At 44.1% G+C, this 144,179-nt stretch overlaps 1 protein-coding gene and 1 pseudogene across 1 annotated transcript; both read left to right on the top strand.

Moving 5' to 3' along the window:
* Positions 1-39,402: 39,402 nt before the first annotated feature.
* Positions 39,403-125,085, top strand: LOC141917622 (pikachurin-like; annotated as a pseudogene).
* LOC141917621 (uncharacterized) lies at positions 91,318-136,833 on the top strand. Its single transcript, XM_074810953.1, has 2 exons — positions 91,318-92,162; positions 134,275-136,833. The coding sequence occupies exon 2, from the start codon at positions 134,686-134,688 to the stop codon at positions 136,831-136,833; it is 2,148 nt and encodes a 715-aa protein (XP_074667054.1). The 5' UTR covers positions 91,318-92,162; positions 134,275-134,685.
* The last annotated feature ends 7,346 nt before the right edge of the window (positions 136,834-144,179 follow it).

The following is a 144,179-nucleotide window of genomic DNA, read 5'->3' as shown; positions in this document are numbered from 1 at the left end:
GGTCAGTGGAGCTAAATCCAGCTGGCGGCCAGTCACAAGTGGTGTTCCTCAGGGCTCAGTGTTGAGACCATTTCTGTTCAACATCTTTATTGATGATCTTGATAAGGACATAGCGTGTATCATCAGTAAGTTCGCAGATGACACCAAGTGAAGCGGGAGTGTTGATCTACATGAAGATAGGGAGGCTCTACAGAGAGACTTGGATAGATTGGATCGGTGGGCCAAAGTTAATGGGATGATCTTCAACAAGGCCAAGACCAATAAGGTCCTGCACTTGGGCCACAACAACCCCATGCATCGCTACAGGCTTGGGGAGGTGTGGCTGGAGAGCTGTCTGGAAGAAAAGGATCTGGGGGTTCTCATTGACAAGCAGCTGAACAGGAGCCAGCAGTGTGCCCAGGTGGCCAAGAAAGCCAACGGCATCCTGGCTTGTATTAGAAATAGTGTGACCAGCAGAAGTAGGGAGGTGATAGTCCCCCTGTGCTCTGCACTGGTGAGGCCACACCTGGAGTGTTGTGTCCAGTTTTGGGCACCTCAATACGAGAGAGATCTCGAGGTGCTGGAGCGAGTGCAGAGGAGGGCAACGAAGCTGGTGAAGGGCCTGGAGAACAAATCCTATGAGGAGCGATTGAAGGAGCTGGGACTGTTTATTTTGAGGAAGAGAAGGCTGAGGGGAGACCTCATCACTCTCTACAACTACCTGAAAGGACATTGTAGAGAGGTTGGTGCTGATCTCTTCTCACAGGTAATTAGTGACAGAACAAGGGGGAACGGCTTTAAACTGCAACAGGGGAGGTTTAGACTGGACATTAGGAAAAAAATTTTCACAGAAAGAGTGTTCAGACAGTGGAATAGGCTGCCCGGGGAGGTGGTGGAGTCACCATCCCTGGATGTGTTTAAGGGTCATTTAGATGAGATGTTGGGGGATGTGGTGTAGGGGAGAACTTGTAGAGTAGGGCTGATGGTTGGACTCAATGATCCCAAGGGTCTTTTCCAACCTGAATGATTCTATGATTCTATGATTCTATGATTAAAGGTCCTTCATGGATTAATAAGTGCTTACAGGTAGAAATAACGGGTAGGAATAAAAGTCAATTTTTTCAGTCCTCTGGGATCTGTCCTAGGACCTGTACTATTTGACATATTCATAAATGATGTAGAAAAAGGGAGTGAGAAGGGGATGACAAATTTTGCTTGTGATAATAAATTACTCAGGGCAATAAAAAAAAGAAACAGCTATGAAGGATTACTTGCCTTGCAGAAGGATCTCATGCTGTTGGTAGGCTGAAGGATACAATACCTAATGAAATCCAGTGCTGCCAAACATAAAATGATGCATATGGGGAAAAAAACAGGCGCAGTGATGGATTCAGCACTAGTTCTCTCTCAGGAAGGAGATTCATAACATATTTCTGTGAAAATGTCAGCTCACTTTGCAGAGGTAGTTAAGCATAGCATAGTAAGATTTACTAGGAAAGAAAAAATAAGCAAAAAAGGAAATACCATTATGCTACTACAGAAATTAATGGTGTGAGTGTATCCTGACTGTGGGGATTCGGAAGGATTCCCTGCGAGAAAATGGACGTGTGAGCAATCCTGCATATGAGCAAGACTGGTAAAGCCTCAGCGTTGGCAAGGATATGACGAGGAAATAACCCGGAAAGAATGAAGAAGAACCCAGGAAGTTAAACAACTTCAGGGTGTGGGTTTGGGCGGAGAAGGAAGTTTGTACAATGTCAATGTGGCAGTTTTCATCCAATCAGAAGAAAGAGCTTAAGGAGCATGTGCAAAGCTAACTGTCCAATCAGAAAGAATTATACCATGTGATTATATCATGTGATTCTCACCTGCATTATAAAAGGCTTGCTTCACCACAATAAAATGGGCATTGCTTAATCACATTGATAGTCTGCACTGTCCATATCTCCTGCACCTGACCACTGTTTCCAGTTCAGAATCCCTGTTGCTGAGGAGACATAGCAGAACTAAAAAAAATATATTTTGAAGGGTGGCAAAGATGACCAAAGATTTGCAACAGGCTCTGCAAGTGGAACCAAACAATGATGAGGACGATGGTTCATCTAGATCAGAGGTGTCACCAAGGTTAAGTTGGCCTACGCCTTGCGTCAAAACCACTTCCATTAAGAAAAAAAGACGAGCCATTGTTATAGGAGACTCTTCTGAGGGGAACAGAAGGCCCAATATGCAGACTGGACCCACTTAGGAAAGTCTGCTGCCTCCCTGGGGCCTGGGTTAAAGATGTTATGAGAAAACTTCCTACCCTGGTATGGCCCTTGGATTATTATCTATTATTGATTTTTCAGGTAGGCAGCAACAAAGTTGCAACAAGAAGTCCGAGGGCAATCAAGAGAGACTTCAGGGCCTTGAGATGACTGGTTAATGGATCAGGAGCACAAGTAGTGTTTTCCTCTATCCTTCCAGTCACATGGAATGATGAGGGAAGAAACCGGAAGAACCAGCAGATCAATATCTGGCTCCATGACTGGTATTAGAGATAGCAGGGCTCATTGAAAGAGCTTTAAACTAGATTTGAATGGGGGAAAGGGATAAAACCAGGCTCGCTAGAGATAAGCCTGGAAGCGGCACGCCAATGTTTGAGGGACTGTGCTAGCGAGGTCCTTCAGTCTGCTCCATGATGTGCTGAATGCACTGGAGCACATTTAAAATGTCTCTATACTAATGCACACAGCATGAGGAATAAACAAGATGAGCTAGAAGCTTTGGCCCAGTCCCAGAGCTACAACATCATTGGCATAAGCAAAACCTGGTGGGATAAGTCCTGTGGCTAGGGTGCCATGATGGACGGTTACAGGCTCTTCAGGAGGGATAGGCAGGACAGGCAAGGTGGGGGGCTGGCGCTGTATGTAAGGGAGGGGTTGGATTGTATGGCACTTACAGTTGGTGATGACACAATTGAGAGACTCTGGGTAAGGATTAAGGAGGAAAGAAAACGAAGTGGATGTTGTTGTGGGAGTCTACTATCAACCACCCAGCCAGGATGACAACACCGATGAATTATTCTATAAGGAATTAAGGAATCTCTCTAGATCAGCTGCCCTTGTCCTTATGGGTGATTTTAACTTCCCAGATGTCAACTGGAAACATCATACAGTGGACACAAACAGGTGCAGGAAATTCCTGAAGCATGTTGAAGATGACTTCTTGATGCAGGTACTAAGGGAGCTGACTAGGAAAGGTGCCCTCCTAGATGTGTTGTTTCTAAACAGAGAGGGACTTGTGGGTGAAGGTGGTGATTGGTGGCTGTCTTGGTCACAGTGACCATGAAGTAGTTGAGTTTCAAATCATTGGTGATAGGAGAAAAACTGCCAGCAAAACTTTGACCCTGGATATGGGGAGAGCAGACTTCGGGCTGCTGAAGGAGCTAGCTAGTAAGGTCCCCTGGGAATCTGCTTTTGAAGGTATTGGGGTCCAGGAATGCTGGTCACTTTTTAAGAGCCATCTCTTAAGAGCACAGGAGCAGGATATTCCAAAGTGTTGGAAGTCAATCAAGCGGGGCAGAAGGCCGGCTTGGCTGAGCAGGGATCTTCTAGAATTTAGGCAGAAAAGGAAACTGTACGGACATTGGAAGCGAGGACAAGCAACACAGGAGGACTACAGAGATGCTGTTCGCCACTACAGGGAGAAAATTCACGTGGCCAAAACTGGATTAGAGTTCAAGCTGGCCAGCACTGTACAGGACAACAAAAAGGGCTTTTTAAAAATATGTTAATAGCAAAAGGAGAATAGAGATAACATTGGGCTCTTTCTTGACAAGGTCGGTCACCTCACAAATAGGGATGTAGACAAAGCAGAGACGTTTAATGCCGCCTTCACCTCTGTCTTCAACACCAATAATGGGCCCTGGGATCCCTGGAGCCCTGTGTTGGAAGACCATGACTAAGGGGATTATAAACTCCTAGCCAATCCTGAACTTGTTCAAGACTTGCTGCTCCAACTGGATGCACATAAGTCTATGGAGCCCGATTGGATTCATCCCAGGGTACTGAAAGAGCTGGCCAGTGTTATCACGGGACCTCTCTCCATTACCTTTCAAGGGTCTTGGGAGTCTGGAGAGGTCCCAGTCAACTAGAAGCTCGCAAATGTTGTCCCAATTTTCAAGAAGGGTAAGAAGGAAGCCCCTGGTAATTACAGGCTTGTCAGTCTCACTTCAGGACCTGGTAAAATTATGGAAAAGGTTATTCTGGGAGTTACTGAAAAACAATTGAGAGACACTGCAGTCATTGGTCATAGCCAACACGGGTTCATGAGGGGAAAGTCCTGTTTAACTAACTTAATTTCCTTTTATGACAAGGTCACCCACCTAGCTGACCAAGAGAAGCCAGTAGATGTGCCAGGATTCTCCACCTGGGACAGGGTAATCCTGGTTATATGTACAAATTGGGGGACAAGAGGCTGGAGAGCAGCCCTGTGGAAAGAGATCTGGGGGTTTGGGTTGATGGCAAGTTGAATAGGAGTCAACAGTGTGCCCTGGCAGCCAAAAGGGCCAACCATGTTCTGGGGTGCATTGAGCACAGCACAGCTAAGCTAGCCAGTCGAGGGAGGAGATTGTCCCACTCTGCACTGGTGCAGCCCCACCTCGAGTACTGTGTGCAGTTTTGGGAGCCTCAATATAAGGAGAACATCAAACTATTAGAGTGTGTCCAGAGGAGGGCAACCAAGATGGTGAAAGGCCTCAAGGGCAAGGCTTATGAGGAGCAGCTCAGGTCACTTGGTTTGCTCAGCTTAGAGAAGGGAAGACCAAGGGGTGACCTCATTGCAGTCTACAACTTCCTCAAGGGGGGCAGCAGAGGGGGAGGTGCTGATCTCCTCTCTCTGGTGACCAGCGATAGGGCACGTGGAAATGGAACGAAGCTGCATCAGGGGCGGTTCAGATTGGACATTAAGAAAAGGCTCTTCACTGAGAGGGTGGTCAGTCACCGGAACAGGCTCCCCAGGGATGTGGTCACGGCACCAAGCCTGTCAGCATTCAAGGGGTGTCTGTACAACGCTCTTGGTCATATGATTTTGTTTTAGGGAGTCCTGTGAGGGGCAGGGAGTTGGACTCGATGATCCTTATGGGTCCCTTCCAACTCAAGATATTCTATGATTCTATGATTACTGACAACCATGCTCCTCTAGCACAAGAGAGTCCTCCATGATAAAAGTACTTTTTCTCTGCAAGAGGATGATGTATCTCAGAAGCTGGTCTGAGACTGGCAAATGAATCCCTCCCAAAACTCAGCACTGTCAGAAGTACACGGTACACTTCACTCATCTTGCCTTCTCTCAGATCAATGAACAGCAAGGCGTACATTTATCTTTTAAACCTAATTCTAGGTTTTAATTCTAGATACTCCACTAAAATGCTTCTCCCTCTGAAGGGAGGTTGCAATAACAAATGTGTGCCAAGTGATATTCATGTTAATCAGTATGCTACTGGAAGACAACTGGGGACTATGCCAATGAGGAGAGTGTAAAAACCTTACAGGTGAGAAAGCCACTGGGATCTGTTCTGTTATTTAGAGGGAATTCAATAGGCTTGCAGTGGATTACCTTTGTTGGGAGGATTTTCAAGAAGAGCACCTATCCATGCACGCAGAACTAAATATCTCACTCCATCCTAGTAGAAGGCAAGTTTCCAGCTTGCATGGCTGCAGAGATAATCTTCCAACACTGTAATTAAAATTACAAAATCTGTCTGAATCTGACAACATCCTGAAACTCAGAGGTATGAACTTCTGTGATCCAATTAATTTGGCCCAATATGTTCAACTACTACTTAATCACAGATTACTTTTGGTAGATAGGCATATGTGAGACAGAAGACAAACTACAACAGTGGCCAATATGAGTGCTGCCAGAGAAGTCAGAGGAAAGAAGACACTAGAGATAGTGGAGTGAAAGAAGGAAGAAAGATGATCAAGGAAGAAGAAAAGCAGAAGCTGTAATGTAGTTGATGACAGCACGCTGTACAAATAACAAAAATATGCTTGGACAATATATAAGGGACTGTGTTGGGTTTGTGTGTGTGGCAGGGTTTTTTGGCAGAGGGGGAGGGGGCTACAGAGGTGGCTCCTATGAGAATCTTCTCGAAGGTCCCCTGGCTCCAAGTCAGACCCGCCTCTGGCCAAGGCCAGGCCAATTAGCGATGGTGGCTGCACCTCTGCGATAACGTATTTAAGAAGGGGAACCTGGGAGGAGGAGGAGTGGTGAGGGAAATACCTGCAAACACAGAGGTCAGTGGAAGAAAGGAGGAGGAGGAATGGGAGGTGTCGCAGTTGAGACGGACACGACAAACATCAGATTGTGTGAAAGCGACCAAAATGGCTGCAAAAGCACCTTTATTGTTCTAACAAGCTTTTTTATAACCTTCTTCAAAGTAGGTGTTCATACAGGATTGGTTTACTTTAGTAACTAACAGTTCACGATTGGGTGATAGTTTCTCGCCTGAATCGTCAGGACAGTTCTTCTTATCTTAGTTCTCTAATCTTGTTTCCGTGGCACTTCTCGGGACTTTCTCGCCTCTCATGGATACACTGGAATGTCTTCAAGGTTAAATTCTTCTTCAGTTAGACTAGAGGCAGACCCGCTGCCTCCCCCGACAGGGAGGTGTGCCCACGCAGAGATTCCCCTGCACCCCCCTGAAAGGGTACAGCTTTCCTTATTTTCCTGTCTCAGCATTGTTCCCACAGAGACATAGCTTTTCTTCTGATGAAGAAAACTGTATGAGTTTCAGTAAGGCCAAATGCCGGGTGCTACACTTCGGCCACAACAACCCCCAGCAGCGCTACAGGCTTGGGGAGGAGTGGCTGGAGAGCTGCCAGTCAGAGAGGGACCTGGGGGGGTTGATTGACAGCCAGCTGAACATGAGCCAGCAGTGTGCCCAGGTGGCCAAGAAGGCCAATGGCATCCTGGTTTGTATCAGCACTAGCGTGGCCAGCAGGGACAGGGAAGCAATCCTACCCCTGTACTCGGCACTGGTGAGGCCGCACCTCGATGACTGTGTTCAGTTTTGGGCCCCTCACTACAAAAAGGCCATTGAATGACTCGAGCATGTCCAGAGAAGGGCAACGAAGCTGGTGCAGGGTCTGGAGCACATGTCGTACGAGGAGCGGCTGAGGGAACCGGGGGTGTTTAGTCTGGAGAAGAGGAAGCTGAGGGGAGACCTCATCGCCCTCTACAGCTACCTGAAAGGAGGTTGCAGAGAGCTGGGGATGAGTCTCTTTAACCAAGTAACAAGTGATAGGACAAGAGGGAATGGCCTCATGTTGCGCCAGGGAAGGTTTAGACTGGATATTAGGAAGCATTTCTTTCCAGAAGGGGTTGTTGGGCGTTGGAATGGGCTGCCCAGGGCAGTGGTGGAGTCCCCATCCCTGGAGGTGTTTAAGAGTAGGGTCGACATAGCGCTGAGGGATATGGTGGAGTTGAGAATGGTCAGTGTGAGGTTAACGGTTGGACTAGATGATCGTCAAGGTATTTTCCAACCTAGATGATTCTGTGATCTCCTCCTGTTTTTTCCCCATATACCATAAAATTAGAGTCTGGAATGCATTGAAGAGAGTATCAGTGTTACAAAGTTAATAAAATTCAAAATGGGACTGTATAAACATACATCATTTATATGGACATCAAAACCACACAAATTATCAAAGTGAATGGCAAAACAAACAAATAAAGCTCATTTCCAAAACAAAGTCCACACAAACTCTCAAGACATAGCAACTGTTATGTTTCAGGGTTTAAACTGATCTCTAACTAACCGAGATTAGGATGAGACCTAAAGCAGAGGGCAGATAATGCTGCATCTGCCTAATGCAAAGTTTCTTGTACCTTCCTCTGTCTGTTAAATTTCAAAGACAGGATACTGCACTATACAGAGTTGGTCTTTTGTCCCACCAACACTATATTGCTCTGAAAGGATGCTTTGGGCTCCTTCTTGCTCATCCCTGTTTTTTTGTGGAATCCTTGAACTCCATGACTTCCCTTTGCCTTCCTCCCATCCCCATCCCCTCTAATCTCTACAGGGGTTTCTATATTAGTCTGAGTGGCCGGATAGGTCTCAACCTCCATCTGGGTGGGTGTATTAAATTTATCCTCTTAACTCAGTAACAACTCCCTCACCAAATCCTCTTCCTAGCTTTGCCTTCACCCCAGGACTTGGCTACCACTTCAGCCCTGTCCCTCCCAGGGAAACCAGGGAAAAAAAGAAACTGTGAACTCAAGTGTCAATGCCAGTGCCCCTCGGGGAGAGGAGCAGCCGAGTTGGGGTCCCGCAGGACGGGAGGGGGCCGAGGACATCCCAGCACCCTGCAGGTGCAGGCAGAGGACAGGGCTGGGCTGAGGGAGGCCGGGCTGCGCCCTGAGGGGTCCTCGCTGGGGGAGGGGTGACACATGGCCCCAAGGTGCTCGGGGGGTCCCCGAGTGTCTCCCCCTCAGGGCAGGGACAACCCTGGGGGCCGAGCGTGCCTCGGCGGAGAGGCCACGGGTAGGGCCGGCCTGCCGACGAGGCACCGCCGGCACGGGGGTCACCCGGCAGGGGACGCCCCGACCCCTCGATCAGAGCCGAGTCGGGGCTGGGTCTGCGGAGCGGCGGGCGACGGCAGCGCCCCGCGGAGTAGGTGCCAAGCCGCACCCAGCGCAGTCGCGACTGCTCCACGGGCGGCGGTAATCCCATCAAAGGGCCGGACCCAGCCTTCTCCTCCTTTCCCTTCCCGTCCCTGCCCCGCGTGTGTAAAAGCTCCGCCTCTCCGCGCCGGCCCCAGCCCCGCTCCCCGCCCAGCTGCCTCCCAGAGGGGATGCGCGACGGCGACCCTCGCCCGCGGCCACCAGCCCCCACCTGCCCCGCTCGGGAGGCGACGGGGGAACGCGGCGCACATGGAGGTGCCGGGCCGCTCCCACCGCTGCTGCCGCCGCCTCACGTCACTGCTGCTCCTGGATTCGTGCATTGGGGGCGCGGCGACGACGCGGAGGAGCATCCCCCGCCGGTAAGGTAGGGCGGGCTATTCCCACGGTGGAGAGATGCCCTTTCAGTGCCGCGCTTTCACCCAGCAAAGTTTCGCGTCCCTTTAAAACTGGCGTTGCGGCGGGGGGGGAGACGGCAACAGGGACGAGCGGGAGCTCCGTCGGGCGGGCAGCGGTGGTGGGGCAGTGCCCACCGCCGGCCTCTCCTCGGGCGGCTGCTAGCGTTTGGCATCAGGTCGTGGCGCTGTCGTGTGAAATTAACTTGTCCGTGAGCTCAGGACGGACCGAGCTTGCAGTGGGGGCGGCCGGGGTTCCCGGCGGAGCGAGCGCTGCTCCCCGCCCTTCCCTGCAAGCCCCTGCTTTGTGGGTGGGAGAGGATGCCCAGGCAATGAGAGAGGGAATATGCCATTGGAAGCAAAGTTGCAGAACTAGTGAAGATCCATTTTCTTTGGCATTTTCCACCCAATGCCGATGGGTTCACTCAAGTTACAGACCAAGACCCGACAGCTGCTGCAGAAGTAATTGGCAAAATTTTTATCCATTTTTCCTTGAGCCCACAACCTGTGGTGCTGCATGAGCAGAGTTAGGAGCCACGCGAACCTCTGTGCCAGTCAGAGGTTTTCTGTCGGCAAGGCTGTGCTTTGGCTGTGACATTTATTTGTATGGTAGTGAATAATGTAACACATAGAGTAGTAAATGTGAAAGAAAATTGCTAGGGAAGCAATCATTTCATTTGAAGACTTTAGTTATTCTCTACCAAGTGTGACATGGGGTGCTCCAGGGTTCTGCTTCTGTCTGGCTGAACTTTAGTGGTGACCTGCCAGAGAGTTCCCACTGCTGTTGGTGGGGTTTTGCACATCGATCAAGGTGATACATGGTCCTTAGTGGTTGAAAGTTAAAAACCTGGACTCTGAGCAGCTTATGAAACAGTAAGGTAAAATGTAAACAGTGAGATGGGACACAGTGTATGGTGAAGTTTGACATTCTGCATAACTTAAAAATTGTGGTGCTAAGAGAAAATACTAATGCCCAAGACTGTCTCAGACACTGAGACTATCCTGGAGTCTTTGAGGCCAACCCTGATTTTTATCACTGACTTCATCAGGATCAGATCAATGAAAAATATAATAAGTTTAGTAAATTTTGCCTTAGCTGACAAAGTGTTTACAGGATCACATTATTTTTATATATATTCCACAGTGTTAGAAGATTTGTATTGCGATTTTATAGAATTGGTATTGTGTATTCTTTTGCTCTTGTGAGAAAAAAAAAGCCTGTACAGTTGGAAACTTAATACTTAAATACAGCCTGAGCTTAAAGCCCTTACTGGACAAATGGCTAATTTTACCAGTCTGACCTTGTCTCTTAGGGATTGTCACAGTCCACTTAGTGGACTCATGATGGTTTGTTTACTACGATCTGGAAAGCACAAAATTAAGGTGACCAACACCAAAGGGGACTGCATCAATCAAACAGTGAAACTTGATTGTGTTGCCCGTGAAGCAGCACGTGATAGTTAGAGATGGGTGAATGTGGCACCTGAGGCACAGACTCTCCATTCAAGTGCAGAAGGAAAATCCTTTATTATTACAATGGTACATATTTATGCTCTCGCTACCTTAGCTCTTACTTCATAATAAGCAAATCAACAGCTAGACAGTCATCAACACTCCTATCCCACAAACAGTTCCATACCACACAGGCAGTCTCAGTGCTGCCATTTTCTTCACCACACTAGCACAGCCTGGTATCTCTCTTCAAAGGCCTGTTTCTCCTCCAAACCTTGCTGCTTCTCCGGGCTGGTGCAGAGTAGAGCTGGCGCTTCTCCAAGCCAGCACAGGATAGAGCTCCTGCCTGGCTCACCAAGCAGAGTTCTCCCAAACAGAGCTCTCTGACTGAGCTGACCAGCTGATGTCAATTTGGCTCTTAAGTATTGAATCTCCCACAGCTGTGCAGGGCTGACAGGCTGTCCTGGTTTAGCTAGGATAGGGTTAAGTTTCCCCAGCAGTGGGGGGGAAGCTCTAGCCAGGTTATTCATTACCATGCTGACGTCACCTCCTGGTGCCCAAGCGCGGGAGCGCGGGAGAGTCGGTTAACGCGTGTGTTATGCCATCTCTCTGTTCTCACTGCTGTATCGGTAGATATCTTGCTCTGTTCATTGTTATTACTGTTATTGTTGTTGTTTGTTTTGTTGCTGTTGCACTGTTGTATTAAACCTCTCCTTATCTCAGCCCCGGGGTTTGTATTTCATTCCCTTTGTGGGGGAGGGGCAGCGGCCGCGTGGTCTCAGACCCCAGCAGGGACTAAACCACCACACAGGCCAACGCCAACTTGCCTCTTAATCATTTACCAGTAACACATGATTTGACTCTTAACATATTGAATCTCCCACAGCTGTGCAGAGCTGACACTCCTACAGGTGAAAGAAAGGGGAAAAGTAAAGTTAAGTTTAGAAAGAAGAGAAAGTGAGGTTATAGCTACCACTGCTGTTCTCAAGACGTCCTAACGGTCCCTGGTCCAGCCAGTGCTGCGTCGTCGGTCGTCATGATTCTTGATGGAGAAGCTTCCAATTTTCGTTGCCAAGAAGTCATCTTTTATGCTTGTTGTGCCTGTCAAGTATGTTGATGTTACTGCAACTAATATGCAGGACTGTAATGATACAGTTCCTCAATTCCAGCCAGTGAATGGCACAGGAGTGGTTTGGTTCGATGGCCCATTGTATGTTTGGTTGGCACGGAGTGGACAACAAGGCTTGTTTATAGGTTGTCAAAATGTAACAGGGCATTCTCCTTGGAATGATTTGAAAACAGGAGGGTTTACCGTAAACACCAAAGGAGGTTTTAAACTTCCAGCCGGAGTGTTTCTGATTTGTGGAGATAGAGCATGGCCTGGTATTCCTGTACGACCTGTTGGTGGTCCATGCTACCTTGGGCGGCTAACATTGTTTACTCCGCACATGAGAGAGTTACTGAATGCCAGTAGGAGACATGAGTCAAGATCACGCGGATCTGTTCGAACCTTTGACGACACCTGCAACGACAACGTGCGGCTACCTTCATTAGCCACTGTTATAGCTACTTCTTTCTTCTTTCTGCAAGGAATGGCTGCCATAAATGCAAAAATATATACGTAGATTAGCATGTTGGAGTGAAAAGCAATTTAATCTAACTTTGCAAATGCTGAGTGCGCTGCTTACTGATGTTGATAGTGTTAGGCATGCTACTTTGCAAAATTGTGCTGCTGTAGATTTTTATTATTGGCACATGGGCATAGATGTGAAGATTTTGAAGGAACGTGTTGCTTTAATTTGTCTGACCATTCGCAGAGCATACACCAACGATTAGCGAAAATCCAAGATAACATGAAGCATATTACAGAGGGACATGGCCCCTTTTCAGATTGGCTCGTTGGTCTCGGACTGAGAGGTTGGTTACAAACATTGGTCAAAGGAGCATTGATGGTATTGATGGTATTGCTGCTTTTGATGTTGATTCTTCCTTGCTTGTTCCAATGTTTGCAGAGGATGCTGCAAAGTTTGGTTGAGCAAATAAAAAAAAAAGGGGGGGGAGATGTAGGAGTCTGGGCTGCGCTGGAGGGAAGTTAGTGCAGGCAGAAGAATGCAAGGACGAAGACAAGGCCAGCAAAATAAGGCTGGCAAAACCACACAAGATAGGAGATAAGTGAGAAACACCTGTGGTCAGCAAAAGCACACAAGTCTGAGCAAAACAGGGTATGAGATAAGGGAGTTTTTGGCAAGTTTTGGGTTTTATGTACTAATTGCAATTAACCAATGCAAATGCTTGTAGAGGTGCATGAACAGCGCGTGTAGATGACCTGTAGCCTATTAGAAGATAGATGAGCGCGTGTACGGAACTTAGTAGAATATAAATGTAACCAGGATTGGGAAATGAACGGACGATCTGATCATCATATTGGTGTTGTGTCGTTCCTGTTCCCGCATGGAGAAGTAAGGACCCCGGCACCTCAGTGATCAATAAATCTTGTACTGGGTCTGGCTGAGCCGGAACTGATTTTCCCCTATAGCAGCCCTCATGGTGCTGAGTTTTATGTTGGGAGCTGGCAGGGTGTTGATAGCTGTCACAGTCCACTCAGTGGATTCGTGATAGTTCATTTGCTACGATCTTGAAAGTGCAAAATTAAGGTGACCAACACCAAAGGGGATAGCAGTAAACAAACAGTGAAACTTCATTGTGTTGCCTGTGAAGCGGCACACGATAGTTAGAGATGGGTGAGAGAAAGGAGAAAAGTAAAGTTAAGTTTAGAGAGAGGAGGGAGAGAGGTTATAGCTACCACCGCTGATCTCACGACGTCCTAACGGTCCCGGGTCCAGCAGATGCTGCGTCGTCGATCGTCGTGGTCCTTGGTGGGGAAGCTTTTCATTTTCGTTGTCCAGAAGTCATCTTTTATGCTCGGTAACACACCTTGCTCCACCTCTGCCTCAGGGGTCTCCGCCCTTCTCAGAATTCAATTATCATATCCCCGCAATTCTCAAGCGAGGCCATCGCGCGTGCGGAGGGGGGAGTGTCCGAGGTGTGTTCAGTCTTGGAGGCGGGTAACCTTCAACCAGGAGGTGTGTTTTGGTATTATAATGAAGCAAAGTTCATCTAAGGTTCATGATTTCTTCATCAATGTTATGGCAACAGTCGCGATCCATCTTTTTTGACAGTGGCTATGCAATTATCTCTAACAGCTCCGGCTGGGCCCAGGTACCGAACAATAGCACAGCACTCTTTGTACTGCACGGCTCAGGCACCAAAGAACAGCACTGCACTGCCTGCACCACCCGGGTCAGTGCTCAGGAGAACAGCACTGCACTGCCTGTGCCACACAGTTCTGCATTCAGGAGCCTTTGCACCACATTCCACTCCAGGGATCGGCAACTGCGCTCCAAACAGGCCGTTGTCGGGTACCTCACTGTCCATGTCCCTGATGACAATGTTGAGACAATGCTGATCTTCTGACTGACTCTTACAATAGCGCACTGGTGTTGTGGCTACTGCTGAGTAGTGCTTACACAGCACCAAGGCTCTTTCCAACATTTCCCCCCCCACACAGTGGGACGGGGTGGGCAAGATCTTGGGAGGGGACACAACCAGGACAGCTGACCCGAACTGACCAAAGGGATATTCCAGATCATATGACGTCTGCTCAAGTATAAAGCTGGGAAAAAGGAGGAAGGTGGGGGAGGTCACCCTTGGTCCTCCGAGGCAACCACTACGCATATTGGAGCCCTGCATCCTGAGAAGGCCCGACATCGCCTGTTCATGGGAAGTAGAGAATAAATCTGTTTTCTTTTTGCTCCCGCGCGCGGACCTTTGCTTCGCTTTGCTTATATTAAAACTGCTTTTGTTTTACCCACAAGGTTTGGGGTTTTTTTTCCTATCTTATTTTCTTTCCCCTTTTTGCCCTGTTGAGAAAAAAGGGGAAGGGGGGAAAGTGATAGAGCAACTTGGTGGGTACCTGGCATTTAGCCAAGGTCAAACCACCACAGTCTTTTTTGGCACCCAACGTGGGGCACGACAACGGCAGTTTTATATTGTGCTATAGCTATAGCAATTAGTAAGCAACAAGCTCTTGTGCTGGTCACGGGTTTGTTTATTGCTCTGCTTATCTTTATTTTGCTAAGCTCGGGAACATGCTGGAAGAAATCAGGAACATCATGGGTGGTTTTGTTCTGCAGGCTCCCGAGGTACTTATTCACCTTTATATGAGCTGTTTGATACTGTTCATTAATACTGTTGGCTTATTGTGGGTTGTGTGGAGCTCGGTATGTTTTTGGTGTAAGAGAAGGTAACTTCTGGGTGAGGAATACCAAAATGTGCCCTGAGGCGGCCTGTCCCTGGGTGGCAGGGGGAGTGGAAGGATTTGGGCAGATTCCTAGGACGGTTATCACCTCCTGTAGCCTGGGATCTTACCCCTGAACAGGCAAGCAACCCCACAAAATTGACACAACACCTGATAGAAGGGTGCCTTGTCTATCCCAGTGAACATCAGCAACTCCCAGCGCTGTACTGGGGCCTGGCCTGTGCTTATCGAGCTGCAGTTCAGTGCTCTCAAAGGACTGTGGTGGAGATGGGAACTCAAACAAAAACAACAACAGCAGAGATTGCCCCAGTAGTAAAAAAGAAACAGTGGACAAGGAGAACAACAGGTCCATACCCTCGATTAATAAGGGAGCAGAAAGAAGAGGAAAAGCTTGATCAAGAATCTGGTCCTTCAGCAAAGGGATTGGAAGAGGGAGTAACAGAACTCAAACAGGAGGCAGAAACTACCCGGTCCCTGACATCATCAGAACTGCGAGACCTGCGGAAAGACTATCGCCGCCAGCCGGGTGAGCGGATTGCTGCCTGGCTGCTTCGATGCTGGGATAATGGGGCTGATGCTCAGCAGCTGGAAGGTAAGGAAGCCCAACAGCTGGGTTCCCTTGCTAGAGATCGAGGAATTGAAAGGGGAATTGGAAAAGAGACAGCAATTTGCAGTCTGTGGAGACGGCTCCTTTCAAGTGTTAAAGCAAGATATCCTTTCAAGGAAGATCTTACGGACAACTCCCCAGGGAAGTGGGCTACTGCGGATGAAGGTGTCCAGTACCTGAGAGAACTAGCAGTGCTGGAAGTCATCTATAGTGATCCAGATAGTGATGAAGCCCCTAGAAATCCAGAGGATGTCCTGTGCACACGGGCCATGTGGAGGAAGGTGATTAAAGGTGCGCCATCCTCGTATTCTGCCGGCTTGGCTGCGATGTACTATCCAGAAATGGATGTGGGAGAAGGACTAAGATGTACGCCAACTGTGGAGGCAGTCTCTTCCTGGCTTCAGAACTTTGAAGAGAGTCTTGGTACCTCCTCATCTCTACGGGCGAGTGCCTTAGATGTCAGGAGCACCCCAAGAAATCGGTTCTCTTCCACCCCAGTCAGAGGGAAAGGGAAACCCAGGCGCATGACACGTGGCGAACTTTGGTTCTTCCTGCGTGACCAGGGGGAGGACATGAGGAAGTGGGATGGTCAACCCACCTTCAAGTTGGAAGCTCGTGTTCATGAATTGCGAGGAAAGACCCCTGCCAAGAAGAAGACATCCAAGAAGGTTGTTAATGTAGCTGGTGTGAAACCACAAGAAAGTAACCAGCGATCTCCCAGATACAGGAAGACTGAGATCACCTCCCTTGGCCCTGATGAAGGAGTCTCCGGCCTGGCACAGCAAGGGTCAGACAGTGAATACTCTGACCAAGAACAGGAATAGAGGGCCCCTGCCTCCAACCAGGAGGAGGAAAGGGATGATCGGGTGTATTGGACAGTGTGGATTCGATGGCCTGGCACATCAAATCCACAGAAGTACCAGGCTTTAATCGACACCGGGGCACAGTGTACATTAATGCCATCAAGTTATAGAGGGGCAGAACCCATCTGGATCTCAGGAGTGACAGGCGGATGTCAAGAACTGTCAGTACTGGAGGCTGAGGTTTAGCTTGACTGGGGACAAGTTGGAAAAACATCCCATTGTAACTGGCCCAGAAGCCCCTTGTATCTTGGGCATTGACTACCTCAAGAGGGGGTACTTCAAAGACCCAAAAGGATACCGATGGGCTTTTGGTGTGGCCAGTGTGAACACAGAGAAGGTCAAACAGTTGTCTAATCTGCCTGGCCTCTCGGAAGATCCTTTTGTGTGGGACTGCTTCAAGTCGAGGAAAAACAGATGCCAATTGCTACGAGGACCGTGCACCGACGGCAGTATCGCATGAACTGAGACTCTCTGGCTCCCATCCAAGAACTGATTCGTCAACTGGAGACCCAAGGTGTCATCAGTAAGACACATTCGCCTTTTAATAGCCCAATATGGCCGGTGCGAAAGTCTGACGGAGGGTGGAGCTTAACAGTAGGCTATCGTGGCCTGAACGAAGTGACGCCACCACTGAGTGCTGCTGTACCAGATATGTTAGAGCTCCAATATGAACTGGAGTCAAAGGCAGCCAAGTGGTACGCCACAATCGACATTGCCAATGCATTCTTTTCAATTCCTTTGGCAGAAGAGTGCAGGCCACAGTTTGCTTTCACGTGGAGGGGTGTCCAATATACCTGGAATCGACTACCCCAGGGGTGGAAGCACGGCCCCACTATTTGTCATGGACTAATCCAGACTGCACTGGAAAAGGGTGATGCCCCTGAACATCTACAGTACATCGATGACATCACTGTGTGGGGCAACAAGGCAGAAGAAGTGCTCGAGAAAGCACAAAGAGTAATTGAGATTCTTCTGAGAGCTGGGTTTGCCATAAAGAAAAGCAAGGTCAAGGGACCAGCACAGGAGATTCAGTTCTTGGGAATAAAATGGCAAGATGGACGCCGCCATGTGCGTCAACAACATGTCGTCAACAAGGTAGCAACTATGTCTCCGCCCACCAACAAGAAGGAAACACAAGCTTTCTTAGGACTTGTGGGATTTTGGAGGATGCATATTCCAGGTTACAGTCAGCTGGTGAGCCCTCTCTATCAAGTACCCTGAATGAAGAACAATTTTGAGTGGGGTCTTGAGCAAGAACAAGCCTTTGAGCACATCAAACAGGAGATAGCTCGGGCGGTAGCTCTTGGGCCTGTTCGGACAGGACCAGATGTGCAAAATGTACTTTACACATCAACTGGGGAGCACGGCCTCACATGGAGCCTCTGACAGAAGATACCAGGTGAAACTTGAGGTCGACCATTAGGATTTTGGAGCCGGGGATATCGAGGATCAGAAGCCCACTACACTCCAACTGAAAAGGAGATACTGGCAGCATATGAGGGGATTCGAGCCGCTTCAGAAGTTGTTGGTACAGAAGCACAGCTCCTCTTGGCACCGTGATTGCCTGTATTACATTGGATGTTCAAAAGAAACATCCCTTCTACACACCATGCAACCAGTGCTACCTGGAGTAAATGGGTAGCGTTAATCATGCAACGAGCTCGACTGGGAAAACCCAACCGTCCAGGGATCCTGGAAGAGATCATGGACTGGCCAGAAGGTAGAGATTTTGGAGCACTGCCTGAGGAGGTGGCTCGTGCCCAAGAGGCACCACCATATAACGAATTACCAGAAGATGAAAGGCGGTATGCTCTGTTTACTGATGGATCCTGTCGTGTGGTAGGAAACGATCGGAAGTGGTAAGCTGCTGTGTGGAGTCCCACAAGACAAGTCCTTGAGGCCACTGAAGGAGAGGGCGAGTCAAGTCAGTTTGCAGAAGTAAAAGCGATCCAACTAGCCCTAAAGATTGCTGAACAAGAAAAGTGGCCAGTACTGTATCTCTACACTGACTCCTGGATGGTGGCTAACGCCCTGTGTGTCGCGGATGAAAGTATTGACACGGTAATATTTAGTAAGAAATCTAGGTTTATTAATAACTAACAGCAATTTATTATTATAAAATATTTCAGAGATACTAAAAGAAAGAAAAGCGACTTATTCAGATTCTAAAATGACAAGATTCACACTAACTTACTTAACGGTACCTTTATATATACATGCATGCACATAACAAAATGGACAAACATACAGAAACAAAGTTGTTTGGATTCAGTAGAATGAACACAGAACGGACATACACACACAGAAACATGGGTATGTACCCCCCCATACACACACACACAGAGTAAAGAGAAGCTAGCTCAAAGAAAATTTCCCTCTCGAGTTTAGAGCAAATAATCCCAATGCCTTGGCATTCCTCAACGGGCGATAATTGAGACTCAAGCAGGGGACTTCGCCCTGGCCTTCCGTCTGGAGCAGACGACACCTTAAGGGTTTGGTACCTGAGAGGCGTCCCAGCTCAGGGGAGGTGCTGGTCACAGGCCCACTGCAATCCAGGAGAGCTCAAAGGGTCTCCCTGGTGGTCGCCATTTATAGGGTCCAAGATAATTGACTTTTGTCAAATACCTTCTGGTGCCTTCCAGCAGTTACACAAGAATTTGATTAATGTGCGACTCTGTTATTGTTCCCATTTGACCACCACATCCCAGGCACAGGTGTGCCAGGCCCTTAGGAGTTGATGGGCCGTTATAGCTGTTTCCGAGCAATCGGGAGGGGCAGGAGCCAGGCTCGTTAACATTATCAGTCCTTATCTCCACAGATTGGTGTATAGCTCGTGGGATGTGGGTGGAATCCCACCTAGCACCAAGCAGCTCAACAAAGAGGGGGGGGGGGGTTGTAAGAATTGCACCACCACACTGTGGGGGTGGCTACAGGAGTGGAAGAAGACCAATTGGCAGCGCAGAGGTAAACCCATCTGGGCTGCTGCACTGCGGCAGGACATCGCTGCCCGAGTGGAAAACGTGGCTCTAAAGGTACGTCATGTAGATGCCCATGTGCCCAAAAGCCGTGCCACCGAAGAACATCAGAACAATGAGCAAGTAGACAAGGCTGCCAAAATTGAAGTAGCTCGACTGGACCTGGACTGGGAGCGCAAGGGTGAGCTATTTGTAGCTCGATGGGCCCATGAAACATCCGGGCATCTCGGGAGAGATGCAACCAACGTACAGATGGGCTCATGATTGAGGGGTGGACCTGACCATGGAGGCCGTCTCACAGGTCACTCGTGAATGTGAAACATGTGCTGCAATCAAGCGAGCCACACGAGTAAAGTCTCCCTGGAACAGAGGGCGATGGCTGAGTTTTCGATATGGTGAGGCCTGGCAAATTGACTGTATTGGACCATTGCCACGAAGACGCCAAGGCAAGCGCTACATACTCACCATGGTGAAAGCAACTACTGGTTGGCTCGAAACGTACCCTGTAAATCATGCCACTGCCCAAAATACCATCTTAGGTCTTGAAAGGCAAATTTTATGGCAACATGGTACTCCTGAAAGAATCGAATCAGACAATGGAACCCATTTTCAAAATAATCTCATAAACTCCTGGGCAAAGAAACACGGCATTGAGTGGGTGTATCACATCCCTTATTACCCACAAGCGTCTGGAAAGATTGAAAGATACAATGGACTGTTGAAGACTATGTTGAGAGCATTGGACAATGGGGGATGGAAGCACTGGGATATAAATTTAGCAGAAGCCACTTGGCTAATTAACACCAGAGGATCTGTTAACCGTCCTGGTCCTGCCCAAACCAAACCCCTTCATACTGTGGGAGGAGATAAGGTCCCTGTAGTACCCACAGGGCAATGGCTGGGGAAGGCAGTGTGGATTGCTCCTCCCTTGGGAAAAGGCAAGCCCACTCGTGGGATTGTTTTTGCTCAGGGACCTGGATGTACTTGGTGGGTAATGCGGGAGGATGGGGCTACTCAGTGTGTGCCTCAAGGAGATTTAACCTTGGGGGGAAAATAATCTGTGGGCTGAGTTGTATGTTGCAGGAAGTGATGGAGGAAGTAGGAACGACGAAGAGTGAACCAGATACCTGCGATGATGACCCAAACCTAGCCGGTGCTGGAGTCCAACAGTCAAACGTACTGCTCTGTCCTGAACATCCATCTTGACAGATGGCAGCCAAGTCACTGAACATCTGGAGGAGTGAAGAAAGCTTACGGAATGGATAAATGAGTGTTATGTGGGACCTGGGCATGACGTAAATGGTATGGAATAAGGGGTGGAGACTGTACCGGGTCTGGCTGAGCCAGAATTGGTTTTCCCCTGTAGCAGCCCCCATGGTGCTGTGTTTGATGTTGGGAGCTGGCAGGGTGTTGATAGCACCCTGGTGTTGTGGCTACTGCTGAGTGGTGCTTACACAGCACCAAGGCTCTTTCCGACATTTCCCCCCCTCCCACAGTGGGACGGGGTGGGCAAGATCTTGGGAGGGGACACAACCAGGACAGCTGACCCCAACTGACCAAAGGGATATTCCAGACCATATGACGTCTGCTCAAGTATAAAGCTGGGAGAAAAGAGGTAGGGTTGCAGGGTCACCCTTGGTCCTCCAAGGCAGCCGCTACGTGTGTCGGATCCCTGCTTCCTGAGAAGGCCCGACATCGCCTGTTCATGGGAAGTAGAGAATAAATCTGTTTTCTTTTTTGCTTCAGCATGCGGACCTTTGCTTCGCTTTGCTTACATTAAATCTACTTTTGTTTTACCCAGAAGCGTTGGGGTTTTTTTCCTATCTTATTTTCTTTCCCCTTTTTGCCATGTTGAGAAAAAAAGGGTAAGGGGGGGGGAAGTGATAGAGCGACTTGTTGGGTACCTGGCATTTAGCCAAGGTCAAACCACCACAAAGTTAAACTTAGAGTTCAGCAGCCATACCAAACTTAATGCAAACTGTTCAAAGGATTCAATTTATGACAGAGGCGAAAAAAGGATGAAAACTAACATAAAAGAGTCAATGAAAACAGGGGATTTCAAGGTTGGGAGGCAATTTAGAAATAAATCCTTAGCGGGTTAAATTGGTGGGTCATTAAGGTTGTGGCCCACATTTCTGCATCATGGAAATTCTGCTGCTCATTTTCTACCAGTTAAAGACGATTTACAATTGAGTGCACAGGTGAGAAAAGAAAAAAAAGACAGTCTCCAAATCCTCTCTGTAACCGGGGCTCCCCAGCGTCTGCAGATCTGGATGATGATGATAATATATGCAAGTGGTGATGTATTTCTCTTAATTACTATTCTCTCTCTCTCATGTAGTAATGATTTGATGCATTACTCTGTTTGTTGCTTTAAGTGCACTGTTCTGCTGCTTCTTCCTGCATGTTCTCTGTATTACGCTGTTACATTATTTGGTTATCACCAGTAAAATATGCCTGCTCTTTTCACTCTGGTGTCCGAGTTTAATTGGTATCCTTAATCAGCAAAACAGTGCTCTAAGGCCACTAAGTCCCTTAAAATATATACAAGCATTAGAAGGATAAAATCATAGAATCATTTAGGTTGGAAAAGACCCTTAAGATCATTGAGTCCAACCATAAACTTAACACTACCAAGTCCACCACCAAACCATGTCCCTAAGTGCCACATCTACACATCTTTTAAATATCTCCAGGGATGGTGACTCAACCACTTTGCTGGGCAGCCTGTTCCAATGCTTGATAACCCTTTTGGTGAAGAAATTTTTCCTAACATCCAATCTAAACCTCCCCTGGCGCAACTCAAGGCCGTTTCCTCTTGTCCTATCACTTGCTACTTGGGAGAAGAGACCGACAACTACCTCGCTACAACCTCCTTTCAGGTCGTTGTAGAGAGTGATAAGGTCTCCCCTGAGCCTCCTTTTCTCCAGACTAAACAACCCCAGTTCCTTCAGCCACTCCTCAGAAGACTTGTGCTCTAGACCAGGGGTTCTCAATCTTTCCTTCACCACAGTCCCCCTTTAAATACCTTTTGTGGCCATGGAGCACCAAGACTTAATTCAAGATTTAAAGCACTAGATTGCATCAAATATTTATTTCCATTTTCTCATGAAGGGTCTTCAAATTTGGAGAGAAGGGGAAATAAGTTAATCTGTTAATGCACACACTCCTATTATATCTTTATTACAGTGATTCCATATGAATATAAAATAATAGCATCAACACTCCTCTTGCTCAAATGGCCCATTTTATGGTATTTTAACGTGCTAATTCCGAATTTGATGCCAATTTTTACATTAAAATTTGATGAAAAGTTTTACAGTTCTTCTCACCTCCCTCCTTGTTTGTGTTCACTCACCATATATTTTTGTTTATGGGTCCAGGGCCACCACTTGGAGGAACAGACTTCAGCCCTGTTATGGCCCTAAAGAGGGCTGTTGGGTTAAGAAAATGACTTTAAGAGAAAAACCACCTAGTTAAAGTAGGTCCACCAACCATACTAACACTGAATATACTAGTTTGTCAGGGCAGGTGGCGGGGGGGCGTGAGTATGAGAGGAGAATTGAGGGGAGGGGGCTGTGGGAAAAGGAGGCACAGTGCTTGCTGTGGGCCAGACCAAATGTTTCCAGGCTGGACATTTCCCACTCCTGCTTTAAGCCTTCGCAGACCCCCTGTGACGACATTGCGGCCCCCCAGATGTTTGTGGACCACAGGTTGAGAACCACTGCTCTAGACCCTTCACCAGCTCCGTTGCCCTTCTTTGGACACGCTCCAGCACCTCAATGTCTTTCTTGTAGTGAGGGGCCCAAAACTGAACACAGTAATCGAGGTGCAGCCTCACCAGTGCCAAGTGCAGGGGGATGATTGCTTCCCTAGTCCTGCTGGCCCCACTGTTCCTGATACAAGCCAGGCTGTTATTTGCCTTCTTGGCCACCTGGGCACACTGTTGGCGCATATTCAGCCAGCTGTCAAACACGACCTCAGGTCCTTTTCCACCAGGCAGCTTTCCAGCCACTCTGCCCTAAGCCTGTAGTGTTTTAGGGGGTTGTTGTGACCCAAGTGCGGGACCCAGCACTGAGCCTTGTTGAACCTCATACAATTGGTCTCGACCCAAGGGTGGAGATTCTCCTCAGATCTCTTTTTGTTGTGAATGTATTTATAGAAACATTTTTATTGTTTTTTACCACAGAAGCCAAATTAATTTCTAGTTGGGCTTTGGCCCTTCTAATTGCCTCCCTGCATAACCTCACCACATCTTTGTAGTCCTCCTGAGTAGCTTGCCCCTTCTTCCAAAGGTCTGTTTTGCTGATTAAGGATACCAATTAAACTCGGACACCAGAGTGAAAAGAGTAGGCGTATTTTACTGGTGATAACCAAATAATGTAACAGAGTAATACAGAAAACATGCAGTAAGAAAAAAGCAGAATAGTGCACATAAAGCAACAAACAGGAAAATACAGGGTAATGCATCAAATCATTACTACAAGAGAGAGAGAGAATAGTGATTAAGAGAAATACATCACCACTTGCATATATTATCATCATCATCCAGATCCGCAGACGCTGGGCAGCCCCGGTTGCAGCGAGGATTTGGAGAGCCTGTCCCGGCAAGTGGGAAATCCTACGCGGTGCGTCCACCCGTAGGTGAGGCTTCCAAAGTCGCTGTGAGTGGGCCCAGCCTTATATACCAGAGATCGACGAGCCAGAATAGCTGGCACCTTTGTTTTGAGCAGAAAGTTTCTGGTTTCATTCTCCTGTTGAATTCCACCCAAAGCTTGGCCAGGGCTCGGGGGGGGGGAGACCAAGGGAGTTTCTAACAAGGCCAAATACTTGGGTTCTCAGCCTTGAACAAGGCTGCGAAAGGAAAGTGGGATACATTCTCTCCCCTCTACTGATTATATTTTGTCTTTCACTACCGAGTTTACATATTTTATTAATGACCCATCCTATTTGGAATGGTGTTTTTCTGGCTATGGTCAATAGTAATTGCCAGTCTTCAGCTCTCCAGATTGGAGATCTATTTATCTCCCAGTTTAGGGCTTCCCATTGACAAAGCCACTGTGTGGCACCTGCCCAGACAGCATAAGAGTCCACATAAATGTTTTTTGCTTCATTTTGTGCTGCCAAAACAACTGCTCTTAACTCTCCTACTTGAGCACTGCCTTCACCCTCTTCAATAACTTGTTTGCCTGTTTTGATTTCTAATGCAACAGCTTTATATTGCCATTTACCATCCACTCTTTTTGCCGAGGCATCAGAAAACCAGACACCCTCGGTTGGAGAATCTTCAGTGAAGGGAGGTGCATCTAAAATTGGTGAAGGTTTGAATGGTTGTTGTAATGCCGGGGGTCAGTATTAATAGGCATTTGCAATTTAGAAACTTTTGTGTGTCCTTCAGTTAATTGCATTTCATCTGTCACACCCACTAGATAGGCATACCAATTCCTAATTGTAGGGTTTTGTGCAATTCCCTCTGGGGGAGCAGTCCCTTTTAGGATTGTGTCTAATAAATTAAAGGGACCTCTGGTCTGAACAGCTTGTTCTTGACGTATTTTCTCAACTTGTTTAACTGCACGGACTAGAGACAAGAGACCCTTTTCCCACTCTGAATATCTTTGTTCAGTCTCTTTAAATGCAGTTGAGCTAAACAGCAAAGGTCTCTTTGGCCCATCAGGGCCGATTTGAAATAAGTTACAATAAGTACCATGTTCTGCAAAACCCCATTCTGCTATAATAGGGTCATGAGGATGGACGGGTCCTAGGGATTGATATGTTTTTAATTCCAGTATTAGAGTTTTAATTGCTTCTTCATGTTCTGAATCCCATCTCCACGATTTTCCTTTTCGTAAAAGTGAATACAGTGGGCAGGCAATGATGGAGAATCCAGGCACATGTTTTCTCCAATATCCTAAAGTGCCCATTAGCTGCTGTAATTCTTTTCTAGATTGGGGCATTTCTAATTGTTCTATTTTATTTAGAGTATCTGGTGGGATTGCTGCACTTCCAGCAATCCACCAAGTGCCCAGGAATTTCACTTCTTTACTTGGTCCCTGACATTTTTCAGGTGGAATTTCAATTTTTGCTTCATGCAATGTTTGCCAAACTGTTGCTGCCACTTCTCCCACCTTGCCAGGAGAGGTTCCTCCAATTAGAATATCCTCTATATACTGATATAGTTTTACCTCTGCAGGGAGTGAAACTGTCTGTAAAAGTTCAGCAAGTGCAGCATGGGCAATTGTGGGTGAGTGTTTATATCCCTGTGGGAGTCTGTTAAAGGTATATTGGATACCCTCCCATGTAAAAGCAAATTTTTCTTTATCTTCTTCCCGTAAGGGAACCATGAAAAACATGTCTTTTACATGTAGCACTACCATCCAAGGATGTGCGGCGGCTTGCAGTGTAGCCGTTAAAGCTGCAATGTTGGGGACTGCCGCTGTCAATGGGGCTGTACTGGCATTTAAGCACCGATAATCGACTGTTAAACGCCACCTCCCGTCTGGTTTACGGACTGGCCAAACAGGAGAAGTGTATGGGGAGTGAGTTCGGGAAATAATCTGTCGTTTTTCTAAGTCCGCAATTACTTCAGAAATTCCAGTTCGTGCTGTAGCAGAAATTGGATACTGTGGGACGTTAGTGATTTTTGATTCGGGAAGTGCTGGAGCTGCACGGAGTACACGCACTGTGGCAGTTTGTTGATTTTTATTAGGGCTGGGGTTGGCATTTGCACCAAAAGACCACAAACTACCGTCCGGCAAATGCCGGGTCCAGCCGTTCAGTGCATCAAAACCCAGGATATTTTCATGGTGCTCTTTGATCGCAAAGCATAAAGATGTTATACGCTTTTCGTCAGGGAGCCATAAGTTAACCTTTGCTGTCTGGCACACAGTGCTAGTTCCTGTAACTCCGGTAATTTTAACCTTTCGCCGGCCAGGTCGTATGCCTAGCTTATCGCATCTCGCTGTGTAATTATTGAAATTTGTGCACCAGTATCAATTAAAAATTTTGTTAATTGTTGTTGAGGACCAACTGGAATTAAAATGTAAGGGCCGTTCTCATTTAACCACTGATAAGCTTTTACTTGCCGGACCAGCAGGCCCAATTGCCGTCCAGAGACTATCTGTTTTTTGATCTTGTGTTTTGTGACTGATCCCCGTGAGGGAGGAAAGGGTTACCTCTTTCTCTGGGAGCTGTCGATGGGGGAGTTGGAACATTTGAAGTGTTACATTTTTGAAATGCCTGAATTAGACTCAGAACAACGCTGCAGGTAGGCTGTCTCTGAATCTCAGCTCTAGAAGTTCCTAATGACAATGCTTGTTTCCATTTTTCGTTTCTCCACTCCTGACCCCTAGATTGTCGGTCAGAGGGTTTTTGTTCCTGAGAATTATTTTGATGCAATTGTTTAATTTGCCTAATGGTGCAACCTATATTTTTTGTTTCACTGGGAATTTCATTCCATCCCATTTCTCGGGCATGGTTTATAGTTCCATGCACTAATGTTGCCCAAGTGGGTAATACTCTTGGTTCTAATTCTTCTTCCTCACTATTTCCAACAGTCCATTGATACAGGTAACTGACCACCTGCTTTGCAACTTATTTACTTATAGCAACTTATAATGATTTCTGAATATTGCTTAATAATCCTGCTTGCCTTGACTGTTCTGTGGAAACTTACCAAGGACTACTGTGTTGGTCAAAACCAAAGCAGTTAAGAGACATGTCCTTGGGAAGCAGATGTGTTCTAACTAGCTGAGACTTTGCAGAGTACAGATAGCCATGTATGGACAGTAGAAACTAGTATGCTAGTGCTTTTAGATAAGATAGAGGGAGTAAACCAGTTGGGACCACTCTTGCGGTTCAAGAAATTATTTAGGAGAATCTGCGCATGCTCTGAGAAATGGGGTGAAAAGTACAAGGTGAGGAAGACTGTGAGCCTTCCTCCAGAAGACCCCCGAGGACAACCACCAGGATGCAATGAGCAGACGCAAAGATAACATAAACTGCTGACACAAGCTTTTTGAACTAACTCCACCTTACTAATACATATGTATGTTTGTATTGTGTGACTCTATGAATATGTATATCTACACTCTATAAATTTCTGGTAAAATGTGTTGTTGGTGTGCAAGCTTTGTGGAGAAATCCCCTTGCACCCCGGCGCCGGAATAAACATACCTGCTTTATAACTCTCTGAGTTGTAGAGTTTGTTTCCGCGCATCACATTGTTAGATTTACCAATTCGTTATAATTTAAGGCTCTCTGGATCTCATCCTGTTTTGCAATGAGAAAAGGTTTGAGCATGGCAGGGGCTCCTTTTATCAACGGTTTAAGTATAGCAGGAGCTACAGGTGCCAAAACAGGAACATCAACAGGATCATGTTGATGCATGGCTTGAATACAGGCAGCCTTTGTAAAAGCTGTGGAGAGCTCATTTAGAGATTTGATAGGTATTAATAGAGGTTCTCCTCTCTCTAAGGCATCGATGCCACCAGCCCAATGTGCCGCTCTGCTTGTTAGTGAGTGGGGGTCATTTGGGGGGTTGGGACTGACACGTGGAAACAAACTCTACAACTCAGATAGAGTTATAAAGCAGGTATGTTTATTCCGGCCGGGGTGCAAAGGGATTTCTCCACAAAGCTTGCACACCGTCTCTGGCAAGTAGCCATATATTTATTACACCAAAGCATACATATTCATTAGGAAAGGCCGGGTTATTACAGTTAGTTCAGGGAATAGACGTGATTATTATAATTATTTCTCGGAACTCATTTACACAGTCTGAGCATGTGTAGTAGAAATAGGGTGAGGGTCTTTGGTGGTCAAGGGAAGAAGTACGTGGTCTTCTTCACAGTGTCGGCTCTTTCCAGGGCATGTGCTGTGAAGCAAAGTCCAGGTGTCTTCTTCCTAAATCGGTGAGATCATCCTCCCTAGATAGCATCTCTGTGTCCTTTTGTTTGAGTTCCCCTTATCTTAGTTTGCCCAAGTGCCCATTGAGGGCTTTGAGTCTGCTATCAGTGAGTTATCTTTTTACTTCATACCCCAGGGCTACCTGCTACTTTCTTATCATAGCCAATCCACTAACTGTCTGCTAGGCTACACTGAATCCACAAAACAGTCTGGGCAAGCAGGATTCTTAAGCAACATTCAGAAGTCATCATATGTTGCTATAAGTAAATAATTTGCAAGGAAAGTGGTCATTTCTCTTTATCAGTTCCCCCCTTTTTTCACCTATGCAAATTCTTTTGCTATTTTATGATTATATGCCATTCCCTTGGAGAGTTCTTGAGAAATATTTGCCACTCTCCACGTTTTGTCTGAGTTTATGTTTTTCCACTCCTCATATGTATCTCCAGTGTGTCTACACGTCCATAGAAAACATTGCAACATACAGCATATTATCATTCCCGACTCAATGAGTACAATTACACCTGCAAAGAGTTGTCTGAGCCATGTAAAGTTAGGTAACCAAGAGGTTAGTTTGTGCCAAATTTCTTCAAAGTCCCAAGAGGTATCATCTTGGGTAACTTGGTGCAAGACTTGAGTCTGCTTCCATATTTATTGTAAATCTGTAACAACTCTCTTACTTTGATCTACATAGAGCAGCTAGTGTTTATTATTGTACATACTCCTCCTTGGACGGCTAATAGAAGATCCAGCGCCATTCTATTTTGCAGTACCACTCCTGACAGACTGGACACTTCGGTTTGGATTGCCTGGATAGCATCTAAAGCTCTGTTCTCAATATCTTCTATCATGGCTGAAATGTTTACTATTGCTTTTTCTAATTCACTCACCTCTAACCAAGGGAGAAACCACCAAACAAATCTATAAAATGCGGTTGGTTTTTCTATTAATGAATTCTTCCTTCGAATCCATTTGAGGGGTGATCTAACCCATCCACCTTGAGAGTGGAGGGAAGTGTATATCATATTGGGGACTACTGCGCCTAAGGTGCAGGTCCCTTTCCAATTTGCAGGTAACAATTTTTAAGCTGTGTCATTACACAACTAATACCATCCACGCCCTTCTGGTACTGGCCAGGCAGTAGTAATGTTAAGATTTAGGGAGGTTCCAGTATTTAAAGTTTGATTACAAGTAGTATGATTTCCTACATATATATTCCCAATGCAGTCTACTTTGCTTTTACCCTTTGGGGGATTACATCTTTGAACACACGTACAATAGGGGGCATTAGTTTTGGGACTAGCAATTTCTATGCAAATTAAAGAGACTCCTTTCCCTCCATGCTCAGGTATTTGAGTACATATCCAACAACTGGTCTTGTCTAGAATCAGGGAGATATTCTGTGTTAATGCATAATGTGTGTTAGAGTCCCATGCACTTACGATCCCTTCCCATAGTGCAAACCTGTTGATGATTAATGCCCATCCTTTCGTTGGATTCGGAGCCTCAGGGGTCCCATCCACTTTGATTTCCATTGCTGTTTTGGGTCTCCTTTAATTTGAGTGTGATGTATCTACGATGATCGTTCTTCAATCTTGATAGCTGTGTGTGAAGCTAGCAGCACCTGAAATGGACCCTCCCACTTTGGTTCTAGAGGTGAACCTGAAAAAGATCTGATATATACATAATTACCAGGTTTAATGTTGTATACCAGCCTGTCCAGACCTCGAGCTCTGGTCCCTGGGACAAATTTTTCTATTTCACAGAATCACAGAATCATCTCGGTTGGAAAAGACCTTGAAGATTACCTATTCCATCCCTTAACCTAACACTGACCGTTCTCATCTACACCATATCACTAAGTGCTATGTCAACCCAACTCTTAAACACCTCCAGGGATGGGGACTCCACCACCTCCCTGGGCAGCCCATTCCAACGCCTAACAATCCCTTCTGGAAAGAAATCCTTCCTAATATCCAGTCTAAACCTTCCCTGGCGCAACTTGAGGCCATTCCCTCTTGTCCTATCGCTTGTTACTTGGTTAAAGAGACTCATCCCCAGCTCTCTGCAACCTCCTTTCAGGCAGTTGTAGAGGGCGATGAGTTCTCCCCTCAGCCTCCTCTTCTCCAGACTAAACAACCCCAGTTCGCTCAGCCGCTCCTCATACGACATGTGCTCCAGACCCTGCACCAGCTCCGTTTCCCTTCTCTGGACATGCTCGAGTCATTCAATGTCCTTTTTGTAGTGAGGGGCCCAAAACTGAACACAGTCATCGAGGTGCAGACTCACCAGTGCCGAGTACAGGGGCAAGATCACTTCCCTGTCCCTGCTGGCCACGCTATTTCTGATACAGGCCAGGATGCCATTGGCCTTCTTGGCCACCTGGGCACACTGCTGACTCCTGTTCAGCTGGCTGTCAATCAACACCCCCAGGTCCCTCTCTGACTGGCAGCTCTCCAGCCACTCCTCCCCAAACCTGTAGCGCTGCTGGGGGTTGTTGTGGCCCAAGTGCAGCACCTGGCATTTGGCCTTATTGAAACTCCTCCAGTTGGCCTTAGCCCATCGCTCCAGCCTGTCCATATCTCACTGCAGAGCCTCCCTACCCTCGAGCAGATCAACACTCCCACCCAACTTGGTGTCGTCTGCAAACTTACTGAGGGTGCACTCGATCCCCTCGTCTAGATCATCAATAAAGATGTTAAACAGGAGTGGCCCCAAAACCGAGCCCTGGGGGACACCACTCGTGACCGGCCTCCAACTGGATTTGACTCCGTTCACCACCACTCTTTGGGCCCGGCCATCCAGCCAGTTTTTTACCCAGCAGAGCATGCGATCATCCAAGCCACGAGCAGCCAGTTTCACCAGGAGAATGCTGTGGGAAACGGTGTCAAAGGCCTTACTAAAGTCAAAGTAGACAACATCCACAGCCTTTCCCTCATCCAAAAAGCAGGTTGCCCTGTCGTAGAAGGAGATCAGGTTTGTCAGGCAGGACCTGCCTCTCATAAACCCATGCTGACTGGGCCTGATCCCCTGGTTGTCCATTATATGACTTGTAATGGCACCCAAGATGACCTGCTCCATGACCTTCCCTGGCACCGAGGTCAGACTGACAGGTCTATAGTTTCCTGGATCCTCCTTTCTGCCTCTCTTGTAGATGGGTGTTACATTTGCCACCCTCCAGTCCAATGGGACCTCCCCTGTTAGTCATGACTTCAGGTAAATCGTGGAAAGAGGCTTGGCGAGCACATCTGCCAACTCTTTCAGCACCCTTGGGTGTAACCCATCCAGTCCCACAGACTTGTGTTCATCCAAGTGGTATAGCAGGTCTCTGACCACCTCCTCTTTAATTGTGATGATCTCATCATGCTTCCCCTCCCCATCTCCCAGCTCATGAAGCTGGGTGTCTGGGGAACAGCCAGTTCCACTGCTAAAGACTGAGGCAAAGTAGGCGTTGAGCACCTCAGCCTTTTCCTCATCCTTAGTTACCATGTTTCCCTCTGCATCCAGTAGGGGAGGGAGACTTTCCTTAATCCTCCTTTTGCTGTTAACGAATTTATAGAAACATTTTTTATTATCCTTAACAGCTGTGGCCAAGTTGAGCTCTAGCTGCGCTTTGGCTCTCCTAATATTCTCCCTGCATAGCTTCACTACGTCTTTATAGTCTTCATGAGAGACCTGGCCCCTCTTCCAAAGGCAATAGATTCTCCTTTTGTTCTTGAGATCCAGCCAAAGGTCCCTGTTTAGCCAGGCTGGTCTCCTCCCCCACCTGCTTGTTTTCCGGCTGTCACGGTCCACTCGGTGGACTCGTGATGATTCGTTTGCTACGATCTCGAAAGTGCAAAATTAAGGTGACCAACACCAAAGGGGATAACAGTAATCAAACAGTGAAACTTTATTGGGTTGCCTGTGAAGAGGCACGCGATAGTTAGAGATGGGTGAAAGAAAGGAAAAAAGTAAAGTTAAGTTTTAGAGAGAAGAAGGAGAGAGGTTATAGCTACCACCGCTTATCTCACGACGTCCTAACGGTCCCGGGTCCAGCTGATGCTGCGTCGTCGATCGTTGTGGTCCTTGGTGGGGAAGCTTCCAATTTTCGTTGTCCAGAAGTAATCTTTTATGCTTAGTAACACACCTTGCTCCACCTCTGCCTCAGGGGTCTCCGCCCTTCTCAGAATTAAATTATCATATCTCCACCCCTCTCGAGCAAGGCCATCGCGCGTGCGCGGGGGGGGAGTGTCCGAGGTGTGGTCAGTCTCAGAGGCGGGTAACCTTCAACCAGGAGGTGTGTTTTGGTATTATAATGAAGCAAAGTTCATCTGAGGTTCATGATTTCTTCATCGGTGTTATGGCAACAGTCACGATCCATCTTTTTGACAATGGCTATGCAATTACCACTAACTGCTCTGGCTAGGCCCAGGTACCGAACAATAGCACAACACTCTTTGTACTGCACGGCTCAGGCACCAAAGAACAGCACTGCACTGCCTGCACCACACGGTTCAGTACTCAGGAGAACAGCACAGCACTGGCTGTGCCACACAGTTCTGCATTCAGGAGCCTTTGCACCACATTCCATTCCAGGGGTCGGCAGCTGCGCTCCAAACAGGCCGTTGTCGGGTACCTCACTGTCCATGTCCCTGATGACAATGTTGAGACAATGCTGATCTTCTGACCGACTCTTACACCGGCACACTGGAACAGCCCGCTCCTGTGCCTTTAAGACTTCTCTCTTGAAGTATGTCCAGCCTTCCTGGACTCCCATATCCTTCAAGGCAGCCTCCCAAGGGATTTTGTTAATCAGTCTTTTGAAGAGGTCAAAGTTTGCCCTCCGGAAGTCTAAGGTGGCAGTTTTACTAACCCCTCTCTTTGTTTCTCCAAGGATTGAAAACTCAATCATCTCATGATCACTGCACCCTAGACGGCCTCCAACCTTTACCTCCCCCACAAGCTCTTCCCTGTTCACAAGAAGGTCCAGGAGGGCACCTTCCCTGGTCAGCTCACTCACCAGCTGTGTGAGGAAGTGATCCTCCACACATTCCAGGAACCTCCTGGATTGTTCCCTCTCTGCTGTGTTGTGATCCCAGCAGATACCCGGGAGGTTAAAGTCCCCCACAAGAACAACGGCAAGTGACCGCGAAAACTAGGCCATCCTTTGCTTACTTCATCAAGTTGTTTAGAGAAGTATGCCACTGCCCTTCTATCTGGTCCCAAATTTTGGGCTAGGACCCCTAGGGCTATTCCCTGTTTCTTGTGGGAGAATAACCAGAAAGGCTTTGTGATGTCCTGTAAACCCAAAGCAGGGGTGTCCATCAGCTACCTTTTCAGCTGATGAAATGCCCTATCTGCCTCCCCATTCCAGGTGAGGGTTTTTGGACTTGATTTTAACAGTTCGTACAGTGGTTTTACCATAAGTCCGTAGTTATATATCCACAGGCGGCACCATCCTGTCATCCCTGGGAACGTGCAGAGCTTTTTAGCTGTCTGTGGTCGAGGGGTCTGACAGATGGCCTCTTTCCTCGCAGTTCCTAGGGTCCGTTGCCCAGCCATGACCACGTATCCAAGGTAGGTTACTTGCTGCTGAGCGACCTGGGCTTTCTGTGGAGACACTCGATAGCCATTAAGTCCTAAAAAATTCAGTAAACTAATCGTCCACATTATGCTCAGTTCTTTAGTCTCTGTGGCTATTAATAAATCATCTATGTACTGCAGAACTTCCCCATTTTCATGTGGCCGTTCCCATTGTTCGAGGTCTTTAGCTAGTTGATTTCCAAAGAGAGTGGGGCTGTTTTTAAATCCCTGGGGCAGTACAGTCCATGTTAACTGCATCTTTCTTCTGGATTCCGGGTTTTCCCATTCAAATGCAAACAATAATTGATTTTCAGAGCTCAAAGGCAAGCAAAAGAAGGCGTCTTTTAGGTCCAGCATGGTAAAACAGGCCAATTCAGGTACTAATTTGATCAATAGTGTATATGAGTTTGCTACAACAGGATGCATATCTTCAACAGTTTTGTTGATAGCCCTGAGATCTTGTACTATTCGATAATTACTGTCTGACCTTTTGACTGGTAAAATAGGAGTGTTATATTCTGATTCACACTCCTTCAGTAATCCAAATTTAATAAACCGATCAATTATCGGTTGGATTCCCTTTCTGTCCTCTAATTTAAGGGGATATTGCTTAATTCTTATGGGCTTGGTTCCCTGTCTTGGTTTGATTATTATAGGGAAGGCAGTTTTTGCATTTCCCAGTATTTCTGAGGCCCATACCATCGGATATACTTGTTCCCATATCTCCTAAGGGATCTCAGTTTTAACTGGAGCATTTATGAGGGCTAAGCTCAGAATTTCAACCAACTGTCTATCCCTAACTCTAATTTCCATTTTTCCTTTTTCGAATTTAATTTCTGCCTCTAATTGCTCTAACAAGTCTCGCCCCAGTAAAGGTTTCGGTGAGTTTTGCATGTATAAAAATTTTTGTACTCCTAATTGTTTTCCTAATTTAAATTTTAGAGGTTTCAGAAAATATGCCTTTTCACTTTGGCCCGTAGCTCCCTTTACCGTTACAAAATCATCATCTAAAGGTGTTAAGGCTTCATTTAAAACCAAAAATGTTGCTCCAGTATCAACTAAAAACTCCATATTGTGCTGTTGTTTCCCTAGCTTTATTACAACCAGTGGATCTGCTAGGGTCGACTTCCCAGGTCCCCGTCAATCATCCTTGACATGGGCTTGTACTCTCCCTTTTCCTTTCTGCTTCTCCAGACACTCATTTTGCCAGTGTCCTCTCTGCTTACACCATGCACACTGGTCCCTTCCTAAAGGCAGCTTGGGTTCCACATTCTTGAATCCTCTACTTTCCTGTAGTGCTGCTACTAATGCCCGCTTTGCTTTCCTTCGGTCCTCCTCCTCCCTATTGCTATATACTCTCCATGCTTCATCTAACAAAGTCTCCAAATTCCTACTCTCTGGTGCTCTCAGCTCCTGCAGCTTCTTTCGAATGTCACGTGCTGATTGCCCTATAAATAATGACACTAGCTGTTGTATTCCCACTTGTGATCCTGGATCTAAAGGTGTGTGATTAACCTAAGTGACTACTCAAGGGAATACTAGGAGTAAGAGGTTTTGCCCACATTTTGTTAATACACCTTGGAGCAAAAGCCTTAGCAAAAACATGTCATATTTCTCTGTCACAAGCAAAAAAACATAGTGGCACTTTGTCCCTACTGTCAAAAAGGCCCACTGTGGGAGGCAGGTGTCAATCCACGGGGTCTCTCTTCCAATCAGATATGGCAAACTGATGTAACAACATGTGAATTGTTAAAACCAAATGAGTATCTCACAGTAACCATTGACACCTTTAGCTCTACAATATTAGCCACAATGGCTCGTAAGCAAACAGCCAGACACACTATTGTTCATTGGGAGGGCGTTATCGCCTTGTTAGGGAAGCCACAAGAGATCAAAACAGATAACGGCCCTTGTTTTGTTGCTAGACGCACAAAAGAATGGTGTGCATTGTGGGACATCAAATTAGTACACGGCCTTCCTTATAACAGTCAAGGACAAGCGATAGTGGAACGTGCACATCGCACCCTGAAAGCAAAGCTCCAACAGTTTATGGAGGGGGAAGGTCATAGAGGGACAATACCCATAGACCACCAACAGGCTCTTTTGTGACGCGCTTTGTATACCTTAAATCATTTTGTTCGAGGCGATGAGTCTACACCTCCCCTGTGGAAACATTTTATACCAGCCCGGGCGACGAAAAACTATCCTTTGGTCCAGATCAGGGAACCGGGCGCGATAGCTGGGGAGTCGGGGTGGTCACTGAGGGTGTTTGGGCGTGGGTACGCAGCAGTGGAAAAGGACGGCCTAATCAAATGGATACCCGCACGGTGTGTAAAACCTGATCTAACATAAGATGGAGTTTTGTGTTACAGCATTGGTGGTGGATCACCCTCCTTGGTTGCGTGTTGCCAACTCACGCAGGATATTGGAGAGAGCGGGCACGAGCACATCACCGCGAAGACGTCTGTTTTCCTCTGGATACAAGGGCAGAATCTTGCTATGTCTTCAGCACAGCCACCTTTGTAAAACCAGAATGGTTTGGGTGGCTTGACAACGTGTGGACTTAGATTACTAATTAGCTTAGTTGGGATTGGCTCATTTGGGGAATTATTAGAATATGTAGTGTGCTTCTTGCTACTTGTATCGCCTTTACATGCATTAGTGCTGTAGTTTGTAGATTGTTTAAGAAGGTTAATGTTTTGTTTTTAGACCGACATATGGGTCTTGCTCATCGCCGCTTGGAACAGCGCAATAATGACAATCAATCAGGAATAATGATGTTATAAAGCATGGGGAGGGGGAAGTGTAGGGAGTGGCGTTCGGAAGATCTCGCGATGTACGGAAGGAATAGCTGTAGCCCTCCCTTGTTACGAGGTAAGGTGATGGACAGGCTTGTAATGTTAAGGGCACACCCACGAAGGAGGTACTTGGTGAATGTATATAGGTGAGATACACAGTTTAATAAACGGACATTTTGTATCCACCACATTGGTGTCTGTGCTGATGTCCCCGTGAAGGTCTTAACCTCCTGCAGCATTAGTCTCTGCGATCTGAGCACCACTAACACGTGGAGAGGCAGGTTTAAAGAGGCAGGCTAATTGCGGCAGTTTTCTATAATGAATGCAGGATTGGGACCAGTTCATAAATGCACAGTCTGTTTCTCCAGTAGTAATTCTTTGCCTGTGCATTCACAATCACTAGCAGAAATAATCTGGATGCAGTTTGTCCAGTTGTCCTCATCTCATTACTAACCATAAAGCTATGAGTCCTCTGCTTAGCTCACTTGCTAGAACTCTTATGCTGAATACTGTTTTAATACACAGTTAAATTGTATTATTTACAGATGATTAGGTATACATGTTAGAGTGGAAAGGCTTATACACATTCTCCCCTGGTCTAGCATGCTGTTTTGGTTGCAAATGTGTATGCCTCATTACCACTACTCATTTGCTTATGATTTTTCTGTATGCTGATGTAACATGTAAAGCCCATTGATAAAGTCCACTCCCACAGAGTGTATGCTGGGTGGCCAATTAGTCACCGAAGGCACACATTCGTATCTGGTGCACATATGCCTAATTTCATAACTGTCTGCCAGGATTTCTGGGTTGCAGTCATGGCAAAAGAAGAGAGAGTACAAAAAGGTTTAGACAAGTGATCTCCTGCCTGAATCAGGTCAGTGAGATACATTTCCTTTATTCTCCACTGAGGTGGGAGATGGCTGACCCCAGTTAGACTGGCTCAAACAGCACGATAGCACCATGCTCACACTGCGCTCTCTGAAAGTCTGCTGAGCTTTGTTAGCTTTTCCTGGCTCCATCAGGTTGTTCAGTGGTGGTAGTGAAGCTCTCATTACCATCAAGTAGTTAGATGGCATTTTCTGGCTTGTCAGGTCTCCTTTCTGCAGACAGCCACTGCCCAGCAAGACTTTGTGTCTCTGCATGTTGCAATGTGAAGGACCTGAAGGACTCACAAGAAAATATAGGCAGCTTGTGGCTGCTAAAATAAACAAACACACTGTCATGGTTGTCATGACACCAGTCCCTTTGCATCTCTTTCCTCAACTAGGTTTGAAGAAGTTATTCTTTAATAAAGCTGAATGCAGATCCTGTGTAGATGTGCACAGGGGAGGTTAATGATCCTTTCTCCACCTAGGAGTGGGAGGGTGAAGGCGACGGATATGTTGGTAGGCACCCAGGCCTGACAGGGTCCAGCTGTGGTATCCACATCTTCCAGCAGGGACATTTGACCCCCGTTTGACCCTTGCCTTTTGCCTGCAGCTGAAGCCCTGAACCACCCACATTTCCAGCATGGTCCATCAGATGTTGCTGATCCTGCAGCAGGGAAGCGAGAACAGAGCCCCATCACCAGAGGAGGCTTTCCCCATGGTCTGTGGAGCAGAAGTGCTGGAGTGGAAGCCTCAGCTCTCACATCAGGCAGCCTGGGGCAAGGGAGGCCTGAGCCACCACTTGGGCTTTGGTTAGGAACAAAACCCCCTCTCCAGTTCAGAAAACATGCCCTGAAGCCTGGGTCAATGTGAGGAGGTGTGGCTGTCCCAGTCAGGCCTTACCACACATCTTCTCACCTCTCTGCAGGGCAGCTGAGCCAGGGCAAGATCTTGCTGAGCTGAAGGAGGCCATCCTGCTTCTCCTTCCCTGGCTGCCTTCCTGTCCTCTCCCTCTGTGGGCCTAACCTTGCCCTTTCAACATTGAGCTGATCACCTGGTGAGCCAGTCCAGCTTGCTTACCAAGCCAGGAGCAGTTCACTTTTTTTTCTCTGGAGTTATATTTCTGCTGGTTTGGTGACCAAGGGGTCAAATGAATGCCAGAGCTCGTGCAAAGAAAGCATCCTGTTGCTTTTAGTGGTGCTGTCCCCCCAGCTAAGAGAGCTGATCTGTCCCTCTGCATGCTGATCTGATCTGCCATGACCCTGCTGCACAGCAGAGCATCAGGGACACATGTTTCTTCTGCAGGCTGTTAGACATTTGTGACGCACAGTGTTGTGCATCAGAGATACAGACACTGGGGGTGTTTGATCTTCTCCTCCTGGTGCTGGAGTAAAGAGAGCTCATTCTGAAAATAATCTGTTGTGACTCAGCCACATGGAACAGCTGCAGATGTGATTTTTGGCCTTGATCAAGTATGAAAAGTTGAGGATTTATTTGAACTAACATAGCTGTATACAACTTGCAGAGCTGGTTTGTTAATGTCAGTCCAAAACTACCATTTTTCATAAGGGAGTGTTGTATTCCTTGGTAAGCAGTAGCATCATGTACCAATATTTCCTTGTATTGAGTTTCTCCACAGCAGCCAATATTGTTAAATAGTATATTAATTTGAATGAAAGCAGACTTTTCTTTACAATCAACAGCTGCATGGCGCTCTGGTCCAGTCAGTTCTGCTTGTGATCAGGACATGAGTTAATTACTGTCTGCTGTGGTTGCATTCAGGTTTATACCACTGGTTCTCTTCACCTCAGTCTAAAATGTATTTTGTTTGCCTTGCCAACAAAAAAGCCGAGAGAATTGTATCCAGATCCAAATATGCAAGAAAAATCCACTCAGTATTAAAATAACAAGGAGGAATAGGACTCCTTATCCTTCCTTCCTTATTAGACTTAGATCCACTGCAAAAATAAGAATTCAGGCCTGAAACTGGGTCTGTCCTCAGTGCTTCTTAGGAAGATGAACTTCAAAGGTAGCAGTAAGACATCTCTCTGTTTGGGTTTTTTTTTTCTGTGCTGGAGCTGTGATGGTCCTCTAACATAAGACAGTAAAGGGTGTAGATTGATAATGCCAGCTGACAAGAGCAATATGAAGTTGCAGACAGGGATGGAGAGATGCCTGCAGGGACTCTCTTCTCCCCTTCACTCCCTTTACCTTCTGCCCTGAGCTGACTAGAGGGAAGCACTGGGAGCTGCTGGGCTATTATAAGCCATCCAAGGATTCTTCACATGCTGGACGCAGCAGCTATGGAGCAGCAGTGACTAATGCAGTGTGGAGTCTGGCCCAGTGAACATTTTCCGCATATGTTTTTATAATCCTGCAAAACAGAAAATTACTTTGTTGTCTGTGTTATATGAATTCTTAAAAGGAGATAAATATAAAGTAGATGGGTTCTGTCTTCTGTAATAAGGATGAAAATCTGGAGAAAGTTCCACTGAAGCCAGCGACTAAACTGTTGAGCAGTATTTGGTCCTCAGTATCCTGTTTCTTTCCAAGATCACCAGATCCTTGGGAATAAAGGAATTAGTTATGAAAGGTGGGGGGACAATGCAGTAGGTTAACTGATTGTTGACTGCTGCTGACTAATGGTTGTCTCTGGAGGAACTCTGCCTTGCATTTTCACCTGATGTTATCTAGTACTAAATGTGTATATCAATTTTTATATGGGAGAAAGCTGATTAAACAACATGTTTCTGTCTTTGCTTTTCAGATATTATTATCCAGTATCTTCAGTTCTCTGGCTACTCATACATCACCTTTGAACCACTGAAAAACTCCTATCAGACATTTCAAATTACCCTTGAATTCAGGGTAAGTTTAAGCAATTCCAAACTCACATAGGAGCTTTAAATTTTATTCACTTATTCTGATGCTGTGGACAATGGAACAGTAACTTAGCTTCATTATAGCTTATAATGTAATTGTGATGAGCCTATACATAACCTTCATCTCTAAACATCTGGCTTCACATTCAGTGAATGCAAATGAAGTTGGTAAATTGAGCTAAAATATTTGTATCCATTATTGGTAGGCAGTGCATGAGAGAATCCCTGGGACTAGTAATACTGGCATTGCAGACTAACAGCAATGTACATTGGCAGGGTTATAGCCATGTGAATGAGCTACATGCTGAAGTACACCTGGACTTTTTGTGAATTACAGTTTGGAAGTGGCATCTTTACATATAAGAAACTGATCTTCTTGTATGGAGCAAAATACTGCCCTATATCCAAAGTTCCTTTCCTACCCTGCAGGATTTAAGTAGGCATTATTTTCCACCTCTGAAGTTTGGGACACTGGCTACTAATAGATGCAAGATACTGGACTACTTAAACTACAGGTCTGAAGTGGTGGGGTACATCCCACACTGGCTTGTGTTAATGCTCTGTGTATTACAGACAGAGCTGGTAGGGCTGCCTGAAGGAAGGGGGGCCGAGCAGGTGTAGTTGAGCTCTTGGATGCACCCCTGCTCCCATATAAGGCAGACTCACCAGCCTCATAGCCTAGGTACAAAACTGTCACTAGAGCAGAAGCAATCTGTTGCCTCACGTGGTGATCTAACACTCCTCTGGCAATTTGTCAGCTTAACTTTCAGGATGGCTGCAAAAAGCCATTGTGTCAGCTGCTATGCACATATGGAGAAATCCTGCCTGCACAGATTGTTCAGCTTGAAAAGTGTCAGGATCACTGAACATGTGAAACAGAGTGTGTGTATTCATGTGCAGTAAATCTGATGTGTCTACACTTAACAGGCTTGCTAGGATATCCTTGCTAGACTTTGTGCTCAGAGGTCTCATATGGGATGTCTGGCAGTTTTTAATTTTTTTAAGCTTGTTTATAGGTCTGATAGTATCACACTGTAAATAGAAGAGATGTTCTCAAACCATTTAAGCGTTAAGGCACTAGGCTTTTTATGTTCTTCAAATGCAGGATTCAAAATTGATCAACCAGTTGCTGATTTTGCAAGTTAAAAACTCCATCTGAAAACTAGAGAAAAGTCTTCTAGTACTGCTTGCATTTATCTGTCACTGTGAGGCTTAGACTTTGATTTTTCATGTTGATGCTGTGATTGCAGGCTGAATCAGAAGATGGTTTGCTGCTATACTGTGGAGAAAGTGAACATGGTCATGGTGATTTTGTCACTAGCAATCATCTGACGTGGCATCCAGTTCAGGTAAAACATGGATTTCTACTAGGCTCACTGCCACTCAATCTGATGTAAAGAGAAGGGGCCATTGCTGCCTCCTGAGACTGCTTTATGTGATGAATATCTGTCGTGTCTCTGACTTCTGCCCCATGCAGTGCACAAAATGGATAGTATTACTTCATTTAACAGTTCTTTGATATTTTGTTCTCTCATCCTTGTTTAGTGTGTGGACATGTGCCCTGTTGAACTCTTTTTACTCAGACCTTGGTGTAAAGGCAAAATGATCAGTTTTCTTAGAGGCATTAGTCCAGGGCTCATTGCTATGTTATCAGAAAATGACAGTGAGCCACTGCACTTGCTAAGCTTATGCTATATCAAGCTGTATATAGTCAATGTTTTTGCTTCACAGCAAAAGGACCTTGTCACGTCCCACACAGACGAGGGACACAAGTGACTTAGATTCGTAAATCCCCAACGGAGTGGACAACGGTGAGACAAGTCTCAAAGTCCAAACATTTATTAACTTCCCCCAATGTACTAATTGGATACACAATAATTGGCTAAGTATATAATGAGTTATGGCAAGTGATACAGTATGCCTTGCATTTCTTAATGGTAGTGAGGGAGAAGGGGAAAAAGCAAAGGAGGGAGATAGAGAGAACAGAGAAATAGAGATCACCGGTCTGGGTTTCTGCGTTGATCCCACCAGCGAGGGTTCAAGGAGGCATCCATCTTCTTCGCTTCACTTCACTCTCTGGACCCCCCCCCTCTTTCCTCCCCCTCGATTTATACCCACTTTCCTTGGGTCCGTCCCCTAGGTCGACCCACATACCTACGTATTCCATGTATGGGGAGGGGTAAGGTGTTTCATGGGATGATGTAATTAGCATGATCATGTTAGCCCTCGTTAGCATATTGAGGGGTGTTAACTTTAATATGCATTTTGTGGATAGTGAAGCAAAGGTCATTCACTGGACAGATGGCCCTTGCAATTTGTCCAGGTGCCCCAGAGCAGAGCCGTCCTGTCTCCACAGGGCTCCCCCCTCCAGCTGCATCCTGTGTTATTGGGGCAGCCTTATCAGCTTCGACCTCCACACCATCCACCCTGTGAGTATAGTTTCATTACTTGTGAGTGTTTGAGACATTCCTTAGCTCGGAGGGCCTCCACTCCCCCTGCTATCCTTTATCTCTTTCTCAGGCTGTTTTTCTCAGGCCTTGTTTCTCGCAGGCCTGTTTCTTTCAGGACCTGTTTTTACAAGTCATCTCTCACAGACCTGCAGATAACATAGCAAAATAAAGGATTTAAAGCCAGCAAGGGGTCTAGAACTTCATCCATATCCCTTGTTTAGATGGGATTTGCAGGTTTTTTAAATGGAGGGGGTTTCTTGCAGTCCCATAGATATGAAGCATGTGAAAGAGTATCTCCAGGATCTCCATATTTGGGAGTGTGAGTCCTTTGAAAGTGGGGAAAAATAAAGTGGGTGATGTGCCTTTAGTTCTGTTTTTGTTCACCTCCTGCACTGAACGGCAGTCAAAGAAAATGTCATTTTTTGTGCACATCCAGCTCCACAGAGACTCTCCTGGAGTTCTCCTTGTCAATTAGTACTGAGTTTCATATAGAATGCAGAGTTATTAACATAGCACTGCCTTTCCCCAGGGAGCTAGAAAAAAAACCCCAAGAGAAATTACTGTGATAGCAGGAACTCAGATTGTAATACCCTCCATTTTGAAACAGTTTCAGGTGTTGGCAAGCTTGAAGTGTACTTGGTACGTCCAGAGGATCTTCTCCATGGGAGCAAGACAGATAATGAAGTTTGAAACTTAGAATAGATCGTATGTAGACCTGCTGTCTAATTTTCCTGTGGCCTGTTAATATGCAGTGTGAAACAGAGTTTCCCAGGAGCGAAAGGAATATTCGGAGCTTAAAAATGACTTTTGGTTATTTGGTTAATGTAAGATTGTCACCCTGCCCTCTCTGTCTCATGCTCCCAGTTTCAACTGTGGCACTGGAGTTGCAGTCATAACGAGTAAAAACAAAATCAAACTGGGGAACTGGCACAGTGTCATGTTGTTCAGAGATAGGATGAACGTCTGGCTCAGGATGGACAATGACACTCCAGTCACAGGAAAATCTCAGGTAGGTAATTCTGCACCTGCAGCTCAACCTTGGGCTCTCTCAAGATTATGATGACCTTTTTTCTTGCCAGCAGAAGTCTGATCAGATTTTAAAGGCACATTTTTAATCATCAGTGTTGGAGCATTTAGTGAACCAGGATCAGCATACAGATTACTCTTCCACACACATAGTCTAGAAATCACATAGATAAATATCCTAGTGCTGAATCCCATCACAGTTTCTCTGTTGTCCTCCATCCTTCCTCTGCGATCCTCCTGCTATACTTCGCTAATCTCAGATACAGGCTACTGTTAGAAGTTTACCAGATTTTACAGCTGCTGTCCCTGATTGCTTTCTTTTTCAAGCCTCAGAGCTCTGCTTCCTCAACCAGAAAAATTAGATGCATATGTGTATATATTTATGTATAATATGCATATAGTCACACAAAGTTTGTATACAGAAGTGTAATTACATGTATACCATGGACATAGATTTAAGCACAGTAATGGAGATAGACATTCTGCCTGGACTTATGTTAACACCAACAATTTCATATGAGGCCGCCAGGATTAAATATAATAGAGGAAGGTGTCTTGACTTGCTCATTTGTTACTAGGCCAGAAAACAGAAGTGAAATTAAGGCACTGATGAAAAAAGACAGTTGCAAATTGTTTCAGTGCCTTTCCTTTTCCCTTTGATAACCAGTATTAGCATGCCATCCCTAGCCCTGAAAAAAAAGTGGCTTCAGACATCTTATTACTTTACACTTTCATGTACAGGCACTGAAAGGAAAAAAATTTCAAGGACCTGAGTAATAGGAATGGGATGAAGCCTGTCAGCATAAATGCTGTGTACTTGGAGCTTAATGGCAAGAACTTCTGCTGTGCATTGAGTGCTCATCAGCTGGAAATGACAAAGGAGAAGGATTTCAGTGTTTGTCACATGTTGCTATGTGTTACCAATGCTATGAGGTCACGCAAAGGGCAAATGTGAATCAGGAGAGATACATCCAGTAGAGACTAATGCCATTGTACAGAACTTTTGTAAGACTGAATCTGGTTATGCAGGGCTATAATCACCAGTAGCCGAGAAAGATGAAGTCAAACAAGAAAAGGTGCAAAGAAGGGCTAGTAGGCAGATTATGGTTCACAGAGTCTATTACAAGAAGAGTTTGACAGTGGACACACATTTTTCTAGCTGCATTTACACCAGAAAAAAAAGTTAATTGCTCCAGGTGCTGCTCTCCACCAGAACTTGCTGCTACCGTAGTATTGTTGCTCCAGTGAGTCTTCCTCAGCCCTTCCTAGTTAGAATGACCTGGATTAGTGTCAACAGAGCGGTAGTCTTTTCTGATATGGCTCATTTTGACTTGAACAGTTTAGAGAGTGCCCACAAGAGAAGTGAAGCTTGACAGACCAAGTGGGGTAGGAGCATCAAAGGCAACAGTAGATGGCAAGCAGTTGAAAGCAGGCTGGAGAGCTGTATGCCCACAGCCCTGGCATATGCCCACCATGAAACCCTGTGGACATCTGAACTCTCTTTAGCCACAGGCTCCACCTGAATTATTTTTCCCTGTTTAAATTGAGACCCATCTGATGTGTTTCTGCAGTGCACTGTGCAGTGAACATCCATAGAGTCAATAACCTTGGCTTATTTAGCCTGGCAAAATATAGGCTATGGGGATATGATTTATTGTTATAAACACTATGGAGGCAAGGCAGGGGTGAAAAATCCATAAAGCTTTTGGGCTAAAGGTCAGCACTGTCAGAAGGACACACTGGAAAAAACTGGCCATGAGTAAATGTGGAAATTATGAATGTTTTCTTCTAAAGGGCAGTGAGGTTTTGAAACAGCCTTTGAGTAGGAGGCAAAAGACATATATTTTGATCAGTTTATGAAAGGAATTATGACTCTATTGCCCACAATAGCATGGAGTTTGATTCAGTGATCCAAAAAGTTCTGTTTGGGCTTTTTTTTTGTTCCTTTCTGTGCACTATAGCAGTGCTAGTAAACTTGTATGTGTATGTTTCTATAGGCAGATTAGGGTAAAAAATAAAAAAAGATGGGGAGTAAATTTAGTGCTGGCAAAGTGATAAGAACTCCACTAAAGTTGTAGTTATATCAGTTTAAGCCTTGTCTTGGTTTTTACTGTTGTTTTTTGTCATTTCATTATTATTCAACACTAAGCACTTGCTGGGTTCTGTACAAACGGCAACATCCCATTGGTCTGTCTCCCCCAGGGCTTAGAGTTTAGAAGACAAACAATTTTGGCAAAAGTAAAGGAAGAAATTGCAGCAAAAGACAGATCACAATCCCTCCTCAGAACATAGTGATTTTTAATCTTTTTATTTTGCATTAAATAGTCTATGTTAACAAGATGGATGCAGGTGCAAAAAGCAACATTTAAAATGATAGACTGAGCAGAGGAATGACTAATGAAAAGGAATTACCAATGAGCAAACTACATATCCCCTGAGACAATTCTTCATGGAGAAAAGAATTGATTACACACAGTGTGGCTTAATTAGTTATCCTGTGTTATGTCTGTTCTACATCATGTCATGCTCTGTTTTCCCTTTAGGGCCGCTATAGTAAAATTACATTCCGGACTCCCTTCTACATTGGCAGTGCTCCCAGCATGTACTGGCTGGTCAGAGCCACAGGCACCAACTGTGGGTTTCAGGGCTGCGTTCAGTCGCTCAGCATCAATGGAAAGATAATTGATATGAGACCCTGGCTATTAGGTAAAGCTCTCAGTGGTGCTGATGTCAGTAAGTGTAATGGTATGGGATCTTTAATCAGTGATAAACCAGGAGTTACTTTTTTTGCCTGTTGAAAAAATTGAGAAATGGTCCAGGTTTGAGAGATTGTTACGGAGGCTTCCAAATGAGTGACCCACCACCAATTTAAAAAAATAAATAAATTTATTTTTAAATAAAACCACCAGTCAGCCCTCCGTAGATTACAGATCTGAATGTCCGCAAGAGGAGAACAGAATAACTTTCTGGGGTTTAACAATAACCCGAAATACTTTACAAAGCCCCACTCCCCGGGGGTTTAACGACAACCCCAAACGCAAACTTCACTACCTGGGGTTTAACGGGAACCCGAAACGTAAAACAAAGCCTCACACCCCAGGGGTTTAACGGCAACCCCAAACATAAACAAATCTTCACTACCTAGGGTTTAACGACAACCCAAAACGCTCTATCACTCACCTGGAAAGTGAGGGCTCTCAACCTCGAGGACCTGCTCAGGGCAGCGTCCCGACCCAAGGGGAGAGTCCTCGACCGCAGCATACTGCTCCAGGGGACGAGCTCAAAATGGCTCCCCCAGGGGACTCCATTTATACCCAGGCCGAATCTGACCTGTAGTCAATAGCGGCTCCCATTGGTCAAAGGTCTCAGCTACCGCGAGACCTTGAAAACAAAGACAGCCAAAAGCTGCCACGTTTCAGCAGCCAGGAAGCTCTGTTTTCACTGGGCGGATGCACCTGCCACAGAGATGGAAGGTGCGATCTCTATTTTTGGTATGGTATTTCTCTGTGCCTTTTCACATTGCTTTTGCTGGGTCTGTAGTAGGAGGGTTTTATCACACTGTGCAAGTAAACATCACTGTAGTATACCAAAACCCCTTGTGAACACAGTTATCCAACACAACAGTAAAACTAGTTCTCATGGGCAAACAGGAAACAGTGTTGCTGATATAATTACGTCTGCACCAGTATTTTTGCCAGCATCTCTCAGGATGCCTCTTCATGCTCCTGTCTGACACAGTCATATAATCAGAAATCAATAGTATGCACATTGTGTATTTAAAACACTATGGACCCAACAAAATGTGTTTTGCCTAAAGGCATCATTGCACTTGTCCAAAACAACACAAGGTTCTTTCAGACCCACAACAGTGCTGTGGTCATTACAAAGGGCTTTTCCCCATGAAACCCCATTACTGCTGAGGCAAATAGGCTTTCCTGTCGACCACCCATTTTTTTAGTTTCCAGGGTCACACTATGTTTAAAAAATACCGTGGAATAATTTCTTTCAACAGCTTTAGTAAGTGTTATTATAACATTATCTCCCCTTCACAGATTAAAAGATGGAGAAGTAAGGTAGTTAATTAACTTGTCCTGTCTTCTATACATATTTATTCATCTCTATTTCATCCATGTAATGGGCATTTTAAAACAAGATAGGGCAACAAAATCCTTGCTTTAATGACCTCCCAGTCTAAACAGTTTAAGAGTAAGAGAAAACCCAAGTCAGAAAGCAAGTGGTAAAGGCAGGAAATAGATCCCATATCACTGAACTCATCATGGCATGTGTAAAGCCACAAAGTCATCTTTCTTCTATTCTATAGCTTTGCCTTTGGCATCCCAAGGATAAAGTGATTAATGAGAAACTTCCTAACAATCACTCTGTATTCTCTAGATACCATGATCTAACTTCTGTGCAATATAGGGAGGGAACACAGTGGCCCAAAAAACAGATGCTGAAAAGAATAAGACTTTGGAAGCAGAGAATAATTTCATGATAGAGTGAGAATCTATGGAATCTGTAAATAGATTAAAGGCCTACTGAGGTTCTTAAAGCCCTAATCTCTCTTGCCTTTTGGGTTGCAACTAGCTTCATTCCCATCCATGAATGCTCCACATACTACTGCATTAACAATCAACATCAATGAAAATAAATACTGGGTTCTGTCATGCGTGACTCAAAACTGAGTGATAGAGCCTTACTGTCCTTACATGGCTGCACACACTTATATGGAACTGTACCAGGAGAGATTTGCAAACAATATGCCATATAAGTTAAGCTTAATATAAATAAATTGCAGGTGAACTCTACTAGGGTTTAGGGATGGTTTTTGCTAGCCAGTCTTTTGTTTCCTATTGGCATAGTGTATAAATCAGGGGTGCTGTGGTATATGGACCGCAGAATTGAAGGTGGGGAGGAGAGGGGTCCATCCTGCCCCTGCACCATCTCTGCTGGCTACAGTAGCAGTCCCACTCGACCATGATTTAAGGGGCTGATGAGGAAGACAGCACTTGTGGTTTGGATCAGGCATGGCCGGACCCTGTACTCCCACTGCAGCTTCTCTCCTTCCTCTTCCACCACTGCACTGAAGCAGATACACCATCAGACCTGTGATTTCCCTTTCTGGTGTAGTCACCTGTGCTGGCCTGAAAGCTGTGATAACTCAGGTCACTGAGACTTTGTGAGAGCAGTCTGTCCTTAAATACCAAGACTGCTTCAGTTCAAGCTGTCCCTCAAACCAGTGAGCCTGCAACTTGTCCCATTATTGTTATCTTCCTTCTTTGTTTCTCAAAGACTTTGCTTAATTTTGATCTGTTTGAAAATACTGCCAGCATTGACTAATAGTGCATCAAATGAAGTAAAGAAAGATGAGTGTTGTCTTAGTTTTATGTTTGTGTCTCAAACTCAATACCTCTAGATCCTTGTTTACCCTCATGCCTTGGATCAGTTTCCTCATCTATAAAACAGAGTTAGTGCTACTCATTTCTGTTACCATCATGGTAAGTGATGAGCATGTGAGGGATCTCAAAGACTAGATACCTTTTTGTAATCATGGAGAACTTAGGCAGTAGGGCTGGAGAGGACCTTGAAGAAAGGTTCAAATTGTTGTTTTAAAATGTTCTTTGTTTTGAAATAAACCTGAAAATAGGATTTGTATATGAAGTGTTTTGTTTAAACCCTGTAAAAACTGTCATTTAAATTCCACTGAAGTGGAATACAGTTACATGAAAAACACAGTGGCAAGATCCCCATTCCCATCCTGCTCCAATTCACCATGTCCATTACAATGCAGCCCATAAGAGGAAAAGATGGCTAAATGAGCATTTGAAGTGCTAAGGCTTGGACAATAAGCCCAAGCCAGAGTTGACCTATAGATGAATCCTGTACATTTTATAACTGATAACCATTGTGCTAATAGGTATTATACTAAGTTATAGCAAACCAACTATTCTGATGTAAAAGGTGGGAGTACTGAAGCCTGAGCAACAGGCCCTGAACTGAAACTGCTAACTCCGTATGTAGTCATTAGTGAAATATGCATAGAAGACGTAGCTTAAACATCATAAAACATGTCTATCTTGAATGTATCCTTATATTTCTTTATGTGTGAGCAAGATAACAAGGCCACAGAAACAGTTGTCTGGCCTTGTGACCTTGCTCATAAATTAACTAGATAAGCAGGGAAACTCCCTTAGCTTCTCCCTTAAGCCCTGGCCAGGCTCTGGGGGGAACCTAACGTGAGATGAAAACCAGATATTTCCGCTCAAAACAAAGGTGCCAGCTATTCTGGCTTACTGATTTTTAGGTATATAAGGCTGGACCCGCTCACAGCGACTTTGGAAGCCTCACCTACGGGTGGACGCACCGCGTAGGATTTCCCACTTGCAGGGACAGGCTCTCCAGATCCTCGCTGTAACCGGGGCTCCCCAGCGACTGCGGGTCTGGATGATGGTAACGTATGCAAGTGGTGATGGATCTTTCTTAATCACTATTCTCTCTCTCTCAGGTAGTAATGATTTGATGCATTACCCTGTATTTTCCTATTTGTTTAAGTGCACTGTTCTGTCTTTTCTTACTGTATGTTTTCTGTATTATTCTGTTATATTATTTAGTTATTTCTAGTAAAATACGCCTGCTCTTTTCACTCTGGTGTCTGAGTTTAATTGATATCCCTGATCAGCAAAACAGCATTGCAAGCACCCATGCTCCCACGGCTGGGTGTGGGGCAGCCATTTGAAGGGGTAATTGTCTCCTTCCACATAGAAGGAGAATTTGTTCCCTTCCGGAGTACTTGTATGTGGGAGATGCAGACAATCACACTGTGATTAAGCAGTGCCTACTTTAATATGGTGGACAAGCCTTTTATAATGCAGGTGAAAATCACAAGATACAATCACATGGTACAATTCTTTCTGATTGGACAGTTAGCTTTGCACATGCTCCTTAAGCTCTCTTCTGATTGGCTGAGGACTGCCACATAGACATTGTACAAACTTCTTCTCTGCCCAGACCAACGCCCTGAAGTTGTTTAACTTCCTGGGTTCTTCCTCATTCTTTCAGGGTCAGTCCCTTGTCACATCCTTGCTGAAGCTGAGGCTTTGCCAGTCTTGCTCATATGCAGGATTGCTCACACGTCTATTTTCTTGCAGGGACTCCTTCCGAATCCCCACACTTGTATATTTTGCTTATGCTCCTTGGGTTAGCCCTGGAACCTTGTGTTATAAACACCATACCCAGGACTTCTCTCTCTACAGTGAAAAATGGGCCTGGCAGGAGATTTGTAGATGTGCAATATGAGAAAAGTCTGGTCTGGCAGGGTGTTGTACCGGATGACCCAAGAGTTATTACTGCCTCTGTCCTGACTCGGTGAGAAAAGGTTATTTTCCACCTTGGACGGCAGAGTGATCAGGATGAACCAGCACATCAACTATCTACGCAAGATACTTCTTTGCCCTTTTCTTTCTGACTATGGGATGGGAAATCAAACTGTAAAGCTGGTGCTGTACTAACGCCAGTACCTTACTGAAGATTTCTAGAGTCCTAGTCTGGAAACTGTCTTTACAATCAGTGTGCTGTATTTAAAACAAACAAAAAAGACATAACCCCTTCTTGAAGTAGTTTTGCAAGACTTCTCTCAGTCACCTCAGATAACAAAACTGTTCTCCAATGTTGTTTGTCAGAGTTGCCTCACTACACCTGTGTCATCTTGGAGGCGATATTTCAGTGTGCCTCAAAATATGTGCAATTCTTAGTTTGTCATAACCGCTTTGCCCCTCCAGATGATATGCTTACACTTGTACAGCATGAATGTATTATTCAGGCTTTCTTAATGTATAAGATCAGCTTGTTGCTATCAACGAGGAGGGAATTATTTAGTCAGAAACTATCTAAAATAGAGGAGAAAGTAAACATCAACAATTAATTCATCAGATGTACATTTGCCCATTGAATAATCTGACTTTATAGATATCAGTTTTAAGAAGTAAATAAGTAAACTATTTAGTCTACAACAATTTCAGCTTCATTCCAGCAAGAAGAAATCATGTCCTTGTTAGTTCAATTGATGTGCCAGCACAGTAGAAATGCTTCTTAAAAAGTCCATATGCTGATGACATGGATCCCTTTTAGTGCAGACAAGAGGGCTGACAACATCATTTTAGTTAATAAGATTAGCTGATGATGATTAACACCTTCTGTGCTTACCATGGCACGAATTTACAGTGAACAAAGAAGCACTTAAGGTAATTGAAATTAAATGTCACAGTGGTTCTAAACAATACAGAGAGATTTCAATTAACACTTATGAGAAAATAAAGATAGGAATAAGAGAAGAAAAGTAATCTGGGGAATGATTGAAAGCTACAGCTGTCATGGTTTGTTAGTGAGGGCTAATTTCTGCTACATTTAAGGCCTCTTCCTGGTCTGGTACAAAGCCAGTGCTAAAAATCAAGCTATTTTGTGTGAATTGCACACGGTTTGACAAATCGGGAAAGAATCTAGGTATGAGAGCAAATTGTATTTGGTAGTAGCAATGATCAACAGCCAAATAAATCTTTGAAAACTTCTCTGACAAATCAATGTTCTGGCTCTGTGTTTAGGTGAGTGTAGCAGTGGCATATGTGACAAGGCGTCCTGCATCAACAGTGGTACCTGTACTGTGAGCAAAGCAGATTCATACATTTGCCTTTTCCCCCTTGGATTTAAAGGTCATCATTGCGAAGGTGGTGAGAGGATGCTAGGTTGCTTATATTTCTTTGTATGTGTTATTTAGTGTTCAGTGTGTTTTCCACATAGTGATATCCAAGGAGGTCATATGCTATTACACCAAAAGAAGAGAGTACTTGGTATGACATCTTTTTAAAATCACATATTGAAACCTTCTCCCACTATTCACTTTGGGGCTACATACATCTCCTATGTAATCAGTGATTCTCAAGCTTATTTAAATTAACTATAATTAGCTTCTCAAACTTATATTCAGAAGTTAAAATAATGTACCACTCCACAGCTGCACATTAATTCTAAAAAATCCCCACTTCTCTCCTAAAACCAGTGTCAGTTGTATATTCTAAGATGTAAAGGACCAAATATCAATGTCCTGCTGAAATCACAGAGATACAAATAGTCAAATACATGCCACATTATTTTCTGTGCTTCAGAATGTAGATTTTCATGCTGCCACTTATTGTGTGCATGCTTGCTGCTTTGAAATCATTGAGGTGAATCTCTAATGAAAAAGAGCACAAAGCTTTATAATACAAATACATCCTTGAAAAAAGAAGGCATTAAGGAGGGAAGAAATGTTGGCTAGGATAACCACTATTTTTAATTTGGAAGACAAACTTTCTAGGTTGTTTTTCTTAATGTTAGCTTTAAGTAACTAACAAAGGGAACTGACACTGGTTGGTAGCAGTCACTCCCTTACCTTTGAGCCTCAAGTGACCTGCTTGTGTATTCTCGATTTCCAGCACTCACCTTGGCCATACATCAATTCAACAAGTCCTTGAGGTCATTCGCTAGCACACCCTGGTCCTTGGAACCACAGAATTACCTTTCCTTCATGGAGTTTGAGATGACATTTTTTCCATATTTAGGGACTAGTGTCCTTTTGTACAGCTACAACACAGACAGCAAGGACTTCCACTCCATTAACATGGTGGCTTGTTACGTGGAGTTCAGATTCGACTCTGGCTCGGGAACAGCTGTTATCAGGTATACAGTGTTTCTTGTGTTTCCTTTCCAATGATGCCACAGTGCTTATCCATGGGAGAAGTGAACATTCTTCAAGAAGGAAATCTTAAAGGCACAGAAGCAGACCATCCCTATGTGCCAAAAGACAAGCTGGTGGGGAAGAAGACCATCCTGACTGAACAGAGAGATTTGACTGGAACACAGGGGAAAAAAGGAGAGTTTCTGACCTTTGGAAGAAGGGGCAGGTGACTCAGGAGGACTACAAGAATGTCATGAGGTTATGCAGGGGCAAAGCCCAACTAGTAGTTAATTTGGCTACTGCGGTAAAAGATAATAAAAAATGTTTCTATAAATATGTGAGAGACGAAAAACCAGGCCTGAAAGAAACACGGACTAAGAAAAACAGCCTGACAAAGATAAAAAAGTTGAGGCTGATCTAAGAAATGCCTCAAACACTCAAAAGACAAAACTATGAGTCACAGGGTGCATTCTGTGGAGGTCGAAGCTGATAAGGCTGCCCCAATAACACAGGATGCAGCTGGAGGAGGGAGCCCTGTGGAGACAGGACGGCTCTGCTCTGGTGCACCTGGCCAAATTTCAAGGGCCATCTGTCCAGTGAATGACCTTTGCTTCATTTTCCACAAAATGCATGTTAAAGTTAACACCCCTCAATATGCTAACGAAGGCTAACATGATCATGCTAATTACATCATCCCATGAAACACCTTACCCCTCCCCGTACATGGGATACGTAGGTGTGTGGGTCGACCTAGGGGACGGACCCAAGGAAAGTGGGTATAAATCAAGGGGGGGGGAAAGAAAGGGGGGGGCCTGGAGAGTGCAGTGAAGCGAAGAAGACAGCTGCAAGCAAAAAAGACAGCTGCCTCCTGGAACCCTCGCTGGTGGGCTCAAGGCAGAAACCCAGACTGGTGATCTGTATTCCCCTATTCCCTCTATCTCTGTCTTTTCCCTTTCCCATTAAGCAATGCAAGGCATATTGTATTGCTTGCCACAACTTGCTATATACTTAGCCAATTATCGTGTGTTCAGTTACTACATTGTGGGTAGTTAATAAATGTTTGGACTTGGAGACTTGTTGTCCGCTCCATTGGGGATTTGCGAATCTGAGTCACTTGTCCCCCTCGTCTGAGCGGGACGTGACATTAAAATTGGCGTAGTCGGCAGGATCCCCTTTGGTGTCGGAAAGTCTTATGAGATACTGGGTCTCTATCCGACAAACTCGGACAGGGAGAACTGGGAATTGGCCCCTCAGCTATATGCTGGGAGAGGGTCGGAGGGATACTGATTCTCTATCCGATAAATAAGGACAGGGAGAATCGGGAAGTGACCCCTCAGCTCTAAGACAGGAGAGGTTCAAGCAGCGGCAAGCCATGACTGGCCGGGAAATGTCGGTGCTTGACTGCTCCCCTATTTTTGAGAAACTGAAGGAGTATAAGGCTTGTCCTCCTCCTTTAGTAGAGGTTTGGGCCCACGATAATTGGCATAATCCTGAAGCAGTGGCAAGCTATATCAGTGCACTTGCGGGGCTGCAAGGGTCGCGACCAGGCAAAGGAAAAGCTGTAGTGTGCGCTGTATTAGGGGCAGCACTGACTGCAGCCCAAAAAGATAAACATTTTAACAAAGAATTAGAAGGGGAAATTATGAAATCCTTGCAAGATCTGGTAAACGCTCTCCAGGATCAATTGGTTGAGGAACGTAATGTTACTGAACAAAAAGCTAAATTCTTGCAAGAGCAAATTGACGTTTTGAAAAAACAATTAGCCACTGAGCATAACACCACTCAGCGACTCCACACGGCTCTGTTGGATGACTTGGACCGTGAAAAAATCTCACGGTCCAAATTAGAGGGGAATGAACAAGAAACCCACAAATGGACAGATCTCAGCTCTGTTCTGGATAGTGAACAGGGAGTTACGAGTCTGGCAAAAGCAGCAGCCAGACCCTTGTATCCAACAAAGGATTTAGAGATAAGCCGAAAAATTTTTTACCCCGAAAATGAAGGGGCAAATTTAAGACCATTAATTAAAACGGAGACCACCGAGGGTCAGGGTGGAAGAGCTCCGCAGGTCACCATTCGAACTACACCATATCCAGCGACTGAGCTTGCGGAAATTCAGGAGAAATATACCAGATGAGCTCAGGAAACCGAGACTGAATATGTGTGGAGGGTATCTTTGACTGGTGGCGACCAAATCTTGTTATCAGAAGATGAGGCCCAGGGGTACTGGGGGCCAGGGGTTTTCTTAGTTACTGACGACCAGAGAGAGCCGTGGTCGTTAACTCAACAAGCTGCTTATTGGGCTGGGGTCTGGACCCCTTGGAAAGGGGGGATCCAGTATATATTGAGACCCCAACCATAAATTATTTGACCGAAAGTCTGCAGAAGGCTGTTTGTCTCCAGTTAATGCATGACAGGCATTTAGTTCAGGAGCAGCCTTCCCCGATGCTATTAGTTGCTAACCCTGATCAAATGACTCCCCTGATTCAGGGCTTGCTGGACTCTTTGAAATCACATGCAGTACAATTACAAGATCGTTTGTGGAATTCATTAGCCCCATGAGGGTGGATGGGCAGGGGGAGGACCCATGACTTGGGGAGGATAGCTCAAGAATTAATTAATTACAGCTGGAGAATGGGCCTTACTGGGGGAACAGGTAAACCTAAGCCCTCTGTACGCAGAGTGGAAAAACAGGAAAATTCATCTCCTTCCCCTCCGCATGTATTAAGAACAAAGAGAAACCTCTTGTGTACTGAGGGAATTGGACAGGGGATTCCCCAAGAGTTAATGGATGGTATGCCTACTACAGTTTTAGAAAAGCTCATTCGAGCCTGGAAAGACAAAAGGAAGCTGCCCCCCTGTCCTGGTTTAGCTAGGTTAGGGTTAAGTTTCCCCAGCAGTGGGGGGAAGCTCTAGCCGGGTTATTCAATACCATGCTGACGTCACCTCCGTGCGCCGAAGCGCGGGAGTGCGGGAGAATCGGTTAACGTGTGTGTTATGCCATCTCTCTGCTCTCACTGCTGTATCGGTAGATATCTTGCTCTGTTCATTGTTATTACTGTTATTGTTATTGTTGTTGTTTGTTTTGTTGCTGTTGCACTGTTGTATTAAACCTCTCCTTATCTCAGCCCCGGGGTTTGTATTTCACTCCCTTTGTGGGGGAGGGGCAGCGGCTGCATGGTCTCGAACCCCGGCAGGGACTAAACCACCACACCCCCACAACCGAGCAGACCTTTCAGGAGAGGGGAGGGACAGAACTGAAACCTAACGAGATGGTGGTAATTGCTTCTCAAACACCAACTGCCCCTGAGGAGGACTTGATTGATTTAGTGTCGGGAAAGTGGACGCGCCATCCCCAGTAAGTGAGCCGGGGGATGGTGGGTGGGTCCACTTAAGGAGGCTCACAGAGAATACTAAAGGAGACTTGTTGATTACCTTTCCGCTCGGTCCCTTTAAAACTCCAGTTACATTTCTAGTAGATACGGGTGCTCAGATTTCAGCTCTCCAAGCTGATGTTGCCAAGCAGAATGGCATAATTGCTGACAAAAAGCAGATCTGGGTTACAGATGTTTTCGGGGACTCTAAGCCACAGTCGACTGCTCAGGTGAAATGCTGGTTACCTGGGAATGAAACTGCAACAGAGGCTATTATGATCCTGGGAAATTTCCTCACAAATATCCTGTATCTTGTGAAGTGCTAAGGCTTGGACAACAGGCCCAAACCAGTTTTGACCTATAGATGCATCCTGTATATTTTATAACTGATAGCCATGTACTAATAGATATTATACTAAGTGTCACATCCCGCTCAGATGAGGGGGACAAGTGACTCAGATTCGCAAATCCACAATGGAGCGAACAACAAGTCTCCAAGTCCAAACATTTGTTAACTACCCACAATGTACTAATTGAACACACGATAATTGGCTAAGTATATAGCAAGCTGTGGCAAGCAATACAATATGCCTTGCATTGCTTAATGGGAAAGGGAAAAGAGGGAGATAGAGGGAATGGGGAAATACAGATCACCGGTCTGGGTTTCTGCGCTGATCCCGCCAGCGAGGGTTCCAGGTGGCATCCGTCTTCTTCGCTTGCATCCGTCTTCTTTGCTTCACTGCACTCTCCAGGCCCCCCCGCTTTCTTTCCCCCCCCTTGATTTATACCCACTTTCCTTGGGTCCGTCCCCTAGGTCGACCCACACACCTACGTATCCCATGTACGGGGAGGGGTAAGGTGTTTCATGGGATGATGTAATTAGCATGATCATGTTAGCCCTCATTAGCATATTGAGGGGTGTTAACTTTAATATGCATTTTGTGGATAATGAAGCAAAGGTCATTCACCGGACAGATGGCCCTTGAAATTTGGCCAGGTGCACCAGAGCAGAGCCGTCCTGTCTCCACAGGGCTCCCTCCTCCAGCTGCATCCTGTGTTATTGGGGCAGACTTAGCAGCTTTGACCTCCACAGAATGCACCCTGTGACTCATAGTTTTGTCTTTTGAGTGTTTGAGGCATTCCTTAGATCAGCCTCAACCTTTTTATCTTTGTCAGGCTGTTTTTCTTAGTTTCTCGCAGGCCTGGTTTCTCGTCTCTCACACTAAGTTATAACAAACCACCTATTCTGATGTGTATTGAAGCCTGAACAACAGGCCCTGAGCCAAAGCTGCTAACTCAGTATGTAATCATTAGTGAAATATGTATGGAAGATGTAGCTGTCTTGAATGTATATTTATCTTTCTTTGTGTGTGGATAAAATAACAGGGTCATGGAGACAGTTGTCTGACACTGTGGCCTGATATGAGACCTTTCTCATAATCCAATTAGATAAGCAGAAAAACTCCTTTAGCTTCTCCCAGGCTCTGGGGGAGTCTAATGTGAGATTGAAACCAGATATTTCCGCTTAAAACAAAGGTGCCAGCTATTCTGGCTTACTGATTTTTAGGTATATAAGGCTGGACCCGCTCACAGCGACTTTGGAAGCCTCACCTACGGGTGGACGCACCGCGTAGGATTTCCCACTTGCCGGGACAGGCTCTCCAAATCCTCGCTGTAACCGGGGCTGCCCAGCGCCTGCGGGTCTGGATGATGGTAACGTATGCAAGTGGTGATGGATCTTTCTTAATCACTATTCTCTCTCTCATGTAGTAATGATTTGATGCATTACCCTGTATTTTCCTGTTTGTTTGAGTGCACTATTCTGTCTTTTCTTACTGTAGGTTTTTTGTATTATTCTGCTATATTATTCAGTTATTTCTGCTAAAATATGCCTGATCTTTTCACTCTGGTGTCTGAGTTTAATTGATATCCCTGATCAGCAAAACATAAACTGGTTCCAGAAGTGGGATCCGACAAAAATGCCATTATTTAAAGTAACCATTGGATGTTTTAAATTGTATGAAAAGATACCTATTGAAAAGGAAAAGAAACTACAAATTTAAGTAAACAAGGGTGGATTTTGTTAACTGCATGTAGAAAACAACACCAGAGTAAAGAGAGGCTGTTGTTAGAGCGCTCCCAGATGGAGCGACAGATGTGTGATTTGCAGAGTCAAATAATGATGTTGCAATGCCAGAATAAGTTGCTTGCTGATAAGCTGGATACTTATCAGACAGTGGCAAAGAAAGCCACAGTGCGAGTAGCACAATATAAGTATAGGAGAAGGAGAGGGCGAGTGAATCGTAAGAAAGTGCATGTGGTGATTGCAGAAGTGTGTGTGCAGTGGGATCCCGGTAGAGATCCTAATATTGGGCAAGCTGTGAGGAAGGATATGATAGAGGATTACACACAGTATGAAGTAAACGATATAATTGGAAGATTTAAGCAGAGACCGGGGGAATCCTTGCTCTCTTGGATGGCACGTTTGCAGGATCAGGGAGTGGCAGGGGTAACCCTAGACGCAGGAGATTCTAAAAGGTTTTTGATTTTAAGTTCAGATTCTCTTGTGCAGGATGCATTTCAAAGCAACTCTCAGGATATTAATTTGTTAGCATTGGCTGCTCTGGGATGTAATACCAAATATCCTACAGAGAATGATTGGCTGGCATCTGACCGTCAGTGGTATACTTTGCGAGATTGTATACAGCGAATGAAAGAGGAAGGGATGAAAGCAGCTATTTTTGTAGGAGATGCTGACTCTATGATGTGACATCCTTTGTCGGTCACTATGAGAAACGGAGTGATTAAAACCACTCCACCGGCATATAAAAATGTAATTATGCCCCTCCTCATTAATGAAATGGGGGATCCCCTCGATGAAGTAATAGAAAAAGTGCAACAGTTACGTGACCTTGATGAGTGGGGCCCTCGAAGGAGTGTAGACAATCGAGATATTCGAGACAGCCCTAAAGGCAGTGAAAACAGGATTTCTCATAAGGAAAAGTTTACTGATTTACTAGGGGATGGTATACCCCGTGATAAAATTGATGGAATTTCGACCCCAGAATTGTGAAAGATATATAAACAGAGAGGGCTGAATAAACCCAACAAATAAGTACAAAATTCACAGGCCAAGAAGGCAGGGACAACTCAGCCTACGGCGCCAACTCTTGACCCTCGACGGGACCCTCCATCTGCTCGCAGAGGGCCCCCTGTGAGTGGATCACTGGTTCCGGGGGGTGAAAGAGGATTGGGCACTCTTCTCTGACTTGTACCCTTTGCGGGAGGCAAGGGAGGGGAATCAATATTATAATCAGCACATATGAATTAATGGCCAAGCTCCAGGGCGGTGGGTGCAGAAGGACCGATGGCCCCATGTAGAGCTTAGAGTCTGTTTGGTTGGTTGGTTGGTTGGTTTTGGTTTAGAACAACTGGTCCCCACAAACTGTAAATGCCTTAATTGACACTAGAGCGGAGGCCTCCTTAATATATGGGAACCCCAAGAAATTTAAAGGACAACCTATAATTATTACAGGTTTAGGAGGAAAATAAATTAAAGCTGCACAAACACAAATAGAAATGAAATAGGAAACCCCCCAAAACAATTGTATTCAGTCATGATTGTCCCCATTCCTGAATATATAATAGGTATAGACATTCTAAAAAGACTAACTTTAAATCTTTCTGATAGTCAGTATCAATTTGGAGTTAAACCCTGTATTAGTGCCAGACCTGTTAAGGTCAGCAAAGTAAAAATGCCTCCTGTGCAGATCCTGGCTGCAACTAAGTTAGTCACAATGAGGCAATATAGAATTCTGGGAGGACATGAAGAGATATCACAGACAATTAGAGATTTATTAGATGTAGAAGTTTTGAGGTGGCAGTCTGGTGTGGCCTGTCAAGAAAAGTGATGGATCCTAGAGAATGACAGTGGATTTTAAAGAACTAAACAAACATACTGCACCGCTTGCAGCAGCTGTGCCAGACACTGTCACTTTAATAGAAGAAGTTCAGAAACATCCAGGAACTCAGTACACTGTAATAGATTTGGTAAATGTAATTTTTACCATCCCGATTGCAGAAGAGCATTGGGACCAATTTGCTTTCACAAGGGTGGTTGCATAGCCCCACTATCTGTCATAGAATTGTAGCTGAACACATAAATGAAATACAGCTGCTTCCTCACACACAATTAAGCCACTATATAGATGATATTTTGATTCAAGGAAATGATGAGGAGGAAGTACAACACGTTCTTGAATTAGTGGTAGATCATATGAAACAGAAGGGTTGGGAAATTAACCCTGAAGAAATCCAAGAACCGTCTGAGACAGTGAAGTTTCTGGGAATTCAGTGGCATTGCGGGCATTGAGAAATACTGCCTAAAGCCTGACAAAAAAATCTGGATTTTGCTGTACCGCAAGAAAATAAATGGATGCCCAAAGAACACAGCATTCTGTGCAAAAGCTCCAACAATCATGCCAGCCGCACATGACTCTGACCACCCCAGAAATCCATCTCCTTTGCCAGGACAACCTGTCTTAGTCGAACTCCCCACGGTGGGAGCAGTACCATTGGTATTGGATACCCCAATAAACAAGTACACCTGGAAAGCCAAAGATGCTCATGGAAAGGAGCACAAAATTAATACAAGGTACATTATTCTATCTTTCTAATTATAACCCACTTCCGGTTCTCAAAATGAACCGAGAAGCTTTTCTTTCCTTTTTCTTGCAGGTAAACCCCTCCCCGAGTCAGATATCCTGAGTCACGATGAAAGATCCTTATGTAAATTTAAATTTTTGTATAGTGTTGATGTTCATTGTCTTATTAATATTTCTAGATTATATTGTTTATCATTGCAAAAATTGCTTTGGGTGACTGTTCCCCTCTCCTTTGGTCCCAGGGGAAGCTCCAGATTTCTAAGTGTTAACCAAGAATGGGAGGAAAACAAATTTGTGGATTTAGGTCATTCTGTTACCAGTATTATGAGCAAACAACAGACACCAAATCAGGGGAAGGTCCCTCCGCTAATGGGGCCTGGGCTTTAAAAGGTCATTACTGGGCCCATGAAGGCGAGAGGGAGGTATGAAGGCCTAAACTACACATGCGCTCTGGGCTGGGGGCATGGAAATCCATTTTCCTGCTGTGTAGGAAGACCCCCAGCTCCAGTGAGCCAGACCACCATCTTCAGCTCCACAACTGACAACAAAATCTAGAATATTTTCCCTTGTGACATGTATGTGTTCGTCTTGTCAGTGTCCATGTAAACTGTCTTGTAATTGTACTTGTTCATGCAGACAACCACCTTCTCACCCCAATCCCCAAGGACCAGAAGCACATCCTTAGGCCCGGCCTGGGATACATTTTTGTTAAATATATTTAATTAAAATATTGTTAATTGATATTGTTATTGTTACTGTTACCTTTATTATATGGTTGATTAGAATGTTGTTAACCATTGTTAGTGTTAATATTGTTTTATTTGTTATTTGTAGTGTTATTGCTCATTTACCTTTGTTTAAATCTGGGATAGAAGTTTCTAGGCCCAGATGACACATGTGCTTTAGGATAAGGGGGCGTGGAAATCGATTTTCCTGCTGCGTATGCTGACCCCAACTTCGGCAGAGCAGGGCAACAGACCACGTGGACTGCCAGGGCCGCAAACACTCAGTGGTACATTGCCAGAACCGCGGAAAAATAATGGATCACATGTTAGTGGTGATTCCAATTCACTTTATAGCCTTTACTTTTTTAGCTATTATCTTAATTGCTCTTCTAATAGTTCTTTTTTGTCCACCATGTTAACTGCCGTCATGTTCTTCTACTGCTTCCTCCCAACCTTAAATTCAGTTTATAGAATGTTTTGGTTTTGTAGAGTTAGTTAATTTTGAGCATGACATGTTTGTTAGAGATGTTGTTAGCTATATGCTTGTCAACTGAAGATATTCGTATTTGTTAAATATATTGTTAGTTACATGTTTATTAACGGAAAATGTATATATCTGTTAAAGATGTTATTAGTTATACGTTAGGCAGAAATTTTGTTAGTTATCGTGTTGTGCGCTATTTCTGTCCTTTCTTTCTCTCTCTCTTTATATCTCTATCTTTCGCACCACCACGAGGGCAGCAATGTCGAGCCACGGGGCAGTGTGAGACATTGTGCTTGTCTCGACATTGCTACTGCACTACTACCACTACCTGGCCTCAACATCCTGTCGCCGTGGAGGAGTACGCTCTGAAGGAGATGAATTGTCCCCGAAGAAACCACCATATCTGCCTGAAGCCAGAACAACAACATCCTTGGCAGTGCCTGCCAAGCTGCGCTTGCGCACGAGCCGGGTGGAGAAGAAATCAGGGTGAGGAAGGGGTGCGGAGGCTAAAGATGCCGCAGGCCGACACTCCCCCCACCCCTCAAGCACGACCACTGTGAACACATGGGCACACACGCATGGAGGAGCACGGGGCAGCACGTATGAGAATGAGCTCTGTGGAAATGGGCGGACTCTTTGGAGAAATTGTGAGGACTGGGACAATAAAAGGACTGCGTACTCCTCTCTTAGGGCTCGGAGCTGGGATTTCAGGAGAGACCAAGCCAACAGGACATCGCTGGATTCATGATGGTGGTAAATGATTTTGCTGCATCTCTTCCATTTTCTTGCTTAGGTATTCTGACTTTTTCTTTCTTCTTCCCTCTGTCCTATCGCTATTATCGCTTGTTACAGGAAATAGAGCTTACAAGATTTTATGGCATCTAATGTCGTTTGTGTCTTAATTTCACTCCTAGGATCATTTAAGAACCCTCCCCAATATTGGATTGGGACATGCCTGACAAGACATCATCAGCTGATGAACGAAAACTAAGGTCACTAACCATAGAAATGGTTTGACAACCATGATTCACCTATAGGTCAAAGGACTGATTGAAGTGCTAAGGCTTGGACAACAGGCCCAAGCCTGAGTTGACCTATAGATGAATCCTATATATGTAGTAATGATTTGATGCATTACCCTGTATTTTCCTATTTGTTTGATTGCACTATTCTGTCTTTTCTTACTGTATGTTTTTTGTATTATTCTGCTATATTATTTAGTTATTTCTAGTAAAATACACCTGCTCTTTTCACTCTGGTGTCTCAGTTTAATTGGTACCCCTAATCAGCAAAACAGACTTGACCTATTGAAGGGACAAGCCTGGGTGGATTGAAAAGGAAGGGAATGGAAATTTGGGTCCCCAACTGCCTCTATAAGACTTTTAGAGCAAGCGCCTGCGCTTCCTCCTTCTAAAACTGTTAATGTGAAACCTTACGCCTTACCGTTAGGTGCAAGGGAGGGGATCACTCCGGTAATAGCAGAGCTGCAGGAGCAAGGGATAATCGTTCCAACTCACTCACCCTATAATTCCCCAGTGTGGCCAGTCCGTAAACCTAACGGAAAGTGGCGACAGACAATTGACTATCGGCGATTAAATGCCAATACAGGTCCTCTAACAGCTGCAGTGCCTAACATAGCTGAACTGATTGCAACCATACAGGAACAAGCCCACCAGATCTTTGCAACTATTGATGTAAAAGATATGTTCTTTATGGTCCCCATACAGGAGGCAGACAGAGATGGCTTTGCCTTTACATGGGAAGGCGTGCAATTTACTTTTACACGTCTCCCCCAGGGATACTGCCATTCGCCGACCATCGCTCATTATGCACTAGCACAGGAGCTTGCTCAAATCCCTCCAAGGGAAGGGGTCAGGATATATCAATATATTGATGATGTTCTGATTGGTGGCTCTGATGCTGCTGCAGTGGGACAGACCCAGACAGAGATAATCACCCACCTAGAAAATTTAGGGCTCCAAATTCCAGCCGAAAAGGTACAACTCCCATCCTCTGAGGTAAAGTTTCTGGGTATTTGGTGGCAGGGAGGAACAGTGTGTATTCCCCCTGAAACTTTAACTACCCTGGAAGAGGTAAAGAGCCCTGAAAATAAGAAGGAGCTGCAACATGCCCTAGGCTTGCTGGTATTTTGGAGGAAACATATCCCCAATTTTTCCATCATAGCTCGTCCTTTATATGATTTGACACACAAAAGGACTATTTGGGACTGGACTCCTGTCCATGAAGAAGCCTTAAAGCTGTTAATCTTTGAGGCTGGAGTATATCAGGCTTTAGGGCCGATACATCCAACAGATCCATTCCAAATTGAGTGGGGTTTTGCAATTCATGGACTATCCATACATATGTGGCAATGTGTGCTGGAGGGTACAACCCACCATATAGGGTTTTATTCACACAGTTTCAAAGATGCAGAAAAGCGTTACTTGATCTGGGAGAAGGGCCTTTTGTGGATAGCCTAGCTTTGCAGGAAGCCGAAAAAATCATACGGCAGCAACCAGTCATTCTATGAGGACCCTTTAAGGTCCTGAAATCAGTACTGTCCAGAACCCCCCCTCCTGTGGGGGTTGCGCAGTGAGACACAGTGAGGAAGTGGTATGCACAATTAGATCATTACTGCCAAACGTATCAGATAGAGGAGGGGGGACCCAAAGTGCTCAAAATACAAGATCCACCCTCCGATCACCCTGAACCCCCTCCCTCATACATAAAACCTGCTCCCCCATTTGAAACCCACCTAAAGAATGTATGGTTCACCAATGCATCTTCTAGAAGAGAGGGAAAGGTATGGAAATACCGAGCAGTAGCACTGCATGTTGACTCGGGGGACCGAATCATAACAGAGGGTGGGGGAAGTGCTCAGGTGGGAGAGTTAACAGCGGTATGAAGCGTGATTGTTAAAGAAGCTGAGACTGCAGAACCAGGATTTCTTTACACAGACTCCTATGGCGTATTCAAGGGATGTACCGAATGGCTCACATTTTGGGAACAAAACCACTGGGAAGTAAATCGGGTACCAGTGTGGCAGCGTGAGAAGTGGGAGGAATCTTAAACGTTGCAAAATGGAAGTCCTTTTTAGTAGGATGGGTTACTGCACACCAGATGGGAAATCACCCTTCCCACCTGCTAAACAACCAGGTGGATTCCATGACTCGTTTGATGAGAACTGCTACAGAAGGTGAGGAGGAGAAATGGGAACACTTACTGGAATGGCTGCATGTAAAGCGGGGTCATTCAGGAAGCAAAGATTTGTTTAAAGAGGCAATACACAGGGGATGGTCCATAACCAGGGAATTGTGCAATACCATTATTTCAGCATGTAGTCTATGTCTTACTCGGCTGGGAGAGCACAACCCTCTTAAGGACCAACCCCTACACCTAAGGGACAACAAGGGACTATGGGACGCCTGGCAGGTGGATTATATTGGTCCTTTCCGGCTCTCTGAGGGAAAACGTTATGTATTGGTGGGGGTGGAAATAGTATCGGGCCTAACCCAATCAGAAGCTGTATCTCGAGCAACTGCAGAAAATACGGTGAAGGGGTTAAAACGCTGGTTTAGCTGCTTGCCTAAGCCCAAATCAATCCAATCAGACAATGGTAGTCACTTTACTGCCGGGGTGGTTCAGGAGTGGGCTCAAGATGAAGGAATTCAGTGGATTTTCCATACTCCATACTATCCCCAAGCAAATGGCATTGTGGAACGCACCAACGGACTTCTAAAGCAGGCCCTAAAACCCCACGAACCGGGATGGTCACAATGGGTGCCAGATGCAGTAATGAAGATAAACAGCAGGTGGGGAATTAATGGATGCCCACGACTTACCGCGTTCTGTCCTAAGCCTCTGTCCATACTCGCTGGGAAAAAAGAGACTAAAGACCCTGCAAACCCGCTCCATTATCCTGGACAACCTGTTCCAGTAGACTTGCCCACCGTGGGGCAAGTACCCCTAACCCTAAAAACTCCCATCATGGGTGGCTACTGATGCCCATGGGAAAGAATACCGCATCAATACCAGGTGGATTGTCCCTTCATTCTAACCATTATTGTTTTGTTATGTATATATCTATTTTACAGGGCATTGATCCTAGATGACAGGGGACCTATGTTACTTTTAGCACTTTCAATAGTTATAAGCATTATTGGCTAGTTATTATTTGTAATTTGCTTACATTATTATATAATTTGTGGAATCATACCTGCTGAGTGTGGAATAAATCATTGCCAATCAATTACAATCAACAATCCAGGAAATTTTACAGGTACATTTAATGAGTTCGCTTATTGGAAGGCTAACCTGGAGCTGTGCCTTAAGTTACCTTATTGGGAATCACCTCCAAAATAAAGGAAGCCTGTGAGTCACCTGTGACTGCAAACTGGTGCTTGCAAATACCAAACAGATTACAGTGCTGGCTCATATAACTGTATGTGGTCCTTACAACACCACATCCACCGACAGCAAGATGAAGTAATCAAAGACTAGCTGGAGGGGTCTGCTTCCACAAATTAAGCATTAATGAATTGTACCTAAATATTAAATTGTATTCCCATTTAAATCTTTACAGACCTACTCACGTGATTGTGTAACCTCAAATAGTTTTATAAAATTTAACTTAGCAATTATATGTACTAAATAACTGAACAAGGTATGCCTTTAGGGAATTAAAGGTGCAGACCCAACAAGCATCTAAGGTGTTGCAGAATCCAGCTAGTATTACTGAAGGAACACGGACGGTGCGGTGTGCTGAGTCTAACTGAGGGAGAATGCTGCATCACCATCCACAATGCCACCACCTCTATAGAGGAGACCTGTGCCATGATGAAGAAGATCGCCAACAGGAACAGAGAATTTTTTCGACCAATGGACTGGTTTGATGGATGGAACCCTGTGTCATGGGTCACATCATTGGGATCCTCAGGACTCACGGGGTGAGGAAGATTGCTTGTAAATATTAATATTGTGATATTTTTGCTTTTGCTTTTATTAGTATGCCTTGCAGCAGTTAGCTATATGCTCTCTCACCTTCTGTCTTCTTTTTCCCTATACCTTTTTGAGATCACAATGGTCAATAAAAACTTGGAGTGTTTGAGTCACGGGGTGGGATGTGAGAGACAAGAAACCAGGCCTGCAAGAAACTAAGAAAAACAGCCTGAGAAAGTGATAAAAGTTGAGGCTGATCTAAGGAATGCATCAAACACTCACAAGACAAAATTATTAGTCACAGAGTGGATAGTGTGGAGGTCGAAGCTGATAAGGCTGCTCGAATAACATAGGATGCAGCTGAAGGAGGGAGCCCTGTGGAGACAGGACGGCTCTGCTCTGGGGCACCTGGCCAAATTTCAAGGGCCATCTGTCCGGTGAATGACCTTTGCTTCATTATCCACAAAATGCATATTAAAGTTAACACCCCTCAATATGCTAACGAAGACTAACAAGATCATGCTAATTACATCATCCCATGAAACACCTTACCCCTCCCCGTACATGGGATACGTAGGTGTGTGGGTCGACCTAGGGGACGGACCCAAGGAAAGTGGGTATAAATCAAGGGGGGGGAAAGAAAGGGGGGGGCCCTGGAGAGTGCAGTGAAGCGAAGAAGATGGATGCCTCCTGGAACCCTCGCTGGCGGGATCAGCGCAGAAACCCAGACCGGTGATCTCTATTCCCCTATTTGCTCTATCTCCCTCTTTTCCTTTTTCCTTTAAGAAATGCAAGGCATATTGTATTGCTTGCCACAACTTGCTATATACTAAGCCAATTATCATGTGTTCAATTAGTACATTGTGGGTAGTTAATAAATGTTTGGAGTTTGAGACTTATCTCACTGTTGTCCGCTCTGTTGGGGATTTGCGAATCTGAGTCACTTGTCTCCCTCATCTGAGTGGGACGTGACAAAATATATTAGCAACAAAAGGAGGGCTGAGGAGAATTTCCATGCTTTATTGGATGCAGGTGAAAACATAGTGAGAAAGGCTGAGGAAATGGCTGAGGTACTTAATGCCTTCTTTGCTTCAGCCTTTAATAATAAGACCAATTGTTCTCCTTGTACCCAGCCCCCTGAGCTGGAAGACAGGGTTGGGGAGTAGAATGAAGCCCCCATAATCCAAGGGGAAATGGTTAGTGACCTGCTATACCACCTAGACACACACAGATCTATGGGGCCGGATGGGATCCACGCAAGGGTACTAAGGGAGCTGGCAGAAGTGCTCACCAAGCCACTTTCAATCATTTATCAGCAGTCCTGGCTAACCAGGGAGGTCCCGGCTGACTGGAGGTTAGCAAATGTGACGCCCATCTACAAGAAGGGCCAAAAGAAGGATCTGGGGAACTACAGGCCTGTCAGTCTGACCTGGGTGCTGGGGAAGGTTATGGAGCAGATCATCTTGAGTGCCATCACACGGCACGTACAGGACAACCAGGTGATCAGGCCCAGTCAGCATGGGTTTATGAAAGTCAGGTCCTGCTTGACAAACCTGATCTCCTTCTATGACAAGATGACCCACTGAGAGGATGAGGGAAAGGCTGTGGATGTTGTCTACCTTGACTTTAGTAAAGTCTTTGACACCGTTTCCCACAGCATTCTTCTGGAGAAACTGGCTACTCATGCCTTGGATGAGTGTACTGTTTGCTGGGTAAAAAACTGGCTGGATGGCCAGGCCCAAAGAGTTGTGGTGAATCGAGTTAATCCAGTTGGTGGCCAGTCACAAGTGGTGTTCCCCAGGGCTCAGTATTGGGGACAGTTCTGTTTAATATCTTCATCAGTGATCTGGATGAGGGGATCAAGTGCACCCTCAGGAAGTTTGCAGACGACACCAAGTTCGGTGGGAGTGTTGGTCTGCTTGAGGGTAGGAAGGCTCTACAGAGGGATCTGGATAGACTGGATCGATGGGCTGAGGCCAATTGTATGAGGTTCAAGAAGGCTCAGTGCCGGGTGCTGCACTTGGGTCACAGGCAACCCCATGCAACACTTCAGGCTTGGGGAAGAGTACCTGGAAAGCTGCCTGGCAGAAAAGGACCTAAGGATCTTGGTCGACAGCTGGCTGAACATGAGCCAGCAGTGTGCCCAGGTGGCCAAGAAGGCCAATGGTATCCTGTCTTGTATCAGAAATAGTGTGGACAGCAGGACTAGGGAAGTGATTGTCCCCGTGGACTCAGCACTGGTGAGGCCGCACCTTGATTACTGTGTTCAGTTTTGGGCCCCTCACTACAAGAAAGACATTGAGGTGCTGGAGCGTGTCCAAAGAAGGGCAACGAAGCTGTTGAAGGGCCTAGAGCACAAGTCCTATGAGGAGCGGCTGAGGGAACTGGGGCTGTTTAGTCTGGAGAAAAGGAGTCTCAGGAGAGATCTTATTGCTCTCTACAACTACCGGAAAGCAGGTTGTAGTTAGGTGGGTGTCGGAATTTTCTCCCAAGTAGCAAGTGACAGGACAAGAGGGAACAGCCTTAAGTTGCGCCAGGGGAGGTTTAGATTGGATATTAGGAAAAGTTTCCTCACTGAAAGGGTTGTCAAGCATTGGAACAGGCTGCCCAGGGAAGTGGTTGAGTCACCATCCATGGAGGTATTTAAAAGACTTGTAGACATGGCGCTTACGGACATGGTTTAGTGGTGGACTTGGTAGTGTTAAGTTTATGGTTGGACTCAAAGATCTTAAGGGTCTTTTCCAACCTAAATGATCCTATGATTCTGTGAAAGAGTAATAGCCTATAACGAGGTATGAGAGCCCATCAGTCTCTAGTGCCTATTTCTTCTAAGGAAGCACAGAAACACTATAATTGTATTAAAGGGGCCAGGATTTTCTTCCTACATAAGTTTATATTTCAAAGCATTGTTATCAGCTTTACCATGTCATGCCACCATCTTATTCAGAATCACAGAATCACAGAATCATCTTGGTTGGAAAGGACCTTGAAGATCATCTAGTCCAACCGTTAACCTAACACTGCCAGTTCCCATCTACACCATATCTCTCAGCGCTATGTCGACCCGACTCTTAAACACCTCCAGGGATGGGGACTCCACCACCTCCCTGGGCAGCCCATTCCAAAGTCTAACAGCCCATTCTGTAAAGAAATACTTCCTAATATCCAGTCTAAACCTTCCCTGGCGCAACATGAGGCCATTCCCTCTTGTCCTATCGCTTGTTACTTGGTTAAAGAGACTCACCCCTAGCTCTCTGCACCCTCCTTTCAGGCAGTTGTAGAGGGTGATGAGGTCTCCCCTCAGCCTCCTCTTCTCCAGACTAAACAACCCCAGTTCCCTCGGCCACTCTTCGTATGACATGTGCTCCAGACCCTTTACCAGCTTCGTTGCCCTTCTCTGGACATGCTCGAGTCATTCAATGTCCTTTTTGTAGTGAGGGGCCCAAAACTGAACACAGTCATCGAGGTGCGGCCTCACCAGTGCCGAGTACAGGGGTAGGATTGCTTCCCTGTCCCTGCTGGCCACGCTAGTGCTGATACAAACCAGGATGCCATTGGCCTTCTTGGCCACCTGGGCACACTGCTGGCTCATGTTCAGCCGGCTGTCAATCAACACCCCCAGGTCCCTCTCTGACTGGCAGCTCTCCAGCCACTCCTCCCCAAGCCTGTAGCCCTGCTGGGGGTTGTTGTGGCCCAAGTGCAGCACCCGGCATTTGGCCTTATTGAAACTCCTCCAGTTGGCCTCAGCCCATCGCTCCAGCCTGGCCAGGTCTCTCTGCAGATCCTCCCTACCCTCGAGCAGATCAACACTCCCACCCAACTTGGTGTTGTCTGCAAACTTACTGAGGGTGCACTCGATCCCCTCGTCTAGATCATCAATAAAGATGTTAAACAGGAGTGGCCCCAAAACCAAGCCCTGGGGGACACCACTCGTGACCGGCCGCCAACCGGATTTAACTCCGTTCACCACCACTCTTTGGGCCCGGCCATCCAGCCAGTTTTTTACCCAGCAAAGCGTGTGCCCATCCAAGCCTCGAGCAGCCAGTTTTTCCAGGAGAATGCTGTGGGAACGGTGTCAAAGGCCTTACTGAAGTCAAGGTAGACAACATCCACAGCCTTTCCCTCATCCAATAAGCAGGTCACCCTGTCGTAGAAGGAGATCAGGTTTGTCAAGCAGGACCTGCCTTTCATAAACCCATGCTGACTGGGCCTGATCATCTGGTTGTCCCACATGTGTTGTGTGATGGTACACTGGATGAGCTGCTCCATCAGCTTCCCGGGCAACGACGTCAAGCTGACAGGCCTGTAATTTCCCGGATCATCCTTCCGACCCTTCTTATATATGGGCATCACATTAGCCAGTTTCCAATCTGTCGGGTCCTCCCCACTCAGCCAGGACTGCTGGTAAATGATGGAAAGCGGCTTGGCAAGCACCCCAGCCAGCTCCTTCAGCACCCTTGGGTGTATCCCGTCTGGTCCTATAGACTTGTGTGTGTCTATGTGATGCAGTATGTCACTGACTGTCTCCTGGATTGCGGGGGGGGTCGTTCTCCCAGTCTCTGTCCTCTGGCTGAGGAGGCTGGATTCCCTCAATACAACTAGTCTTGTTATTAAAGACTGAGGCAAAGAAGGCATTAAGCACCTCAGCCTTCTCCTCATCACTTGTTACCATGTTTCCTCCTGCATCCAGCAGGGGATGGAGTCTCTCCTGGTCTTTCTTTTGCTACTGACATACGTATAGAAACATTTCTTGCTATCCTTGATTGCTGAAGCCAGGGTAATTTCCAGCTGGGCTTTAGACCTCCTGATTTCTGCCCTGCATAGCCTCACAGCCTCTTTGTAATCACTGTGAGTGGCTAGCCCCTTCTTCCAAAGGCTGTAAACTTTCCTTTTCTCCCTGAGTTCCAGCCAAAGCTCCCTGTTCAGCCAGGGTGGTCTTCTCTGTCACCGGCTTCTCTTACAGCACCTGGGGACCACCTGTTCCTGAGCCATAAACACTTCCTTCTTATAGAGTGCCCAGCCTTCCTGGACCCCTATACCCTTCAGGATTGTCTCCCAAGGGATCCTTTCAAGCAGGTGCCTAAACAAGACAAAGTCAGCCCTTTGAAAGTCCAGGATGTCAGTTCTGCTTAGCCCTCTCCTGGCCTCTCTAAGAATAGAGAACTCTCTTATTTCATGATCGCTGTGCCCTAGTCGTCCTCCAACCGCCACATCCTCCACCAGTCCTTCTTTGTTCACAAAGAGGAGATCCAGCAGGGCACCTTCTCTGGTTGGTTCTCTCACCAGCTGCGTCAGGAAGTTGTCTCCCACATTCCAGGAATCTCCGGGACTGGTCTCGCTCTGCTGTGCTGTATTTCCAGCAGATGTCTGGGAAGTTGAAGTCTCCCACAAGAACAAGGTGAGATTTCTTCTAAATGCCTATAGAATATTTCATCCACCACTCTGTCCTGGGTGGGTGGCCTATAGTAGACTCCTACTACAACATCTGCCCTGTTGGCCTTCCCCCTGATTCTAACACAAAGACACTCTACCCTGTCTTCACTACACTTGTACTCAAAGCAATCATAACAGTCCCTAACATACAGCACCACCCCACCACCTCTCCTTCCTTGCCTGTCCCTCCTAAAGTGCTTGTAGCCATCAACAGGCGCACTCCAGTCATGGGAGACATCCCACCATGTTTCTGTAATAGCCACAACATCATAATTTTCCTGTTTCATCATGGCTTCAAGCTCCTCCTGTTTGTTACCCATGCTGTGTGCATTGGTATACATGCACTTCAGCTGGGCTGATGTTTTCCCCCCTTCCCCCTTCAAATCTAGTTTAAAGCTCTGTCAATGAGCCCAGCTAACTCCTGCCCCAAGATCCTCTTCCCCCTCTGGGACAGGTGCATTCCATCTAATGCCAAAAGGTCTGGTGCCCTGTATACCAACCCATGACTGAAAAACCCAAAGCCCTGATGGTAACACCAGTCTTGGAGCCACAAGTTCATCTGTTGAGTTCTCCTGGATTCTTTTCCATGCATCCCCACAACTGAAGGGATGGAGGAGAACACAATTTGTGCCCCCGACCCCTTAATCACTTTCCCCAAGGACCTGAAATCTCTCTTCATTGCTTTAGGACTTCTCCTGGTAATGTCATCACTACCTACCTGAAAAAGCAGGAGAGGGTAGTAGTCCTTGGGTCTCACTAGAGCGGGGAGTTTTGCCTTGAGGTCCTTGACGCGGGCCCCAGGGAGGCAGCAGACTTCTCTATGAAATGAGTCTGGTCTGCATATGGGGCCTTTGGTACCCCTTAGAATGGAGTCACCCACTACAATGACTCTTCTGGGGTTCTTTTTAGAACTGGTTTTAATACCTGGTCTAGAATGACCCGGCCTTGGTGGACCTTGGTCTTCCTCCTTGTTTGTCTCATTTCCTTCCTCCTTTTCTTCTTCACTCAAAAGTTCCAGGGCCCCGAATCTTTTGTGAAGGAACACCATGGAGGGTGAGGGAGGTCGGGAGAGGATTTTCCTGCCTCCCTGAGCGGGGACCTGTTTCCAGCCTCCCCCATCTCTTAGGTCCCCTCCTTCTGCCTGGTAGCAAGAGGATGAGGGATTACCTTCCTCCTTTGGAGCCTCCATTTGCTCCTGTTGCTTTAGGGGTGCTAGGGTGTTACTCCACCAATCAAGTTCCCTTTCACACTCCCTAATACTTCTTAATCTCTCGACCTCTTCTTTGAGTTCCGCCACCGGGCTGAGCAGGTCATCCAGTTAATCGCAGCGCACACAGGTGTTATCACTGGTGCCTTCCGACAGGACTGACAGGCTCAGACACTCCCTGCAGCCTGGGACCTGGATCGCTGCATGTTTGCGTGGCAGCTCCATCTGGGTCGCCATGTTCTTTCTGGTGGTGGTTTTGACCCGAGTGGTGACCATGGTTCAGTCTACTCGTGGAGGACGATAAGATGAAACTGGCTCAGATAAGTTCTAGACCCCGGAGATAGAGTGCGCCCTGTCCGCTCGCCCTGCCTGCGCGAACTGCCATGCAAACTGACGCGCCTCACCCTTCTGACGCACCACGCCCTGTTTGCCCGCCCTGTTCTCTGTGCTCCTGGTCGCTCGCGCTCCCTGGGGGCTGCTCTTGTATGTGAGGGGTGTGGGGTGTTGTCACTCCAGTCTCCGCCCACTCTGACTCACCGCCATCCTCGTTAGCAGCAGCTCGCTCTTCCCGCTCAGGGGGGAGGCGACTTGAGGCCCTGACTCTTCCCTGGGCTTCTGCCTTCGCGTATTATTGCAGATGTTACTTTTATTTCTCTATGGCATTGCAGAAATTCCCTTCTTGTCTCCATGACACTGTGCCACAGCTAGTTAGAGGATCTATAAATTTTATACATATACTTTCTAGCCACAGTATTGCTCAGTACTAGTACTTCTGTTAGCATCTTTCTCCCTGGTCTCCAGTTCCAGGCAGCAAGTACCAGGCTGGAGGTGCCACAAGAAGATACACTTTCAGGTCCCCTCTTTTCTAATAGTGCTGGGAATCTGAGCCTAATATCCAATTTATGTAACTTCAGCAGTCTAAAAGATAAATGTATGGGTTAAACGAGTCACCCAGGCTCCCAGACAGAGAAAAACAAACCTGAGAATGATTAATCCCATCCTAAATTAAATGTCTGTGGACTCGGATCTTGGCTGGGCCGCGGGTGGCTCTGACCTTAACGAGACTCAGCTCTGCCTTGAGAGAAAAATGTAAACAACTGAGAGGGAAAAAAAAAAAGAAATAAGAAAGCAGAAAAAGAAGATGTGAGTGACTCAATCGGTGCACGTGGACAAAAGAAAGTAGCAAATCAGTGTATTAGCTTAGGTGCGTGAACAAGACACTAGAGCCAATAGAAAAGCTGTAACCGGTGTGTGCATGATAAGAAAACACATAAAATAGCTGAAAGGATAGCAATAAAGGCTCACTACCTGTCTGCATAAAGAAAAAAGAACTCTCTGACTCATTATTCTGGCTGCTACAAATGTCTAGGATAGGAGCAATGAGATGCCTCAGAAAGGTCTTATCTCTTTCTGTGTGTAAATGAGTGTCCAGTCCCTGGGCAGCTGTTCCTTGGGTCCTTATGAAAAGGCAATGGATCAAAGAGAGGCACTCAGCACCTTGGATGTGGTCCAAGAGGCTGCCACTTTGATCAGGCTGACATAATATTTAGAAATAATTTATATAAATCTTATACAAAAAGTGTACACTGCCTTCAAGTCTTGCGTACCTGTTTTGCTGATTGTGGTAGTTTGACCTTGGCTAAATGCCAGGTACCCACCAAGTCGCTCTATCACTTCCCCCCCCTTCCCCTTTTTTTCTCAATAGGGCAAAGAAGGGAAAGAAAATAAGATAGGGAAAAAAAACCAACCTTTGTAGGTAAAACAAAAGCAGTTTTAATATAAGCAAAGCGAAGCAAAGGTCCGCACATGGAAGCAAAAAAAGAAAACAGATTTATTCTCTACTTCCCATGAACAGGCGATGTCGGGCCTTCTCAGGAAGCAGGGCTCCCATATGCGGAGGGGTTGCCTCGGAGGACCAAGGGTGACCGCACCCCCTTCCTCCTTTCTCCCAGCTTTATACTGAGCAGACGTCAGATAGTCTGGAATATCCCTTTGGTCAGTTGGGGTCAGCTGTCCTGGTTGTGTCCCCTCCCAAGATCTTGCCCACCCCGTCCCACTGTGGGGGGGGAAATGTCAGAAAGAGCCTTGGTGCTGTGTAAGCACCACTCAGCAGTAGCCACACCACCAGGGTGCTATCAACACCCTGCCAGCTCCAACATCAAACACAGCACCGTGAGGGCTGCTACAGGGGAAAACCAATTCCGACTCAGCCAGACCCAGTACACTGATTAAGGATACCAATTAAACTTGGACACCAGAGTGAAAAGAGTAGGCGTATTTTATTAGTAATAACCAAATAATGTAACAGAGTAATACAGAAAACATGCAGTAAGAAAGGGCAGAATAGTGCACCTAAAGCAACAAAAAGGAAAATACAGGGTAATGCATCAAATCATTACTACCTGAGGGAGAGAACAGTGATTAAGAAAGATCCATCACCACTTGCATACGTTACCATCATCCAGATCCGCAGTCGCTGGGGAGCCCTGGTTGCAGCAAGGATTTGGAGAGCCTGTCCCGGCAAGTGGGAAATCCTACGCGGTGCGTCCACCCATAGGTGAGGCTTCCAAAGTCACTGTGAGCGGGTCCAGCCTTATATACCAGAGATCGACAAGCCAGAATAGCTGGCACCTTTGTTTTGAGCGGAAAATTTCTGGTTTCATTCTCCTGTTGGATTCCACCCAAATCCTGGCCAGGGCTCAGGGGGGAATCCAAGGGAATTTCTAACAAGGCCAAATACATGGGTTCTCAGCCTTGAACAAGGCTAAACAAGGGAAGTTGGATACATTCTCTCAGCATTTCATCCTCACTACTGATTATATTCTGTCTAAGCTGCATCTTTCACTAGTGAGCTTACATACTTTGTTAATGATTACATACTAAGTTAGCAGCTTCAGCTCTGAGCCTATTGTTCAGGCTTCAGTATTTCAACGCTTTAGCACTTTTTACATCAGCATAAGTGGGTTGTTATAACTTAGTACAATACCTACTAGCACAATGGTTATCAGTTATAAAATATACAGGATTCATCTATAGGTCAACTCTGGCTTGGGCCTGTTGTCCAAGCCTTAGCACTTCATTCAGTCCTTTGACCTATAGGTGAATCATGGCTCTGAAAACAATTCTATGGTTAGTGACCTTAGTTTTTGTTCATCAGCTGATGATATCTCGTCAGGCATGTCCCGATCCAATATCAGGGAGGGTTCTTAAATGATCCTAGGAGTTAACTTGACACAGATGAGGTTAGATGCCATACAACCTTGTAAGCTCTATTTCCCATAACAAGCAATAATAGAAATAGGACAGAGGGAATAAGAAAAAGTCAGAATACCTAAGCAAGCAAACGGAAGAGATGCAGCAAGATCAGTTACCAGCACCACAAATCCAGCGAGACGTCCTGTAGGCTCCGCCGAGAGAGAGGTGATGTCGAAATCCCGAAATCCCAGCTCCGAGACCAGAGAGAGGAGTGCGCAGTCCTTTTATTGTCCCAGTCCTCACAATTCCTCCAAAGAGTCCGCCCATTTCCACGGAGCTCATTGTCATACGTACCACCCTGTGTTCTTCCATGTGCACATGCCCAGGTGTTCACGGTGGTCTCCACTTGGCTCACGCGCAAGCGCGGCTTGGCAGGCACTGCCAAGGATGTCATTGTTCTGGCTTCAGGCAGATATGGTGGTTTCTTCGGGGACAGTTCATCTCCTTCAGAGCGTACTTCTCCATGGTGACAGGATGTTGAGGCCAGGTAGTGGTAGTGGAGCAGCAGCAATGTTGAGACAAGCACAGTCTAACACAGTCTTTTACACCATCCTGTGGCTCTACATTGCTGTCCTCGTGGTGGCACAAAGGATAGAGATATAAAGAGAGAGAGAAAGGATAGAAATAGCACGCAAAATGGTAACTAATAACATTTTTGGCTAACATATAACTAATAACATTTTTAATGGATATATAAATTTACCATTAATAAACATGTAACTAATAATATCTTTAAGAAATATGAATATCTTCAGTTAACAAGCATATAGCTAACAACATCTCTAACAAACATGTCATGCTCAAAATTAACTAACTCTACAAAACCAAAACATTTTATAAGACTATATAGTAAATTGGAATCACCACTAACATGTGATCCATTATTTTTCCGCGGTTCTGGCAATATACCACTGACTGTTTGCGGCCCTGGCAATCCACGCGGTCTGCTGCCCTGGTTTGCCGAAGTTGGGGTCAGCATATGCAGCAGGGAAATCGGTTTCCACGCCCACTTATCCCAAAGCACATGCGTCATCTGGGCCTAGAAACGTCAATCCCAGATTTAAACAAAGGTAAATTAGTAATAACATTACAAATAACAAAAAAAACAATATTAACACTAAGAATGGTTAACAACATTTTAACCAAACATATAATAAAGGTAACAGTAACAATAACCGTGTCAATTAATAATATTTTAACTAAACATATTTAACCAAAATGTGTCTGAGGCTGGGCCTAAGGATGTGCTCCCGGTCCTTGGGAATTGGGGGGAGAAGGTGGTTGTCTGCATGAATAAGCACAATTACAAGACAGTTTACATGGACACTGACAAGATGAACACATACATACCACAAGAGAAAATATAGAAAGAGCTAACAGAGCAACCTCCACAAAATTAGGTATCAAAAGGGGATAAATCCTGGTTGTTGTTGTCAATTGTGGAGCTGAAGATGGTGGCCTGGCTCGCTGGAGCTGGGGTCTGCCTTTGCAGCAGGAAAATGTATTTCCACGCCCCAGCCCAGAGCGCATGTGTAGTTTAGGCCTTGATACCTCCATCTCGCCTTCATGGGCTCAGTAATGACCTTTTAAAGCCCAGGCCCCATTAGCAAAGGGACCTTCCCCTGATTTGGTATCTATTGTTTGCTCATAATACTGGCAACAGAATGACCTAAACCCACAAATTTGTTTTCCTCCCATTCTTGGTTAACACTTAGAAAGCTGGAGCTTCCCCCTGAATCGAGAGGAGAACAGTCACCCAAAGCAATTTTGCAATGATAGACAATACATCCTAGAAATATTAATAAGACAATGAACACCAACACTATACAAAAATTTAAATTTACATAAGGATCCCCCGTCGTGACTCAGGATATCTGTCTCCGGGGGTTTTACCTGCAAGACAAAGGAAAGAAAAGCTTCTCGGTTCATTTTGAGAACCGCAAGTGGGTTATAATTAGAAAGATGGGATAATCCACCTTGTATTAATTTTGTGCTCCTTTCCATGAGCATCTTTGGCTTTCCAGGTGTACTTGTTTATTGGGGTATCCAATACCAATAGTACTGCTCCCACCATGGGGAGTTTGACTAAGACAGGTTGTCCTGGCAAAGGAGATGGATTTCTGGGGTGGTCAGGGCCATGTGGGGCTGGCATGATGGTTGGAGCCTTTGGACAGAATGCAGTGATCTTTGGGCATCCATTTACTGACACATTAACTCCACTTCTCCTTTCTGCAGAGGCCATAAATCTAAAGCCTTTTGAATGGTTTCTTTAGCTAATTCAAAAGCAGCTTGCTGTTCATTTCCCCATTCAAATTCATATTTTTTCCTTGTCACAAATGGGTTAAAATTTATCCCAAATGGGGAATATGTTGCCTCCAGAAGCCGAATAGCCCAATAAATCTTTGAGCTTCTTTTTTTTTTTTTTTTTTTCTTGCGGTACAGCAAAATGTAAAAAAAAACTTCACCGTCTGAGAGGGTCCCTGGATTTTTTCAGGGTTAATTTCCCAACCCTTCTGTTTCATGCGATTTACCACTAATTCAAGTACTTGTTGTACCTCCTCTTCATCATTTCCTTGGATCAAAACATCAGCTATATAGTGACTTAATTGTGTGTGAGGAGGCAGCTGTATTTCATCTAAATGTTCAGCTATAATTCTATGACAGACAGTGGGACTATGCAACCATCCTTGTGGTAATCTAGTGAAAGTGTATTGCCGGCCCTGCCATGTGAAGGCAAATGGATCCCAATGCTCTTCTGCAGTCGGGATGGTAAAAAATGCACTAGTTAAATCTATGACAGCGTACCAAGTTCCTGGATGTTTCTGAACTTCTTCTATTAAAGTGACAGTGTCTGGCACAGCTGCTGCAAGCGGTGCAGTATGTTTGTTTAGTTCTCTAAAATCCACCGTCATTCTCTAGGATCCATCACTTTTCTTGACAGGCCATATCAGATTGTTCCAGGCTGTTGTGGTCGGCTTTAAAGCTCCTACATCTAATAAATCTCTAATTGTCTGTGATATCTCTTCATGTCCTCCCAGAATTCTATACTGCTTCATTGTGACTAACTTAGTTGCAGCCGGGATCTGCACAGGAGGCATTTTTACTTGACCGACGGTAACAGGTCTGGCACTAATACAGGGTTTAACTCCAAATTGATACTGACCATCAGAAAGATATAAAGTTAGTCTTTTTAGAATGTCTATACCTTTTATATATCCAGGAACGGGGACAATCATGACTGAATATAATCATTTTGGGAGGTTTCTTATTTTCATTTCTATTTGCATTTGTGCAGCTTTAATTTATTTTCCTCCTAAACCTGTAATAATTACAAGTTGTCCTTTAAATTTCCTAGGATTCCAATATATTAAGGAGGCCTCCACTCCAGTGTCAATCAAGGTATTTACAGTTTGCAGGGACTGCTTGTTCTAAAAAAAAAAAAATAAATTTAAGCTTCACATGGGGTCGTCGGTCCTTCTGCACCCACTGCCCTGGAGCTTGGCCATTAATTCATTTGTACTGATCATGATATTGATTCACTTCCCTTGCCTCGTGGAAAGGGTACAAGTCAGAAAATGGTGTCTAATTGTCTTTCACCCCTGGAAGTGGTGATCCACTTACGGTGGAGTGGGGTGGGGGGGTGGGGAGGGGAGGGGGCCCTCCATGGGCAGATGGAGGGTCCCATTGAGGTTCAAGAAGGGGTGCCGTAGGCTGAGTTGTCCCCGGATTCTTAGTTTTAGCACTCTGCACTCTCTTGCTAGGTTTATTCAGCCCTCTCTGTGTATATATTCACCACAGCTCGTTAGTTGGAACACTGTCAAATTTTTCACGAGACATGCCGTCTTTTAGCAAAGCCATAAACATTTCCTTAGGAGAAATCCTACTTTCACTGTCTTTAGGGCTGTCTCGAGTATCTCGATTCCCTGCACTCCCTCGGGGGTCCCACTCCCCAAGGTCACCCAGCTGCTGTATTTTTCTATCACATCACAAAGGGGATTTCCTATCTCAGTAATCAAAAGAGTCATGATAACATTTTTACAGTAGTACCGCATCTCACACACTCACACACACTCTTAGATTAAACACATCGATCTTATATTACCACACAAGGAGCTCCCTTACACCATTTACACAAACAACACAGAATTACACTTATAACCACAAGTACCACTAGGACAATTATGACAAACAACAAATCCAAATTTAACACCATACGTACAATATACAAGTTCCAAGTCTCAGAGTCAATATCGGTGCCAATGGTCAAAGTACACAACAAATCCAGCCCTCTCCTTTTTCTATACTTATATTGTGCTACTTGCACTGTGGCTTTCTCTGCCACTGTCTGATAAGTATCTGGCTTATCAGCAAACACCTTATTCTGGCATTGCAACATCACTGTTTGACTCTGCAAATCACACATCTGTCGCTCCATCTGGGAGCGCTCTAACAACAGCCTCTCTTTACTCTGGTGTTATTTTCTATATGCAGTTAACGAAATCCATCCTCGTTTACTCGAGTTTGTGATCTCTTTTCCTTTTCCAATAGGTATCCTTTTCATACAATTTAGAACATCTAATGGTTCATATTCTTTCAGCCAGCTCTCCCATTGTTCGCACGGCCCTCCAACCTGAGCCCACTCCTGGGCCCGCGAACTACAGGGAGGATTTTCCCAACTGGGAATATTTGGTGGACTTGACAAATTACCTTTGAATTTAAATAATGGCATTTTTTGTTGGATCCCACTCCTGACACCAATTTATGTTTTGCTGATTAAGGATACCAATTAAACTTGGACACCAGAGTGAAAAGAGTAGGCGTATTTTATTAGTAATAACCAAATAATGTAACAGAGTAATACAGAAAACATGCAGTAAGAAAAGGCAGAACAATGCACCTAAAGCAATGTTTTGTTGATCAGAGATATCAATTAAACTCAGACACCAGAGTGAAAAGAGCAGGCGTATTTATTAGAAATAACTACATAATATAACAGAATAATACAGAAAACATACAGTAAGAAAAGACAGAATAGTGCACTTAAACAAATAGGAAAATACAGGGTAATGCATCAAATCATTACTACCTGAGAGAGAGAGAATAGTGATTAAGAAAGATCCATCACCACTTGCATACTTTACCATCATCCAGATCCGCAGGCGCTGGGCAGCCCCGGTTACAGCGAGGATCTGGAGAGCCTGTCCCGGCAAGTGGGAAATCCTACGCGGTGCGTCCTCCCGTAGGTGAGGCTTCCAAAGTCGCTGTGAGCGGGTCCAGCCTTATATACCAAAAATCAGCAAGCCAGAATAGCTGGCACCTTTGTTTTGAGCGGAAAGTTTCTGGTTTCATTCTCCTGTTGGATTCCACCCAAAGCCTGGCCAGGGCTCAGGGGGGAAAACCAAGGGAGTTTCTAACAAGGCCAAATACTTGGGTTCTCAGCCTTGAACAAGGCTAAACAAGGGAAGCTGGATACATTCTCTCAGCATTTCATCCTCACTACTGATTATATTCTGTCTAAGCTGCATCTTTCACTAGTGAGCTTACATACTTTGTTAATGATTACATACTAAGTTAGCAGCTTCAGCTCTGGGCCTGTTGTTCAGGCTTTCAGTACTTCAACACTTTAGCACTTTTTACACCAGCATAAGTGGGTTGTTATAACTTAGTACAATACCTACTAGCACAATGGTTATCAGTTATAAAATATACAGGATTCATCTATAGGTCAACTCTGGCTTAGGCCTGTTGTCCAAGCCTTAGCACTTCAATAACATATGTTTCCTTGCATACCATGTTTCCTGTGGAGGGACATCATGAATTTTGGCTATACTGTGATTAGGAGAAATATAATGTTTTTCCACTGAATGAGGACCTAAGCAAACAAACACATTGAGATGACAAAGTGAGAGATCAAATTTCAAGGGAGAAAATGCAAAATAATGCACAACTCTAACAATGCACAGCTGTGGCAATACAGTTAGTGTTGTCAGATAGAGAAAGATCCTGGAGTCATCATGGATAGTTCTGTGAAAGGAACAGCTAACTGCTTAGAGACAAATACAGAAATGCAAGTACAATGCAGAGAATTATTAGGAATAGAATAAAGAACAATACCTCTGCCAAAATCCACAATGCACCCTGTCTTGAAAACTTGCTGCCATTCTGGCCGCTTCATTTCAGAAGAAATTAGCAAAATTAAAAAAGAAGAGTAGTGTTGATATCCAGGGGATGGAAAGAAACAACTTCTGCAAATACAGCAGGATCCTTCAACTTGGAAGAGAAAGAATTTGGTGAAAGTATAATAAAGGTTTTTAAATTGTGAATGACATGAAAATGAATAAGGAGTGGTTATTCTCTATTTTTTCATTATGGAAGAATTAGAATAAGCCCAGTAAAACTGCAAACTAAAAAATATCAAACAAAAAAAATAAGACTTCGCTTGTTTTACCAGACAGCACATAAATACGTTGTGCAAACTAATTGTCACATCATGTTACAGATGCCATAATTATAAATAGGTTCAAAAAAACACAGTAGACAAATTTGAAGAAAGATCCATTGAAGGAGAGTGTGTGAGCTGACACAGGCAGGATGCAGGAACAGCCACAAAACCACAGATGAATGCAAAGAGTAAATTTATTCTCATTACCTCTCAACCTGGGGGATCTCCACAGCAACACCCGGGCAGAGGCACTCAAGCAGGGATGCAGGCACTGCAGAGCTCAGTCCTTGCCAGAAAGAGGAGGAGAAAGAAAAGATCTCAAATCTGCTGCTTTCGCCTGTATCTATCAGGGATTTTCACAGGCATACCTTTCCACTGTGCTTTGATCTTTCCCACAGCAGGGCAGGAATCTCAAGGATGTTCGATAAGGTGCCTCTGAGTCTCTCACAGGCCTGTGTTATCTAAGCGCAGACATTCTACCCATCAAGCACACAGGGCTAAACAACAATTAGTGGGATATATGTGTTCCTCAACACCCAAGCTGCAAATCATTTGAACATGTTTACAATCCTACTCACCAATCTTCTGTTATATTTCCACAGAGAGCAAATACAATTGTACGGATGCAGTCTCTGACTCAGGAAATTGCTAAATGACAAGTTGCCAGAAGCCAGGAGGATATATCAAGGGAAGAATCACTCCATACTTGCCCTGTTCTTTTCTCTTGCTGAAAAGTGGCAGAAATAGCTAATGTCAGAGACCTGTGCTCCGCCCCAAAATGGCCCTTCTTACAACAGCCTTCAATCTTTTTCTGATTACAACCGGCTAATTCCTATTGCTGGCAACCATAAGACATTAAGTAGACATAATTTTTTTCCCCCAAGAATATTGTAGTGCTGCAAAACCCCTTGGACTAATGTTTAACCAAGATGTATGTGGCTTGTAAATTGTGGCAAGAGCCACAAGCATGTGCCTGGCAGTGGAAAGCACAAGAGAGAGCAGAAAGCCAACTAGCAGTTGAGTCACATGCATTAAGTAAAAAGAGTGTGGTGTGATAGCTGGGTAATGAGGGAGACTCATAAGACTGGCAAGCTTCATTGAAAGTTTTCAGAATAGCCCAAAACCCCAAAGATGTTGTTAAACAGTGACTTACAAATACTTGTGTTCAATGAATATTATGCAGATTGCAAGGCCAGGCTCTCAGATGAGGAAACGCCAAGCTTCTGGTTGCCTGCACAGCATCAGTTTTCACAGTGGTTTCATCACTTCAGTCTTTTTTAGCAAGGTAATGTTCTAGGAGGCACAATGCTGGTACACAGTGCAATCCTTTTGAGCCCATATATGTAATTCAAAACTCACGAATCCTGATTCCTCTTACATCCAATTGATTATCGCCATTATGTAGTGTCACCATCTCCGGCTGACTGCCATCTATTACCACCCTCCTACCCCACATTATTCTGTTAATGACTTTATCCAGGCCCAAGCATACATTCAAGCTTCAGGCAGGGTGGTTATCTGCTCATCTCAGGCACTAACCATGTAACTCTGAAGGTTGTATTGAACTTTCCCATTGATGATATTGTGATGTAATTAACCCAAGCTCAGCTGCTGTCCTCACTCATTGCCTCGTGGACCACTGTCGGGGGAGGCAGCAGGTCTGCCTCTAGTCTAACTGAAGAAGAATTTAACCTTGAAGACATTCCAGTGTATCCATGAGAGGCGAGAAAGTCCCGAGAAGTGCCATGGAAACAAGATTAGAGAACTAAGATAAGAAGAACTGTCCTGATGATTCAGGCGAGAAACTATCACCCAATCGTGAACTGTTAGTTACTAAAGTAAACCAATCCTGTATGAACACCTACTTTGAGGAAGGTTATAAAAAAGCTTGTTAGAACAATAAAGGGGCTTTTGCAGACATTTTGGTCGCTTTCACACAATCTGATGTTTGTCGTGTCCGTCTCAACTGCGACAAATGGTGACCCCGACGTGATTGATTAGAGCGACGTGATTAGAGCGAAGTGGTCATTTAAAGTAGAAGTATAACGGCGGCGGGAAGAGCTGCGGAGACGGAGCCCGGTGTAGCTGAGAGGAGAGGGAATCTGCCTGGTCCGGACCTGAACTTCGACACCTAAAAAGGTGAGCCACCGGGAACGGGACTGTAATTATGGGGCAGTCATTAACAAAGGAAGAGGAGACAATTTTGTCTACCTGGAAAGCCCTATTAAAAAGAAAGGGGGTTAAAACCTCAGAACAAAGCCTGAAAAAGATTTTGCTATGGAGTAAGATGCAAGGCTTTGAAGCCACAACAGTAACTGCATTCGGTGTGAGTGCATGGCAAGCAGTAGGATTGAAAATATTGGATGAGGTCTCTAAAGGACAAAAAGACGCATGTGAGTTGGCAACCACATGGCGCTTATTGAGTGAAACCTTAAAGGAATGGAAGATAGAGCGTGAGGCCTCTGATGGGAAACTAACAGACATTCGACCTGAAGACAATGACGGGGAGGACTGTGGCAAAGGGACAAAGGCAGTGGATACCTCAGCCTCAGGAATAGCAGGCAGGAAACCCCTCACGGGCAAAAGCAGATCGCGCCCTCGCCCACCTCCTCCTCCTCCACCATTAAATATTTTGCGGGGCGATGAGGAGCCCCCCCCACCTAGTGGTGCAGCGGCAGCCCCTAGCGGCACAGCAGCAGAAGGGCTGATTCCATCAGCCCCCCCCCGAGGAGGAAAATAGGGCGGGTAACACAGAACCAGAGAGCGAGAGCGAAAATGAAAGTGAGGGAGAAGAAGCTTTAACCACGGCTTTACAAACTCTACATATCACAGATAAACCCATGGTGAAGAAAGCCCAGCCATGGACTCTCCCTCCATCCACAGTAACTGTAGTCCCAAGATCCCCTGATCGATTTTGGGAGGGAGTTAGGAAGTATGCTGCTGAGGCTGGCAACTGGGATCTGGTCGAACGCCTCAGCCCGTGCTCTCCAACCCCGGCATGTCCAAAGCCTGTAGATATAGCAGCAGAGGCTCCTGGTGCATTCCCTGTTTATAAAGCTGTTGCAGGCACAAATGAGCATGATGAGCACAATCCGATCAGTTGGAAGGTGGTGCAGGATTTGCAGAATAAAGCACAGAAATTTGGAATCAATTCTCCTGAGGTGATGCAACTTATTTGAATAATCAGCACAGATTTGTTGTGTTCGTATGATGTTACACATCTCGCACAAGTGCTGTTTCAGCCGGTACAATTACAAGTGTTTCAATCTACTTGGAGGCAGATGGCACGTGCAACCACGCAGAATAATTTACGACTACCACAGGATGACCCGAGACTAGACATTAGAGAGGATACTTTGCTTAGTGAAGGGCCATTTAGTAATACTCAACTGCAGGCCACTTGGCCCCCTATTATATTGGAACAATCTCAACAGGTGGGACTCAACGCTTTGAGAAAGACAATGGAATTACGAGGTCTAAGTGCCCTTTTGGTTGGAAGATCTAGTAGCACCTTAAACGGATTAATTGTGCATGTAGGAATTATTGATGCTGATTTTACTGAACAAATTTGTGCTATGATTTCTACTCCTTATCCACCTGTAACGATTCCAAAAGGCACTCTCATTGCTCAACTTGTACCTTTTTTGAGTTGTGTTCCAAAAGCAGAGCAGCACCTCCGTGAGGATAGCAGCTTTGGATCGACTGGGGCGCCGATGACTTTTTGGTCACAACCCATTGAGCCACATCGTCCGTCCATGAAGTGCATCATCTACAATCGAGACAGTTGTCCTCCTTCTACTACAGTCTGTGGACTCCTGGACACTGGAGCGGACGTAACTATTATCTATCATATTAATTGGCCAATTAATGGGCCCACAGTGGTGGCAGACACAGGGGTAGTGGGGCTGGGAGGATCCGCACGAGCAAGAACAGCAGCTACGGCAATTCTGATCACCAATCCTGAGGGCCAACAAGCAGTCGTTAAACCATATGTGACAACAGCTCCCCTCAATCTATGGGGGAGAGATTGCTTGTCACAGTGGGGGGTGAAGATTACTACGGATTTTTAACGGGGGCCACTGTGCTGCAGGGTGTTAGGCAACCCACGCTTGTTTTAACTTGGTTAACGAATAACCCTGTGTGGGTGGATCAGTGGCCCCTACCAATGGAGAAATTAAAGGCCCTGCAGGAATTGGTGGCAGAACAGCTAGCTGCTGGACACATTGAACCCTCTCAGAGCCCATGGAACACTCCAGTGTTTGTGATAAAAAAGAAATCAGGAAAATGGCGATTTTTGCATGACCTGCAGCAGATCAATGCTGTCATGGCCACGATGGGGGCTCTACAACCAGGCATGCCTTCACCTGCCATGATCCCTCAAGATTGGGAAATCATTGTCATGGATCTCAAGGATTGTTTTTTTACAATACCATTAGCTTGTCAAGACAGAGAAAAATTTGCATTCTCTGTGCCTTCTGTCAATCATGCAGAACCTGCAAAAAGATATCAATGGAAAGTTCTGCCGCAGGGCATGAAAAATTCACCAACAATTTGTCAATGGTTTGTGGCACAAGCTTTGTCACCTGTAAGGGAAAGATTCCCTACCAATTATTGTTACCATTACATGGATGACATCCTGTTAGCATCACACAGCAAGGAGCAGTTGAATGACATGGAGAATGTGACTAGAAATTCATTACAACACTATGGATTAGTTATCGCCCCTGAAAAGGTGCAGAAAGTAGAACCCTGGAAGTATTTAGGACTAACAGTCACAGGTAGGCAGGTAATGCCTCAACCTGTGAAACTTAACCTTGAAGTTAAAACCCTTAATGATGTACAGAAGTTAATGGGATCTCTGAATTGGATTAGACCCTATCTCGGACTGACCAATTCACAACTGCAACCTTTATTGGAATTATTAAAAAATTCCAATGATCCAACAGAACCCAGAGTATTAACTGAGGAAGCATTAAAGGTAATTCACATGGTGGAACGATCTATACACGAGAAATTTGTTTCTCGAATAGATCTGTCTCAATTGGTGCAACTCTTTGTACTAATTGACAAAACTGTACCATTTGGTGCTTTGGTGCAGTGGAATTCTGAGTGGGATGACCCACTGCACATTCTAGAATGGATGTTTCTGTCATTCCGACCACGAAAAACTGCTCCTGGACTGTTTGAGCTTATTGCTGATGTAATCATAAAAGCCAGAAAACGATGTACAGAACTAACAGGGCGTGACCCAGCTACGATTGTTTTACCTGTTCAAAATTGGTATTTTGAATGGTGTCTGGCAAATAATTATGAACTACAGGCAGCCATGGCGGGTTTTCAAGGACAGGTGTCATATCACCTGCCGTCACACCCGCTACTGAAATTTGCCCGAGAAATACCATTTGGTCAAAAAAATTTAAGCCGCCCAGAACCAGTGAACGGCCTTACTGTTTTTACAGATGGCTCAGGAAAAACAGGTAAAGCAGCAGTAGTATGGTATGAAAACAACAACTGGAACAACAAAGTAGTATATCAAAATGGCTCTCCACAAGTAGTAGAGCTACGTGCAATGGCTGTTGTTTTTTCTATTTTTTCTGTTCCTGTAAATATTGTAACTGACTCAGCGTATGTAGCTAACTTAGTTTCTTGACTAGACAAAGTGGTTTTGACCATGTCAGACAATCAATTATTATTTGATGTACTTTTAGAACTCTGGAAAAGTATTCAACTACGGACAGAACCTTATTTTATCATGCACGTCCGTAGTCATACCACTTTACCAGGATTTTATACAGAAGGTAATGCCAGAGCGGATGCTCTTGTTTCCGCTATGGCTCTTAATACTGTTCCTAACATAAAGCAACAAGCTGTATTATCACATCAATTTTTTCACCAAGGATATCGAGCTTTATGACGGCAGTTCGGCTTGTCTCATGCGGAAGCTCGGTCTATTGTAGCCGCCTGCCCTGACTGCCAAGGAACTCACACACCAGTGTATTTTGGTACTAACCCCAGAGGTATGCAGGCTTTACAGATTTGGCAAACTGATGTTACTCACATAAATGAATTTGGCCGACAGAAGTATGTTCATGTTTCCATTGATACTTATTCTCATGCCTTAGTAGCAACAGCACATAACGGGGAGACAGGAAAAGATGTAGTTCGACACTTCCAAAAGGATTTCTCTATGCTTGGGGTACCACGCCAAATAAAAACGGACAATGGCCCAGCATACATTTCACAGAAGGTTCAAACATTTTTTAATTTGTGGGGTGTTGCTCATGTTACAGGAATCCCCCATTCCCCAACAGGACAAGCAATTGTTGAGCGTGCACATGGCACACTGAAGCGGCAGCTTCAAAAACAAAAAGGGGGAATGATTGGGGAACCACCACAGGCATGTTTGGATAAAGCAGTTTATGTTCTTAACTTTCTCCATTACGGGGATAATTCTTCTCTACCTCCTCTTTTTCAGCATTTCTCTTCTCTTTTTTCAAAACAGGATTTGCAAAAAGACATCAAAGTGCATGTTAGAGATCTAATTACTGGCCAGTGGAGTGGACCATGTGAATTATTAACCTGGGGCAGGGGTTATGCTTGTGTCTCTACAGATGCCGGCCCTCGCTGGGTTCCTGCTCGGTGTGTTCGGCCTGTGCTGGAACCTGCATCAGGCTGAAGGATGGGTAGTTCCACAACCCAAGCAGAATATCTGGGTAACTTTGGCAAATATGACACATCAAGAAACCTTGTGCCTTTCTACTGCAAACCCGGAAAATCCATTCTCCACATGTTTGGTGGGAGTGCCAGTAGACACATGGCCAATCCCACAAACCCTTCAGGCTTTCTCTCTTTGCAACTCTTCAAAAAATTGTACAGATAATTGGGATGGTGTATATAGTCACCTTTCACAGGTTACGCAAGAACCCCAAGAACTAGAGTTGCTAGGCTCTGTTATAATGGATGCTTGTGTGTTTTTTAATTACTCCTATAACACCACACGGAGAGGGCAAAATGTGAATGCAACTAATGCTGCTTATCATAATTCAACTTCTTGGTGCAATTATACTTCGACTAACATCTCACGATCTTTTGCTGTTCCTCTTGCATTACCTCCTGGTGTGTTTCTAATCTGTGGAGATTGTGCCTGGGGAGGCGTTCCATCTAAACTGAATGGAGGCCCGTGTAGCCTCGGACACCTCACGTTATTAACACCAAATGTGTCAATGATTCTGAATATGACTCGAAAACATAAGCGAGTCCCAAGGACCGTTCATCGGTTTGAAAGTTCTTGTCGAGATAACGTTGAATTCTGGAATCCAGGCCAGATCATAATGGCCTCCATATTGGCACCAGGAGTTGGTGTTGCAAATGCCTTAACGACTTTGAATAAGTTGGGATGTTGGCTTAGCAAACAGACTAACGCTACTTCTTTAGCTTTAAGTGGCCTTTTAACTGATGTTGATAGTGTTAGACATGCTACTTTACAGAACAGGGCTGCAATTGACTTTTTGCTTTTAGCGCAAGGACATGGATGTGAAGATTTTGAAGGAATGTGTTGCATGAATTTGTCTGACCACTCAGAATCTATTTTTAAAAGTATACAGCAGCTGAAGGATGGTGTGAGGCGTCTAACAGAAGAGGACGGATTGGATTGGCTTACAAGGATGTTTAAAGGATGGGGACTTTCTGGATGGTTGATATCTCTGGTCAAAACTGTGGGGGTCATGATCTTGGTAATTGTGACTGTGCTTTGATGTTGCCATGTCTTGTCAGTCTTCTGCAAAGGGCCCTGCAGAAGTCTGCTCTCGCAATATTTCTAGCACAAATACAAAAAGGGGGAATTGTCGGGGGGAGGCAGCGGGTCTGCCTCTAGTCTAACTGAAGAAGAATTTAACCTTGAAGACATTCCAGTGTATCCATGAGAGGCCAGAAAGTCCCGAGAAGTGCCATGGAAACAAGATTAGAGAACTAAGATAAGAAGAACTGTCCTGACGATTCAGGCGAGAAACTATCACCCAATCGTGAACTGTTAGTTACTAAAGTAAACCAATCCTGTATGAACACCTACTTTGAAGAAGGTTATAAAAAAGCTTGTTAGAACAATAAAGGGGCTTTTGCAGACATTTTGGTCGCTTTCACACAATCTGATGTTTGTCGTGTCCGTCTCAACTGCGACAGACCACACAAGTCAATCCACCTCCTCGTGCGAGCACTCAGCCCCTTTTTCTAGATAACTTGTGCAACTTGCACCATTGCTCAGTGATATTTTTTTATGGAGGTTGTCTGAATCAAGTGTCAAAGTAATACTGCCAATATTGTGCGAATATATAAAAAAGGACTTTGAGAAAACTTGGAGGAGCAAAATAGATACAATAAAAATATATCTAAGCTCATGTTGATTGTTCAGAAAAAAAGAAAAAAATCAAATTGGTATTTTCACAATTTCAAAATTATATACCTTTTTAAATCAGCATTTGAATCACTATTGAATCACTATTTCAAATCTCATTTTTTTCAATTATTTCAGTTTGAAATGTATCTTTGTTCATTTTAAAATGTAAGTAGCCTCAAAATACAAAACATTATTTCACCTAAAAGAATTTTGTATTTTTTCATTGAAAGCTAGAAAGTCTTTAGGTGTCCCAAATAGCATGGTTTCTGATTTTTCCAGATTGACCAGAGAATCAAACACAAGTTTTCATTACTCCTGGAGGAAAGGCTGTAAGAAATCAATTAGACATAAAATGTTTTAACCAGTGTAGTGAAATGACATTTGAAAATAATATACAAAGTTCTGCAGAACTTGTAAAGGGGAATGTAGTTTTGCCCTTTATACAGGCTGCTATTCGTATTAGTGCTGAACTAATAAAGATTGTAAGAGCAGTTTTTAAATGCTTCCTTTGAGACTGGTGAATGCTTTACACAAGTGGGGTTTATTGTTCCTATCCAGGATCTCATCACATCATTAGGATCGTATTTTAGTTATCTCCCCTTAATGTACAGCAGCTGGGCTGCACGCACACATGTGTGTGTGTGTAAATGTCACTCTAATAGGCTGTATAAATAGAGCTGATAAGCCAACACAAAGTAGTTCTGTTTTAAAAGAGGATGAAGAATGTGGGACTAGAGGGACCATTAAGTGGGAAGCTTTATCTCCAGGTTTATGTCATTGTGAAATGAGGATGTATAGATGAGACAAAAAAAATTGTCTTCATGCATTATAAATGATTGAGCAGAAAAATTAGTTCAGAGGTAGATGAAATGTATGCTGATTATAGAAATGTTTCATTTATAAATAAAAGTATAGTGCTTGCTATTTGCTATAGGAACATGGTCTTACTTTCTTTTGCTGATAGGGCTCAGAAATTTTTACATTATAAGGAAAGAAACACAGTTATTTATTATTTTTATTTATTTTTACTTTTATTTTTTATTTAGAAAATCATCCCGGAGGACTTGACTTTTTAACATGACAGCAATATTTGAAAATATCAGAAAGGCAAAAGTGTAAAATACTTAAAAGTTTTCTTCCCCTTAAAACAGGAGTGAAGAACCTGTCTGGGTCAATGACATGAGTTGCAAGTGTCTCACACAGCAAAGAATGGTATCCTACAAGTGGACAAACAAAAGCCAGTGGAAGGGATGGCAGAGGTGAGCATATGGTATGAGTTGTCATGAATACGGCTGCTAGATTATAAAATGATTGCATGGTAAACTACACAGGCTGCTCTCAAAGCTCTTAAGAGCTCAAAGAAGTATACACATTAGAGTGACATTTCTTAAACCCAAAATTGTAAATTTGCACATTAAGTCTTCCCTCTGAGGACAGGGATTCTGTAAAGGCAGCTGAAATACAACCTTACCCACTCTTGACGTGCAACTGGACTCACATTTTTGTGTTCAGTTCATACATGTTCTTGAGGTTCTTTTCTTGGTACTCTGTGGTTGTGGCTAAGTCCACTGAACAACATATGCACTATGAAATGCATCATCTGGAGAAGGATGAAATCGAAAAATATGTGCACAAAGTCTTGTTTTTACCTCTCTGTGAATATTGTACTGGAAAGGTAGGCCAAAATAGAATTGTTTCTTTGTCTTCTCCTTACAAAAGTAATTCTCAGGACAGAGTAAGGGCTAGAATACTCAGAGTTGATGACTTCCATTGTATTCTTCCCTGACTAAGAGGTCATAGTGAGTCAAGTTTTCAATAAGGTGAAATTTTGCTTGCAAGAATCTGAGCAGGGTATTCATTCTAAGCACTCAAATGCATACACAGAAGTACTTTTTTATCCCAAGAACCTGAGGCTAGAACTGCTTAGAAAATGTCTTTTATTCTTTCCTAATGGAAAGTCTGGCCAGAAAACCAGATTCCAGATTCTGTTAGCAGAAGAATCTGCATTTTTTTTCTGCAAACTGGGAAACTATTTAAAGCTTCAACTTTTCTTGGAAAATGTAGATCAATTGAAATTCCAGTTGTCTGTCAAGAAAGAGATTGAGTGGGAAACATTCAAACAGATCAGTTGAGACTTCTTTAGATAGATGGGTCAAGATGAAGGCCCACAGCTGCAGAAGGAGGTTGTCTGGGAGCTGCCAACAAAGAAATCACAGGAGCTTCTGCAGGACTGGAAGTACACAGTTATCCTGTCCTTAGCTGTTAAATATCTTCCATTTCACTCCAGGACCCTGACTAGTCCCATCAGGTATCCTGAGCAACTGCTTCTGGTAACTAATACAAACCCATATTTCTTTCATTTAGCCCCATATCTTGCTATGGATTAGCTTTTCAGATTTCTCAGCTAGCTCTGATTACAATAAAGCAGTCAGTAGACAGTGTCCTATGGTGGCTTTCTTGAGAGAATTGTACAAAGAAATGCAATTAAGAGAAGTAATGAGGCATTAAAGTAAGCTATAACACCTAATGTAAGCTAATCTGATGATATACGCATGATTCCAGCTTCTCTAATAAAATATTATTCCTGTGTTTCTTGCAGGGGTCGTTCACACAGATTTAGTGCAACACTGAAATAATTATTGGTGGAATCCCTAGTTATGATGCTGTCATGACCCAGACTGGAAGCCCAGTGTGTTGTAAAAGTTCTGTCATCCCCTCGGGTTAAATTAAGGTAAAATGACACTAAACGACTGGTTAAAATGTTTTACTTGTGGTAGAAACAACTTAAACTTTGAAAAAGATAATAAGCAATGTGGTCTCTTAGAAATCTATAAGAAAGAAAAGAAAGGAAAGGAAAGAAAAAAAAGGAGAGTGTTACTGATTGCTACTGATTTGTTATTAATTTGAGTTGATGATTTTTGGTGATTTTGATAAGGAATGATTAGGACTAAACAATTAAATAGAATCTCACAGAAATATCGGTTTTTATAGAAGATAGTGGTGTAATGTTTTAAGTAGTCATAGAGATGTTGTGTTTAGTTAAAAGTAACCATGCAACCAGTTACGCTGCTGGACGAGGTACCATTGTTAGACTGTTTGGTAAGCATGATTTATTGCCCTGTAGACCAGGTATTTTAAAAGTTGTATTGTAAAAGGGTCTCGAAGCATGTTAAAATTGCAGTGTGAGCCAAAGTCCTTGAGTCAAGGACACTGGAGGGTCTTTCTTTTGAGTCAGTAGTCCGTGGTGGTCGCAAAAGCAGCCCCCCGACTCATTTCAGGACTCGAGTGCTCATGACCGGAAAAGAGGTGGGAATATGACAATGAGTTACAGGAATTAGCATGTTTAAGTGTGAGAACTTGATTAATATGTATGACTGTATCCAATATAATCAGCATGCTACACGACACAGGTGTGCGTTGTTGGTGAGACGACTCCCCTGCGCACCCGGCCGTTAATAAAGGAGTGTCTGCTTATCTACATCAAATTGGTGTCGATAAGTTCTTTTATCCCGTTTTGGTGACAGTTTCTGGCGACCCAGATGGGACCTCGCTGAAAGAGACCGGAGGAGTCGGGGACCTGATCAGTTCCAGCCAGCACCGAGGAATTCTCGGCGATACCCATCGATCCCCAATCCATAAGGCTCTTTGCGACGTCCCCTGGAACTGGTAAGACACTTCTTATTTGGTTTGGTTTGGGAAGTCTGCCTGTCAGACACGGCAAAAGCTGCGCAGGGTTGGACAAAGGGTACCCATTTGGTTTGGAAGCCTAGGTGTCTACCTGTAAGACATAAGCGAAAGCTATTGTAGGGTTGGACAAATTTGGTATTGGAATGTCTTCCCGTAAGACATAAGCAAAAGCTATTGCAGGCTTGGACAAATTCGCGTATTTGGGTATTGGAAAAACCTATATGCTATAGGTTTTTATTGGTATTTGTATTTTGGTATCAAAAAAAAAATAATAAAAAAAAAAGAAATTGGTGGTGTTTGTGTGAGTTTGAGACTTACGAATAAGTACGAAGCGAGTATGGAGTTCAGATCCGCAGTTCTGTTATCCTGCGAGGGGTGCAGCCGGAGAAGAACGAAGCAAAAGATTGAGCGATTGTGTGTGTGTGAATTTTAAAATATTTTGAAATGACATCTGAACTAACACATTTGTTCGAGAGTAAGAGTGTTGGTAATTTGGGTTTTGATGAAAAGGTACCGAAGATTTCCCCATTAGGATGTCTGTTAACACACTGGGGAGAAATAAATGATGACTTATATAAAAATCAAATGATAAGAGTATTTTAAGTATTGGTGGCCTTTATATGTTTTGGAAGATCAGGAAAAGTGGCCTACCAATGGAACTTTAGAGGACGATTTGTGAATTCTGGGAACCGAGATTTTAATGCACCCCTAGGAATAAATCAGTATGCTTATTGTAAAGAAGAAGGGCATTGGAAATGAGAATGTTGAAAGATGAGGGGCGGTGAGCAAGAGGTAGCAGGAGTAATGATCCTAGATGAATGAAAGGGACCGGAGGGGAACCCAGCTGAACCTCTGGTTGTAATTAAGCTGGGAGAAAAAGAGGTTAAATTTTTAGTAGATACAGGAGCAACATTTTCAGTATTGAATACCTGTAAAAGGAAATTGGGAATAAAACCAGCAAACATAAGGGGAGCAACAAGGAAAGAAAAAAAAGGCCATTTCTACAACGCCTGTATTTACAATTTGGGAACAAAATAATTACACATAAATTCTTGTATGTACCAGAATGTCCGATACCCTTGTTAGGAAGGGATTTGTTGTCTAAATTAAATGCACAAATTGTTTTTGAGGAAGGGGAACTTTTCCTAAAAAAAACCTGAGTCAAAGACAGGAGAAATCCTGATGATACAAGAGAGAGCAAAAGAACAAGAAATTCCACAGGAAGTAGATCTAGCAGTAATCCCTATAGTATGGGAAACAGATAAACCTGGCAAATCAAAATTAGTACTACCTTTGAAAATACAATTGAAGGAGGGTGCAAAACCAGTAAGGGTTAAACAGTACCCAATTAAACCAGAAGTTAGATGGAGAATTAAAAAACGATTGACAAGTTTTTGGAATATAAAATCCTTGAGGAATGTGAATCTAAATATAATACTCCAGTTTTACCAGTTAGGAAACCTTCAAGTGAATAAAGGTTAGTAACAAGATTTAAGAGCAATGAATCAGATAGTTAAGGACATTTATTCTGTAGTGGCAAATCTATATATATTGTTGGCAGCATTACAGTGCTTGATTTGAAGGATGCTTTCTTTTGCATACCTCTGGAGAAAGGAATCAGAAAATTGTTTGCCTTTGAGTAGGAAAATCCACAAATGGGACGAAAAAGAAAAAATTAAAAATGCAATTGACATGAACAAGACTACCCCAAGGATTTAAAAAAATAGCCTGACCATTTTTGGAAATCATCTGGCAAAGGAACTTGAAGTACAGAAATAGGATGAGACACGGCCAAAGCCTGGACATTTACTTTTGCAATATATGGCTGACGTACTAATTGCTACAGAAGAAAGATCCACCTGCATAAAGGTAACAATAGAACTTTTAAATTTTCTTGGACTAAACCAGTACAAAATATCCAAAAATAAAGCCCAAACAACAAGCCAGACTGTAATATATCTGGGCTTTGAGATTTCAAAAGGACAGCAGCAATTAGGAACAGACCGTAAGGAAGCTATTTGTGGCATACCGGAGCTGAAAAATGTTCATGAAATAAGGGCCTTTCTGGGAATGGCTGGGTGGTGTCGCCTTTGGATAATAAATCACGGTCTAATAGCTAAGCCATTGTATGAAGCTCAAAAGAATTTTCCCTTTGTATGGCGCCCACATCAGCAGCAGGCCTTTAAAGATTTAAAACGAGCTCTAATGTCTGCACCTGCCCTTGGACTTCCAGATCTAACCAAAGATTTCCAGTTGTTTGTTTATGAAGGACAACATCTTGCACTGGGTGTGCTGACCCAGAGAATGGGAAGTTGGAAGAGACCAGTTGGATAATTTTCCAAACAGTTGGATACTGTGAGTAAAGGATGGCCTACTTGCCTTCAAGCAGTTGTTGTTACAATAATGCTTATTCAAGAGGCCCGGAAATTGACTTTGGGAAGAACAATAACAGTCTATGTCCCACACATGGTGATAACTGTTTTAGAACAAAAGGGGGGACATTGGTTGTCCCCAAGCAGAATGATGAAGTACCAGGTGGTCCTGACTGAACAAGATGATGTGGTTTTAAAAACAACTTACCTGGTAAACCCTGCAGTTTTTCTAAGTTTTACACAGGAAGAAGGGCAGCTGGAGCATGACTGCCTGACTACCATTGAACATGTGTACTCCAGTCGAGAGGATTTGAAGGACACACCGTTGGAAGATCCCAACTAGGAGTTATATACAGACGGCAGCAGCTTTGTGGAACATGGAGTTCGATACTCTGGATATGCGGTAACAACAGGCAACTCAATCATAGAGGCAAATGCATTGTCTAGCACCACTTCAGCTCAAAAGGCAGAACTCATTGCTTTATCCGGAGTTCTTGAATTAAATGAAAAGAAGAAAGTAAATATCTGGACTGACTCGAAGTATGCTTTTGGGGTAGTACATGTCCGTGGAGTTTTATAGAAAGAAAGAGGATTATTGTCCTCCCAGGGAGCAAATATTAAACATCAGGATGAAATTTTGCAATTATTGCAAGCAGTTCAGAAACAGACTCAGGTGGCAATCATGCACTGTAAAGCACATCAGGTTGGGAATACAAAAGAAATTGGAGGAAATAATTTAACAGATAGGGCTACCAGAAGAACAGCGAAAGAAATAACATTACAAATAGCATTGATTCCAACCAAGACAGTAATTCTCCCGAAGGAGAAACCTAAATATTCAGAAGAAGATGATAAACTGCAAAAATTATTGAAAGCCAAAAAAAGTTTAGCTGGATAGTGGGTGACGTCTAATAGACAAATAATAATACCACCTCTTTTAACTAAGAAATGATTCAGGTAAAACATCAAGAATGTCATTGGGGCATAGAGGCTTTGGCAACCCTTTTAATAAAAGACAAGTAGTATCAGTCAAAATGCTAGGATTAGCCAAAATAATAATTGCAAAATGTGATGTGTGTTTAAAAAAAATAATCCAGTAATAAAGAAAAGGGTCCAAATGGGTAAAATCAAATCTGGAACAGAACTAAGAGACTATTGGCAAGAAGACTTTTCAGAGTTACCTAGACAAAATGGGTATCGATACATTCTGGTGGGGGGTTGATACTTCTACAGGATGGCCAGAAGCCTTTCCTTGTTATACCACTCACACAAGAGTAGTAGTAAAATGGTTACTATGAGAAATAATCCTGAAATTTGGAGCCCTTATTAAGATCTCTTCAGATAGAGGCCCACACTTTGTTGCTGAAGTAGTACAAAGTATATGTAAAACTCTAGAAATTACTTGAGATTTACATACCCCATGGAGGCCACAATCCAGTGGAAAAGTAGAAGAAGAAAAAAATCAGACCCTAAAACAGCAAATTAGTAAAATATGTCAAGAAACTAATTTAAAGTGGCCTCAGACACTTCTATTGGCATTGTTGCAGATCAGAGTACAACCAGAAAATAGCACATCAGGTAGTCCTTATGAAATACTATATAAAAAAACATATGAATCTCTGGAATCGAATCCAAATGTGCATGTAAGAGGAAACAAGATGTATATAATTATTTAATCTCCTTAGGAAAAACCCTGACTGCAATCTGAAATGCAGTAGTGTGGAACTGATCCCTGGAATATCCGATACATGACTTTCAACCCAGCGACTACGTCTACGTGAAGATGTGGACTTCTGAACCCTTACAAGAATGCTAGAAAGGACCATTTCAAATACTGCTGGCTACCTTCACAGCTATCAAAATTGCAGAATCAGATGCACTATACTAGAGTGAAGAAGGCATCCCCTTCCAAGAAGATCAACAGTAGGAATCCAGGAACTTCAAAATTGACTCTAAAATATGTCTAATGTTATATATTAATTAGAAATTGTTTTAGATTTGATTTTAATCTGGAAACTGATGCTGGTGGAATTCTGGTTTGAAGTAATAATCAAAACACAAAATATAACTGAGAAAATACTAGACCTGAAGGTGAGGAATAGAAAGCATATAGAAACAGAACAGCTAATATACCTCCCAAAGAAAACACCAGAAGAAAAATTTGATATTAGGATTAATTAAGAAATTTGACAATTTTCAGAACATAACACAAATTACTGTTTACTGATACCAAGAGCAGTAGATGAATCTGTTCCATGGGAAATTTTAACAATGAATTTGACCAATTTAAAACACAAAAATGAGACTACTTATTGCGAACAAAACCCCTGTTGTTCAGTAGTATGAACAAGTAAAAATTATCAAGAAACGGTAGAAGTCCCCAGGAAATAAAGCAGATTATAAAAAATTGTTAAATTTTGTTTTTACAAAAATAGAAAAATATTGAACTGTTAAGTGGTGTTCTTATGAACAAATTAGAAACAATGTAAGTAGAAACATCACGGAATAGATGTGTGACAAAACCAATTAAACTACACAAGAGGAAGAAGTACAATAAGATTCTATATGGTCCATGACTATATTTTCACAGTTTCAATATGGCTAGAACTCCTTGGTGTTTTACTTGGGATGGGACAACTTTTGCAGCCTTTCCATCAGTAAATGATAAAGAAAGAAAAGAAAAGAAAAGAAAAGAAAAGAAAAGAAAAGAAAAGAAAAGAAAAGAAAAGAAAAGAAAAGAAAAGAAAAGAAAAGAAAAGAAAAGAAAAGAAAAGAAAAGAAAAGAAAAGAAAAGAAAAGAAAAGAAAAGAAAAGAAAAGAAAAGAAAAGAAAAGAAAAATGTAGTGTCTTGGTAGAAATATGAGGAAGTATATAACTACAACAATGTAGACCTAATAATTCAGAGAATTCCTGCTTTGGCTGCTGCCTTAAAATATAAGTGTCTTTGCCAAAGTCTTAAAAACAGCCTTAATTTGACCAAAACATATATACCCAGAAAAGGAACATTATTTAGCTGTAGAAGATCTGCAATTCAGAGCCCAGGACATTTGGTTTGGGCAATGAGTGACGGAACCTGGACAATGCATCTGCCCTTGGATGGAAAAGTAAAACAAATTACTTTAGGTATGCCAATGTTGTGCCCAATTTAGAAGAAATCTCCCTTTATGGGATCCTTAAAAAGTTTAAAATTAAAGGGGGTTAGATCAGAGATGGATGACACATAGCATGAAGCCCCAACAGGAATAAAAATTGGCTGGGCTCTAGAATCCCTTTTGAATCCCATAGTATCATATAGAAACCGAGAATGGTTACATCAACTAACTGGACAGGTAGAAAAACTGGCTAATGTCACAAGGAAAAGATTCAAAGAATTAAATTTTCAGTTACAGACAACTTCAAGAATGACTTTGCAAAACAGAATGACACTAGACATGCTCTTGCTTAAAGAGCATGGAGTTTGTGGATACCTTAAAAATAGAATAGATCACTGCTGCATACATATCCCAAATGTGACACAAGACGTAAAACATGATCTAGAACTACTAAAAAAATTAAAGAAGATACTAAAAAAAAAAAAAATATCCAAGAAGATATGTCAAAAAATTGGATAGACAAAATTTTTAGTGGATTAGGTTGAAATTTAAGTTCATAGATAAGGTCATTAATTGGCACATTATTTATCTTGCTGGTTGTTTTCTTGATGATAATGTTGATTTATTCCTGCTTAAAGAAACAAATTACCAGCAAAATTGTATTCAAACGCATGATCATAAGAGAAACCCCAAGACTCCCACCAGCATACAGTAAAAAAAAAAGAAACATAATAGACTCTGATATGAAAGTATTGAAATGATTTTCAAAACTTTCAAAGGGGGGAAATGTTACGGATTGTCACTGATTTGTTATTAATTTGAGTTGATGATTTTTAGTGATTTTGATAAGGAATGATTAGGACTAAACAATTAAATAGAATCTCACAGAAATATCGGTTTTTATAGAAGATAGTGGTGTAATGTTTTAAGTAGTCATAGAGATGTTGTGTTTAGTTAAAAGTAACCATGCAACCAGTTACGCTGCTGGACGAGGTACCATTGTTAGACTGTTTGGTAAGCATGATTTATTGCCCTGTAGACCAGGTATTTTAAAAGCTGTATTGTAAAAGGGTCTCGAAGCATGTTAAAATTGCAATGTGAGCCAAAGTCCTTGAGTCAAGGACACTGGAGGGTCTTTCTTTTGAGTCAGTAGTCTGTGGTGGTCGCAAAAGCAGCCCCCCGACTCATTTCAGGACTCGAGTGCTCATGACCGGAAAGAGGTGGGAATATGACAATGAGTTACAGGAATTAGCATGTTTAAGTGTGAGAACTTGATTAATATGTATTACTGTATCCAATATAATCAGCATGCTACATGACACAGGTGTGCGTTGTTGGTGAGACGACTCCCCTGCGCACCCGGCCGTTAATAAAGGAATGTCTGCTTATCTACATCAAATTGGTGTCGATAAGTTCTTTTATCCCGTTTTGGTGACAAGAGAAAGAGAGTAAAGAAATCCAGTCACCACCCTGGATCCAGTGTTGTCTCAGATCCAGTAATCTTGGGTGCACACCCAGCAAAGTTTTCTGTGCCTTTTAAATTCATCTTATCAGCTGATTAGCATACTAGATAAAGAGAGGCAGGTATTCCACAAACTCATTTCCATGAGAGACAGGGAAAAGGTGGAGCAAGGATTCTGTGCATGCGTTGGGGGGGAATGGGGTACATTAATCCTTTTGTCCAATTGAGTCGGTGGTCGTGATCTCCCCCTACAACCTTTACCTTTTCCTCAGTTTTTGTTTCTTAGGCAATTATAGCTCCATCTGGTGTCAGTTGCTTATCTCTTATTACTCTTTTAGCTCTTCTTCGAGGCTATAGTCATAAAGTAAGGTTTAGGCCTTAACCCGAACATATGGTTTTACTCAGTCTATGTCTCCTCCCTTCGAGGTTTATCTAAGGAATTTGGCTATACAACTGCAAGGCAGCAGAGCCGTGCATCCTTCGATACACCCTGTGCTTCCCTAGGCAGATAATTCATTCCTTAGACTAACCACAAAGGCCACAATTTGTCCTTGAGGTTTTCTGTGTCGATGAATGTTTGAGGCATTAATTCCTTCAGTTCCTTACAGACGCTGTGAAGAAGAATTCTGGGATCCTCAGGCCCTTCAGTGGGAGCATCCAGAAGGTATATGCCCAGAATAACACACTGGAGGAATTTATTTTCATCTCTTCATATATCCTGTCCAGTGGACACTTTAGGTGAAAACCTGTCCTTATAGCACTGGCAATATTCAAAATAATCCAAGGTTTCACCTCAGAAGCCCACCACAAAGTGCTTAAACATGTATTTCACAGTGAAAAGTCATTCTAACTTTAATAGACAATAAGTATTACTACTGCAATTCTCCCTATTAATTTCCATACTCTACTAATAAGTAAGCAAAAGCCATAAGGGATCAAATTCAGAATGATGCATAAAGTTGTGTCAAGATAGAGTCCTCAGTGTGCCCTTTAGCATCACATATAAATAAATGAACAGAAGAAATGCTCAAATACTTCAACATATGCACAAGGCAGCTAAATGTGTGATGTAACCAATACAGTAATGAGCAAAAAAGAAGGTGCAAATTAAAGTGGATCTAAGTCCAGCTAGCATATTCTTATACCACACATCAGTTGCTCACCTCACTGCCTTCCCCTCTTATGCTTTTATATGGGGCACAAGAATGGAGATGATCTTTTTCATTGTTCACAGACTTTAGGGATGATGTTCTGGTAGAGTCAGCTGTGCATTGGTGCAATTCTTTTCTGGAAAATAAATCTGTAAATTCATAAAATAACCCTAATAAGTACTCAAAAGAAAGTTCCAACTGAACTAACATTTGGTTTCCCTAGATTAGGCATACTTTGTGTAAAGTTGAAAGGATGTCCCTGAATCCTCAAAGATTAAAATGAGTAAATTATTGCATCAAATGTAATAATAAATAAAAATCCTAGTAGTGCATCGCTTAATAATTGGTCAAGGACAGAAAGGTAATTGCAATTCAGTGTAAATGGTTTCATCACTTGGTTCAACATTTTTCAGTATATTTGTCAGCTATCTAGCAGAAAACCTGAAGTACAAGAAAACTGGGGGAGTGTGTAGTAGTGATGGGAACAGGTCAGTCACACAAACATCTTTGGAAAGGTAGGCTTGACTAAATACTGTGCATTTTGGAGAACAAGATAGAGAGCCTTGGAGCAATGAACATAGGTCACACTTACAGAGTGAGGGGTTGTACCCTAGAGTACAGAGGCATTGATAAGGATTCGGAAATGCTGAATGTGAGCTCTTACTTCTGTGATGTAGTTAGGAAGGTGGATTTGCCTTCTTAGAGGCCTGAATGGGATGTCAAAGAAGAGTATCATCTGCCTTTTGGGCACTGGGAGACTATTAGTTGACTGTCATGTTCACACATAGCAAGATTTTGGAGAATTGTATAGAAATAAAGCTAGAAACATCACCAAGTACTGGAAAACATGTCATGTACAGAAAGACCTAAGATCTCAATCTATTTAGTTTACTCAGATAAGGTTAAGAATTTACTTTACTGTGGTCTGCTAATTTCTACATGAGGATGAGCTTTCTTTGAGTAGCTGTCTCTGAAATGATGCAAAAAAAGGCACAATGAGAAACAATGGCTGGAAGCTGAAGATAGTTTAAGTACAGAAATAAGATATACATTTTTTAAGACTGAGGGCTTGTTAACCTCTGGAACAACCTAGCCAGAAGTTATAAAGAAGCTGAAAAGGTAGTGGATTCTTCACTGGTCCATCTTTACAACAGGACTGGATGTTTTTCTGCTGTTGAACTTGTTTAATGCTGTTTCAAACAGAGTATATATGCTTGATGCAATCCCTTCCCCCAGTAGGCCCCCCTAAGGTACATCGTTTGAGTTATGCAGGAGCCAGAGTAACTGTTACAGTTATCACTTCTGGCCTTAAAATCTATTTGTTTGTGAAAATGGACTTCTTATTTTGATGTAGCTGAGATCAGAAGCCATACCCACATTCCAAGATATCAGCTGAGATTATACAAATGTCGGTTTATATTAGAGAACATATGTTGCTGACACATTGGAAAAATCCCAACATTTAACAATTCTCTTCGGTTTATATACAAACAGTTTTGTGAAGTCATTAATTATGTTTTTCATCCATTCTTTAGCTTCTTTCAGGCAAGATAAGATACTAGAAAACAATAAAAAAGGTAAAAACAAGCTGTTCTGCTTAGTATTTCTGTTATCAACACTTGTCTCCTGGAGGGTTTCCTGATCTCAGAAATGCTTTTCCTCAGCAGTGCTCATCTAATTTTACAGTCCTAGTTCATGGTTCAGCTACAAAGCATTGTGCCTGTGTTCAGACATGACTGGTAAATCCCACACAGCTTCTTTGCATATGCCTAAGGCTGTGTTACAAAACAGCAAAGAAATTAATCTCATACAAGTCAGGGTGAGCAACAGAATGAGTTGGACCTCTGTGACTGGAAAACACTCATCACAAGAAATAGGTTTTTGGTCAAGTTTTGAGGGTTACCTTCCTCTGAAGTCTTTTAGAGAAGTCTTCTGCCTAACAGCAAAATACTGAAAATTTAGGAGGTTTCAGCATGCATTTTCCTCCCTTTCTTTCTTTCTTTTTTTTTTTTTTTTTAACACATAGATTATCTTGAATGACCAGACAATCGATGTGAAACACAATTTGACTTTTGGAGTCAACCTAGCAAATGCTGACCACCCCTGCGTGAGCTCACCATGTGCAAATGGAGACACCTGTGTTCCCAATAAGGACAGCTACGAATGTGACTGTCCCCTGGGCTTCAATGGGCAACATTGACAAAAAGGTAACGATGGCTGCATTTCAATCCAGAGAGCTGTAGTCGATCACAAAAATAAGATTTAGCACCTACAATTGCTGTTGTACACATTCCTTGAACTAGAAACCCTGGAGGTCAGAGCTTCCTTTGCATCTGTGCACATTCCACATACCCAGGGAAGAATTCATTTTGTTATTTAAGAACATCATAACTGTTATCCCAGCACAGACCTATGATCCATAGATAGCAGCCTGGTATCTGGTTGCTCATGGTGGCCAACATTGAACACTTCATATACCTCCCTAATTATGCAGTGCTATACAAAGGAGGAATTCCTGACAACGTCCTCCAGCTGGTGATTATGTTACGTCCTGAAGCATGAGGATTGATAACCCTTGTAATTTTATCCTCTCTAGTGCTAACAACAAACACCCTTCTCATATATGGAAAGGTCCAGTTCTTTTTAGACAATGACTACTCTGATGCCTTGATATGGCAGGATTCCACCAAGGAGGAAAACCTGCCCAGATATGTGTTTTTCCAGGATGTGACACTTGCATGAAAAATGTTTATAAAATGCACTTTGAGATATTCCACTATATAGAGATGTTTCCCTTCTGTCAGGCTTTATCTTGAAAAATTCCTAAGGGAACATTTTGTAATGTAATAGTGAACTAAGTTCAAAAGAGCAGAGTGACATTATTGTCTTCACCCACTCTTTAATTTCTCACAGGCACAAACTTCAAAACAAAAAGTAGTGGTTTTGGTTAAATCATGATGAACAAAAGGCAATATCTTAGAACAAAAACATTTTATTAAAAAACTATGCAAGAAACCCCTTCGTTTATGTTACTGTGTGTCTCATCCTGTGCGGTGGGTTACGAGGGGGGTGAATCTTTTGAATTCCCCGAGAGCCTGCATGCCGATGGAAGAGGCGGTCTCTGCTTGGCAGAGCTGCAGGGCAGCTGTCACGTCCCGCTCAGATGAGGGAGAGAAGTGACTCAGATTCGCAAATCCCCAATGGAGCGGACAACGGTGAGACAAGTCTCAAAGTCCAAACATTTATTATTTATTAACTACCCACAATGTACTAATTGAACACACGATAATTGGCTAAGTATATAATGAGTTGTGGTAAGCAATGTATTTCTTAACGGTAGTGAAGAAAAAAGGGGAAAAAGGAAAGGAGGGAGATAGAGGCAATAGAGGAATAGAGATCACCGGTCTGGGTTTCTGCGCTGATCCCGCCAGTGAGGGTTCCAGGAGGCATCCATCTTCTTCGCTTCACTGCACTCTCCAGGGCCCCCCCCTTTCTTTCCCCCCCCTTGATTTATACCCACTTTCCTTGGGTCCGTCCCCTAGGTCGACCCACACACCTACGTATCCCATGTACGGGGAGGGGTAAGGTGTTTCATGGGATGATGTAATTAGCATGATCTTGTTAGTCTTCGTTAGCATATTGAGGGGTGTTAACTTTAATATGCATTTTGTGGATAATGAAGCATTAAGGAATGATAATTCCAGGAATTTAAGAGTGTCCAAAAGCACGAGTCATGCTGCTCGTGGTTGCTGTTCAGGTGCCTTTCAACCCCCTGAACTTGTGCAGCCTCGGCTGCCACCAAAAATCCAAGTTTTTGATGATGGATGTGCAGAGAGGATGGAGGTCCCACCTCCTGAACCTCAGTCCAGGACAGCCCTGATGAACCTGAAGGAGATTTCGCAAAATAATCATTGCCTGTGTTTCTTCAGTAGGGTGTGGACACAGCTAAGGCAGGATGCATGTGTGTATCCACTTCTACTTCAGAACAGTGTTTTGGTTAGTGGCACTTGGAGGATATGTGAGAGGCTGAAGGTGTAGTCTTCATCCTGCTTGCTGGTGGGCTGCTGTAACCCCACACCCTGAAAAAACAAAGTGCTTGTTGAGGGACTGAGCCTCATTCTCCAAAATTATACATGCTGCTTACAAAAACTCAACTTAAATAATACTTGTATGAAATGTGTGAGATATTGATTGTTACTGTAATGGATCATTGGCCAAGGATTCAATAGGGTTTCTTCTGATGTGAGAGATGACTTGTAACTCCCCAAAACAGGGCCTGAGAGAAACAGGGTTGGAGGCTAGTGAAGGCCCTCCGAGCCAAGGAATGCCTCAAAAACATGCAAGTAGCGAAACTATAGTCATGGGGTGGATAGTGTGGAGTGTGGAGCTGACAAGGATGCTGGGATGGCACAGGATGGGCTGGAGGAGGGAGCCCTGTGGAGACAGGACGGCTCTGCTCTGGGGCACCTGGCCAAATTTCAAGGGCCATCTGTCCAGTGAATGACCTTTGCTTCATTATCCACAAAATGCATATTAAAGTTAACACCCCTCAATATGCTAATGAAGGCTAACATGATCATGCTAATTACATCATCCCATGAAACACCTTACCCCTCCCCATACATGGGATACGAAGGTATGTGGGTCGATTTAGGGGAGGGACCCAAGGAAAGTGGGTATAAATTGAGGGGGGGCGAGGAGTGAAATAGAGAAAGGAAAAAGAAGACATGAAGAAGTGAAGACAGATGCATCCCTGATGAACTCAGACGGGACCAAGGCAGGAACCCGGACCAGTGATCTCTATTTCTCTGTTCTATCTCTCTATCTCCCTCCTTTGCTTTTTCCCCTTTTCCCTCACTACCATTAAGTAATGCAAGGCATACTGTATTGCTTGCCGTAACTCGTTATATACCTAGCCAATTATTGTGTATCCAATTAGTACATTGGGGGAAGTTAATAAATGTCTGGACTTTGAGACTTGTCTCACCGTTGTCCACTCCGTTGGGGATTTACGAATCTAAGTCACTTGTCTCCCTCATCTGAGTGGGATGTGACACATTGCTATGTTTTATATCTTCTGTCCAAGCTGTGGGAAGTGTTAAAGGTATTTATACTTATTTATAAGATGGAGTAGAACAGCAAACTGTTTCTTTCCCCTGGTTAGAGCTGATCCCCCTGTAAACCATGCTGAGTCACTAGGATTTGAAAACTAGGACTAGTAGAGGGGTTTGGTGCTGGTCCTACCTGACTGTACCCATGTGTGTTTTGAGCAGGGAAATATAAATACTGGGGCAAAACACTAATAAAAGAGTGCTACCTTCATAGGTGATTATAGTTGCCTATGCAAAAGGAAGTGGGGATCATGCATTTGCAGAAAGGTGGGCATAGAACTGGACAGTCATTGGAAGGGAGACTTTTATGCTATAGAAAAATAAAACCAGAATGTTCTTGTTCTGTTTTGTGCTGACTCACTGCAGAGTGTGGAAGTTACTGCCTAAACAAGTACTGCAAATTATGTGAAAACTGCCTCACTCATTGTGCATCTGTGTCTGCTCTACCAAGATGGATGCTGGATTTCCATTAAACTTGGCAAGCTTCTGTCAATAAACCAAAATATTTTCTGGAATTATATAGTACTTCCTTATACCTCATCCTCTTGATATTTTAAACTGCATCCAGAGCACCTGCCAAGTGCAGAACGGTGGCTGTAGAGCTGGTCCCTGTATTCGCAAAGCAGCAGGGGCTGGCTGAGCACATTGTAGGGGTAGGTGCTACTTCAGTCTGCCCTGCAGTTCAGAGCTCACTCCCACTTGTCATGAGAGCTTTGATGCCTCTCTGCCAAATTGTGATGAGTAGAGAGTGAAGGTGTTTAGTCCTAGATCTCTTTACTGGCCCTATTCCCTTCCAGTTGCAAAGATCCTGCATGTGTCAAGGGTACTACTAAAATTTACTTTGTTTTCTACAGTCAAATTCAGTGCAGCAAGTGAAGAGTATACAGAAGAGCAAGCAGAGATAAATGACCATCAAGCTCCATAGAGGAAATCAGAGTGCTAGAGCAAGGGCAAGGGCTGCTGCATGGCACAGGCACCTCCCCCTGCTGAAGGCAAGAGCAGCAGGACTCTAGTGCCAGTTCGGGATGTGATGGGGAAGAAGGGCTCCTTTCATGCTCTCATACCATCTGCCATGGTCAGAGACTGTCTGATGCAGAAAGTGTCAGACCAGGTGAGGAATGTCTGGCTGAGTGTAAAACATCTTTTGCAATTTTCCAATGACACTGGCAGGCTGCAGGCTGTGGATGGCCTGTGGTGATTTCTTTAGAGACATTAGGCAGCTTTCCTGATTTCACTATGGATGAAAACAAGCATTTGTCACTATCTAAAATTCTCAGTCTTGGCACTTAAAGCTAAATTTCATATTGCTGTTGTTGGCTGCTAGACTATACCAGTTGTTGCATATCTGTGTTACAATGAGCTCTTAAAGCCCAGCCAGCCTCTGCATTACACAAAGAAAGCAAGCATCCATGCCCTGAAAAGCTTGAACTTTATATAGATGGGATTAGCTGTGGGTTGAAGGGATTAGTTCTCAAAAAAGAAAATTGGATGAAGTCAGCTATTTTAAGGAATTTCTAAAACTGGATTATATTAATGCAGCAGTCAGTTATGAGAGATCAGCAGCAAACTGTAGGATGTTCACTCAAATGAAAATCTATTCAGGCCAGTGCTCATAGCCTACTAAAGGCTCTATATCAGAGATGTTTGGTGATTTATATCTGAAGTGCTAAGGCTTGGACAATAAGCCCAAGCCAGAGTTGACCTATAGATGAATCCTGTATGTTTTATAATTGACAAGCATTGTATCAATAGGTATTGTACTAGAATTATAACAAACCACCTGTCCGGATGTAAAAGGTGGGAATATTGAAACCTGAACAATAGGTCTTGAACCGAAATTGCTAACTCAGTATGTAGTCATTAGTGAGATATGTATAGAAAATGTAGCTTAAACATCATAAAACATGTATCCTTCTTTGTGTGTGTAAACAAGGTAACAAGACCACAATAACAGGGCCACAAAGACAATTGTCTGGCCCTGTGACCTGGTGTGTGACCTTGCTCATAAATCACCTAGATAAGCTGGGAAAACTCCCTTAGTTTTTTCCCTGAGCCTCGGCCAGGCTCTGGGAAAATCTAACGTGAGACTGACTCCAGATATTTCCGCTTAAAACAAAGGTGCCAGCTATTCTGGCTTACTGATTTCAGGTATATAAGGCTGGACCCGCTCACAGCGACTTTGGAAGCCTCACCTACGGGTGGACGCACCGCGTAGGATTTCCCACTTGCCGGGACAGGCTCTGCAAATCCTCGCTGTAACCGGGGCTGCCCAGCGTCTGCGGGTCTGGATGATGGTAACGTATGCAAGTGGTGATGGATCTTTCTTAATCACTATTCTCTCTCTCTCTCAGGTAGTAATGATTTGATGCATTACCCTGTATTTTCCTATTTGTTTAAGTGCACTATTCTGTCTTTTCTTACTGTATGTTTTCTGTATTATTCTGTTATATTATTTAGTTATTTCTAGTAAAATATGCCTGCTCTTTTCACTCTGGTGTCTGAATTTAATTAATATCCCTGATCAGCAAAACATAAATTGGTGTCAGAAGTGGGATCCGACAAAAATGCCATTATTTAAAGTAACCATTGGATGTTTTAAATTGTATGAAAAGGTACCTATTGAAAAAGGAAAAGAAACTACAAATTCAAGTAAACGAGGGTGGATTTCGTTAACTGCATGTAGAAAACAACACCAGAGTAAAGAGAGGCTGTTGTTAGAGCGCTCCCAGATGGAGCGACAGATGTGTGATTTGCAGAGTCAAATAGTGATGTTGCAATGCCAGAATAAGGTGTTTACTGATAAGCCGGATACTTATCAGACAGTGGTGGAGAAAGCTGCGGTGAGAGTAGCACAATATGAGTATAGGAAAAGGAGAAAGTGTAAGAAAAGGCATGCGGTGATTGCAGAAGCGGGTGTGCAGTGGGATCCTGGTAGAGATCCTAATAGTGGGCAAGCTGTGAGGAAGGATATGATAGAGGATTATACACAGTATGAAGTAAATGATATAATTGGAAGATTTAAGCAGAGACCGGGGGAATCCTTGCTCTCTTGGATGGTGCATTTGCAGGATCAGGGAGTGGCAGGGGTAACCCTAGACGCAGGAGATTCTAAAAGGTTTTTGATTTTAAGTTCAGATTCTTTTGTGCAGGATGCATTTCAAAACAACACTCAGGATATTAATTTGTTAACACCGGCTGCTCTGGGATGTAATACCAAATATCCTACAGAGAATGATTGGCTGGCATCTGACCGTCAGTGGTATACTTTGCGAGATTGTATACAGCGAATGAAAGAGGAAGGGATGAAAGCAGCTATTTTTGTAGGAGACGCTGACTTTATGATGTGGCATCCTTTGTCGGTCACTATGAGAAACAGAGTGATTCAAACCGTTCCACTGGCATATAAAAATGTAATTATGCCCCTTTGCATTAACGAAATGGGGGATCCCCTCGATGAAGTAATAGAAAAAGTGCAACAGTTACGTGACCTTGAAGAGTGGGGCCCCCGAGGGAGTGCAGGGAATCGAGATACTCGAGACAGCCCTAAAGGCAGTGAAAACAGGATTTCTCGTAAGGAAATGTTTACGGCTTTGTTAAAAGACAGCATGTCTCATGAAAAAATTTATGGTGTTCCAACTAACGAGCCGTGGCGAATATATACACAGAGAGGGCTGAATAAACCTAGCAAGAGAGTGCAGAGTGCTAAAACTAAGAATCCAGGGACAACTCAGCCTATGGCACCCCTTCTCGAACCTCAACGGGACCCTCCATCTGCCCACGGAGGGCCCCCCGTGAGTGGATCACCGGTTCCGGGGGTGAAAGAGGATTGGGCAGCATTTTCTGACTTGTACCCTTTGCAGGAGGCAAGTGAGGTGAATCAATATTATAATCAGCACATATGAATTAATGGCCAAGTTCCAGGGCAGTGGGTGCAGAAGGACCGATGGCCCCATGTAGAACTTAAAGTTCTTTTGTGTTTTTTTTTCCTTTTGTTGTTATTTGTTTGTTTTTTATTTAGAACAACCGGTCCCCACAAACTGTAAATACCCTAATTGAGGCTGGAGCAGAGGCCTCCTTAATATATGGGAATCCCAGGAAATTTAAAAGACAACCTGTAATTATTACAGGTTTGGGAGGAAAATAAATTAAAACTGTACAAACACAAATGGAAATGAAAACAGGAAACCTCCAAAAATTATTATATTCAGTCACGATTGTCCCCATTCCTGAATATAAAATCATTATAGACATTCTAAAAAGACTAACTTTAAATCTTTCTGATAGTCAGTATCAATTTGGAGTTAAACCCTGTATTAGTACCAGACCTGTTACGGTCAGCAAAGTAAAAAAAATGCCTCCTGAGCAGATCCTGGCTGCAACTAAGTTAGTTACAATAAGGCAATATAGAATTCTGGGAGGACATGAAGAGATATCACAGACAATTAGAAATTTATTAGATGTAGAAGTTTTGAGGTGGCAGTCCGGTGTGGCCTGTCAAGAAAAGTGATGGATCCTAGAGAATGACAGTGGATTTTAGAGAACTAAACAAACATACTGCACCGCTTGCAGCAGCTGTGCCAGACACTGTCACTTTAATAAAAGAAGTTCAGAAACATCCAGGAACTTGGTACGCTGTAATAAATTTAACTAGTGCATTTTTATTTTTTATTTTTACTATCCCAATTGCAGAAAAGCATTTGCTTTCTCAAGGGTGGCTGCAGAGCCCCACTATCTGTTATAGAATTGTAGCTGAACACTTAGATAAAATACAGCTGCCTCCTCACACACAATTAAGCCACTATATAGATGATATTTTGATTCAAGGAAATGATGAGGAGGAAATACAACAAGTTCTTGAATTAGTGGTAGATCATATGAAACAGAAGGGTTGGGAAATTAACTCTGCAAAAATCCAAGGACCGTCCCAGACAGTGAAGTTTCTGGGAATTCAGTGGCATTGTGGGCATCAAGCCAGCCCCACATGGCCCTGACCACCCCAGAAATCCATCTCCTTTGCCAGGACAACCTGTCTTAGTCGAACTCCCCATGGTGGGAGCAGTACCATTGGTATTGGATACCCCAATAAACAAGTACACCTGGAAAGCCAAAGATGCTCATGGAAAGGAGCACAAAATTAATACAAGGTGGATTATCCCATCTTTCTAATTATAACCCACTTGCGGTTCTCAAAATGAACCGAGAAGCTTTTCTTTCCTTTGTCTTGCAGGTAAAACCCCTGGAGAAAGATATCCTGAGTCACGATGGGGGATCTTTATGTAAATTTAATTTTTTGTATAGTGTTGATATTCACTGTCTTATTAATATTTCTAGGATGTGTTGTCTATCATTGCAAAAATTGCTTTGGGTGACTGTTCCCCTCTCCCTTGGTTCTGTGGGAAGCTCCGACTTCCTAAGTGTTAACCAAGAATGGGAGGAAAACGAATTTGTGGGTTTAAGTCATTCTGTTACCAGTATTATGAGCAAACAACAGACACCAAATCAGGGGAAGGTCCCTTTGCTAATGGGGCCTGGGCTTTAAAATGTCATTACTGGGCCCATGAAGGCAAGATGGAAATACCAAGACCCAAACCACACATGCACTCTGGGCTGGGAGCATGGAAATTCATTTTCCTGATGCAAAGGCAGACCCCAGCTCCAGCAGCCAGACCATCTTCAGCTCCACAATTGACAACAACAACCAGAATATTTTCCCTTGTGATATGTATGTGTTGGTCTTATAAGTGTCCATGTAAAACATCCTGTAATTGTACTTGTTCATGCAGACAACCACCTTCTCCCCCCAGTCCCCAAGGACCGGGAGCACATCCTTAGTCCCAACCTAGGACACATTTTGATTAAATATGTTTGGTTAAAATATTGTTAATTGACATTGTTATTGTCACTGTTACCTTTATTATATGTTTGGTTAGGATGTTGTTAACCATTGTCAGTGTTAATATTGTTTTATTTGTTATTTGTAGTGTTATTGCTCATTTACCTTTGTTTAAATCTGGGATAGAAGTTTCTAGGCCCAGATGACACATGTGCTTTAGGATAAAGGGGCGTGGAAAGCGATTTTCCTGCTGCGTATGCTGACCCCAACTTCGGCAGAGCAGGGCAACAGACTGCGTGGACTGCCAGGGCCGCCAACACTCAGTGGTATGTTACCAGAACCGCGGAAAAATAATGGATAATATGTTAATAATTTCAATTCACTTTATAACCTTAGCCTTGATAATAATTTTCTTATTAGTTCTTATAATACATCTTTTTTGTCCCTGTGAATGTCAATCATGTAAACTGCCGTTGTGTTCTTCTACTGATTCCTTGCAACCTTAAAATCGGTTTATAGAATGTTTTGGTTTTGTAAAGTTAGTTAATTTTAAGCATGACATGTTTGTTAGAGATGTTGTTATCTATATGCTTGTTAACTGAAGATATTTGTATTTGTTAAAGATATTGTTAGTTACATGTTTATTAACGGAAAATTTATATATCTGTTAAAGATGTTATTAGTTATATGTTAGTCAGAAATATCGTTAGTTGTCATGTTGCACGCTATTTCTATCCTTTCTTTCTCTCTCTCTTTATATCTCTATCCTTTGTGCCACCACGAGGACAGCAATGTCAAGCCATGGGGCAGTGTGAGAGACTGTATTGCCTCGACATTGATGCTGCACCACTACCACTACCTGGCCTCAACATCCTGTCCCGTGAAGGAGTACGCTCTGAAGGAGATGAATTGTCCCCGAAGAAACCACCATATCCGCCTGAAGCCAGGACAACATCATCCTTGGCAGTGCCTGCCAAGCTGCACTTGCGCATGAACCAGGTGGAGAAGACATGAGCACCTGGAGGAACACGGGGCGACACATATGACAATGAGCTCCATGGAAATGGGCGGACTCTTTGGAAATATTGGGGACTTGGACAATAAAAAGACTGCGTACTCGTCTCTCAAGGCTCAGAGCTGGGATTTCAGGAGAGACCGAACCAACAGGACGTCACTGGATTCATGGTGGTAACTGATTTTGCTGCATCTCTTCCGTTTGCTCGCTTAGGTATTCTGACTTTTTCTTTCTTCTTCCCTCTGTCCTATCGCTATTATTGCTTGTTATAGGAAATAGGGTTTACAAGGTTGCATGGTATCTAACCTCGTTTGTGTCTTAAGATCACTACTGAGATCGTTTAAGAACCCTCCCTGATATTGGATCAGGACATGCCTGAGAAAACATCATCAACTGATGAACGAAAACTAATGTCACTAACCATAGAGATGGTTTGAGAGCCATGATTCACCTGTAGGTCAAAGGACTGAATGAAGTGCTAAGGCTTGGACAATAAGCCCAAGCCAGAGTTGACCTATAGATGAATCCTGTATGTTTTATAATTGACAAGCATTGTATCAATAGGTATTGTACTAGAATTATAACAAACCACCTGTCCGGATGTAAAAGGTGGGAATATTGAAACCTGAACAATAGGTCTTGAACCGAAATTGCTAACTCAGTATGTAGTCATTAGTGAGATATGTATAGAAAATGTAACTTAAACATCATAAAACATGTATCCTTCTTTGTGTGTGTAAACAAGGTAACAAGGCCACAATAACAGGGCCACAGAGACAATTGTCTGGCCCTGTGACCTGGTGTGTGACCTTGCTCATAAATCACCTAGATAAGCTGGGAAAACTCCCTTAGTTTTTTCCCTGAGCCTCGGCCAGGCTCTGGGAAAATCTAACGTGAGACTGACTCCAGATATTTCCGCTTAAAACAAAGGTGCCAGCTATTCTGGCTTACTGATTTCAGGTATATAAGGCTGGGCCCACTCACAGCGACTTTGGAAGCCTCACCTACGGGTGGACGCACCGCGTAGGATTTCCCACTTGCCGGGACAGGCTCTCCAAATCCTCGCTGTAACCGGGGCTGCCCAGCGTCTGCGGATCTGGATGATGATGATAATATATGCAAGTGGTGATGTATTTCTCTTAATCACTATTCTCTCTCTCTCTTGTAGTAATGATTTGATGCATTACCCTGTATTTTCCTATTTGTTTAAGCGCGCTACTTTGTCTTTTCTTACTGTATGTTTTCTATGTTATTCTGTTATATTATTTAGTTATTTCTAGTAAAATATGCCTGCTCTTTTCACTCTGGTGTCTGAATTTAATTAATATCCCTGATCAGCAAAACAATATCACACATCTGAGTTATTTTGCCAAAGTTTTCTCCATGGGCAGCAATATGCCAGCTCCAGGTCTAGTTGCAATGCATGCTGCCATCCCAGCAGCTATACACCACAGCTGTATCAGGGGTTGTCCCTAGAGAAATGGGAGATGCTGTATGTGGGACACTGGTGAGGTCTGAGCAAAACTCACCCTCCAAGGCAGCACTGCAGCATGTCAAATGCATATGCCAAGAGGCTTTGCAGCCTCTGTCATTGTTGTGGATTAAAATATTAACACAGTAATGATTTAGCAGCAAATCAAGATTTATTAATGACTAGCAGCACTTAATCATTAACCAATTTAAAGATTTACAAAATAATTCAGTAAAATATGTTAAAATTAAAATAGCAACTTAACTACAGATTCAAAGATGACAAGATTCACACTAACTTACTATACGGTAACTATACAGTATCAATACATATATACATGCGCATTCACAAACACAAGACATGCAAACACACAGACAGACAAAAGTATTTGGATCCAGTAAACTATGTATGTCCCCACACTCATGAAAATAACTGTGTATACCCAAACACATCGGTAAGCAGAGCGAGAGTGGGTGAAAGAGAAGCTAGCTCAAAGTTAAAATTTCCCTCTTCTTGAGTTTAGAGTAAATACTCACAGTGCATTGGCATTCCTCAAGGGGCTATATTTGAGACTCGAGGGAGTTGACTTTGCCCTGGCCTCCCGTTGGCTCTAACAGCAGATGATACCTTAAGGTTTTTGGTACCTGAGAGGCGTCCCAGCTCAGGAGAGATGTTGGTCACAGGCTGGCCGTGGTCCAGGATAGCTCAAAGGGTCTCACTTGGGGTCGCTGCTTACAGGGTCCAAGATAATTGACTTTCATCAGGTACTTTCTCGCTCCAGCCCAGCTCGAACAATGAAGTATTCTGGTGTCTTCCACCAGTTGCACAAGAACTTGATGGATGTGCAATTCTGTTATTGTTCTCAATTGATAGGGAGAGCAAGAGCCAGGCTTGTCAAAGGGGTGCCTTGACTCTGGTTTACTGTCATTATCAGTGCTTATTTCCTCAGGCTGGTATGTGGCCCAGGAGGGGGTTAGAATCACACTAATCACTGAGTGGCCCAGGAGGGGGGGAGGAATTGCTCCACGACAGTCATACAGCCTTTAGCATAGTCTCAGTTATTTTCAATAGGCTTAAAGTTATTAGGGGCACCCTCGATGTCCTCTCCAGAGCTAGCCTCCCCTCGCACTGCTCCCCAGAGGTGAGCCCTGAGTGGCAGCAGCTGCTCTGTGCAAAGACACATACATGAAAGGAGAAAATGGTTGCCTGTGTGGCCTCCCTGCCTCACTTTGCAGGTGCGAGAGGTCCCAAGACATGCTCTGTGCACCATGCTCTATTAGGAGCTGGGGAGGAGTTTCTTAGACTGAGAACAAAAGGTGGTTAAGAATTAAGCTTTGGCAGGAGGGTGGCTTGAACCACACAGAGAATCACAGAATGTGAAAAGAAGGATAAAAATAAAATTTGCAACATTTTCCCAATACTTCATATTTCCCTGCAGTAACATTTATGGTAGAACAATACATTAGGCCCATGACATGAAGGCTGTAAGTAGAGGGACTGTCAGCAGTTTAAACTGCTTTAACTACTGCCCCTACATTTAGGTACAAACTGGCTGTGCCTTTTTGCAAACCAGAGTGAGTTCAGCTCAGATCTGTGCCACAGGCAGGTATCTGCCAATGCAGGAGTGAATCAGTAAAACAGTCTTGTCTTTTTTTCCTTCCATTTCCATGTCAACTGACTTTTTTTTTTTTTTTACTTTTCAGTCATTACAGAAGCAATTGAAATCCCACATTTTATTGGATACAGTTACCTCACATATGATAATCCAGATATACTGAAAAGGTAATGTCCTGTGAACATAAATGATTGTGCTGTTTGTTTACCATTATAATGCTAGGAGCCTCATGTGGGAGGATGTTGTATATTTAAGTGTTTTTAAGCTGCATCTGCCATATTTCTAAATTTCAGGAAAACCTATATTTTCTATGCATATGCTTATGGCTCATTTTGTTATAATATCTGAGCATCTTACAACCTTTAAAGAAATGGCACGCACAGCATACATCTGATATGGAGAAGGACTGGTGTGTGCTTTCTGAGAACAAAGAACAGACATACAGAGCCCGTATCCATGAAGAGACTAAGGATTTTAACTCCTGCTTTAGCCTAAAATGTAGGTCCTCAAACTTCTTTTTGGCTGCTCTGTACCCTAGAAGATGCTCAAATTCCAGCAAATTTTGAGTTGTTCCAAAAAATTCCTTCATCTGCCTGTATTTCAGCCACTGGCTAGGGAAGGCTTTGCAAATGTCCTCACTTGCAGCTTGGTACCTCTCACCTACCAGGACTTTCTGATTTGTCCTTTTTATGTGTCTTCCACTAGCCTCTGAGGGCAACAAACCTACTGGACATTCTCTTGTTCGACTGGATTTCATGCAAGGCTTGGGGAAAAAAAGTATTTTCTCTTATTTGTGTGGAGTAACCCAGTAGCTATTGTGTTTGGGATTCCAGAGGGCCAAGTTCAATTCCCCCACTCCAAAATGGTGGAAATGGGGATGTGAACCAGAATCCCTCACAAGCCAGCATGTAGGTGAGTTGCAAGACAGTAACCAGCAAGACCAGCAGAGAAGAAATACTGCCATCATCTTTTAGGTTTGTTTGAAAGAAGACTGTCCTAGTTCAATATTTTACTATTATTTCCTTCTCTTATAGGGTATCAGGATAAAGAACAAATGTGTTCATGAGGTTTAAAACCACAATGAAGGAAAGTCTTTTGATGTGGAGGGAAGACAGTCAACCTAACAGTGATTTCATTTCTCTAGGCCTTCAAGAAGCAGCATTAATATTCAGGTAAACTATTACTTCCTTATTTTTATTTCATGCAGTACACTCAGTGCTCGAAGGAATCACCACCACATATCTAGTGCACTTGTCCTCTGGTATATTGTAAGACAATTACAACCTCAAGGTTTTGTTCAGTGATAGGTCCTGGTTTTGTCTGGAAAAGGATGTGAATTGAAGAGGTAACATGCTGCAAACTTGGCATCGATCCTGCTCCCACCCTCCATAAAAATTCTTAAAACATCAGATTTTTAGCATGGTTTTCTAAAAGTCACCCTATGAGGGTACGAGTACTGTCAGTAACTCCCCTCATGCCTCTTGAAGCACTTGCCATCTGTTTTGCTGATCAGGGATATCAATTAAACTCAGACACCAGAGTGAAAAGAGCAGGCGTATTTTACTAGAAATAGCTAAATAATGTAACAGAATAATACAGAAAACATACAGTAAGAAAAGACAGAATAGTGCACTTAAACAAATAGGAAAATACAGGGTAATGCATCAAATCATTACTACCTGAGGGAGAGAACAGTGATTAAGAAAGATCCATCACCACTTGCATACGTTACCATCATCCAGATCCGCAGTCGCTGGGCAGCCCCGGTTACAGCGAGGATTTGGAGAGCCTGTCCCGGCAAGTGGGAAATCCTACGCGGTGCGTCCACCCGTAGGTGAGGCTTCCAAAGTCGCTGTGAGCGGGTCCAGCCTTATATACCTAAAAATCAGTAAGCCAGAATAGCTGGCACCTTTGTTTTAAGCGGAAACATCTGGTTTTCATCTCACATTAGGTTCCCCCCAGAGCCTGGCCAGGGCTTAAGGGAGAAGCTCAGGGAGTTTCCCTGTTGGTCTAATTAATTTATGAGCAAGGTCACAAGGTCAGATAACTGTTTCTGTGGCTCCGTTATCTTGCTCACACATAAAGAAAGATAAAGATACATTCAAGATAGACATGTTTTATGATGTTTAAGCTACGTCTTCTATGCATATTTCACTAATGACTACATACAGAGTTAGCAGTTTCAGTTCAGGGCCTGTTGCTCAGGCTTCAGTATTCCCACCTTTTACATCAGAACAGTTGGTTTGCTATAACTTAGTATAATACCTATTAGCACAATGGTTATCAGTTATAAAATGTACAGGATTCATCTATAGGTCAACTCTGGCTTGGGCTTATTGTCCAAGCCTTAGCACTTCACCATCTCAGTCAAGCAGAGAAGGTGTAGAGGTTGCAGAGAGAGTGCGGGTCAAGGAAAAACCCTGCTGATGCCTGTGCTCACTGCAGGCTCACTCTTCATCTGGCACCGGAGAGTGCACATGGGAGCAGGACTCGCACCTTCTCAAACCCCAAAAAATTCTGAGCTTCCTCACTGTTTCACAAACTAGGAACTGATTGCAGAAAAAGTGCATTTTGTAAATGTCTCTGGGAGAGCCTGTCTTTTCAAGATGCTGGGTAGTAAGTGGCCAGTCTTTTCTGTTTTCTAGGCACAGTGCATTTTTATTAGAGTCATTGGTATCCCCAAAAGACAAAGACACACAAAGGTTTTAGACTGAAACAGCTGAATTTTATTGATATATCTGTACATTCTGCATGCATTTAGGAAGGTGTAAAATTAAGATCCCAAATTAAAACTCTCATAAACACTCACTGCATACTAAAAGGGAGCACCAAAGAAGATAGTGAAAGGACAAATGCAGAAAATAAAAGTATTATCTTCTTTCAGAAAGAGTGATCCTCATGCTACTTTTGCAACTTTTGAGAGGTGAGGTCAGAATATCCAGGACTGTGAACTTGAATTGGTCAGAAGTATTTTCCTGCCCAAAATATGTTATATGTGTTCTGGTCCAGTTTGAAATTCAAAACACACCTTTTCTTTCCCATTTCCTATGGCTTAGCAGAGTAGGTTCCCTTTACAGTGTAGCTGCTGCTGTAAATCCTTTATGTTGTTCTCTGCTTCTGTAGAAGTTTATATCACTATTGTAGGGGATCTCCATTCATTAGGGATATGAATCTAATTTTTGTAACCAAAGGTCTAACACTTAGATACAATCCTGAACACCCAAATCCTTCTATAGCTCTCGACCTAGACTGGTATCTGCATCCTGGGTAAAAGGAGATGCTTGTTTGAGCGTCTGGGGAGGACTCAAATTTAGGACAACTGTTTTGCTCTGGGCAGCTCATGACTTAACATACTGTTCTCAAGTACCTAACCCTGACCATGAATGCAATTCCAGATTCAGTCTTTTCTGAAGAAATTATGATGTTGTCTTTAAACTCTCAAGCTTGGTACAGGCAGAAGGCCAGAAGCAGCAGCTTAGACTAATTCATCCTGCTTATTTAGGCAGCTGAGCACCCAATAGCTCACTCTGTTGTAGCATCTACTTCCCCTTCATGACAGTTGGCCCAAGTGTCTGGGACACAGAAATTAAGATGCCTGAAGTGTAAACACGATGGAGGCATTATGTCCGCTGAGTAATTTTAATAGCAGCAAACACAAAGAAATAATCAGAGATGCAACTGAAGCAGAGAACTTCATGATTATCTTTGCATTTACATCATTAAGCTTCATCCTTTCTAACATCACAGGTCTCAATCTTTCCTATATTTCAAATGATTTGTAGATCTGTTCTAGGTCGCATGCTTATTTGATCTTGTAATAGTTTATTTATTAACCATGTGTCCTGGTTTTGGCCAGGATAGAGTTAACTTTCCTTGGGCTGAGAGGGAGCACAGCTAGAGGCCAGGTCCTGATCGATCATTGGAGGATTCCATATCATGTGACGTCATGTTCAGTGTATATAGGCGGACATGGGCTTGCGCCATTTTTGGTTTTCTGGGTCGGTGTGGCGGGACTTTTCTGGTGCAGTCAGATTGCTGCTGAGTGGGGGGCGAGCTGCGTACCTGTTGCTGTGCTCAGTAAGCCACTGCTGCATTTTACCCGTTTTGGGTTCACATTTGTCAGCTGTCCCTTGTTACTATTAGTAAATTCTTTTTCTTATATTCAACCTACGAATTTTCTTCTTTTTGTCCCTTCCCTATTTCACCGGGGAGGGGGGAGGTGAACGGCTGGCCACGTGGCAATTGGCTGTTGGCTGGGTTCAAACCACAACACCATGTTTGCAGCCTCCCACTCATCTCTCCCATTAATCATAGCTACAATTTGGGCAGCAGTATTGCTTCTATAATGGTGAATGGCTCTTTCAGCAGTGGCTGGTGACACAGAGTCAAGGCTGTTTGGTAAGTGGCCACACTTCATCTCAGAGGTGCTGTGGAGATGCCCTGCCATTAAAGGTGCTGGCTGGGATGGGTTAGGAGTTGAGTTGAACTGTTAGCAAGTTGACTGTTTCAGGATGATGTACTCAAAGATTATTGTATTAGAGGTGACAGTGTGTGGTGGTTTGACCTTGGCTAAATGCCAGGTACCCACCAAGTCGCTCTATCACTTCCCCCCCCTTCCCCTTTTTTTCTCAATAGGGCAAAGAAGGGAAAGAAAATAAGATAGGAAAACAAAACAACCGTTGTGGGTAAAACAACAGCAGTTTTAATATAAGCAAAGCGAAGCAAAGGTCCGCACGCGGAAGCAAAAAAAGAAAACAGATTTATTCTCTACTTCCCATGAACAGGCGATGTCGGGCCTTCTCAGGAAGCAGGGCTCTGATATGCGTAGCGGTTGCCTCGGAGGACCAAGGGTGACCCCACCCCCTTCCTCCTTTCTCCCAGCTTTATACTGAGCAGACGTCATATGGTCTGGAATATCCCTTTGGTCAGTTCGGGTCAGCTGTCCTGGTTGTGTCCCCTCCCAAGATCTTGCCCACCCCGTCCCACTGTGGGGGGGGAAATGTCGGAAAGAGCCTTGGTGCTGTGTAAGCACCACTCAGCAGTAGCCACACCACCAGGGTGCTATCAACACCCCGCCAGCTCCCAGCATAAAACACAGCACCATGAGGGCTGCTACAGGGGAAAACCAATTCTGGCTCAGCCAGACCCGATACACAGTGCCAACTCTGAAACTTAGCACAAGCTTCATGTGGAAGCCTCTGGTCCTCAACAGCCTGTTTGTGGGGAGGTGTCTCCAGGTGGTCCGGGGGGGGACGACTGCAGTATGAGAAGGGACCAACACCATGGGGTGCACTGTGGTACCCCCAGCAGGTACACAAAGAAACAGCGAGTGTCAGCTGCAAACCCTGCACCTTAGTGGGAATCTGGGCACAAGCTTATTCAGCTCTTACTGATACTATAATTTCTGCAATAAATAATTAGCAGCCTAGTTTATTATCTCTTGCTTATCCCCTCTGTACTTTCAAGTGCTTAAAAACTGTATTTAAAAACCACAGAGCAACCTGTAAATTAAAATTCACCTCTGAGGTATGCTAGGAAGCCTAATGGCATTGCTGGGTGTGTAGTCTGCCAAGCAGGAACAGACATCCATGTCAGTGAAGAGATTTTTCATTGCTGCCTTTCCCCCAGGTGGCATGAAGGCTCTGCATACAAACAGGCAGCACATGAGGGTCCTGGTGGGATGCATCTCACACCTCATGCTTTCAACTGATTACTACATCTTGCTGGTGGAGGATGCCGCCAATGGGAAGAACATCAACGTGTGGGACCAAGTGATGAGAGGAATCCCAGTGCTGAAGACCCATCGTGTGCTTGCATGTGTGGCTGAGTGTGAGCTGGCTACCACAGCCCTCTACAGTCCACCCACATTTGCCATCTGCAAAATTGACAGAGCCAAAGGGAAACCCTAAAAAAAAAGAACATTTTTCCCTCTCCTTTCCTCTGCTGATCAAACTGAGTATTTTGTGTAGGAACTGCCTGCTCTACCCATTAAGCATTTAGTGAACTCTAAAGATTGTGCATTGGTGCAAATGGCAAAGAAATGTGTGATGTTATGAGTAGCTCACTGACTGTGCTGTGGTGCATAGATTATCTTTTGTAATATCAAAGAGAGCAGTCTTGAAACACCTGTATTCATTCCACCCTGCAATGGTACAGTGATTGTACTGTTCAACAAATACACCATCAGGCACTGTATCTATGTATTCAAATGTATGTCCCAGAATAAGTAGTTCTTCTTACCACTCTCTGGTTTAGCTAAATTATGCTTCATCTTGTATAAATAACAGCTACAGTGAATGGCTTCAAAATGTTGTTGTTTTTTGAGAAGGAAAGTTCCTAAAGTCTCCTTTTTTATTGCAAGCAACAAAATCAATAAACCAATTTTGTAGAAGTAATTTTATACTTGTATATTTTTTATAGCAGTGAAGGGAAGTTGCTACAAGTATACTTGAAATTGCTAATGTACAGGGACCTGTAATATAAGACATTTAGTTTTAACGTTAGACATCACTTGTATTTTATTAGCTTGTATTTTTCCTGTATTTTACTGTAATGTATATAATTTCATTTATATTTTTTCCTAACTACCCTCTGTAGTCATTACCCAGTTACCCACTTGTAAGGTGTTTTGAAACCTTTAACTCCTTGCCTCTAAATCAACAGGCCAGAATAACTGGCAATTTTCTTTGAGCGGAGACATCTGATTGCATCCTCCTGTTGGGTTCAACCCAGAGCCTGGCCACCACTCAAGGGGGAAAACCAAGGGAGTTTCTAATAAGGTTAAACACTTGGGTTCTTAATTCTTAATATTGCTAAACAAAGGAAGTTGAATACACAATACAGATTTTACTAATCAAAGCAAAATGATTTCTGTTTAAGAAAATTACAATTGCTAAATCATAAAAGTCATAAATCAAAGCCAAAAGCATATATCATATACCATGAGCCATTTGCCATTTGTCATTTACCACAGATCCACACCTGATCAATATCGACTAAATTATAGAGAACTCCACACTCCTCAGCTGCAGCTGGGCTGCATCTCACACACGCAAAACAATCACACAACCACACAAAGGGGCCCTTACACTTATTACACAACATAAAATGACAAATACTACAAACATCAAAACACCATTAAGAATATATAAAGCCATTGCTTGTTGATTATGTGGTGTGTCCAGAGAATTCCCCCTTCTTTGTTTTTAAATCAAGGCTTTTGGTGTACTGATGTCCTGGTTTAGCTAGGATAGGGTTAAGTTTTCCCAGCAGTGGGGGGGAAGCTCTAGCCGGGTTATTCAATACCATGCTGACGTCACCTCCGGGCGCCCAAGCGTGGGAGCGCGGGACAGTCGGTTAACGCGTGTGTTATGCCATCTCTCTGCTCTCACTGCTGTATCGGTAGATATCTTGCTCTGTTCATTGTTATCACTGTTACTGTTATTGTTATTGTTGTTGTTTGTTTTGTTGCTGTTGCACTGTTGTATTAAACCTCTCCTTATCTCAGCCCCGGGGTTTGTATTTCACTCCCTTTGTGGGGGAGGGGCAGCGGCCGCGTGGTCTCAGACTCCAGCAGGGACTAAACCACCACAACTGACCATCAGAAAGGTTTAAAGTTAGTCCTTTTAGAATGGACAAGGGACTCTGCATTGCAGTGTCAGCACCTTCTGTAAAAACTGCCGCTTTTGGTGTTCAGGGGAGGCCAGACGGACGAGCGCGCACTGGGGGCGTGGTGCAGTCGCTGCGCGTGGGCAGGGGGAGTGGGCTCGGGGAGTCCCGGTGCCGCCACCGCCAACTCCGCGCTTGCAGGTGGGGGGGTGCGAATGCTGAGTACAGCCATGAGCGATTGCCTCCAGTATACCTGTTGTAAATGAGTTTTGAAGCCTGTCCTCATTAACGCTTTTCTGTAGTTCTTTAATAACAGAAAAATGCAGTCCTTCCCAACGTGGCTGACATCCTGGCTCATAAATTACAGGAGCAACAATCTTTCTCGCCATGTCCATATCCACTTGCGCCAAGGCTTTTTGCCTCACTTTCACCCATGGATCATCCCCAAGTAAGGGAGGAGAGAGGCCAGGTTCTCTTTTAGGATCTACAGGGTCTGGGTCTAAAGGATTATCACAGTCAAAAGACCCAGCATATAAAGCTTGCCAAAGGGGTACAGAACATGTGTCCTTGCCCTCTGTGTCCTCAGATAAATCTATTAGTAAATGTCTCAATGCTTTGGGGCATGCCAGCGACTTGTGAGAGTCCCCATCAGAGTCCTCATCGGCAGGTAGTGGACATGTGGAAGGGGCTCGCGGCTTTTCTGGGGGTGTCTCAGCCACAACTGTAGGATCCGTCCGAGAATCGGATCCACTAGGTGACATGGCATCAGCTGCAGCTGCCGCAACAGTCCGATCACTTTTTAACTGTTTCAGGGAATCATTTACCAGTTGCCATGTAGTTAAAGATGATGCAGCAGGGACCCCATTCCTTTTGCACCAAATAAGCAAAGTGCGTATCACCTTTTCCTCATATTTGATTCCCATCTTCTCCAGAATTCTTATCAAAATATATAAAATAGACTTTTTCTCTGCAGAAATTTTCGCCCCCATCTTAGTCCCCAGCTGCTCACCTTCTATCCAGGTGCCTTCAGTTACTTGTCCGGACTAGTCGGCTCACCCTCTGCTGATCGTAAAGTTCAGCTGGGCTCCGCTACCACTGCTCGGCTTCCGCGGTCCTCGCTCTGTCCCAAATCGAGTTGGGATTCGCACATTGAGGTCACCAGTTGTAGCGGCCAAAATAATGAGTCAGAGTGTTCTTCTTTCTTTCTGCAGGGCAGGGGCTGTTTATTTTTCCAATAGTACATACTTATGCTCTTGTTAAAGCTCTTACTTCATAATTAGCAAATCAGCAATCAGACAGCTATCAACCTTTTCTCCTATCAGCATCAGACCACTCTAACACGCGCTGTGCAGACCAATCACCCTCTCGTTCACGTGCTGTTCACGCAGCGGTAACTTCTCACAGTTCAGTACTTTGCCACAGCTCAGTGTTGCAGCTGTCCGTTGTTTTCCTCTGCCACCTTGGCACAGCTCAGCAGTTTCTTATCTTTCTCCCAAGGCCTGTTTCTCATCAAAGCCTAGCTGCTTCTCAGAGGCTGTGCAGGGCTGACAGGCCAATGTCGACTTGCCTCTCTCCCACAAGTTTGCAGACGACACCAAGTTGGGTGGGAGTGTTGATCTGCTCAAGGGTAGGGAGGCTCTGCAGAGAGATCTGGACAGGCTGGAGCGATGGGCTAAGGCCAACTGGAGGAGTTTTAGTAAGGCCAAATGCCAGGTGCTGCACTTGGGCCACAACAACCCCCAGCAGCGCTACAGGCTTGGGGAGGAGTGGCTGGAGAGCTGCCAGTCAGAGAGGGACCTGGGGGTGTTGATTGACAGCCGGCTGAACAGGAGCCAGCAGTGTGCCCAGGTGGCCAAGAAGGCCAATGGCATCCTGGCTTGTATCAGAAATAGTGTGGCCAGCAGGGACAGGGAAGTGATCTTGCCCCTGTACTTGGCACTGGTGAGGCCGCACCTCGATGACTGTGTTCAGTTTTGGGCCCCTCACTACAAAAAGGACATTGAATAACTCGAGCATGTCCAAAGAAGGGCAACGAAGCTGGTGAAGGGTCTGGAGCACATGTCGTACGAGGAGCGGCTGAGGGAACTGGGGTTGTTTAGTCTGGAGAAGAGGAAGCTGAGGGGAGACCTCATCGCCCTCTACAGCTACCTGAAAGGAGGTTGCAGAGAGCTGGGGATGAGTCTCTTTAACCAAGTAACAAGCAATAGGACAAGAGGGAATGGCCTCAAGTTGTGCCAGGGAAGGTTTAGACTGGATATTAGGAAGCATTTCTTTATAGAACAGGTTGTTAGGCATTGGAATGGGATGCCCAGGGAGGTGGTGGAGTCCCCATCCCTGGAGGTGTTTAAGAGTTGGGTTGACATAGGAATTAGTGATATGGTGTAGTTGGGAACTGTCAGTGTTAGGTTAATGGTTGGACTAGATGATCTTCAAGGTCTTTTCCAACCTAGATGATTCTGTGATTCTGTGAAAAACAAATACTGGGACTTGTTAGAAATAGAAATAAACAGAAAAATATATGGTGGTACCAGCATGTAACGTGCACCTGTGTTCTGCCCCCTATTCAAATCACACTTCAGAAAAACTGTCTGTAGGCAGCTTGCAGAGGAGCTGGAGACATGCATGGCTCTCCTTTCAGGACAAGTGAAGTTTTTTTTGGCTTGGGGATCCCCATGGGTTGAGAAAAACCTGTGCCTGTGTCCTGGTTTCACCTGGGATAGAGTTAATTTTTCTTCTTAGTAGCTAGAATACTGCTGTGTTTTCAGTTCAGTATGGGATTTGGTATGAGAAGAATGTTGATAATGCACTGATGTTTTCAATTGTTGCTAAGAGATCAAGGACTCTCTAACTTCCCATGTCCTGCCTGTGCGCAGGTGTACAAGAAGCTGGGAGGGGGCACAGCCAGAGCACTGGACCCAAATTAGCCAATGGAATATTCCATATCATGTAACGTCATGCTGTCATGACTCGGACTGAAAGCCCAGAGAATCACAACGGTTCTGTGATCACATTGGGTTAAATTAAGGTGAAATGACACCAAATGACCAGTTAAAATGTTTTACTTGTGGTAGAGAACAATTTAAACTTCTAAAAGGATAATAAACGATGTGGTCTCTTATAAATCTATAGGAAAGGAAAGGAAAGGAAAGGAAAGGAAAGGAAAGGAAAGGAAAGGAAAGGAAAGGAAAGGAAAGGAAAGGAAAGGAAAGGAAAGGAAAGGAAAGGAAAGGAAAGGAAAGGAAAGGAAAGGAAAGGAAAGGAAAGGAAAGGAAAGGAAAGGAAAGGAAAGGAAAGGAAAGGAAGTCAAAGAAATCTGGATCACCACTCCTGGATCCAGCATTGTCTCAGGTCCAGTAATCTTGGGTGGTGGGTGCACATGGATCTAGCTTTGATGGTGGGTGCACACACAGCAAAGTTTCCGTTGCCTTTTTAAGTTCATCTTATCAGCTGATTATCATACTAGACGAGGAGAGGAAGGTATTCCACAAATTCATTTCCATGAGAGACGAGGAAAAAGGTGGAGCAGGGGTTCCAGTTGAGTCAGTGGTCGTTGCCCAGCTTTGGTTTTTCCTCTGTTCCCAGAGATCTTATCAGTCATCCCAGAAATGATCACCTCTATCAGTTCTTGTTACCACTTCAATGGTGAAGGTGCAAAGTCATTAGCAAGGCAAGCATGGTGTCTGGCTTGCACAATAGAGCCACAAAGGCTTAGTGGTACTTGTGCTTGAGGAGAAACACCTGGTTTCACTCAGTCCATGTCTGCCCCTCTGAGGATTATCTAAGGAGATTGTCAGTGCAACTGCAAGGGAGTGGGGGGTGCATTCTTCGATACACTCCTGCTTCCTTTGGTGACATTCCTTAGACTAATCCAAAAGCCAAAGCTTGTCCTTGAGGTTTTCTGTGTCAATGAATGTTTGAGGCATTTCTTCCTTCAGTTCCTTACACATGCCCAGTATATAGAGGAGAGTCAGACGGGAAGGAGGGGGTTCTCTCTCGCTTCTGGGATTGTGTTTTCAGGATCTTGGCTTCTCTGGGATTGCTAGCCAGGAACGGGCTGGGTATTGGTTAGCAGGTGATGAGCAACTGCATGGTGCATTACCTGTTTGTACTTTATATTTTGTTATTATTGTTTTATTTTATTTCAATTATTAAACTGTTTTTATCTCAACCTATGAGTCTCCTTACCTTTGCCCCTCCAATTCTTTCTCCCATCCCCTGGGCGGGGGAGAGTGAGCGAGCGGCTGCGTGGCGTTTGGCTGCTGGCTGGATTTAAGCCACGACAGTATGGTCAGGAAAATGCAGGATAAAGTATTTGATCAAGATGTAGCTTTAAAATGAAAGTAAATGGAATTTTATGCCATGGGATGTAAAGGGGAAATGTGTAAAGAGTTTGAAAAGGGGTAAAAACTAAAATCTGTGGAGTCTGAAGGTCTTGCTGGCTGCTCACTGCAGCAGCCCTATGGCAGTGGCTGGGACACAGCCTGCACTCGGGTTGCATCTCAGCCGCTGGCTGCTGGAGAGGAAAGAGTCACATTTTATGTGCTTGGGGGGGGTGTTCCCAAACAGTAGTGATCTGTCCTGACTTGGTACGGGGTAGTGACATCCAGCCAGCAGTACCTCTAGTCCTGGTGGACCTGCTGTGCTGCCAGTGACGGGGGACAATGCTGGTCCAGAAACTGCATCCGTCTCCACTCTGTCACATGTTCCTTTTCTTTCCCATCCTTTCATTTCTGTCACAGGGTTTGGGGAGGGGCTCCAAGACAAACATCTGGTGAGAGAGGTCTCTATTTTAAGGTAATTTACTGCAGAATAACAGACCTTTTGGTACAAGGTCATACTTCTCCAGAACAAAAACTGCTCTTTGAAATGGGGTGTGTGTGTGTGTGTGTGTGTGTGTGTAGGAAATACCTCCGTTTTTGCTGTGGAAAAGCAAAAGCAACAAACTGCAGCTCCCCAAATGCCTGTTCCCAATTATGTGTATCACCGTGAGGGAATTTGGAGCTGGCAGACCGAGCACAAGCGGTGAAGCTGCATAGTGCTGGCAAGGCTGGAGGGGGGGAATAGCAAGGATTCTGTGGGGCTTGAGTCCTTTAAAGAAAAAAATCATCCTTTGTGGATTCTTTTAAAGATAGATTGGGAATCTTCTGAAGAGGGGAGCATACCCACATTTACTTTTCCAGTGTACCTGGTGAAGTTCAGCTGTGCCTCCAGACAGGGGTTTCCATTCAAGGGGCTGAGCAGGAAATAGGTGCCAGAAATGCAGGAACATCTGACAAGATGTAGAGGCTTGGCCACCCCCTGATGCTGGGCTGGGGAAGGAGAGGGGAAAGGCAGATGGTGCGTGGCAGAGTGCTTAGTCATTTTCCCAGGAACTGGCTTGGGATGTGCTGTTTACTGTCTCCGAGGCTGTTTATTAATCATGTTATTTATTGCTTGAGCCATATCAGATGCTCAGCATGACCCTGGTGCTGCAGGACGAGCTCATGTCCATTGACAGAGCCATGTCCTTTTTCTGCAGGTACCTGTGCAAACAGCTGGCCCATCCTTGTGGGCCATTTCACTGGGAGGAGCTGCAGGGCACAAAGACCACCCACCCACCAGCCATGGTGTCCAAACTCTGACTCCCCAATGTCCAGGACAGGCCGTGTGTTTGCTGCAACAGGCACCTCCAGCGCTTAAAAATGCATAGCAGCTTTTTGCTGTGTTCCTTGGGGGCAACAGCGCTTGGGCACAGTCTTGGGTGTTAAAAACACAAACTCCTCCATCCACCCCCCAGCTTTTGAATTTGGGGCACATGCTGTGCAACTTCACGAGCTGTTGCACGAGCGCAGCAGCTCTGCAGGCTCCAGGCCCCCCACCTTTCTCCCAACCCTCCAGCCCCCTGGAAACAGTCCCTGGCCGGTGGCCAAATGTCCCTATGCAGCCTGGGGAAAACAGAGTATGGAGGTTTGAACTCAGCTGGCAGCCAGACACCACGTGACCAGCCGTTCACCTCCCCCTCCCCACTCTGGTAAAATAGGGGAGGGACAAAAGAAGAGAATTCGTGGGTTGAATAAAAAGAAAGAATTTACTAAATATAACAAGAGAACAACAGTAACAATAGTAAGTTCAAAAAGAAAATGGGTAAAATGCAGCAGTGGCTTACTGAGCGCGACGACCGGCACCCCACAGCAACAACACACCCGACGAGCGAGGGACGAGCAGACAGCGAGCAGATGGCGTGGGCGAGAGAGAGCAAACGAGAGAGCCCACCTACCTGGGCATGACATCACATCATATGAAATACTCCAATGGAAATTGTGAGAAACGCTCAGTTGCCAATTATCAGCGGCTCAGACAGGATGCGGTGTGAAGCACTCTTTATTACGTTCTTGCAAGACCGGGCGCCCCATCAGGTGGACGCACCTAACAGCCATCATGCAATGGTTTATATCCCTTTCTCCCAACCGCCAGTTCCCTCCCCTGATTCCTCATTGGCTGAGTACTACAGGGTGTACAGACTTCCCAAACCGCCTACCGATACGCCCCTTCATGTATGTGTTCATACATCGCATGTTCATGGAAATGAACCTTGGCTTTCTCCAGGGCGGAGAAGTTAATATGCATGAGCTCATCACGCAAGCGTACTAAGATGGAAAAGTTCGAAATTCAGGTTCCCCAAGTCTTTCCGTATCTGCATCCATCTAAAGCCAGTTCCAAGTACTGGGTCATCACAGTTGACAAAAAGACCACTTGCCTTCTAGCCCTAGGCCAGGGATTTCAATGGTTGTGAATTGCTCTTGTTGATTGCTTTGGTGAATCGCTCCTGCCCTTCCCATCAGGCTTATTATGCGAAAACAACATTCTTTCCCTTACAATGCCCCCCTGTTTTTATTTATACTCTTGTTGCTTTTCGCATATTCTCAGAGTATTGTTCTATGAACATTTTTCGAGTGTTGACAACATGATTTTACATCTTTTCTCTGATGACAAGTCATCTCTTGCATCTTCATCTCCCTCTTCCTCTAGTAACAGCATCTTGCCAAGATAGGGGGGGTGGTTCCAGAGGCATCTGTTTTGACAAGGCGGTTTCAATGAGATGCTGGACCAATCCTCGGACACAAGGGATTATGTAGCATCCTACAGAGACAGTGGAGAAAGTAGGTGGTATCTTGACATCCTTGTTCTTCCCCAGTCCGCACATGCGCAGTAGAGTCTCTCGAACTTTCCCGGGCTTTCTGGTGTTGCTGGGGGCTTCTGACAGGGGTCCCTCCAGTACTTTTCCATTGCACAATACCAGTCCATAGGAGTCCGTGTTTACAGAAAAAGAACTCCGAACTGTGGGCATTCGGAAGGAGTCCCTGCAAGAAAATGGACGTGTGAGCAATCCTGCATATGGGCAAGACTGGCAAAGCCTCAGCTTTGGCAAGGATGTGATGAGGGAATGACCCTGGAAGAATGAGGAAGAACCCAGGAAGTTAAACAACTTCAAGGTGTTGGCCTGGGCAGAGAAGAAGTTTGTACAATGTCGATGTGGCAGTTCTCAGCCAATCAGAAGAGAGCTTAAGGAGCATGTGCAAAGCTAACTGTCCAATCAGAAAGAATTGTACCATGTGATTGTACCTTGTGATTTTCACCTGCAGTATAAAAGGCTGGTCTACCATATTAAAGTTGGCATTGCTTAATCACCGTGTGATCATACGCATGTCTTTATCTCCCATATTTGGCACCAAAACATGGGCCACGAACAGATTAGCACAAGTCTGAAAAGGACTCGATGATGTGCAACTAACTACGGGAAAGCCGGTCGAAATTTATCCAGACGCTGCCCCGGTGTCTGAAGGTGAGAATCAGCGCGCTGTAACTTTAAGGCTCCGCAGGACGGCAGCCAGGGATCCGCGAGAGGCGGCGGCCGGGGAGGAATGGGGTCTACGCTTACCAGGGATGAGCAGGCAGTAGTGAAACTCCTCCAACCTATCCTCTCTGTGAGAGGGATAAAATATGACAAGTCCGCGTTAGAAGGCTTGTTAAAGTGGAGCCGAGAGAAGGGACTTATCCCCAGTCCAGGGCTTATATTTGAAGCCACTACCTGGGAAGCCATAGGGAAACATCTATGGGACTCGGTTAGTGATGGAGGAAAATCAGCAAAAGAAGTGAGCGGTTACACCACGTTGTGGAAATTAATCCAAGAAACATTGCAGGAGATGAGTAGTGAGCGTGCGGCAGCGGCGTCTGCCGCTGCGGCCCTCGGACCAGCCTCTAATCTTGATATATCAGCCACGCCGCCGCTGCCGCCGCTACTGCCCTGCCCTGAGCACCACCGGAAGGACGGTCCGGCCCTTTCCCCCCCCTCAACCCCCTCGTCCCGGAGCGATGTGGGAGGGGGGTGCTCTACGCTGCTTGCGGCTCCTGCCATGCTGGGTCAGCCGAAAAATCCGTTTGTCTCATCGATTGTGCCGCCAGGGCCGCGGCGGGCTACAGGAGCTAGACCCAAAACTGTGCAGGGAGGAGCTGCAAGCGCCGGAAGTGTATCTGATGCCAACCGGAAAGAGACTGAGAGACCGGAAGAGACTAGAGACCCTGATAGTGGGCGGGACTCAGATGAGGGCGTGAGTAGCAAGGACTTGTACCCGCCTCCGCCTCCCTCACAAGGCAACACCACAGAAGAACACACCCCCGCCTCACAAGTCGGCTCTTCAAACACTGAAACTTTACTCCTGCAGCTTATAAACAGCCTGGAGAACCTGACTGTATCACAGGGAGGGAAGATGGAGCAGAGACCATATACCTTTTCGTCAAATACGGAACTACAACCATCTGCTCCTCCTGATCCATCGCTCGAATATTCAGTTCCCGTGCCTGTTACTAATTCCTTCCCTTCATCTTCATCACAAACGGTGACTGCGTTCCCACCATCTCATCCTGCAGCTTCACATCTTTTCTCTTCACAGATGCAGAGTGCCTCTGTAGCTACGCGCCGATGGAAGGGAATTATTAGAGATGCTATAGTAGAAGGATCCTTTATCCCAGAAAATGTACAAGCCTTTCCAGTTTCTTTTAATACTGTTACTGGGGCCAATGAGTGGGATCCCTTAGATTGGAAATTGCTGGAAAAGGCTAGGGCTTCAGTAGTTCAAAATGGTCTCCACCATCAATTAACCAAGCAAATCATTAACTATATCTTCTCGTCATCATTGTTAATCCCAAAAGATATCGATCAAATAGCGGCAGTTATTTTAACTCCATCTCAAAAAATGCTATTCGAAAGCGCGTGGATGAAGTTAGCTAACGATGAACAGGTTTGTCCACAACAACGGGGTGATCCCCTTCATCTTGTCCAAGCACAAATGCTATTGGGTACAGGGCCTTTTGCTGCAGTAGATCTACAGGTCAATTTTTCTAACGAAGTGCTACGGTTATCACAGTCAATAGCCTGTCAGGCCCTAATGTCTGTACCTGATACGGAAGGAAAGAAACAGGATAAGTTTGTAACAGTAAAACAGGGACTTAATGAACCTTTTTCAAAATTTGTAGATTGTCATTATGACTCTCTAGAACAACAACCTGACATGACCCAAGAGATGAAGGAAAACATGTTTAAGTTAATGGCTTTCGAAAATGCCAATCCATCTACTAAACGGCTATTAGTGACCCTCCCACAGGGAGCATCTGTGGCTGACATGATTGAATTAGCCGACAGAGGAATGCAACAGGCCAATGTTGCAGTCTATGCCACTGCAGTGCGTGAAATGGTTGCACCATTTTTTAAGAATGAGAGAGACAAATGGGGGAAAAAATGCTACATTTGTGGCAAGGAAGGTCATTTTCAAAGTCAATGTAAGAGCTCAACAATTCAAAAGTGGTGTGATAAGTGTCGGAAGGACAATCATTGCACTTCAGAATGTAGAAGGCTTTCGGGAAACTTGAAGAAGAGCGCGATTCCCCCTCGCGCTCAGACACAAATGAGGGGTGTATGGCAAGCTCAACATCAAGAGCAGGAGGTGGTTTCCTGTCCAATATCGTCTCCGCCACAGCAGGGAGTGCCAGAGTGGACGTGGAAACAGCAGTAGACATTACAATACAAGATCAGAGGGTCCACTTAGTAGATGGTAATGTAACAGGACCGTTAGGGTTTGGACTGAGTGCTCTCTTAATAGGGAGATCGTCAACGACTCGTCAAGGCATTCAAGTGCTATTAGGAGTAATTGATGCAGATTATACTGGTGTTGTAAAAATAATGGTTCAAACTTTAATACCACCTGTGTTTATCCCTAAAGGTAGCAAAATAGCTCAGCTTGTGCCATTTAAAGCTTGTGTTCCCAATGTAGGAGAAGGTAATCGAGGGACTGGTGGATTCGGATCAACCGGCGAACTGCAAGTATATTTATCTTTTGATATAGGTCGAGTAAAACCAGAATGTGACATGATTATCCAATCCTCTGATGGGACATGGAAGAAATTAAAAATGTTAATAGATACAGGAGCTGATGTTACAATCATATCGGCACAACAGTGGCCTACCTCATGGCCTACCATTGCAGCATCAACAGGAGTGTTTGGCATTGGGGGGTCCCAAGCCACCAGAATTAGTAAAGATCCCATTGTAGTCAAATTTCCTGATGGAGCTCAGGTCACCACGAAACCTTATGTGATGGAAGTTCCTATTACCTTACTTGGGCGAGATGTCCTAAGTCAAGTCAAAACAACATTGGTTACACAGCCTTTTCAGTGATGGCCATTGATGAGCAGCCCATCCTCAAGCTCAAATGGAAAACAGAAAAGCCTGTGTGGATAGATCAATGGCCATTGAAACAGGAAAGGCTGCAAATCGTCCATCACTTAGTTGAAGAACAATTACAAGCGGGCCACATTGTCCCTTCACAAAGTGCCTGGAATACTCCAATCTTTGTCATTCCCAAAAAGAACAACAAATGGCGACTGTTGCATGATTTAAGAGCGGTCAATGCAATAATGGAACCCATGGGATCCCTGCAGCCAGGACTGCCTTCTCCTTCAATGATACCAGAGTATTGGTCAATATTGATCATTGATCTAAAGGATTGCTTTTTCACTATTCCTCTTCATGAGGATGATAGAGAGAAATTTGCATTCTCTGTCCCATCCATTAATAAGGCCGAGCCAGCAAAACGTTATCATTGGGTAGTGCTGCCTCAAGGAATGAAAAATTCACCTGCTATGTGTCAAATTTTCGTTGTCTGGACGTTGGAACCAATTAGGAAAAGATTTCCCCAGTTAATCATTTATCATTACATGGACGATATATTAATAGCTGGTAAGGACATGCAACCAGAAGTTATATTAACTCACTTACATGCAGAATTGTCAAAAAGGGGCCTTGAAATAGCCCCTGAGAAAGTACAGTTTACTTCACCCTGGAAGTATCTAGGGTGGATCATAACCGATGCTACCATTCGACCACAGAAATTGAAGATCAATACAGATATTCGCACACTAAATGATGCGCAGAAAATGATTGGAGACATTCAGTGGGTTAGAAATTTGTGTGGAATTACAAATGATGACTTAAAACCATTAATGCCGTTACTGAGCACTGCTGTACAGGCCGATACAAAGAGAACCTTGACACAGGAACACAAGATTGCTTTACAAAAAATTACAGATAAAATAGAATCCTGTCATGCCCAGCGAATACAATTAGAACTTCCATTACAATTGATGATTGTTAATAGCGGCGGAAACAGACAATACCCATTAGCTATCATTATACAATAGGATTCAGAACAGAAACAACCATTACGTATTCTAGAGTGGGTCTTCACAGCATACACTCCTAAGAAAACAGTAACTACAAGAGCAGAATTACTATCACAATTGATCATACAAGGTAGAAATAGAATTATTGAGATCTCAGGCAGAGAACCCCAAACTATTATTGTTCCCCTGGTACAAGAATATTTAGAATAGCTGCTTACACAGTCAGAAGTGTTACAAATTGCTCTGGAAGATTATACTGGTCAGTTGTCCAATGTCTATCCGGCCCATCATTTACTGCCATTATTAATGAACCAAACAATTGAAACTTTTCCAATGCAATCAGAAACACCAGTTCAAGGGCTAACAGTTTTTACAGATGCTGGAAAAAAGTCAAGGCGAGCTGCATGCACCTGGTTAGAAGAAAACGCATGGAAGTATCATATTATTCAGGGTCAAAAAGAAGACTCTTTACAAACGTTGGAACTTCAAGCAGTTTTGTGGACGTTTTTATCCTGGCCAGATGTAGGATTGAATGTAGTATCTGACTCATTATATGTAGTGGGAATAGTGAAGCGGATTGAACGTGGGCAGGTAAAGGAAGTAAAAAATGAACGTTTAGGCAAACTACTACAAAAGTTAATTCACACTCTTGATCAGAGAAAAGTTTTCTACTTTATTACTCATATCAGAAGTCACCAATCTAAGGAGGGGTTAGGCTATGGGAATGACTTAGCCGATCAATTAGTTGCTCCAGCCTGGTCCGGACCTTCTCCAGATTTGTTTGCACAAGCTAGAGAATCTCACAACTTTTTTCATCAGCCAGCAAAAATGTTACATAGACAATTCAAAATTCCTCTTGCAGATGCGAAAGGAATTGTAGCCTCCTGCCTGTCCTGTCAAGAAATAGGGTTTGGCCTCGGAACAGGAGTTAACCCACGGGGCCTGTCACCTTTGCAACTATGGCAAATGGATGTCACTCACATAGTGTAGGGAGTGGCGTTCGGAAGATCTCGCGATGTACGGAAGGAATAGCTGTAGCCCTCCCTTGTTACGAGGTAAGGTGATGGACAGGCTTGTAATGTTAAGGGCACACCCACGAAGGAGGTACTTGGTGAATGTATATAGGTGAGATACACAGTTTAATAAACGGACATTTTGTATCCATCATATTGGTGTTTGTACTGGTGTCCCCGTGAAGGTCTTAACCTCCTGCAGCATTAGTCTGCGATCTGAGCGCCACTGATATGTGGATTGGCAGGTTTAATGAGGCAGGCTAATTGCGGTGTTGCAGTATTAGTCTCTGCGACCTGAGCGCCACTGACACGTGGAGAGGCAGGTTTAAAGAGGCAGAGCTAACTGCAACAACATAGCAGAATTTGGTAGACAAAAATTTGTACATGTTGTTATTGATACCTTTTCTATGGCCATTTGGGCTACAGCCCAAACGGGAGAAACAGCAAAACATGTAGAAAAACATTTGTACAGTTCCTTCGCAGTGCTTGGAGTACCACGAGAAATTAAAACAGACAATGGTCCTGCATATCTTTCTACTTGCTTTCAACGTTTTTGCATTTTATGGGGAATTAAGCACAACACAGGAATTCCACATTCTCCCACTGGACAAGCGATCATTGAACGTGCCCATCAAACTCTGAAGCAACTGCTTCAAAAACAAAAAGGGGGAATGTCAGGAATGATGCCAGCTGAACGTTTAAACAAAGCTTTATATGTTTTAAATTTTCTGCGACTTACAGGAACACGTCAAGAACCTCCAATGATGATTCACAGTTTAGCACTAAAGGGTGATGCCGAACAGTCTATGGGCACACAGCAACCGTTGGTCATGTTCAAAGATTTAAGCACAGGCCAATGGGAGGGACCTGTTAAAGTACAATTAACTGGCAGAGGTTATATGTGTTTGCTTACAGATCATGGTCTGCGGTCGGTTCCATCTCGTTGGGTACGGCCTTGGAAAGGAAATCAAGCTTGTGATGCTAGGCCTCGTAATGGTTCTGACAGCGATTAATGCTCATCCAGAAAATATAGAGACTTAATAGTCACTAGTGAGAGATGATGTAGCTTAAACAAAATGTAGTTACTGAGAAGGATGAAATGCTGTAAGAATGTGTGTATTTGACTTTCTTTATTTATCAGTATTAAGAGTTAAGGTCTTAAGTGTTTAACTTTATTAGAAACTCCCTTGGTTTTCCCCCCTGAGTGGTGGCCAGGCTCTGGGTGGAACCCAACAGGAGGATGAAATCAGATGTTTCTGCTCAAAGAAAATTGCCAATTATTTTGGCCTGCTGATTTAGATATATGAGGCTGGACCTGCTTGCAGCGACTTTGGATGCCTCACCTACGGATGGACGCATCGCGTAGGATTTCCGGTTTGCGAGGAAGGGCACTCTAAATTCTCGCTGCATCCAGGGTTCCCCAGCAATTGCGGATCTGAATGTTAGTACCCCCATTATAGGATGGTTGAAGAAATTGTTAAAAGGAGTAATTATTGTAATTACTGTGATTATTGTGCTTGCTATTATTTTGCCATGTTTCATTTCTTGTGTTAGACAATCGCTGCGAAAAGGCTTACAAGGAGTTTGAATTGCTCAAAAACAAAAAGAGGGATATGTGGGGATTCGGAAGGAGTCCCTGCAAGAAAATGGACGTGTGAGCAATCCTGCATATGGGCAAGACTGGCAAAGCCTCAGCTTTGGCAAGGATGTGACGAGGGAATGACCCTGGAAGAATGAGGAAGAACCCAGGAAGTTAAACAACTTCAAGGTGTTGGCCTGGGCAGAGAAGAAGTTTGTACAATGTCGATGTGGCAGTTCTCAGCCAATCAGAAGAGAGCTTAAGGAGCATGTGCAAAGCTAACTGTCCAATCAGAAAGAATTGTACCATGTGATTGTACCTTGTGATTTTCACCTTCAGTATAAAAGGCTGGTCCACCATATTAAAGTTGGCATTGCTTACTCACTGTGTGATCATACGCATGTCTTTATCTCCCATACCGAACCATTTTAACAACAGAACCACAGTAAATCTCCTTTAACTTATGTACGTGGCAAAATACCAGCAGCATACCTGCTCCTCACATTAAAGTCACTATATTTTTAACACGAATCACCACCATATTCTTCACAATCCCTCGCATTTGTTTTGCTGATCAGGGATATCAATTAAACTCAGACACCAGAGTGAAAAGAGTAGGCATATTTTACTAGAAATAACTAAATAATATAACAGAATAATATAGAAAACATACAGTAAGAAAAGACAAAGTAGTGCACTTAAACAAATAGGAAAATACAGGGTAATGCATCAAATCATTACTACTTGAGAGAGAGAGAGAATAGTGATTAAGAAAGATCCATCACCACTTGCATACGTTACCATCATCCAGATCCGCAGTCGCTGGGGAGCCCCGGTTACAGCGAGGATTTGGAGAACCTTTCCCTGCAAGTGGGAAATCCTACGCGGTGCGTCCACCCGTAGGTGAGGCTTCCAAAGTCGCTGTGAGCGGGCCCAGCCTTATATACCTAAAAATCAGTAAGCCAGAATAGCTGACACCTTTGTTTTAAGCGGAAATATCTGGTTTTCATCTCAGTTAGGTTCCCCCCAGAGCCTGGCCAGGGCTTAAGGGAGAAGCTAAGGGAGTTTCCCTGCTGGTCTAGTTAATTTATGAGCAAGGTCACAAGGCCAGACAGCTGTTTCCGTGGCCTTGTTATCTTGCTCACACATAAAGAAATATAAGGATACATTCAGGATAGACATGTTTTATGCTGTTTAAACTACATCTTCTATGCATATTTCACTAATGACTACATACAGAGTTAGCAGTTTCAGTTCAAGGCCTGTTGCTCAGGCTTCAGTATTCCCACCTTTTACATCAGAACAGTTGGTTTGCTATAACTTAGTATAATACCTATTAGCACAATGGTTATCAGTTATAAAATGTACAGGATTCATCTATAGGTCAACTCTGGCTTGGGCTTATTATCCAAGCCTTAGCACTTCAGCATTTTATTAAATTGATTCGTGTTTGGGTTTATCCCTTGAATGACTAAATGAATCAATTTAATAAAACATGGAATCATACATGGTATAAACATTAGGGTAGCAAATGTACACAACAGATAAAATAAAAGCTGTTTTACCCACGGTGTTCCAGGTAACCAGGACCATAGATTGCCATTCCAGCCATTCCACGTTTGCTATCTGTGATGGGGAGGCGGTATAGAGACCCACGGCCAGCTTGATAATCCCAAAGGTCCCCCACAAACCCAGCAGTGACTGAAATTGAAGGTTTTACTTCTAGTCTTTGTTAATAAAACAAACTCATTATTTTCAAAAGGGTCATATGAGTTGGTAGCATTTTGACTCTTTTTAGCCATTATGAGACTAACATACACAGTGAGGAGAAAAAGCCAGCTACCATAGTGAGGTCCGGTATGGCACATTTTTCTGTTTGCCCCTGGACCCATTGGGTTGCTGCCAACGGTCGGGTTCGTGTCTTCTTAACAGCAAAAATGGAGGCCAATCCGGTCTTGCCCTCACTTGGACTTATCCTCAGCTTTTCCCTCACTCCCTTTTACTTTTGTTTGTTTTTTTTTTTTCTAATTCCTTTGTTCAACTGATTTATGTTTTTATGCAAAACAGTCTAAAACCGAAAATCATAGATATTACAACTTTTTAACATATGTACATACACACAGGGTTCATGTAGACGATTCAGGATCTCACTACTATTGGTGTCACTCGGTCTGTTTTAATAAGTCCAGTCTTATTTTAGCTCCATCGTATTCGAAGCTTCAGATCTCCAGGTGCTGACTCGATCTTCTAATTGGGTTCACCTGTGACTGGTCCTTTCACCCTGGAAATATGAGTCCATCCTCTTTCAGCAGTTCTTACAGCTGTCTCCGTAGTCAACAATACCAGGAATGGTCCTTCCCATCTAGGAGATAAGCTTTCCTCCTTCCAAGTTTTGATCATTACTTTATCTCCAGGTTGTATTTTGTGTACTGCAAATCCTAAAGGAGTTGTCTGGGCTAACATTCTTTTTATTCTTAATTCTTTTAGGTTTTTCTCAATAGTTTTAATATATTGTTGAATCCTCATGTCTTCTATTAATGGATGCCCTAAAGGCATACCTTGGGAATATGGCATCCCATATAACATCTCAAAAGGTGAGAGGCCTGTCTCTGAATTTGGCATAGTCCTAATATGAAGTAAGGCTAAGGGTGAGCATTTAATCCATGAGAATTTGGTTTCTATCATTAATTTAGGTAACTGTTGTTTCAACGTTTGATTCATTCGCTCTACCCGTCTATAACTTTGTGGATGCCATGGAGTGTGATATTCCCAAGTGATGCCCAGAGCTTCTGTAATTAACTTTATAATTTTTGATGTAAAATGAGTACCCTGATCCGAATCAAACACTTTCACAATTCCAAATCATGGTATAATTTGTTCCAATGATATTTTAGCTACTGACTGGGCAGTCGCTCTGGTGGTAGGAAAAGCTTCTACCCAGTGAGTTAATTGATCTACTATTACCAGTAAATATTTGCATCTCCTAACTTTCGGTAGTTCTGTGAAATCTATTTGGATCCTTTCATTCATTGCAGAAATTGTTTTGCTGGTAGAAATACATGACATACGTTCAGTTTTCTCAAACATA

Source organism: Strix aluco, chromosome W (genome assembly GCF_031877795.1).
Source record: "Strix aluco isolate bStrAlu1 chromosome W, bStrAlu1.hap1, whole genome shotgun sequence".
Lineage (NCBI taxonomy): Eukaryota > Metazoa > Chordata > Aves > Strigiformes > Strigidae > Strix > Strix aluco.
This window is presented reverse-complemented; position numbering and strand designations above follow the sequence as displayed.

What these genes read in the sequence shown, in the direction of transcription:
- LOC141917621 (XM_074810953.1), top strand. Translation starts at nt 134,686, where the DNA reads ATGGGGTCTACGCTTACCAGGGATGAGCAGGCAGTAGTGAAACTCCTC.